Here is a 144,179-nt window from a genome sequence, read left to right on the forward strand (position 1 = left end):
CAGAACTGCACACAGTACTCCAGAAGAGGTCTCACCAATGTCCTGTACAACCACAACATTACGTCCCATCTCCGATACTCAAAAATCTGAGCAATGAAGGCTAGTGTACTAACTGACTTCTTAACCACTCGTCTACCATGTGATGCAAATTCCAAAGAATTATTTTCCTGAACCCTTATGTCTCTCTGTTCTACAACACCTGAGCAGAGGAGAAAGTGAGGACTGCAGATGCTGGAGATCAGAGCTGAAAATGTGTTGCTGGAAAAGCGCAGCAGGTCAGGCAGCATCCAAGGAACAGGAGAATCGACGTTTCGGGCATCTTCCTGAAGAAGGGCTGATGCCCGAAACGTCGATTCTCCTGTTCCTTGGATGCTGCCTGACCTGCTGCGCTTTTCCAGCAACACATTTTCAACACCTGAGCAGATACATGTCACAGAGAGGTAGATCATTAGCAGATGGGTATGACTGAGTATAAGGCTAAGTAAAAACACAGAGAGTTACATGTAATACTCTTGGGGAATATGACTAATTGTTCTGTTCAGTACAGTTCAGTACTAATTGTTCTGTACTACATTGCTTCCATTTAAGGTAACGCTATTATCTAAAGGCAATCACAGCTTATAATGCCATTGAAATAATTCACAGAAGTAGGGAGACACTGACCTAGGCTAACATTGATATCCTCAGTAATCTGGTGATGAAGTGCCACCTTGAACTGAATGGTTTGCTTGGCTATTCCAGAGGGCAGTTATGAATCAACCCCATTGCTGTGGGTCTGGAGTCACATATAGGCCAGACCGGGTAAGGACAGCAGATTGCCTTCACCTGAAGGACACTAGTGAACCGGGTGGGTTTACACAACAATTGATGGATAATTTCATGGTCACTGTTGCTGAGATTCGCTTCCAATTCCAGAACATATTCACTGATTTTCAATTTCACCACCTGCCGTAGTGGGATTTGAATCATGTCTCCACTGCATCCGTCTGGGTCTCTGCACCACTAGCCCAGTGACATTGTCATCTCCCCCATATTGAAGGTTCACATGTAGGAAAAGAATTCACTCAAAGGCCAAAAGAGGATTTGCGATTGGGGCATTAAATGATCAAGCAGAGAAAAACTTCAGCTAACTGAACACAGGAACAAGAGGATGCTCCCTCTCCTGAGAGAGATGAGAGGACAAAGACATGTAATAGTAAAATAAACACTTCTGTCACAGATTGGTCCACACATCTGATCAACAGTAGGTGACCAAGGGCAGGAAAGATCCAAGAAAGTCCAGGAGGCTTCCCAGAGAAAGAGCAGTGTACACAGGAGTGAAAAATCAATAAAAAAGGGAAGACCAGCATCAGAGGCAATGCATTGTCTCTCCCAGTGTCCTGTGTCGAGGTCAGATTTGAATGAGAAATAGATAACGCCCTCACCACTTCCCCTCCAGTCCATGTCTCAAGCTTTGGATTCAAGCTGTAATTTGGTTTCACTCTCTTGTTCCATCAGTTTTTTTCTCTCTTCCCCAAATCTTGGATCTGTTGTAGTCATCTTGGTTTGTTGCTCCCTTCTTAAAGACTCTTTCTTTAAGAAGTAATAGGCCATCAGGAAAAGGAGAAAGGCACTGCATTGAAACAGCATTTGCAGCCCGATATACCTGAGCAAAAAGAGAAGGTACAAAGCTGAATAGTATTGTTAATATTTTTAATCGTTTGATGACCCAGGGATTCTGCTCACAAAGGGAATAGTCATATGACAATACAGACTTTTGATGGAAAAATGACAAATTTTGCCCAATTTTCATCACTCATTCATCAGGATAATTTGCAAGAATACCAATTCAAAAGGGAAATCAACATTTATACTGCATAAGAGGAGACTGCTGATACATTTGTAAGTGGACTTGCAAGTGATTAGTAGAGACATTTTTCTGGAGAAGTCACCAGTTAGTGATGACTGACAATTAACTACAAGGTTTTCCGTTTATTTATATTCTTGTGAGTTGTCCTGAGGGTGCTAAATGAAAAAAAAATTGACAAAATGTTTATTTTTTTCCAGAAAGTTAAACAAAATCAATTAACCACTCTCTTCATTTTTCCTCTTTCTTTCTGATCCTTATGTATCTGATTATTTTCCCCATTTCCACTTTTTCTGTTTGATTCCAAAATGTAAGGCATTTTTTCCTTTCATGGAATATATCTGTCACTGGGTTGTTCACTAAGATGTGGACATCCTTAGAAAAAGCCAAATTTGTTTCCCAACTCTAATTTCCCCTTGAGCTGACTGGCTTGCTCAGCCATTTCAGACAGCAATTAAGAGTCTACCGCATTGCTGCAGGTCTGGAGTCACATGTAGGCCAGACCAGGTAAGGACGGCAGATTTCCTTCCCTAAAGGGCATTAGAGAACATTTACAATTACCACCAAGGGTTATGTGCTCACCATCATTGAGACCAGTTTTCAAATCCAGGTTTATCAATGGAATTCAATTTTGTATCAGCTATGGTTTGAACCCATGACTCCAGAGCAGTAAGCTGGACCTCTAAAACAATCCAATGACTTTATCATCAAACCACCATCTGTCACTTATCACTGAACACTGGAATGAAAAGTGTGGGAAATAATGAAAATGGCATATTTATTATTTCCATTCTATTATTGAACCCTTGCCCCTACAAAGGAAGGCACTGATGAGCTGCCTTCTTGAAACATGCATTTCAATAAGCAGACTCACAACATTACTGGGAAGGGAGTTCCAGATTTGATGACCCAGCAATATATTTCTGAGTCAGGATAGTGACTGGCTTAGAGGGGAACTTGCACTGATCTCATATATTGACTGCTCTAATTCCTCTGGGTGATATCAGCCTGACCACAGTCATTGGTAAGGTTTTTAGAGTCCATTGTTGAGGGTGAGATTGTGGACTACTTAGAAGTGCATGGTTAAAAATAGGGCTGAGTCAACATGGCTTCATCAAGGGAAGATCATGTCTGACAAATCTGTTAGACCTTTTTGAAGAGGTAATGTGCAAGTTAGACAAAGGAGAGTCAGTGGATGTGATCTATTTGGATTTCAAGAAGGCCTTTGACAAGGTGCCGCACAGGAGGCTGCTAAATCAGATAAGAGCCCACGGTGTGAGGAACAAGGTACTGGCATGGATGCAGGATTGGCTGACTGGCAGAAGGCAGAGTGTGGGGATAAAGGGGTCTTCTTCAGGATGGCAGCCAGTGACTAGTGGAGTTTCACAGGGGTCAGTGTTGGGACCATAATTATTCACGTTATACATTAACAATCTGGACAAAGGAACTGAGGGCATTGTTGCTAAGTTTGCAGTTGACAGAAGAAAGGTGGAGGGATAGGTAGTGTTGAAGAAGTGAGAAGGCTAGGAGAATGGGCAAGGAAGTGGCAGATGGAATACCATGTGAGAAAGTGCAGGCTTATGCACTACCGTTGGAAGAGTAGAGGCGTAGACTATTTTCTAAATAGAGAAAGACTTTGGAAATCTGTAGCACAAAGGGACTCGGGAGCCCTAATTTAGGATTCTCTTCAGGTAAATGTGGGGTTCAGTCATCAGTTAGGAAGGCAAAAGCAATGTTAGCGTTCATTTCAATAGGGCTAGAATACAAGAGCAGAAATATACTGCTGAGGCTGTGTAAGGCTCTCGTTAGACTGCATTTGGAATATTGCGAGCAGTTTTGAGTCCTGTATTTAAGGAAGAATGTGTTGTCCTTGGAGGGAGGGGGAGGGGGGGGGGGTCCAGAGGTGGTTCACCAGAATGATCCCAAGAATGAAGGACTTGTCATTGGAGGATCAATTGAGGACTCTGGGTCTGTACTTGATGGAGTTTAGAAGAATGAGGAGGGAGACTTGTTAAAATGTACAGAATACTGAAAGGCCTGGATAGAGTGGGCTTGGAGAAAGTGCTTCCACCATCAGGAGAGACTAGGACCCAGGGCCCAACCTCAGGCTGAAGGGATGACTCTTCAGAACTGAGATAAGAAGGAATTTTTTTCAGCCAAAGACGGGTGAATCTGTGGAACTCATTTTTCCATAGACCTAGGAAGGCCAAATCATTGAGTGTATCCAGTGGGGATGAAGGGCAGAAGTGGCATTGAGAATCATATCAGCCATGACTGAATGGCAGAGCAGCATCAAGGGGCTAAATGCCCTATTTCTGTTCTAATATCTTGTGGTCACATGATGCAGGTCGTGGCTTTAGAAAGTGTAGTCAAACCAGCCTTAATAAGTGTCTTGTCAATGGAAAGGTTATGTCACAGCAGTGAGCATACCTGACCCGGAAGAGGTCGAGGTTATAGTATCTGCAGGCTGCCTTTTTGCTGCATTTTGTTTCCCATTGGATGCAGGTGGTGTCAATTGCACTTCCATACAGGACTGGCCCTGGCAACCAAGCTATAGAAGAAAATCACAATGAGAACATATGTAATGTGGTTCATAATACTCTGAGTGTCCTAGACACATTCAATCAACATTGACAATGGTGCTACATTCACATTCCTCCAACAGCCCCGTGTACAATCTACCCCATCACTGACTCTACTCACCCATTTAACCCCCATCTCACAGCCACGTGTACACTCTACCCCCATCACTGACTCTACTCACCCAGTTAACCCCATCCCACAGCCCCGTGTACACTCTCCCCATTACTGACCCTACTCAGCCATTTAACCCCCATCCCACAGCCCCGTGTACATTCTACCCCATCACTGACTCTACTCACCCATTTAACCCCCATCTCACAGCCACGTGTACACTCTACCCCCGTCACTGACTCTACTCAGCCATTTAACCCCCATCCCACAGCCCCGTGTACACTCTCCCCCCATCACTGACTCTACTCACCCATTTAACCCCCATCCCACAGCCCCGTGTACATTCTCCCCCCATCACTGACTCTACCCACCCATTTAACCCCCATCCCACAGCCTCATGTACACTCTCCCCCCATCACTGACCCTACCCACCCATTTAGACACTCATTTCATGTGAAATTCTCTTCCTCAGTATGTAGTGGGGGCTGGGTTTTTTAATTTATTCAGGGCTGAGTTAGATCCATGTTTGACTGTCAAGGGAGTCAAGGGTCGCGGAGGGTGGATAGACAGGAATGTAGAGTTGAAGCCACAAATGGGCTGTGATGCTATCACATGGTAGGGCAGGAATCACTGGTAGGGCTGGATGGCCTACTGCTGGTCCAATGTTCCTTTGTTCCATTTAGTCTTCTTTAATGAGCCATTTGAAATGAAGACTTTTCCACTCAGTGAGTAGTTAGGGTTTGGAATGCACTGCCTAAATGTGGTGGGAGCCAGTTCAATTGAGACATTCAAGAGGGACATTGGATGGTTATTTGGATGGAAATGATAATGTAGGCATATAGGGGCAAGGTAAAAGGTTAGTTCTGGGTAACCAATGCAGATGCAATGAGTTGAATGACCTCTCTCTGTGCCATTACACTTCAGTGATTCTGTGATATAGAAAATGAACCTTATTGGATATTCACACCAAATTGTGAAGTTGACTTTCATTAAGTTAGACATGAGAGAAATCAGGAAACACCTCTCAACAGAAAGGGCAAATGGAAATATTCAACTTAATTCGCTATGAGTTTGGTGTCAATTAGTAAACTTCAAGATTGGGATTGATAGACTTTTATTTTCGTTGGGGTAAGGGTTTCAAGGAATGTGCAGCAACAGTGTGAAACTAGAATTGAACTACATATTGCAGAGCAGGATTGAGGGGCTGAATGGCTTCCTCTAGTTGCTATGATGTCATTGAAACATGTAAGATTCTTACAGAGCCTGGCAGGCTAAATACTGAGAGGTCACTTCTTCCAGGGGAGGAATCTCAAATGAGGGATCTCTCACTGACCTTTAACATGGAATTAGATCAAGGTAGCTTTGTACTTACCCAGAACACGGAACAGCATGAATTGAATCCCAATCGCCAAAGATTTATCTTCAGGCTTCACTGACCTGAAATCAACAAATGAAAAAGCATTTACAAAGGACAAGAGGAGGCAGTGGTGTAGTGAGAATCTCACTGGCAATTCAGACCTTCAGGCTAATGTTCTCGGGACTTTTATTTTTCTGCATTCCTTCATAGGATGTGGGCATCACTGACAAGACCAACATTCATTGCCCATCCTTAATTGCCCAGAGAGTAGTTAAGAATCAACCACATTGCTGTGGGTCTGGAGTCACATGTTGGCCAGACCAGGTAAGGATGGCAGATTCCTTCCCTAAAGGACATTAGTGAACCAGATGGGTTTTTCATGGCAATCGACCACGGGTTCATGTTTATCATTAGACTCTTAATTCCAGATTTCTATTGAATTCAAATTCCATCATCTGCCACAGTGGGATTCAGACCCAGGTCCCCAGAACATCACTTGGGCCTCTGGACTAAAAGTCCAGCGATAATACCACTAGACCATCGTCTCCCATGGGTTGAATTCATTAAAAATCTGGAAGTGAAAGTTAGTTTAATGACACCCAAGTAACTGTTGTTGATTTTTTGTTGTAAAAATCCATCTGGTCCATTAATACCTTTAGGGAAGGAAATCTGCCATCATTTCCTGGTTTGACCTATATGTGACCCCAAACCCATAGCAACCTGGTCACTTCTTGACTACCTCTGGGCAATCAGAGATGGGCAATATATCCAGTGATGCCCACATCCAATGAACAAAACAAAAAGCAGTGTTATTATTCTTTTAAATGCACATAAGGAATGTTTCGGTCCAACGCTGTGCCTGCTCTATAATGAGTTTGTCCAGTCAGATCATTTATAAAATTATATGGACTATGCAGCAAAGAGTGGGTCCATATTGCTCCAACTAAATGATACTAGATCCCACATTAGTCTCCTCCTATTGTACTGGTTGAGCCTTTCAGTTGATCAGCATTCCTAACCTGTTTAGTTCAGTTTGCCAGTTTATCTCCTGGCTGAGTGATGCCAATGGCTTGGGTTCAGCTTCCACCACCAGTTGAGGTTACTATGAAGGACTTCTTCTTATCCTCTCCTCTTGCCTAACGAGAGAGCAGCCCTATGGTCTGGTAGGACTATGGTGACTTCACTGATACTCCCAAAAATCCTATCCTTGGTCTTTGTCTCTTTCACTTCTGCATGGTGAACCTCAACAACATCATCCAAGTTAGCTTGACCTCTCCACCATCTCTTGAAGAAATGTCTTCACCCAGAGAGTTGATAGAAACCTCTACCACAGGTAGTGGTTGACATCAAAATGTTGCATATTTTCAAGAAGGAGATAGACGTAGTTCTTAGATCTAAAGGGATCAAAGGGTGTGGGGGAGGAAGCAGAAACAGGGGACTGGGTTGGTTGGTTGGCCATGAGCAAATTGAATAGCGGAGTAGGCTTGAAGGGCTGAATGGCCTACCCCTGTTGCTATTCTCTATTTTCTCTCACAACTTCATCATTGTAAATTGCCAGACTGATACCTAGTGAATTGGATAAAGAGGAAATTTCTTCTATTAATTATTGGTAGATTAAAGCCACAGTCTTTAGACCCTGCCACAAACTCTTTCTGGAGACAGATGCAGTCTGTATTCCCTAGTACTTAGAAGAGTATGAGGTGATTTGATTGAAACATATAAATCCTGAGGAGGTCTTGACAGGGTTGATGTAGAGGGGATGCTTCCCCTTGTGGGAGAATCTAGAATGAGGGGTCACTGTTTCAAACTCAGGGACCTCCTTTTAAGACAGAGAATTTCTTCTCACAGAGGATCATCAGCCTCTCTCTGCATGAAACGTGGTGGGATGACAGCCTTTTTAAATACAGCGGTGTATGGGTTCTTAAGAAGCAAGGCAGTGAAAGGCTATTGGGGTTAGTCTTGAACATGGAGTTGCCAGATCAATTGAAGCAAGCTTGAAGCGTTGGTCTTCCTCACCTCCTCCTCATATGTGAGACAATTCAAACAATCCCTCTTCCTGGCAAACGTCTGAAACTAAATGGGATTGGTTCCCATCTTGGTGTCACATTTGAGATAAAATCATAGAATCCCTACGCTGTAGAAAGAAGCCATTCATCCCATCAAATCTACACCAATACTCCAAAGAGCATCCCACCCAGACCCTGCATTTCCCATGGCTAATCCACCTAACCTGTACATCCCTGGACACAATGAGGAATTTAGTATGGCCAATCCATCTAATCTGCTCATCTTTGGACTGTGGGAGAAAAGCCACACAAACATGAGTGTAATAGTTAGAATGATGTCAACCAGGTGGATCTCATAGAATATGAGTTCCCTGATTGGGGCTGTTAACCTGGGCCAATCAGGGAGCCCTGGCTGACAGGTATAAACAGGAGTGTCCGTTCTCTGTACTGGCTGGCTCTGAGCCAGCTGGATCAGTGTCAGGTACTTACACGTGCAAATAGTGATGGATTACCGGCCTTCATGGAGTTAGTTCAATGTGGAAAACATGCTAACTCCATACGGTCACCCAAGATTGGAATCAAACCCAGGCCCTGGCACTGTGAGGCAGCAGAGAGCCACTATTCCATGTTGACATAGCCTATGCCATTGCTAAAACTGCTTACTTATGCCACCAAAAATATCTTCTGACGCAGTCCCTGCCTCAGCAACTTTTGCTGCTGAACCCTTTCTTAATGCCTTCTTTATCCCCAGATCTGGCTCTTCCAATGCATTTTAAGCCAGCCTCCTGCTCTTGATAAGCTCAAACCCATCCCAAATTCTGCTGCTCATATCCTTTTTCACACCTAGTCCTGTTCCCCTACAGCCCAACCCCACTTACTGATCTAAACTGGCTTCTGGTGAGACAGCACCTCAACTTTAAAAGTTTTATCATCCTTTTCAAATCCCTCCGTGGCCTCTTCCCTCTCTACCTCTGCAACCTCCTCCAGTTCCAGAACTCTGCAAGATCTCTGCGTTTCTCTAATTCCCCCCGATGGACACTCAACTCCTTGGCAAAAGTAGAAATACAATTCAATGAATATGCAGTTAAGCTTTTGGAGAAGCCAAGCACAAAAGATAGGAGGAGATGTAGACCATTGGCCCCTCGAACCTGCTCCACCATTCAATAAGATCATGTCTCACCTGTTAGTGTTTTGAATCCATATTCCCATCTACTCTCTATAACTCTCTGTTCCGTGGCCCGACAAGGATCAATCCATCTCCACCGTAAAAGCATTCAATGACCTTTGCCTCCACTGCCTTCTAAGGCAGAGAGGTCGAAAGTTGCCTCATGTAGCTGTGCCCTCAGTAATGAGATAAGAGGGACTCTGCTGGAAGTTTGGAACCAAAGCAACCAGATCATCTGTACCATCATCAGTTCTTGTGTTGGTAATGAAACCTGATCCAAAGAAACTCCATAAGGTCTGGTCTGAAATTTTCTGTCAAATAGGTGCACCCACACTGAAACGCTTGCCCCCCAGAGACACTGCTAATGCATGAGATGATGCTGTGGCTTTAAGAGGTCATCTTATCCTGTTTTTTTTTAAGAGAGGCTTTAAGGCAGAGGTACTGAGCTGTGTACCAAAACCACTCAAGTAAACAGCTTGTGAAGCCTTGGGTTTTTTTTCTTAAAGTTGGAACAATAGAAGCAGCCTGGCTGGGTGTGGCCACCTCTCACAGACCAGGATTTCAAGTTTGCTTTAGTTTTTAGGGTTAGATTTAGGCAGTAGCTGTCATGGGCTTGAAGAAGTAGAAGTTATTTTTCCTTCTCGATTTCAGCCAACGCTAGGAGTTCTCTTCCTAAGTGATGGATCGCCTGTGAGACAAAACCTGTTTTGCCTTTTTACCAAAGGGCTTGTTTATGGGATGTTACTATATTGGAACAGTTAATTAGTAATGTTAACTGTATCTAGTATTCTGTTAAGTTTTCCAGTGGAGTTAAGCCATTCTAGTCTCCTCTTTCTTCGGTTACATTTTAACTATAGTGTTTAAATAAATTGCATTTTTGCTTAACGTCGGGTTGTTTGACCAGCCGTATTTCATTTGGAATACGGCATTGTACATTTACTTGTAAAAATAAGAAAAAAGTTGGCATCTATGCTATTATCTTAAAATATTTTGAAGGGGTTTGATCTCATAGAGTCATAGAGATGTACAACATGGAAATAGACCCTTCAGTCCATGCCAATCAGATATCTCAACCCAATCTAGTCCCATCTGCCAGCATGTGACCCATATCCCTCCAAACTCTTCCTATTCATATACCCCTGGTCCATAACACAGGGCAGTGGAGAGGAAAGCAATGGAAAGGAGCTGTTCACTTAATGAGACAGTGCAGACATGATGGGCCGAATGGCCCACTTCTATTCCACAACAATTCTGTCATTCTGACATTGCAAATGTAAAATCCAACTTCTGCATCAAGATCAAACATAAATGGGCCTAATAAAGTTTGACCAGCTTGGCTTGAAATTCCCAAAATCAAGAACATTAAGAGCTAAATAATGGAAATAACTCACCTCAAGACCAAGATGAAAGAAGGTGTTTGGCAAAATGTGGCTACAAAACCAGCCAAGGTCAGGAAGATCATAAAAGGCAGGAGGAGCTTGTAGCACCCACTGCCACAGGAGCCAGGCTTCACCAGGGTTTGAGCCGAAACACAGGAACAATTGGCATAATTCTTTGAAGAGAGAAAGACACACAAAGAGGCAAGTTAATTTCTCAAAGGGGTTGCTTTAGCGAGTTTATTTACAGGATGTGGGTATCACTAAGTGACTGTCTCACAGGGTAACATTCTCACTCTGAATCACAAGGCTTTGGGTTATTTTTATTCGTTCACAGAATGTGGGCATCATTGCCTAGGCCACAATTTATTGAGTATCCCTAATTACCCATAGGGCAGTTAAGCATCAACCCCGTTGCTGTGGGTCTGGAGTCATAAGAGGGCCAAATCAGGTAAGGATGGCAGATTTCTTTCCATAAAAGGCATGGGTTTTACACCAATTGACAGTGGTCACCGTTAGATTAGCTTTTTACTCCAGCTTTTCATTGAATTGAAATGTCATCATCTGCCATAAAATCACAAGGCATAGGAGCATAAGTAGGCCATTTGGCCCATCAAGTCTTCTCTGCCATTCAAAGAGATCATGGCTGATCTGATAATCCTCAACTCCACTTTCCTGCCTTTTCCCCTTAGCCCTTCATTCCCTACCTGATTAAAAATGTGTCTGAATCAGTCTAAGTGATCCAGCCTCGACAGCCCTCTGCAGTAAAGAATTGCTCAGATTAACAACCCTTTGAGAGAAGAAATTCCTCCTCATCTCTGCCTTAATCTAATTCCCCTTTACTCTGAGACTATACCTGCTGGTCTTAGACTCTCCCATGAGGGGAAACATCCTGTCATTTCTGTCTAAGATGAAGGGGAATTTCTTCTCTAAGAGAGTGAGAATCTTTGGAACTCATTGTTACAGAGAGCTGTGGGGACAGCGTCCTTTTGTATATTTAAGGCTGAGTCAGATAGATTCTTGATCTGTCGTGGAATCAAGTGTTAATGCAGGAAAGTGGTCATGAATGTTGGATCTACCATCATCCTATTGAACGGTGGGTCAGAATTGAGGAGCCGAATGGCCTACTTCCATTCCGATTTCCTTTGTATGCCTTGTTTTGAAATTATGTCTCTTGGTCTTCAACACCTTCCTGGTGGGATCTGAAACTTAGTCCTTACAACATTAATCTATGTCTCTGCATTACTAGACCAGTGACATTGTCATCTTGCCCCATAATCATTATACCATTCGCCTAGGGTTCCTGATTACTAGCCCAGTGGCATTACCACAGCACCACCATCTTTTCCATCAAGTCTCACTCCAGAATTTGAGCACAGAGATCAAAGCTGATCGAAGGTTTTGGATGTGATATTAAAACAAGGCCACATCTCTCTGCTTAGCTGGATTTTAAGATGTTGTTGCACTATTTGAACAAAATCAGGAGACCTATCCCCCGTGCTCCAGCCAATATTGATCCTTCAACCAATATTTAGGATAAAATCATCGAGTTATTATTACATTGTTATTCGTGGGACAAATTAGCAGCATTGTTTCCTGGGTTATAACAGTGACTACACAAGGCAATAGTGTAGTGGTATTACTACTGAACTGTTAATTCAGTGATATAAGTAATGCTCTGGGAACCTGAGTTCAAGTCCCACCATGGCAGATAGTGGAATTTGAATTTAATTTTAAAAGTCTAATGATGGGTTGATTGTGGTTAAAAGCCCATCTTGTTCACTAATGTTCTTTAAGGAGGGAAACTACCATCTTTGCATAATCTGGCCTACATGTGACTCTAGACCCACAGCGATGTGGTTCACTCAACTGCCCTCTGGACAATTAGGGATGGGCAATAAATGCTGGCTTAGCCAGGGTTGCCCTCATCCCGTGAATGAATTAAAAACAATATGCCACTGCTGTAAGTACAAACAATTAGAAGCAGGAGTTGGCCATTCAGCCCCTCGATCCTGGTCTGCCATTCAATATGATCACAGCTGATCTCTTCTCAGGCTTAACTTCATAACCCTTTAACCCAGTACTAAGTAAAAATCTGTTTCCTCCTTAAATTTACTCAGTGTCACAGCATCCACCGCACTCTGCGGCATTGAATTCCATAGATTCATGACCCTTTGACAGAAGTAATTCCTCCTCAGCTTTATCCGAAAACTAGGAACTGTAAAGGACTTTGAGACTTTCGATGGCCATATGAAAATGCTACATAAATATAAGGTTTTCTTTTCTTTCACTGGCAAGTTCAGCATTTGTTATCCACCCTCATTGAATAGAATCCCTACATTGTGGAAACAGACCACTTGGCCCAACAAGTCCACACCAACCCTCTGAAGAGTAATCCACCCAGACCCATTCCCCTACCCTACTACTGTACGTTTACCCCTGACTAATTCACCCAACCTACACATCCCTGAACAGTACGGGCAATTCAGCATAGCCAATTAACCTGACCTGAAGATCATTGGACAGTGGGAGGAAACCATGCAGACACAGGGACAATGTGCAAATGCTATACAGACAGTCATCCAAGGCTGGGAGTGAATCTGGCTCCCTGCTGCTGTGAGGCAGCAGTGCTAACCACTGAGACACCATGCTGCCCGTTACAGCCTACAGGTTCTCCTTAAACAGCGGCTGACTCAGCTGGAATTATCTGCTCAATCTGCTCTGATTGATGTTCCACTGGCATCCCCAGCACAGTACTGAGGGAGTGCCGCATGGTCAGAAATGCTGGCCTTCAGATGAAACATTAGGCGAGGTCCACATCCACCTCTAAGGTAATTGTCTAAGATCCCACTGCAGTACAGCAAAGAAGGTCCCATGGGGTTTCCCTGGTGGCCCTGCCTATATTCATTTATTCCTTGGATGGCATGGTGATTCAGTGGTTAACACTCTGCCTCACAGCGCCAGGGACCTGGGTTTGATTCCATCCTCGGATTACTGTCTATGTGGAGTTTGCATGTTGTCCCTGTGTTTGGGTGCTCTGGATTCCTTCCACTGTCCAAATATGTGCAGGCTAAGTGGGTTAGCTATGGGAAATGCAAGGTTGCAGGGATATGGTTTGGGCCTGGGTGGGGTGCTCTTTGGAGGGTCAGTGTGAACTGAATGGCCTGCTTCTACACTGTAGGGCTTCTATTCTTGATTCTTAGTTAATGTAAAGAACAAAAGAGATTATCTGGTAAGACCACATTACCGTTAGTGGGAGCTTTCTGTCCACCAATTGATTGCTGTGTTCCCTACGTTACCATAGTGACCACACTTCAAAAGTACCTCACTGGCTTTTACTGGCTTTTACCTCACTGTAAAGGACTTTGGATCAGCTGAAGTTATGAAAGGTGCTACAGAAATGCAAATCTTTATGTCATAGAGTCATAGAGTTGTACAGCATGAAAACAGACCCTTCAATCCAACCCGTCCATGCTGACCAGATATCTCAACCCAATCTCGTCCCACCTGCCAGCACTCGGCCCATATCCCTCCAAACTCTTCCTATTCATATACCCATCCAAATGCCTCTTAAATGTTGCAATTGTACCAGTCTCCACCACTTACTCTGGCAGCTCATTCCTTACACATACCACCCTCTGTGTGAAAATGTTTTAAGGTCACCCCTCAGGCCTTTATCAACATTGAATCTACCACAGCTAAAGTTGTGAACTCAGCACTGGCCAGGGCTATTTTCTGTTATAACAGGTTGACTCAGATGATTATTATATTTTGTGTTTGCTGTTACTGGGCCTCTCTGTAATCAAACTGTGCAAGATCCGACAGGTTTGGTGAAACTATGCAAAGGAAAGGTGTGTGGGATAGCTAAACCAGTCCACCCACACTGTGTTACAACACAGAAGGTATGCAGGTATGTTAACCCATTATACTGCTTCTCTTTAGAAACTAGTAATTAAAAAGAGGCACTTACATGGGATGTGATTATCATAGAATCCCTACAGTACGGAAGCAGGCCATTCAGCCCATCGAGTCCACACTAACCCTCCGAATAATACATCATGCAGACCCACCCCATTACTCTATCCCCATAACCGAGCATTTCCTATGGCCAACCCACCTTTCTGCACATCTTTGGACTGTGGAAGGAAACTCATGCAGACACGGTGAGGATGTGCATACTCCATACAGTCACCCGAGGGTGGAACTAAACCCAGGTCCCTGGCACTGTGAGGCAGTGGTGTTAACCACTGAGCCACCGTGCCACCCATTACCAATGGCAAGATCAGAATCTGTCGCCTGTCCTTAATTGCTCTTGAATAGAGAGGCTTGCTGAGCTATTTCAGAGGGTGATTAAGGGTCAACCACGTTTCTGTGGGTCTGGCTTTGAACATAGCACATTACAGCGCAGTACAGGCCCTTCAATCTTCGATGTTGCGCCGACCTGTGGAACCAATCTGACCATCTAACCTACACTAGGAGAAAGTGAGGACTGCAGATACTGGAGATCAGAGCTGAAAAATGTGTTGCTGGAAAAGCGCTTTTCCAGCAACACATCCAACCTACACTATTCTATTTTCATCCCTATGCCTATTCAATGACCATTTAAATGCCCTGAAATTTGGCGAGTCTACTACTGTTGCAGGCAGGGCATTCTACACCCCTACTACACCCTGAGTAAAGAAACTATCTCTGATACCTGTCCTATATCTATCACCCCTCAATTTAAAGCTATGTCCCCTCGTGCTAGCCATCACCATCCGCGGAAGGTGCAGGCAAGACCAGGGAAGGGACTGAAGATTCCCTTCCCTCGGGTACAGTTCCAGGAATGAAAAAAATCTCAGTGCTGAGGAGAGATTGAAGAAGTCAGGAGTGTCCTCCTGGGAGAGAAAATGGTTGGGAGGAGATTTGGTAGAGGTTTTCAAACTCTTGAGTGAGAGTAGATAGGGAGAAGTTTTTCCCACTCGTAAAAGGATCAAGAATGAGATGGTATACATTTAAATTAATGTGTAAAACAAACAAAGGTGAAGTGAGAAAAAACAGTTTTGCTCAGCGAGTCGTTAGGGTCTGGAATGTACTGCCTGGAAATGCGGGGGAGGCAAGTTCAACTGAGGCTTTCAATAGGGGCACTGGATGGTTATTTAGATAGAAGTAGTGTGCAAGGGATATGGGGAGAAAGGCAGGAAAATGGCACTGGCTAACAGAACCAAAGCAGGCATGATGGGCTGAATGGCCTCCCTTTGTGCAGTGGCAATTGTGTGATTTTGAAAAGGGCATTAGCCAGATGGGTTTGTACAACAGATGGCATGGTCACCAATCCTGAGAGGAGCTTTCAATTCCAGATTTATTTATGCGGAATTCAAATCCCCTCAGCTGCTTTGGTGCTGACCCTGTCCCCATGACATTAACCCGAGCTCTGATTCCTGTGACATAGACATAGGAGCAGAAATTAGGCCATTCAGCCCATCGAGTCTGCTCCAGCATTCGATCATGGCTGATAAATTTCTCAACCCCATTCTCCTGCTTTCTCCTTGTAACCATTAATCCCCTTGATTCTCAATAACTTATCTATCTCTGTCTTAAATATCCTCAATGTTCCGGCCTCCACAGCTTTCTGTGGCAGTGAGTTCCACAGATTCCACACTCTCTGGCTGAAGAAGTTTCTCCTTACCTCCATTCTAAAAGGTCTTCCCTTTACTCTAAGGTTGTACCCGCAGGTCCTAGACTCTCCTACCAATGGAATACCTTCCCAACTTCTACTCTGTCCAGGCCATCCAGTATCCTTTAAGTTTCAAGGAGATGCCCCCTCATCCTTCTAAACTCCATCGAGTATAGACCCAGGATCCTCAACTGTTCCCCATATGTTAAGCTTTTCGTTCCTGGGACCATTCTCTGAACACGCTCCAGGGTCAACACATCCTTCCTGAGGAATGGGCCCAACACTGCGCACAATACTCCAAATGTGGTTTGACATGTCATTACCATCACACCAATTTGGTAAGGGACAGTACTCTCATTATTGATAGTGTACCTCCTGATCACTATCTTTGTCAATAATTTCAGGACAATACACAGTGATAATGCCACTGGACTAGAAATGTTTCATGGTTTGGAAGTGCACATTTCAAAATCTATGATTTATTTGCAGTAAATTTGCTAAATTAGTTGCATACGATGTTTAAATTGGATTTTTTTGGCAGCTTTCTACCCTGATCAAATGATAATTGCTCCATCTTTTGGCTCTCTCAAGTTTTATCATATCCGAACATGTGTTATTTTTCATTTCAGTGATAAATCTGTCAATGAAATATGTAACCCCAGCACAGATTTAGAGAATATTTTGGAGCACTGGCCCTGAATTACTGAGCCAGGAAAAACAGCAAGAATGGCTTTTGAGGATTGATCGCAATGGCAGTAAATGGGGATAGGTGAGGGGGAATCTCTTCAAGATTATGTTGACTGCAATTATAGAGGACATTGGTGAGAACACACCTGAGGTAATGAGTGCAGTTTGGTCTCGTTATCTGAGGAAGCATGTTCTGGAGATAGAGGGAGTGCAACGAACGTTTACCAGACTGATTCCTGGTAGCAGGACTGATGTCTGAGGAGAGGTTGAGTCGGTTAGGATTGTATTCATTGGCATTCCGAAAATTGAGGTGGGGTCCCATAGAAATCTATAAAATTCTGACAGGACTAGACAGGTTAGATGGAGGAAGGATATTTCCGATGGTGGGGACATCCTGACCAGGGGTCATAGTTCAAGGATAAGGGGTAAATGTTTAGGACTGAGATGAGGAGAAATGTCTTCACTCAGAGTGGGGAGCGTGTGGAATTCTCTGCCACAGTATGTAATTGAGAGTGAAACATTGGATGTTTTCAAGAAGGGATTAGATATAGTTCTTGTGGCTAAAGGGATCAAGGGATGCAGGGGGAGGGTGAGATTAGGGTAGTGAGCTTGTTGATCATATTGAATGGTGGAGCAAGCTCGAGGGGCTTAATGGTCTATTGTATTCTATGTTTATATATCTCCACATTTGGAGAGTCACTGTTCACTTTAGCTCATAGCAGATTGGTTCACTGCAGTTCATGGACAAGGTACATCAAACTAGCTATCATTTTACAAGACTATTATTATTTTTCACTCTTGGGATGATGGCATTGCTGGCTGGGCCAGCACTTATTGCCCATCCCTAGTTGGACTTGAGAAAGTGGGGGTGAGCTGCCTTCTTGAACTGCTGCAGTCCATGTGCTGTAGGTAGACCCACAATGCCCTGGGGAAGGAATTTCAGGATTTTGACCCAGCCGCAGTGATGGCTTGGCTATATATTTCCAAGGAGGGTGTGTGGCTTGGAGGGGAAATTGCAGGGGATTGTGTTCCTATGTAACTGCTGCCCTTGTCCTTCTAGATGGAAGTGGGTTTGGAAGATGCAGTCTAATGGAACTTCACTATCACAAGTCCCTTTCCTATCCTATCTACTGTGATAAGTCCCTCACCCTCTCCCCTACACCAGCCCTGACCTCATTGTGACAAATCTCTTCTACCCTGGTTGTCCCTCATCAATCAGAGTTACCCTCCCCCATGCTTGCAGGTCAGAGGTCACCAAAAGTTTCAAGCATCTAAAGGGGGTTACTGCTTTTGATTATTTTCCAGACACTGTTGTTAAAACTCTGCTTTCCCCATTTTGCACTTGGTTCTGAAAATGGTCTCACTTTAACTGTGAGAGACTGCGACAGCTGAGCTGCCGAACATGGCAATCTCAATGGACATTGAACAAGCAACAAGTGGCAGGATGGAAAAATGGTGAAGCTCTGAGTGAGGGAATGAAAACAGGAAACCAATCTCCAAAATCAAACAAAAATCATTCACTTGTCAGTTACTCATTTGTCCACTTTGTTGAGGTTCTGCAAACTCCAAGCATGGATGCATTTGCTTATGCTAAGATCTTCATGTGTTGTTTTAAAATGATTGCATTTATACTTTCATATCGTCAAAGCTTTGCAAATTGCGTCACAGCCAATCGATTACTATTAGCCATTAGTGACTGGATGGCACTCTCATACCTGACTCAAATTCCCTGGATGTGTGCAATTACAACAGCATTCAAGAAGCACAACATCATCCAGGACAAAGCAGCCAGATTAAGAGACAATCTAACCACCCCTTGAGATTCAATGGTGTTACCATCACTGAATCCCCCACTATCAAATTTCTGGGTGCTGCCATTGACTAGAAATTCAACTGGACTCACCACATAAACACATTGGCTACAAGAACAAGTCGGAGGCTAGGAATCCTGCAGCAAGTAACTCACAACCTGACTCCCTAAAGTCTTTCCACAAGGTACAAGTCAGAAATGTGATGGAATACTCACCACTTGCCTGCATTGAGAGTGCAGCTCCAACAGCACTTGAGAAGTTTGACACTATCCAAGACAAAGGAGCCGCTTGATTGGCACTACATCCAGTAGTCCCATTCCTTCACCACCAATGCTCAGTAGCAGTCATGTGGACTATCTACAAATTGCACTGTAGAAATTCACCAAAGATCCTCAGACAGCACCCTCTAAACCCATCACCACTTCCATCTTGAATGACAAGGGCAGCAGATATATGGGAAAACCACCGCGTGCAAGTTCCCTCCAAACCACTCAGTATCCTGACTTGGAAATATACCACCGTTCCTTCAGTGTTGCTGGGTCAAAATCCTGGAATTCCCTCCCTCAGGGCATTGTGGGTCTGCCTACAGCACATGAGCTGCCGTGGTTCAGGGAGGCAACTTACCCCCACCTTCTCAAGGGGCAACCAGAACAGTCAATAAATGCTGGGCCCAGCCAGGGACACCCATGTCCCAAGAGTGAATAACAAATATGGTAATAGTGAGCGTCACTTTGAGATTTGAACTGATAATCTGGGCTGACAATTCTATGCAGATCCAGTCACTGAAGCATTAACATGTTATACCTTAGCAACTACTGATAAAGACAAAACCTGTTTTCTGAGACATCTTTCACAATCTTGGGGTGCCCCAAAGCACAATCCAGCCATTCAATAATTATTTCAAATGTTATTGTAGGAAATGAGGAAGTCAATACATATACAGCAAGCTCCCATGAAAAGCAACACGCCAATGACCTGTCATGCTAGCGGAGGAATAAATATTGGGGAGAACTCCCCTGCTTTTCTTCCAATTGTATCCTGTAATCTTTCCAAATTACATAATGGTTTAATATCACATTCAAAAAAAATATACACCTCCAACAGAGCAGACCCCCTCCCACCCCCCCTCAAAACTACACAACTTTCCTGAGACTATTTTGGGAGCACCATTGGTGGCCTTATTTAAGGAGACAAGTAGTTTCAGGAAGGTTCACTTGAGTGATGGCAGAGATTATGTAATGAAGAAGAGTGATGTAGGATGGGTCTGGATCAAAGGTACTAAGAGTGACTTTTGAGGGGGTTTGACAGGGCAGATGTTGAGAATAGATTAGAATGGTGCTGAAAAAGCACAGCAGGTCAAGTAGCATCTGAGGAGCAGCAAAACTGACGTTTCGGGCAAAGCCCTTGTGAGAATATGTTCCCCCATGTGGGAGGCTAGGGGATGAAAACAGAAAACGCTAGAAAAAACTCAGCAGGTCTGACAGCATCTGTGGAGAGAGAAAAAAAATCGAACATTTCTTTATTTAATCACAAGAAATGGGCATTGTTGGTTAGGTCAATAGTTAATGTCTTAGTCATAGAGTTGTACAACACAGTCCAAATCGTCCTTGCCAACCAGATATCCTAAATTAATCTAGTCCCATTTGCCAGCATTTGGTCCATATCTCTCTAAACCTTCCCATTCGCATACCCATCTACACAGGTTTTGAATGTTGTCTCAGTCTTCACCACTTCTTCTAGCATTTCATTCCACACATACACCACCTTCTGCGTGAAACATTTGCCCTTTAGATCCCTTTAATATCTTTCATCTCTCACCTTATACCAATACCCTTTAGTTTTGGATTCCCCTACCCCGTGAAAAAAGAGCTTGGCTATTCAGCCTATCTACACCCCGGATGATTTTATAACCCTCTACAAGGTCACCCCTCAGCCTCTGACATGCAAGAGAAAACAACCCCAGCCTATTCAGCTGCTCCCTATAGCTCAAACCACCCCAACCCTGGCAACATCCTTGTGAATCTTTTCTGAACCCTTTAAAGTTTAAGAGACCGAATTGATGCAGCATTCCAAAAGTGGCCTATTTATTGCTCATCTCGGACCACCCCTGAGATGGGGGTTATGAGTCTGTGGGATTCTTGATCTCAAACAGAAATGGAGGCATTGAATATTTGTAATGCTGAGGTGGATGGATGAAAAGAGAACAGAAATTCAGCGGTTTCTGGACCTGAAACATTAACACTGTTTATCTCTCCACAGAAGCTGCCAAACCTGCCAGGTTTCTCCAGCAATTTCTTTTCTTTTCAGATTTTGCAGCACTTTGCTTTTGAGGTCGATCGATTCTTGACAAATGAGGGAATCAAAGGGGTCAGGCAGGAAAGTGGAGCTCAGGCCACAATCTAATCAGTCAGAGGAACTGTTTGGGTGATGTTCACAGCACTGAAGCAGATAAGTCTATTGTTTTTAAGTTGGACCTACAGACAGTCTGCAGTAGTGAGTAGAGTGAGTTCTTTCTTGATTATATGTTTTTTTGAGATATGTCTCTTGATCAAACTTAAAATATAAGACATAGCTATTAATTTAACCTGGGACAGTGTTTTGTAGAGGAATAAGATGGTGTTATTTTCTGGGTCTGTAGATTGTGAAGGAGCAAAAATGGCCTTTAGTAGAGTGATATGCGCTTCTTGTCAGATGTGGGAGTTTAAAGGGAGTTTAAGCATTACTGCCATAAATGCTATGTCTGCCAATGCTGTTAGTTGCGAATCTTATCAGATCAAATGGATCGGTTGGAGAGACAGTTAGAAGCAATGAGGAATTTGCAACAGCAACAGTATGTAATGGATAGCAGTTATAGGAAGGGGTGAAAGTCTCAGATACAGTCATATAGATGGGTTAACTCCAGGAAAAGTAAGAGAGGTAGGCAGCTAGTGCAGGAGCCTTCTGTGACTATACCCATTTCAAACAAGTATGCTGTTTTGGAAAATGTAGGGAGCGATGGATTCTCAGGGGAACGTAGCAAGAACAGCCAAGTTTCTGGTATTGAGGTGTGCAATTCTGATCTCCTTCCTATCAGAAAGATGTTGTGAAACTTGAAAGAGTTCAGAAAAGATTTACAAGGATGCTGTCGGGGTTGGAGGATTTGAGCTACAGGGAGAGGCTGAACAGGCTGAGGCTGTTTTCCCTGGAGCGTTGGAGGCTGAGGGGTGACCTTATAGAGGTTTACAAAATTATGAGGGGCATGGATAGGATAAATAGACAAAGTCTTTTCCCTGGGGTGGGGGAGTCCAGAACTAGAGGGCATAGGTTTAGGGTGAGAGGGGATAGATATAAAAGGGATCTAAGAGCCAACGTTTTCATGCAGAGGGTGGTGCGTGTATGGAAGGGCTGCCAAAGGCATTTAGATGGGTATATGAATAGGAAGGGTTTGGAAGGATTTGGGCCGGGTGCTGGCAAGCGGGACTAGATTGGGTTGGGATATCTGATTGATATGGACGGGTTGGACCAAAGGGTCTGTTTCCATGCTATACATCTCTATGACTCTATGGTCGTATTGAATGGTACAGCAGGCATAAGGGGACGAATGGCCTGCTCTAACTTCATTGGCAGATAGAAACAGAGAATAGAAATAAAGAGATTGTTTTCCAAATGGCAGGCAGTGACCAGTACCACAGGGGATCAGAACTAGCTCTTCACAATACCTCAGCTATTCACAATACATATTAATGATTTGGATGAGGGAACTAAATGTGAAATCTCCAAATCTGCAGACAACACAAAGCTGGGTGGGAAGATGAGCCATGAGCAGGATGTAGGCATGTTTCAGTGTGATTTAGACAGGCTGGGTAACTAGGCAAACGCGCAGTAGATGCAGCATAATTTGGATAAATATCAGATTATCCAATTTAATTTGATTTAATTTAATGTTGCCATGTGTACTGAGATACAGTGAAAAGTGTTGTTTTGTGTGCTCTCCAGCCAGACCATACAAAGTGCATCAGGATAACAGAACAGAGTGCAGAATACAGTGTTACATGAAGGAGAGTTATTATCTGAATAATGTGTACAACAAGAAATGTACCACAAGACCTGGGTGTCCTTGTGCACCAGTCGCTGAAGGGAGACATTGCAGGTACGGCAGGCGGTGAAGAAGTGGTATATTGGCCTTCATAGTGAGAGGATTCATGTACAGGTGCAGGGATGTGCTGCTGCAGTTGTACAGTGCCTTGGTGAGATCACATCTAGAATATTAGGTGCGGTTTTGGGTCTCCTTATCTGAGGAAGGGTGTTCTGGCAATGGAGGGAGGCAGCAAAATGTTCACCAAATTAGTTCCTGGGTCGGCAGCACCGACACATGAGGAGAGGATTCCATTCGCCGTAGTTCAAAAGAATGAGGGGGATCTTGTAGAAATATATAAAATTCTAACAGGACTAGACAGGGGAGACACAGGAAGGATGTTAACAATGACTGGGGAGTCATCAGAGAACCAGAGGGTCACAGTCTAAGGATACAGGGTAAACCATTTAGGACTGAGATGAGGAAAAATATTTTCACCCAAAAAGTGGGGAGCCTGTGGAATTCTTTACCACAGAAAGTATTTGATGCTAAAGCATTGAATGTTTTCAAGAAGGAGTTAATATAGTTCATAGGCTAAAAGGATCAAACAGTATGGTGGAAAATCAGGAACAGGCTATTGACTTGGATGATCAGAATGAATGGTCAGTAGATCAAAGGGCTGAATGGCCTATTAGCTATGTTTTTACGTATATGTGCTGACCAGACTAGAATATGTGCTAACATCTCTGGAGTGAGATTCAAACCCCCAACCTTCAGATAAGTGCATTGCCATTGAGCCACAGGTGTCAACTCGTCATCAGTTACGTCCCTTACAGCATCATAGCTCAGGCATCAGAGCTCAGAACCATCTCAACCAAACTTACCACAACTTTTCCATCAGTTTCGAAGGAGGCAGACATGCAGCCCGCGTGGCACGGAGACACAAATTCGACGCCATCTGTTGTACAAACTGGATTGTAAGCATGATCCTTACAGGAGCATCCTCGATTACAGCTCAGTTCTAAGCCGAATGTCCTGGACAGTGATGACAGAAGCAGTTTTAAGACAATATAACTCCAATTCCCCTTGATCTCAATGTCTTTGTGAAGGGAACACATTTTTGCCAACTGTCCCAGGGTCAGGAAAGGCGTTGACTTCAATACAGAATCAATTGGTGGATTTACTGGATGGCTACAGCACAGAAGGAGGGCATTCAAGCTGTCCTGTCTATGCTGGCTCTCCAAAAGAGAAAGTTATTTTGTGCTCCCTCCTGAGCTCATATCTTCTCCCTTTTCAGCTAATAATCCAATTCCTTTGTCAGTGCTTCAACCTGTTTTCCCCACACTTTCAGACACTACATCCCAATCCCTAACCCCTCGAGTGAACCTGCCTCTCCCACACTCTCAGACAGTACACTCCAGACCGTAACCCCTTGAGAGAACCTGCCTCCCCCCACACTCTCAGACAGTACACTCCAGATCGTAACTCCTTGAGAGAACCTGCCTCCCCCCACACTCTCAGACAGTGCACTCCAGACCCTAACTCCTCGAGTGAACCTGCCTCCCCCTCACTCTCAGACAGTACACTCCAGACCCTAACCCGAGTAAATCTGCCTCCCCTCACACTCTCAGACAGTACGCTCCAGACCCTAACCCTCGAGTGAACCTGCCTCCCCCTACACTTAGGCATTACATCTCAATCCCTAACCCTTCAATTGAACCTGCCTCTCCCCATACTCTCAGACAGTACACTCCAGAGCCAGAGATGTGAGGATTGCAGATGCTGGAAAACCAGAGTCAATAAAGTGTGGAGCTGGATAAATCACAGCAGGTCAGGCAGCATCAGAGGAGTAAGAGAGTTGACATTTCAGGTCAGGACCCTTCATCAAGATGAATGTTTCAGGTTGGGACCATCGACTGTTCTGCTCCTCTGTTGCTTTAGCCAGCTCTACGCTTTATCGACTCCCACATTCCAGACCCGAGCAAGTCACTCCTTGAAATGGTTCCTTCTCATATCCCCATTGCTTCTTTGGCCAATCACCTTCAATTAGTGCCCCCTGGCTCTTGATCCTTGCACCAATGAGGACAGGCTTCTTCCCAGCTCCATCCAGGCCCCTCATGTTTTTTGAAAGCCTCCTTTCAATCCTCCTTCTATATCAATGGAACTGCTACACCTAGCAACTTTCCAACCCTGAACAATGATGCTGTTACTTGGCTGAAATTCTGAGAAGTTCCCAAAATGGCTGAGCCAGCAGCACAGTTTGAGTCCAACTTGCCAGCGACACCTATGTCCAGTGAAAGACCAAAATTTTTAAAAACACTCCTCATTTTCTTTGTGCCAATAGCAACAGAGACAGGCATTAGTCAGCAAACATTCAGGGTCACCTTTAGGAACATCTGAGTGTGGAGTGTGCATTTACCTATTCAAGGTACTCTGGTTGTCGTTTATTCCAGCAACTACCTGCGTTGAACAGCCGAGGAACAAGAGTGGCGTAGTCGCACAGATAGAGGCAAAGATGGCGGCAAAGCACATGATGGCTGAGCCCCTGAGACTCATTTGGAACCTCCTCATGATGGCCCCACCTATTAGGATTCCAAGAACTGCTCCAGGGACATGGATGCTTCCTTGAAACAGAGGAAATGGAAGAGTTAAAAATGGAAGAACCAAACTGATTGACACCAGGTAATAGACAATCAAATGACAGCACCAATGCAAACATTAGGTTAGTATTGGGGTCCAGCATTACAAATGAGAGTCTCAAACAGGATGGAGGCAGGAGCTCTATTTTAGTCCAAACTGTAATCACGTAGGGACCACAGCAGCCGATTTGTGCACAGCCACGTGGCCTCTGCTCATCACAGGATGGGATCTCGTATTGCCCCATTACAGGACAGGTCACCCTGCTGCAGGAAGGGTGTTATTAAACTGGTCAGGGTGCAATAAAAAATTTACAACCTTACCAAAACTGAAGGGTTTGAGTTATAAGGAGAGGCTGAACAGGCTGGACTGTTTTCCCTAGAGCATAGGACGCTGAGGGGTGATCTCATAGAGGTTTATAAAATCATGTGGGGCATGGATAGGGTGAATAGACAAGGTCTTTTCCCTGGGGTGGGGAGTCTAAAAATTGAGGGCATACGTTTAAGGTGGGAGGTGAAAGATATAAAAGGGACCTGAGGGGTAACATTTTCACACAGAGGGTGGTGCATGTATGGAATGAGCTGCCAGAGGAAGTGGTGGAGGCTGGTACAATTACAACATTTAAAAGGCATCTGGATGGGTATATGAATAGGAAGGGTTTGGAGGGATACGGGCCAAATGCAGACAATTGGGACTAGTTCTGTTTTGGAAACCTGGTCTGCTTGTACGAGTTGGGCCGAAGGGTCTGGTTCCATGCTGTTTGAGTCTAGGGACCTTTGTACCTAAGATTGTGCCAGAAGAAGCCTCTTATACACTTTTCATTGTACTCACCTGAGTACATTTGACAATAAAGCTAATTCTAATTCTAATTTTCATTCTATGCCTCTGCCGAATATCTCACATGAAATCAAGGCACCTCTGTCAGTGCAGCACTCCACCGGAACTGGCACCATCAGCGTCAGCTTGAAAGTAAAGGGGCAGCAATGGCCTAGTAGTATTACTGCTGGACTATTAACCCAGATAATGATCGGAGGACATGGGCTCCAATCCTTTAGCAACTGACATTGGAAGTTGAATTGAAGCAACCAAAGGTCAAGCTGGAATTAAGAATCTAATGATGACCGTGGAGCCACTATTGATTGTCAGAAAACCAATTTGGTTCATTAATGTCCTTTAGCGGAGGGAATTTGCCATTCGGAATTAATTATTGTGCAATTATGACTTCAAGGCTGGAAAATGGGGCAGACTTGATGGGCCAAAGGGCCTTTTTCTGTGCAATGGATGTCTATGAGTCTATCGTTAACTCAGTCTGGATTATAATCCAGACCTACAGCAATTTGATTGACTCTTAACTGTCTAGCTATATGTTCAGTTACAACAATCACCCCAAAGTCTACCTACAACACATGGACTACAGTGGTTGAAGAAAGCAGCTCACCATCACCTTCTCGAGGGCAACTTGGGACAGCATTAGCTGGATTAACCAGTGACATCCATGCCCCATGAATGAATAGAAAATTTTTAAAAAATTGTTCATATCTCTAGACTGGGGCTTGAAGCCCCACCTTATTGAAACTGTTGACACCTGGATTTGGGAGATTCCTGGATGTGGATTCTGGATTAGTGGTGCTTGAAAAGTACAGCAGTTCAGGCAACATCCGAGGAGCAGGAAAATCAAAGTTTTGGGCAAAAGCCCTTCATCAGAAATACAAGCAGAGAGCCTGAAGGGCGGAGAGATAAGTGAGAGGAGGGTGGGGGGGGGGGGGGGGGGGGGGGGGGGAGGGGAAATGAGGAAACTGTTGAAATCCACATTGATGCCCTGGGGTTGAAGTGTTCCGAGGTGGAAGACGAGGCATTCTTCCTCCAGATGTCTGGTGGTGAGGGAGCGGCGGTGAAGGAGGCCTAGGACCTCCATGTTGTCGGCAGAGTGGAAGGGGGAGTTGAAGTGTTGGCCCATAGGGCAGTGTGGTTGATTGGTGCGGGTGTCCCAGAGATGTTCCCTAAAGCGCTCTGCTAGGAGGCATCCAGTCTCCCCAATGTAGAGGAGACCGCATCGGGAGCAACGGATACAATAAATGATATTGGTGGATGTGCAGGTAAAACTTTGATGGATGTGGAAGGCTCCTTTAGGGCCTTGGATGGAGGTGAGGGAGGAGGTGTGGGTGCAGGTTTTGCAATTCCTGCGGTGACAGGGGAAGATGCCAGGATGGGAGGGTGGGTTGTAGGGGGGCATGGACCTGACCAGGTAGTCACGGAGGGAACGGTCTTTGCGGAAGGCGGAAAGGGGTGGGGAGGGAAATATATCCCTGGTGGGGTCTGTTTGGAGGTGGCGGAAATGTCGGCGGATGATTTGGTTTATGCGAAGGTTGGTAGGGTGGAAGGTGAGCACCAGGGGCGTTCTGTCCTTGTTACGGTTGGATGGGTGGGGTCTGAGGGCAGAGGTGCGGGATGTGGATGAGATGCATTGGAAGGCATCTTTAACCACGTGGAAAGGGAAAAAAAAATTGCGGTGTCTGAAGAAGGAGGCCATCTGGTGTGTTCTGTGGTGGAACTGGTCCTCCTGGGAGCAGATACGGTGGAGGCGGAGGAATTGGGAATGTGGAATGGCATTTTTGCAGGAGGTAGGGTGGGAAGAGGTGTAATCCAGGTAGCTGTGGGAGTCGGTGGGTTTGTAAAAAATGTCAGTGTTAAGTCGGTCGTCATTAATGGAGATGGAGAGGTCCAGGAAGGGGAGGGAGGTGTCAGAGATGGTCCAGGTAAATTTAAGGTCAAGGTGGAATGTGTTGGTGAAGTTGATGAATTGCTCAACCTCCTCGCGGGAGCACGAGGTGGCGTCAATGCAGTCATCAATGTAGCGGAGGAAGAGGTGGGGAGTGGTGCCGGTGTAATTACGGAAGATCAACTGCTCTGCGTAGCCAACAAAGAGACAGGCATAGCTGGGGCCCATATGTGTGCCCATGGCTACCCGTTTGGTCTGGAGGAAGTGGGAGGATTCGAAGGAGAAATTGTTAAGGGTGAGGACCAATTCGGCCAAACAAATGAGAGTGTCAGTGGAAGGGTACTGTTGGGGACGTTGGGAGAGGAAGAAATGGAGGGCTTGGAGGCCCTGGTCATGGCGGATGGAGGTGTAGAGGGATTGGATATCCATGGTGAAGATGAGGCGTTGGGGACCGGGGAAATGGAAGTCTTGGAGGAGGTGAAGGGCGTGGGTGGTGTCTCGAACGTATGTGGGGTGTTCCTGGACTAGGGGGGGATAGGACAATGTCGAGGTAGGTAGAAATGAGTTCAGTGGGGCAGGAGCATGCTGAGACAATGGGTCGGCCAGGGTGGTCAGGCTTGTGGATCTTGGGCAGTGCAGGGTACCCGGACTATGTGGTTAGAAGCTGTGGGTGGGAAATCTCCTGAGGTGATGAGGTTCTGTATGGTCTGGGAGATGATGGTTTGGTGATGGGGGGGTGGGGTCATGGTTGAGGGGGCGGAAGGAAGAGGTGTCCTCAAGTTGGCGAGATTCCTGGACATGAACATTCATGCCACTCAAATGCCAGGCTATGACCAAATCCAACAAGTGACAATCTGAGCACTGCTACCTGACATTCGGTGGTGTTACCATCACTGAATCCCCCACTACCAACATCCTAGGAGTTACCATTGTCCAGAAACTCGACTGGATTCACTACACAGATACTATGGCTACAACAACAGGTCAGAGGCTGGGGATCCTGCAGCGAGTAACTCACCTCCTGACTCCCCAAAGCCCAAGGCAGAAGTCAGGAGTGTGATGGAATACTCCCCACTTGCCTGGATTGGTGCAGCTTCAGCAACACTCAAGAAGCTTGATAACATCCATGACAAAGTAATCCAGTTGATTGGCACCACATCCAAAAGCATCCACTCCCTCCACCACCAGTAGCAGCAGAGTGTACCAAACATCCTTTGACACCTTCCAAACCCATGACCATTTCCATCTAGAAGGACAAGGGCAGTAGGTACTTGGGAACACCACCCCCTGCAAGTTCCCTTCCAAGTCACTCACCATCCTGAATTGGAAATATATTGCCGTTCCTTCCCTGTCGCTGGGTCAAAATCCTGGAATTTCCTCCCTAAGGGCATTGGGGGTCAATCTACAGCACATGGACTGCAGGTTCAAGAAGGCAGCTCACCCTTACCTTCTCATGGGGCAAGTGGAGACAGGCAAGCCAGTGATGCCCAGGTCCCTTAATTGATTTTTTTAATAAAATGAGTTATCCTGGTCTCAATTTGATTCAATCCTTGGGAGGTTTGCTTGACAATTAAGGGCAGTTCTGATTTCCCATTCCTGAATAAACGATGAGGTTTGAGTGAGTCAGTGGGGTGGAGGCCATCTGGTGTTTGTAAAAGCATTGCGCCCAGCCCTTTGTACCGAACATTCCTTGCCAACATTGGAACATCCGAAAACCAGAGAGCGATCGCAACTGAACTTCAGCAAGATTCGGTGTTTTACTCAAGTTTCTCACCAATCAGCAAATTTGCAAACGAGGCTGTCACAGTGAACTGTTGCTCCAGAAATTTGCCAATGAAGACGGTTAATCCGGACATCAGAGCTGACATACAGACCTGAGCTAACACAACGAGGAGGTAAACTGAGCTCCTCAAAGTCCTCAGTAAGATACACGGAAAACCTGAGGGAGAAAAACAATATACAGAACAATCAGCAAAAGTGTGAGGGGACACATTTTGGGAGGATTAACAAAGCAAGAGGATTGTTGAATGATAACCACCTCAGGAAGCAGAGAGGGATATTGGTGTGCATATCTGTAAATCCTTGAAGGTAACAGGACAGGGAGATGAGCTGGTTAAGAGGCCCATGGGATACTTGCCTTTATGAATCAAGGAATTGGATATGAGAGTAGGGAGGTTATGATGGGGCTGTCTATCATGTTTGTGAGGCCACAGCTGGAGCACTGTGTACAGTTCTGGTCCCTGCACTATAGGAAGGATGTGATTGCTTTGGGAGAGGGTGCAGAGGAGATTCACCAGGACACTGTCTGGGATGGAGCATTTCAGCCAGGAAGACAGACCAAGCAGATTCTGGACTGGTTGATTAAAAATTATCTGTACAAACAAGAAAGGGGATTCTTGTGGCACAGTGGTAGTCACCCTACCTCTAAGCTAGGAGACCTAGGTTAAAATCTCACTTGCTCCAGACGTGTGTCATAACATCTCTAAACAGGATAAATCAAATTACCTATAAACAAGGAAAGGGACTCCTGTGCTACAGTGGTAGTGCCCCTACCTTTGTGGCAGAAGGCCCAGGTTCAGGTCCCAATTGTCCCAGCATTGTGTCATAGTTGACCTGTACAGCCGGTTGATTTAAATAACTACTGAAGTCACACTAAGCATTGACAAACATCCTGGACGGTCACATATGGAGCATTGTGTAGACTTTAGGAAGAAAGTCTGGGTTCCCCAGAGGAGCTTTATCAGAAGCACTCCCTCTGCTCTGATGTTCAGTGCACACTGACGGTGACCACTGGCTTCCATTTCTGGAAGCTCTGAAGGACCATACAGTCAAACAGTCATAGAGATATACAGCACGGAATCAGACCCTTCAGTCCAAACCATCCATGCCAACCAGATATCCCAACCCAAACTAGTCCCACCTGCCTGCACCTGGCCCATATCCCCCTAAACCCTCCTATTCATATACCCATACCAGCCTCCACCACTTCCTCTGGCAGCTCATACCATACACGTACCACCCTCTGCGTGAAAAAGTTGCTCCTTTTATATCTTACCCCTCTCACCCTATACCAATGCCCTCTAGTTCAGGACTCCCCCACCTCAGGGAAAGGATCTTGTCTATTTATCTTATCCATGCCCCTCATGATTTTATAAGCCTCTATAAGGTCACCCCTCAGACTCTGACACTCCAGGGAAAACAGCCCTAGCCTGTTCAGCCTCTCCCTATAGCTCAAATCCTCCAACCCTGGCAACATCCTTGAAAATCCTTTTTGAACCCTTTCAAGTTTCACAACATCATTCCGATTGGAAGGAGACCAGAATTGTACACAATATTCCAACAGTGGCCTAACCAATGTCCTGTACAGCCGCAACGTGACCTCCCAACTCTTGTACTCAATATTCTGACCAATAAAGGAAAGCATACCAAACACCTTCTTCACTATCCTATCTACCTGTGACTCTCAAGGAGCAATGAACCTACACTCCAAGAACCCTTTGTTCAGCAACACTCCCTAGGACCTTACCATTCAGTATATAAGTCCTGCTAAGATTTGCTTTTCTAAAATGCAATACCTCGAGTTTATCTGGATTAAACTCCATCCCCCACTCCTCAGCCCATTGGTCCATCTGGTCAAGATCCTGTTGTAATCTGAGGTAACCTTCTTCACTGTCCACTACATCTCCAATTTTGGTGTCATCTGCAAATTTACTAACTGTACCTCTTATGTTCATTTATATAAATCATTTATATAAATGATGAAACATAGTGGACCCAGCACTGATCCTTGTGGCATTCCACTGGTCACAGGCCTCCAGTCTACCTTCGAGCCTGTTATGTATCCAAATGGCTCGTTCCCCTTGTATTCCACGAGATCTAACCTTGCTAACCAGTCTCTCATGGGGAACCTTGTCAAACACCTTACTGAAGTCCATACAGTTCAAGTCTCCTGCTCTGCCCTTAATCCTCTTTGTTACTTCTTCAGTCAATACAAAAATTAGAGGGAATGCAGTTTATCAGGATGATACTCAAAGTTATGGACTTCAGTTAAACACAAGGGAATATTCCAGATTGAATTTAAGAAGGCAGACCACCATCACCTTCTCAAGCGTGAATATGCATGGGAAATAAATGCTGGCCCAGCAAGCAACACGCATATCCTCAGAATGCATTGTGAAATAAAAATTAACAACCTTGTCAACATCAAAGATAACATCAAACATCACGGTGGCACAGTGGTTAGCACTGCTGCCTCACAGCGCCAGAGACTCGGGTTCAATTCCCGCCTCAGGCGACTGACTGTGTGGAGTTTGCACGTTCTCCGCGTGTCTGCGGGGGTTTCCTCCGGGTGCTCCGGTTTCCTCCCACAGTCCAAGGATGTGCAGGTCAGGTGAATTGGCCATACTAACATTTCCCATAGTGTTAGGTAAGGGGTAAATGTAGGGGTATGGGGGGGTTGCGCTTCGGAGGGGCGGTGTGGGCTTGTTGGGCCGAAGGGCCTGTTTCCACACTGTAAGTAATCTAATCTAATAAGGGGAGGCGATGGCTGTGTGGCATTATCAGTGTACTATTAATCCAGAGAGCCAGGTAATGTTCTGGGGACCTGGGTTTGAATCCAGGCAAGGAAAATGGTGGAATTTGAATTCAATAAAAAGTTGGAATTAAGAATCCAATCTAATTGGGCAGCATGATGGCTCAGTGGTTAGCACTGCTGCCTCACATCGCCAGGGACCCTTTAGTGACCATCTGTGTGGAGTTTGCATGTTCTCCCAGTGTCAAGATGGGTTTCCTTCAGATGCTCAGGTTTCCTCCCCCAATCCAAAGAGGTGCAGTTTAGGTGGACAAGCCATGCTAAATTGCCCATTGTGTTTAGGGATGTGCAGGCTAGGTGGATTAGCCATGGGAAATACTGGGTTATAGGGATTTGGGGTGGAGGGGTGGGGGGGGGGAGTGGATCTGGGTAGGATACTCTTTGCAGGTTTTGTGTGGACTTGATGGGCCAAATGCCATGTTTCCACACTGTGGAAATTCTATGAATCTAAAGTTGACCATGAATTAATTGTCAGGAAAAATCCATCTGGTCCACCATTGTCCTTTTGAGAAGGGAACTGCCATCTTCACCTGGTCTGGCCTGTATGTGACTCCAAACCCACAGCAATGTGGCTGCCCTCTGGACAATTAGCAATGGGCAATAAATGCTGGCCTGGTCAGAGTGAGCACACAGATCAGTGGGTCAAAAAGTCTCTTTGGGAACATGCAAGTTTACAATCCCATCCCCAACATACCAGCACAATGTGCTTAGAAACCTACTCTTAATAAATTGGAGTAATGATAGGCCTTGTGTTACATCCTCTTGTTTGGATTTTAATTCATTCAGCTTTTTATCTGTGCTGATTCCTCCTTCGGGATCCCGGGAGCCCTGGGGTAAAGAAAGAGACAATGAGATTCACATGATGGACACTTCCAACCCTGAACCTACGTCCATCTAGAAGGACAAGTGCAGCAGGTAAAAGTTGGGAGCAATGAACTGTCCATGTGTCAATTGTTGTAAAAGCCCATCTGGTTCACTAATGTCCTTTAGGGAAGGACTTACTCAGTCTGGTCTTCATGCGACTCCAGACCCATAGCAATGTGGTTGACTCTTAACTGCACTGGGCAATAAAGACCCAGCCAGCAACAGCTACGTCAAGTTTTCAAACAAGATGAAAATATTGAAATGTGGCTCAGTGTCAGTGTTGTTTAATAATCGGTCACTATGAAGTGCCTTGCGGGGATTTTGTTTGAGTGTTATAAAAAGAGCTGTTTGGAAAGCACAGTCACTTGCGGTAACACTAAAGTCCAACCAGCTGTAAGAACTCCACTGTTGTGGTTAACAATTAATTTTCTGCAGAATCTGCAAGAACAAAGTGTAGCTGGATTCCAGCCATATAATCGGCCCTGTATGATATAAATTATAACCATCAAGATAACTTTAATAAGGTGCCACATAAAATGATATGAAAGGAGATAGTAACCCCTGGCACTGAGTTTAACTAACAGGGAGCAGAGAACCAGGATAAATGGGTCATCCTCAGGTCGGTACACTATAAGCAATGGGTGCCACCAGGATCAGTGCTATTGAACTATCAGTCCCAGGGCCCTGGGTTCGATCCCACTCTCGGGCGACTGTCTGTGTGGAGTTTGCACATTCTCCCTGTGTCTGTGTGCGTTTCCTCTGGATGCTCTGGTTTCCTCCCACAGTCCAAAGATGTGCAGGTTAGGTGAATTGGCCATGCTGAATTACCCATAGGTTAGGTGCATTAGTCAGAGATAAATATAGAGTAATGGGGAATGATTGGGTGTGGTACTCTTCGGAGGGTCGGTGTGGACTTATTGGGCTGAAGGGCCTGGTTGCACACTATAGAGATTTTATGATGCTATGAACTGGATAAATGGACAGGGTGTGCTGTCAACAAGTTTGTTTTTGATATAAATATGGGCTGGAAAGGAAATTTTCTGAAGGACTTTTAATGTCTGCAAAGCAATATAGATTTATTACAAGAGAAAGAAGTTTGGCAGATGGAGTACAATGTGAGTCATTTATGGTTATCTAACTTGGCAGACAGAATAGAAAAACAAAATATGAATAAAATGGAGAGTGTGGAGGAGTCAGAGATACGGAGGGAACTGGGTGTCCTTCTGCATGAATTACAAGTGTTAACAAGCAAGAGGAAGAAATATGGAGTGTTGATTTTTGTTCCAAAGGAGTTGGAGCATAAAATAGGAATGTCTCAGGAACAGGAGTAGGCCGTTCAGCCCTTCAAGCCTGCTCTGCCATTCGATAAGATTATGGCTGATCTGTGGCCCAACTCCATATACTTGCCTTTGGCCTATATCCCTTGATACCCTTGCTTAAGAGGAGGACAATGTAGAGGGAGATTCACTCCCTGGAGTTTAGAAGAGTAAAAGGTGATTTATTGAAAAATAAACAAGCCATAGGAGCAGAAGTAGGCCATTCAGCCCATCGAGTCTGCTCCACCATTCACTGAGCTCATGATTGATCTGATAATCCTCAATTCCACTTTGCTGCCTTTTCCCCAGAGCCGTCGATTCCCTTCCTGATTAAAAGCCATGGTTACATTTAACAACACAGTCTCGGCAACCCTGTGCAGTAAGTATTTCTATGGATTTACAACCCACAGAAAGAGGAACTTTCTCCTATGACAGAATACATTTTGCAGCAAAAACAGGTTTGAGAGGCTGAATGGCCTCCTGTATCATGTCCCATGATCTTCCAGGTTGGAACTCCGACAATGGGCTTACCTCTTTGGGCATCTCTTTTGGGAAAAAGAAATATGGGATAGAGACCATGCCAACAAAACTAGCAGCCATGAGGAACCCCAGCCACCAGGCTCCCACCCAGCGAGGGTCTCCAAACTCCAGATCAATATCAGCTGTAACAGAGGGGAAAGAAAATCCAAATAAATACCCAGGCAAGATGAGAACGTATAAATCAGAACACCAGAACCCAACTGCATGGCCAAAGATCAGCTAATAAATATAACATCCTGGGTCACGAATGGCACTATATAAATGAAACTTGGGGAGATAATGTTTCCCCAGAGGTATAGTGTATGGCCCAACTGGCAAGTGATCCAGAGAGCCAGGCTATTGCTCTGGGGTCCAAGGATTCAAATTCTACCACAGCTGCCAGGGAAAATTAAATGGATGCAGTGTAGGATTGAGAGCAACCGATTCTTAAAGGTCATAGAGTTATAGAGATATACAGCATGGAAACAGACCCTTCGGTCCAACTCATCCATGCTGACCAGATATCCCAACCCAATCTAGTCCCACCTGCCGGCACCCAGCCCATATCCCTCCAAACCCTTCCTATTCATATACCCATCCAGATGCCTTTTAAACATTGTAATTGTACCAGCCTCCACCACTTCCTCTGGCAGCTCATTCCATACACGTACCACCCTCTGCGTGAAAAAGTTGCCCCTTAGGTCTATAACCCAATGGTTGCATTCTTGTGTAACCTGGCATTATAGAAAAATCATGCTTTAGAAACAGCATTTAAGTGTTGCCGGTGTAATCATGTCACATCCAACACATTTTAAAAGTTTGCGCTTTAGAAACAGTCCCCAATTCCTCAACTGCATTACAGTAAATTTGCATTAACGAAACGCATGTTATAGCGGAACGACCTGTAGTAGCAGGAGCAGGCCATTCAGCCCCACTCCAGCCTGTCCCATCCTTCAATAAAATTACAGCTGATCTCATTTATGTCTCAACTTTATATCCCAGCTTGCCACCTGAATGAGTCTGAGATGATGACTTTGAGTCTACCGTTGCTTGTTGTAACAGCCCGTCTGTTTTATTAATCTCCTTTAGGGAAGGAATTCTGCCAAATTTACCATATGGGACTCCAGACCCACTGCAATGTGGCTGTCTTACTGTCTGGGCAATCAGGGATGGGTTATAAGTGCTGACCCAGCCCACAACACTCCCACCATTCAACCTGCTCCCTTTCGAAAGCCTTTATGAAGACCTGTCCTGGCAGATCCATGATTCCTAATAAAGGGCTTTTGCCCGAAATGTCAATTGTCCTGCTCCTCAGAGGCTGCCTGACCTGTACCATACTCTTGGTTCTGATCTCCAGCATCTGGAGTCCTCACTTTCACCTAGACCCATTATTATAGCCTATACCTGATCCACCCAATCTTTTCTTCCTATCTTGATTCTATATTTACTCCTTGTTCAGTCTCTCCCAACTTACATACTTATGTTTCTCACACAGTCATATCTGGCTGAAACATGAACTGTTTCTTTCTCCACAGACGCTGCCATACCTGTTGAATTTCTCTAGCACTTTTGGTTTTTATTCCAGTTTCAAGTATTCCACAGTATTTTGCTTTTGTGCCAACCTGAATCAGTTATTTTACACTGACCATAAGAAACAGGAACAGGAGCAGGCCATTCAGCCCCTCCAGCCTGCTCCACCATTCAATAGGTTCATGGCTGATCTAACTTTCTTCACATCCACTTTCCTGCCCTTTCTCCTAAAACTCTTGATTCCCTGACTGATATAACTTTCTCTATCTCAGCCTTAAATATACACAAGGACTCTGCCCCCACAGCTCTCTGTGACAAGGAGATCCAAAAACTCTCAACTTTCTGAGAGAAGAAATTCCTCCCCATCTCAGTCTGAAATTGGTGCCCCTTTATTCTGAGACTGTGCCCTCTGGTCCTAGACTCTCCCCTGAGGGGATACATCCTCTCAGTATTTACCCTGTCAAACCCCTTAAGAAGGAGAAAGTGAGGACTGCAGATGCTGGAGATCAGAGCTGAAAAATGTGTTGCTGGAAAAGCGCAGCAGGTCAGGCAGCATCCAAGGAGCAGGAGAATCGATGTTTCGGGCACAAACCCTTCCTCATTCCTGAAGAAGGGCTTGTGCCCGAAACGTCGATTCTCCTGCTCCTTGGATGCTGCCTGACCTGCTGCGCTTTTCCAGCAACACAAACTCCTTAAGAATCCTGTACGTTTCAATTAGATCACCTCTCATTTTTCTAGACTCCAGGGAGTAGAGTCCCCACCAGAGTCTGTCTCATGCACTCACCAGCTGACAGTTTATCAATGTCAACGTAGAGACGGAGAACAGCAGATCCTAAAACGAAGCCGAATGCTGGTCCCAGGACACTCACTGCAAACAAAATTCCTGTAAGAAGAAAGAGAGCAGTCAGGGAGTGAAATTCCTTAGCATTCAACAAAAAGATCACAGACTCAAAACAGAAATTGCTGGTAAAGCTCAGCAAATCTGGCAGCATCTGTGGAGAGAAATCATAAGTTGTAAAGTCATAGAGTCATACAGCATGGAAACAGACCCTTCGGCCCAACTAGTCCATGCTGAACATAATCCCAAACTAAAGTAATCCACCTGTCTGCTCCTGGCCCATATCCCTTCAAACCTTTCCTGTTCATGTATCTATCCAAATATCTTTTAAATACTATAACTGTATCGGCATCCATTATTTCCTCAGGAGGTTCACTCCACATGTGAACCACCCTCTGTGTAAAATATTTGCCTCTTATGCCTTTTAAAAATCTCTCTCCTCTCACCTTAAAAACTGCCCCCCTAGTCTTGAAATCCCCATTCTCAGGAAGAGACAACCACCATTAACTCTAGCCATACCTCTCATTATTTTATAAACTTCTATCAGATTACCTCTCAACTGCCTATGCTCCAGTAAAAAATGTCCCAGCCTTTACAATTCAAAGCTTCCATACCCGGCAACATCCTGGTAAATCTCTTCTGAACCCTTTCCAGCTTAATAATACCCTTCCTATAATAGGGAGACCCAGAACTGGATACAGTATTCCACAAGAGGCCTCATCAATGTCATGTACCACCTCAACATGATATCCCAACCCCTATATTCAAAGGACTGAGCAATAAAGGCAACCCTTTTTAATTACCCTGTCTATATATGATGCAAAATTTAAAGAATTTTGTACTTGCACCCCTAGGTCCCTCTGTTCTACAACACTAGCCAAATCCCTACCAATAATTGTATAAGTCCTACCCTTGTTTGTTGTACCAAAACGTAATACAAGCATTTTGTCCCTACCTTCTACCCTCTCCACATAATTGCTTAATTGTCCCCTGAAAGCCTTGATTGAATCTGCATCTCCCCCACTCTCAGGTAGTGTGCTCCAAACTCTAACCACTCACTATGTGAGGATATGTTCTCTCATGTCACTGTTACTGCTTTTGCTAATCATCTTAGAAGTGTGACCTCTGGTTCTCCATCCTTTCACCAATGGGAAAGATTTCTCCATATTTAATCTGTTTAGACCCCACATAACTTTGAACACATCGATCAAGTCTCCTCTGGAGCTTCCCTTCTCCAAGGGCAACTCCTGGCTTTTCCTTTCTATGAAACTGAAGTCCTCATAGTCTGTTAAGTCCCATCTGCACTTAAAAAGGGATAAATGTACTCAAAACTGAACCTTAATCCATGTGAGTATTTCAGACTATTGACATTATGAAATAAAAAGACAGCCGTATGTATAAGAGACGCATCATGTTTTCCTTTTCAAGTGTACACGGGGTTAAAAGCAAACTTTAAACCTGGTCAGTAGTCTGAGATCCTGGCATGTGGACTAGTCTGCTCTGAAGGCTACAGCTCTGAGACCATTAAACACCCTTGCAATGCAGGTAAAGAAAGAAATTATCTAACTCTGAGTGCTAGAAATCAACGAGCTAGCAAGTTTGTCAAAGTCAAACAGGAGTAAAGGGTTTCAACAAAGCTAAAAATCCTAAAATTAACAGTCAACAAACTGCTATTGACTCTTCATGAACAATTCAAAGTGACTGACCTGTATCTTTTAAATATGATCTTCCAAAGATTCACACAGAGTCGTAGAGTCATACAGCGGAAACAGATACTTTGGTCCAACCAGTCCATGCCAGCTATAATCCCAAACTAAACTAGTCCCACCTGCCTGAACTTGACGCACATCCCTCCAAACCTTTCCTATTCATGTGCTTGTCTAAATGATTTTTAAATGTTGTAAAGGTACCTTCATCCACCACTTTCTCTGGGAGTTCATTCCACATACTCTCTGTGTAAAAAAATTGCCCCTCATGTCTTCTTAAAATATTTCTCTTCTCACCTTAAAAAGATGCCCCCTAGTCTTGAAATCCCACATTCTAGGGAAAATACAGCTGCCATTCACCTTATCTAACCCCCCATTAGCTTATAAACCTCTAAATGGTCACCTCTCAACCTCCTATGCTCCAGTGAAAAAAGTCCAGTCTATCCAGCCTTTCCTTATAGCTCAAGCTCTCCATTCCTAGCAACATCTTGATAAATCTGTTCTGAACCCTCTCCATCTTAATATCCTCCCTATAACAGGGTAACCAAAGTGGACTCGTCCTCCAGAACAGGCCTCACCAATGTCAACATGAAGTCCCAACTCCTGTACAGGTAATCCCCACTGTTCGAAAGTTCGCATCACGCCACTTCGCTTTTAGGCCTTCATTAGTATCTGTTTTTGCTAACCAAAAGAAATCTGAAGAGGTTGTGGTTCTGTTCGCCGAGCTGGGAATTTGTGTTGCAGACGTTTCGTCCCCCGTCTAGGTGACATCCTCAGTGCTTGGGAGCATCCTGTGAAGTGCTTCTGTGATCTTTCCACCAGCATTTGTAGTGGTTTGAATCTGCCGCTTCCGGTTGTCACAGAAGCGCTTCACAGGAGACTCCCAAGCACTGAGGATGTCACCTAGACGGAGGACGAAACGTCTACAACACAAATTCCCAGCTCGGCGAACAGAACCACAACAACGAGCACCTGAGTTACAAATCTTCTCACAAAATTTGAAAAGCTGAAGAGGATTTTTGCTTTTACAAGAAAAGGCGAAAAGCTAAAATATCGTTCAGTGTTTGTTTTGCAGCGAGCGATTATAGAAGGAGCGTGCACCTCAAGTGGCGAGAGCAGCTCTGCCAAATGCCTTCCCGGGAAGTATTAACAGGTGACCCTCTTCCTCTCTCTCCTACACCCCAGTCTCCTGTACATCCCACCACCCCAACTTCCAACAACTCAGCCTAACATACCACCATCATCACCATCACCCCTCAGCCTTCCAGTGTGCTTGCTGTCTCCCCGATTCTGGTGAGTGAAACTACACTGTACATACATTATTTGTACTTTATATAGGCTATGTATTTATCATATCATTCCTGTTTTTACTATAAGTTAGTGTTAGTTTAGGTTCTGGTTGTTATTTGGTATGATTTGGTAGGTTATGTTTTGGGTCTGGGAACGCTCAAAAACTTTTCCCATATAAATTAATGGTAATTGCTTCTTTGCTTTACCCTATTTCGGCTTATGAAAGGTTTCATAGGAATGCTCCACTTTCGGATAGCGGTAGATACTGGTGTTCACAGGTACATGTTCAGAGTGAAAGCTTAATCAGCTTACCGAGATACAAAGGTGAGTTCCTATTGCTGGCAAAATCATCAACATACGATATCCCAAACGGCTGAATGGGAACACCTCCGATTCCCAGTAGTAACTGCCCAACTATTAGCAGCGAAAGCATGTCGTAACCACCGCTGCTTTCCTGCACACTGCAAATCTCACTCTTTAAATTCTGGTCCTGAGGCCTCAAGTGGCAGATATCAGAGGCGTTATTAACATTATCTGAAGGAATAAAACAAAGGTTATTTTGAATTAAATTAGTGACTTTGTTTTAAATACCTCTACTAATATAACAAAAGATCTTTAGGCAGTTCATAGGAATGTTGTGACATATTAAAATATCAGCAGCAGGAGTAGGCCTTTGGGCCTTAGAACCTGCACCTCTATGCAGCAATGTGATCATGGCTGATCATCTAACTCAGTCCCCTGCTCTCACTTTTCCTTCATAGCCTTTGATCTCTTTAGCTCTAAAATCTAGATCTATACTGTACCCTATCAAGGCCTTAAGTCCTTTCTAAAGAATTTGACATTAAAATCCAGATGAGGCCTAAGCAGTGATTTCTGAAGTTTCCCTTACGATTTCCTTATCTTGTTGACTCAGTCATCATGTTGGCATGCATACCAGCACAAATATTTTCACCACAATGGGTTTACACAAGCCATGGCAGCCAGGTGTGTCTGAAGGAGATAGCATTTTGTCTCATTGCGTGTATTCACTCATTGGATGTGGGTGTCGCTGGCTGACCCAGCATTTATTTCAGGTTCCTAGTTGCCCCTTGAGAAGGTGGGGTATGAGTTGCCTCTTGAACCGCTGCAGTCCGCTTGCTGTAGGTAAACCCTCAATGGGAGGGAGATGCAGGATCTTGACCCAATAATACTGAAGGAACAGCGACATATTTCCAAGTCAGGATGGTGAGTGGCTAGGAGGGGAACTTGCAGGGGGTGGTTTGTGACCATGTTTCTGCTGCCCTTGTCCTTCTAGGTGATGGTGCTCATGGCATTGGAAGGCACTGCTGCTGTCAGGAAAAAGCTGAAGCCAGGCGAAAACAGCTAAAGGAATGCACTGCCCCACCCACCCCCTGCTATGACCACCTTCTGCCCCAAATGTAACAGAACCTGTGGAAGCTACATCGGTCTGTACAGCCATCTATGGACTCACCCTGAGAGAGTGACTAGATTCCCTACAGTGCGGAAACAGGCCCTTCGGCCCAACAAGTCCATACCGACCCTCCGAAGAATAGCCCACCCAGACCCATTTGCCTACTCCCTACTAATGCACCTATCACTAACAGGCAATTTAGCATAGCCAATTCACCTGACCCGCACGTCTTTAGACTGTGGGAGGAAACCCACACAGTCACAGGGAGAATGTGCAAACTCCAAACAGACAGACGCCTGAGGCTGGAATGGAACCCAGTTCCCTGGCGCTGCAAGGCAGCAGTGCTAACCACTGAGCCACTGTACTGCCCAGTGGAAGAGAGTTGTCCTTGTCTGTGAAGGACCACCAATGAAGATGATGTTGGAAGCTACTGTCTAAGGAGACTTGGTGAGTTGCTACAGATGGTATACACTGCTGCAATTAAGCATAAATGGTGGACAGAAGGAATGTTTAAATCTGAATTCAAAAGCCTACCCTTACATTTTGCATCATATTTTCCCATCAACTTCCATCAAGAGGGTCCTTTAGTTGAAAAGTAATCTGGAGAAACTGCCCATTAAGTGTTTAGACACTGCTTGATTAGGGACAGCCAGCACGGATTTGTGAAGGGTAGGTCTTGCCTTACAAGTCTTATTGAATTCTTCGAGGAGGTGACCAAGCATGTGGATGAGGGTAGAGCAGTGGATGTAGTGTACATGGATTTTAGTAAGGCATTTGATAAGGTTCCCCATGGTAGGCTTATGCGGAAAGTCAGGAGGCATGGGATAGAGGGAAATTTGGCCAATTGGATAGAAAACTGGCTAACCGGTCGAAGTCAGAGAGTGGTGGTAGATGGTAAATATTCAGCATGGAGTCCAGTTACAAGTGGAGTTCCGCAGGGATCAGTTCTGGGTCCTCTGCTGTTTGTAATTTTTATTAATGACTTAGAGGAGGGAGTCGAAGGGTGGGTCAGTAAATTTGCCGATGATACAAAGATAGGTGGAGTTGTGGACAGTGAGGAGGGCTGTTGTCGGCTGCAGAGGGACTTAGATATGATGCAGAGCTGGGCTGAGGAGTGGCAGATGGAGTTCAACCCTGCCAAGTGTGAGGTTGTCCATTTTGGAAGAACAAATAAGAATGCGGAATACAGGGTTAATGGTAGGGTTCTTGGTCAGGTGGAGGAACAGAGGGATCTTGGGGTCTATGTACATAGATCTTTGAAGGTTGCCACTCAGGTGGGTAGAGTTTGTAAGAAGGCCTATGGAGTATTATCGTTCATTAGCAGAGGGATTGAATTCAAGAGTCGTGAAGTGATGTTGCAGCTGTACAGGACTTTGGTTAGGCCACAGTTGGAGTACTGTGTGCAGTTCTGGTCGCCTCACTTTAGGAAAGATGTGGAAGCTTTGGAGAGGGTGCAGAGAAGATTTACCAGGATGTTGCCTGGAATGGAGAGTAGGTCGTACGAGGATAGGTTGAGAGTTCTCGGCCTTTTCTCGTTGGAACGGCGAAGGATGAGGGGTGACTTGATAGAGGTTTATAAGATGATCAGAGGAATAGATAGAGTAGACAGTCAGAAACTTTTTCCCCGGGTACAACAGAGTGTTACAAGGGGACATAAATTTAAGGTGAAGGGTGGAAGATATAGGGGAGATGTCAGGGGTGGGTTCTTTACCCAGAGAGTGGTGGGGGCATGGAATGCGCTGCCTGAGGGAGTGGTAGAGTCAGATTCATTGGCGACCTTTAAGTGGCATTTGGATAGGTACATGGATGGGTGCTTAATCTAGGATAGAAGTTCGGCACAACATCGTGGGCCGAAGGGCCTGTTCTGTGCTGTATTGTTCTATGTTCTATGTTCTATGTTCTATGTTCTACATAAGAACTCCTTAGACATATAAAACCAGTTTCAAGGTGGGAAATACTCACTTGTGGTGGTGCGATCGTATGTATATTTTCCCATGATGAAGTGGGGCAAGGCCATAGTGAATGCAGCAACACTAACAAGGATACCCCCGCAGCCAATCAGACGGGGGCGATGAACCCGACTGCCAAAGTAACTGACAAACACAATAAACACAGCACTTCCGATCTGAAATGACAACATTAGAACCTCATAATGAAGAGAAAAGGGGTTCAAGACCCACCAAAGCAGTTGGATGATTTTAAATTCAATTAATTTATAAATCTAGAATTAAAACACTGGACTCATCAACAATGATCATTTATAGTAATGAAACTATTCTTGTTGTACAATCCCATCACTAATGTCCTTTAGGGAAGGAAATTCGCCATCCTTATCTGGTTGGCCTACATGTGACTCAAGACCCACAGCAATGTAGTTAATTCTTAACTGCCCTCTGGGCAATTGGGGATGAGGAATAAATGCTGAAATTAGCCAATTGCAACCATTATTGATTGTATGAAGAACACATCTGCCTCACTAATGCCCTTCAGGGAGGGAAATCTGCTGTCCTCACCTAGTCTGGCCTACATATGACTCCAGACTCACAGCAACGTGATTATCTCTTAACTACCCTCTGAAATGGCCAAGCAAACCATTCCATTGTAAGGAGTTTCCCACCATCTGTGCAGGGGTAATTAAGGATGGGTATTAAGGCATGTCTTAGTCAGGACACTGGTATCCCTGGAGCGAATGAGAAAGCCCCTGGCTGATTCAATGGTAACTTTCAAGATATGGTTGGGGGGGGGGGGGGGGTGTGTGTTTCTTTATGTGATGCTGTCCATCCCTAATTGCCCAGAACCAGGAAATATAGTCTCAGAGGAGATGGAGTGAAATTACTTCACTCAGACAGTTATGGATTCTTTAGTTACTGTGTTTATTCAAGGTTCAATGGATTTTTCTTAGGAATTAAAAATAAGGGGATTGGATGAGAGGTGGTGTTGAGCTGGACTCATGATCCAGTTAAAGTAGTCTCAAGGGGCAGAATGGCCAACTCCAGCTCTTACACTCCAATATTTCTCTGACGTTGCACACTTACCTCATTCAAAGAGGACAGCATTCCTGAGGTCTGGCTGGAAAGTCCGAATCGTTTCTCAATGGTTGAGACAATGCTTTTCAGATACCCCGATACTAGGAGTTGGGAGAGCTGTAACAGTCCATGACATAGCACAAAAAACTATGGAGGAAGAGAGAACAGAAGGTTCAATGCGAATTAGATCCAGTACCAAATGTGGCTCTCTCTCCCAGAATCCCTCAGGCCCCAACTGGCTCCACTCCCCTCCTCAAGGAGTTCCCTGTGGCATGCTTCAACCTTCACGACCTCTGACCACACCATGCTCATTCCAGAGTTATCAACCCTTCTGGGATTATCAATTACCCCTGGAATGTTCAACTTTTCAGGAATGAGTTTGGAGAAAATTTACATGGAAAAATGTTAGGAGTGGCAAGGTAGCTCAGTGGTTAGCAGTATTGCCTCACAGCCACAGGGACCCGGGTTCGAATCCAGCCTCAGGCGACTGTGTTGGTGGAGTTTTCACATTCTCCCCGTGTCTGTGTGGGTTTTCTCCGTATGCTCCACTTTCCTCACACATTCCGAAGATATGCAGGCTAGGTGGATTGGCCATGGAGAATACAGGGACAGGGTTCAGGTGGGATGCTTTTGGAGGATCAGTGTGGATGCAATGGCTGAATGGCCTGCTTCAAGACTGTAGGGAATTCTATGAATGGTTGTCTTATAAGGAATGGGAGGAGAGTCTGGGTTTGTATCTACTGGAGTTTAGAAGAGTAAGAGGGGACTTGATTGAAACAAACAAGACCCTATAGGATGTAGGTTTGCTCACTGAGCTGGAACATTTGCTTTCAGACTTTTGTCACCATACTAGTAACATCATGAGAGAGAGAGAGAGAGGCAAGTGGTTATACATAGCTTGAGGGGCACCACTCCCATGGGGTAAGGGCGAGGAAGCAACCCTGCATGAATCACCACAACCAATATGGGATATTGACCTCACACTGTTGGCGTTATACCCATCCATATTTTAGCCACCAAATGAACTGAACCAACCAAACCCCAAAGGAGAATTCATTAGGATAATTTAAAAAGAGTTCTCTTCTTAAGTGTCCACTGTATAATTCGGTTTATTAATTGTACTCATTGGAACCCCATCAGAACACAGTGACAGTATATAAGTCCCTATTATGTAACTCACTAAGAGCTTTAATGCTCCAGTTTAGGATTTATCCATTAATTTGTTCAATGCAGCTCTTTCCCAACTTTCACAAACCATAAAAACCAAAACATGAAACACAAAGGGGTAACCTGGAGTTCATTGTCAGAATACCAGGGCTGATGGTTTATATGATCACATTTATGGCCAACCTTTTGTAATTCTAGCCCAGCACATAGCAGAGAGATGATAGTCTAGTGGTAATGGCATTGGACTAGCAATCTAGAACCTCAGGTTAGTGTGACATGGGTACAAATCAGGTCATAGCAGATGGTTAAGTTTGAATTCAACAAAACATTTGGAATTAAAAATCTAGTCAGATTGCCATAAAAATCTACCTGGTTCACTAATGGACATCTGCCATTAGTAACTTCAGACCTACTGCAATGTGGTTGCCTCTGGGCAACTAGGGATGGGCAATAATGCTGATCTAGTCAGCGATGCCCATATCCTATGAATGCATGAGGAAACTTGCATCTATATAGCACCTTTTATGTCGGGATAATCAAATATAGTTTGCTGCATTAGGATTAATGGACAAAGTGGTGCCTTAAAGGAGGAGAGAGGGAGGAAATAGAAAGGTTTAGGATGGGAATTCCAGAGCTTGTGATAAAGGCAGCTGAAGACAACCAAAAAAGACTCGAATTGGAGGATTGAGGAGGCCCTGGAGGGTTTGGGGAAGAAGGAGTTTACACAAAAGGAATGGATTTGAAAATAAATGAGACTCCTGAGACAGAGGCTTTGCCTGGAGCCAATGTAGATCAATGTGCACAGAGGGAGAATAGGAATTGGTAAGGATTGGCATATAAGCAGAATTCTAAATAAGCTCAACTAGGAGGCAGGTATAGACACACGAAGGAATAATATCCTACGACTCCCACACTCACCTTTATACTGTGAAACGGGTTAATGGCACATCTTCTGGGCTGTTCCTCAGTGTGACTGGGCTTTGATGCAGTTGTCGGAGGCCCAGTCATCCCCATCTTCAAGGTCAGGTATCTCTGTTCCGGGAGAAAGCCATACAATTTTCGGTTAGGGTGTTTGAGCTCCTGTCACTTGATTGCAACCACCAGCCAGCCAGCTTTACCCGTGGTAGAAAATGCATTATAAGCAGAAGTTATTTCAATGGCTTCAGAGTTAGATCCATAGTGTGCACGTTACACATTTCAATCAAACCCAGTCCTGTAATATGACAAAGTTCAACACATACGTCCATTTGTCTAATAATCAAGGAAAAGCAATCAGAGCAGAGGGAGACATTTAGATGTTTGAATCTTTTTCACCATTCAATCCATCCTGGCTCACGTACATAGCTGCTACGGTCAACAAAGCACAAAAATGCCTCCATTTCCTCAGGAGGCTAAGGAAATTCAGCATGTCAATTTTTATCAATTTTTATAGATGCAACATAGAAAGCATTCTATGCGATGTACCTTGGCTTGGTATGGCAACTGCTCTGCCCAGGACTGTAAGAAACTACATAGAGCTGTGAGCGCAGCCCAATCCATCACACAAACCAACCTTCCATCCACTGACTCTATTTATAGTTCCTGCTGCCTTGGGAAGACAATGAACATGATCAAAGACCCCTCCCACCCCGGTTATAACCTCTTCCAACCTCTTCCATCAGGTAGAAGGTACAAACTCTTAATCACACGCACCAACAGATTGAAGAACAGCTTCTTCCTCACTGTTTTAGACTTTTGAATGGACCTCTCAACTTTTAAATTTAAACGTTGATCTCTCTCATTGTGCACCTTCTCTGTAGGCCATATTATATTCTTCACTTTGGTCTATTGCCCTAATGAACTTTGTATGGTCTGACATGTCCATGCTGTACACAAAACAAAACTGTCCCGAGGTACATGTGACAATAATATATCAAATCAAACTAATAGGATTGTCGCGAACAGCTATTTCAAACCCATGGATATCTGGTTCCATACCCCTACATAGCCTTATTTAACACAAATCCATCAATCAGATTTTGCAATTTTCAATTGAGTTCTCTTACCCCATCCCACTCAGTCTGGAGCTCTCTGGAGACAGGGGCAAGGAATGGTCCAGATTTTCACACCCCTCCTTTGTGTGAAGACATGATTTCTGATAAAGCCCCCCTTAACTGCCTGGTCCTCATTCTCAAGTTACATGCTGCACCAGAAGAAATAGTTTCCCTGCATCAAAAGTCCTTAAATCTGGAATTGAAAGCTCATCTCAGTCACGGTGAGCCATCATCAATTGCCTTAGGAAATGTCACCAATGCCCCTTCAAGAAAGGAAATCTGCCATTCTTACCTGGTCTGGTCTACATGTGACTCTGGAACTCCAGCAACATTGACTCTTAACTGCCCTCTGAAATGACTCATTACTCAACGGGCAATTAGGGGGATAAATGCTAGCCTTGCCAACAGTGCCCACATCCCCATGAAAGGATAAACAAAAAAGAAATCAGGATCTGGGAACATTTTCCTTCACAAAGAAGATCATTCGTTAAAATTACACAGGAAAAGTTTACAGATATCAGTTTCAGGTTAATAACCACACTCTTTCATTATATCAAAACAGTGTTGTAAGAGATTTTATCATCAGAAGGATAATGATCCTTTTGTATGAATGAATGAATTTGGTGCTTATTAACTTGTGACTATGAAGAATTGTTGTTTTTCAGCTTACGTCACTGTACAATGATCAGTTCTGGGCACTACACCGCAAGAAGTGTGTTTTAGCTTCAGGGAAAGTGCAGTGCAGGGACATCAGAATAATACAATCGGTTGAATTATAAGGACAACTTGCATTGCATTCCTTGGGTATAAAGGAGATCTAATCAAACATTTTGAGACAATTAAATGATTTGAGAGGGTAAGTAGAGAAATGCATCCCTTTGATGCCAGGAATGTGGGCAGAGGAGATGCACTCTTACCTCCAGAGTCCTCCCAAATCAGAAGATGCTCCATACAGCACTGGCATTCAGATTGCAACGTATAGACCCTCGGATGGATATACATGGATGTATACGTACAGCTCAGGGAGATCACTGGTTAAGACTAAGGGTTGTCGGGGAGATGTGCTATCAGGTGAGAAACCCAGAAGCGGTGGAATTTTCACTGTCAGCGTTGGGAATTTCGCTTGTGTCCCACCTGCTCTATGAGGAGCCCTGTGAAGACACTTGGCTTTCCTTGAAACTGCTCTTGCTTTTCTTGTAAATGCCTGAGGAACCTGGCTGTCCCAGGCCTGAACCTGTCAAACAAGTTAAATCAGAGGCTTTGTGCGTCACAAACTGAATGCCTGCCCATTAATTGCCTAGCGTCACCTCAGTGATTCCCAGAAAATGACACATTGGAGTCATCTTCTGTAACTTCAGACAAAGAGGTAGTAGTTGGGACGGTTTTCTACACAGAAGAGAAAGCTGAGGAGACCTGGTTTAAATATTAACAAAGAAACACAGAAGATAGGAGCAGAAATAGGCCATTCGGCCCCTTAAGCCTACTTAACCGTTCAATGTGATCATGGTTGATAATTGAGCTGAATACCCTGATCCATTTCCCTCCACCCCACCAAATCCCTTGATCCCTTTAGCCATAAGAACGATATTTCTTGGCCTCAGCCACCTTCTGTAGTACTGAATTCCACAAGCTCACCTCTCTCTGGGTGAAGGAATTTTCTCTCATCTCACTCCGAAAAGGTTTACCCTTAATCAATGACCCCTGATTCTGGATCCCCCCACCATTGGGCACATTCTTCCCTGTCACTCTAACCTGTCTAATCCTGTTAGAATTTTATGGGTTTCTATGAGGTTTTCCCTCATTCTTCTAAACTCCGGTGAACACAGTCCTAACTGACTCAATCTCTCCTCATAAATCAATCCTTCCAGTCCAGGAATCACCTTTGCTGCACTCCCTCCATAGCAAGAATATCTTTCCTCAGACAAGAAGACCAAACTGAACTCAGTATTCCAGGTGTGGACTCATCATTGCCCTGTACAATTGCAGCAAGACATCCCCATTCCTGTACTTGAATCTTCTCGTTATGAAGACCATCATATCCCATTTGCCTTCCTCACTACCTGCTGCCCCGGCATTGCTTACTTTCGGTGATTGGTGCACAAGGACACCCAGGTCTCATTGAACATTCCCCTCTCTCAATTTACAGCCATTCGAGTAATTACTTGCCGGCCTATTTTTGTTACCCAGGTGGTTGACCTCACATTTATCCCCATTATACTGCATCTGCCAGGCATTTACTCACTCACTCAGCCTGTCCAAATCACATTGCAACACCTCTGCATTCTCTTCACCCAGCTTTGTCTCATCTGTGAATTTGGAGATTTCACATTTAGTTCCTTCATCCAAATCATTAAGACATCCACTGGCTCACCTGATCAACTCTCCTTGTTACATCATTGAAGAATTCCAGTAGGTTTTCAAAATCATGTTGCATTTGGGCAGGGTAGATAGGCAGAAACTGTGCCATTCACAAAACAATCAAGAACTTGAAGGCACTGATTTAATCAGTAAAAGTGATTTGAAGAATAATAGAGTAAAGCTCCCTCTATACCATTCCCATCAAACATTCCCAAGACAAGGACAGTACAGGGTTAGACACAGAGTAAAGCGACCACTACATTGTCCCACATCAAACATTTTCAGGACAGGGACTGCACGGAGTTAGATACAGAGTAAAGCTTCCTCTAAACTGTTCCCATCAAACACTCCCAGGATGGGGACTGCACAGGGTTAGATACAGAGTAAAGCTTCTTCTACACTGTTCCCATCAAACACTCCTAGGACAGGGACTGCATGGGGTTCGATGCAGAGTAATTGACCAAAGTGACTTGAGGAAATCCTTTCTCACACAGTGAGTGATTAGGATCAGGAATGCACTGGCTGAGAGTGTGGTGAAGGCAAATTCAGTTGACAATACAGTATGTGCATGGCTCATTTGGAGAGCTGGTGCAGATATGAAGGGCCAAATGGCAGTCATGCCTTAATGGTTCTGGGACTCTGTTTCCTGATGTACAATGGAATGTTTCCCCCTTTAACCATTCCACTGGAACAGCGCAGAAAGGGAATTGCACCTCTCTGGTCAACATCGAGGACTGAAGGGCCTGTACTGTGCTGTAACATTCTATGGTTTGTGCGTTGTACCATAAGACTGTAAGAAATAGGAAGACAAGTAGGCCATTCGGCCCCTCCAGCCTTCCTAACCATTCAACAGGATCTTGGCTGATCCGACATTTCTCAAGTCCATTTTCCTGCCCTTTCCCTGTAACCCTCGATTCCCCGACTGATCAAGAATTTATCGATTTCAGCTGTAAAAATGTGCAAGGACTCTGCCCCCACAACTCTCTGTGACAAGGAGTTCCAAAGACTCTCAACCCTCTGAGAGAAGGAATTCCTCCCCATCTCAGTCTGAAATTGGTGCCCCTTTATTGAGGGGAAACATCCTCGCAGCATTGAGACTGAACATCCACAGATCTCCCTTGTACTAAATTCCAAAAATTCACAAGCCTTTGACTGATGACATTTCTCCTCATCTCAGTCCTACATAGTGAGTCACTTGTGGTATACCATCATAGATTCCCGACAGGCGGGGAATCAGGCCATTTGGACCATCGGGTCCACATCAACCCTCCGACAAGCATCCCACCCAGTCCCACCCCTTACTCTATCCTTGTAAAACCCCACATTTCCTGAGGCTAATCCATGTAGCCTGCACATCCCTGGTCACAATGGACAATTTAGCATGGCCAATCCACCTAACCTGCACATCCTTGGACTGTGGGAGGAAACTGGACCACTCAGAGGAAAACCACCCACTCAGGAAGAATATGCAAACTACACACAGACACTTGCCTAAGGTTGGAATTGAACCATGTCCCTGGCACTTTGAGGCAGCAGTGCTAACCACTGAGCTTCTGTGCCACCTCTAGATTCCTCAATCCAGAGAAACTTTGTCTCAGCATCAACCTTATTGATCCCCTTCAGAATTTGAATTCCTTGGATTTTTAGAAGGAATTTGATCAGGTCCTACACATCAGGTTTCTAAATAAGATAAACAGTCCTTGGTTTGAACATAGAACATTGGTGATGGATTGGCTCACTAACTGAAAGCAAAAGGTTGGTATAAATGGGCATTTTGCAGATGGTAACCCATAACTAATGGCATGCCACAGGGATCACTGCTTGGGCCACAATTATTTACAGTATATATTGATGACTTGGAATGAGGAAAGTGTATGTACTGTCATCACGTTTGTGGGTGACACTAAAATAAGTGGAAAGGGAAGTGGTGAGCAAGAATCTGCAGAGGCATTACAGTCAGGTTAAGCGAGTGGGTAAAATATTGGCAAATGGAATTTCGCATGGGGAATTTGAGGTTATGAACTTTGGCAGGAAGAGTAGAGAACCTGAATGTTACTTGAATGGACAAAGAAAGCAACCACACCGAGGAATGTGGGAGTCCCTGTGCATAAAACGCAAAAGGCTAGTATTCAAGCTCCATGGGTAATAGGGAAAGCAAACAGAACGGTCAAAGGGAATGGAGTATAAAAGGCAGGAAGGCTTTGTTAAAACTACACAAAGCACCAGTCAGACCACAGTAGGAAGACTGAGAACAGTTTTGGGTCCCTTATCTAAGGAAAGATATAGTGGTGTTGGAGACAGTCCAGAAAAGGTTCACTCTGCTGATCCTGGGGATGAAGGGACTGTCTTGTGGGGAGAGGTTGAGTAGATTGGGCTTGTACGTATTGGAATATGGGAGAAAGTGAGGACTGCTGATGCTGGAGATCAGAGTCAAACAGTGTGCTGCTGGAAAAGCACAGCCGGTGAGGCAGTATCCGAGGAGCAGGAGAATTGACGTTTCGAGCATAAGCTCTTCATCAGGAATTGGGGGAGAGGGCCAAGAGGGCTGAGAGATTAATGGGAGGGGAAAGGGCTGGGGGAAAGGTAGTTGGAAGCACGATAGGTGGATGAAGGTAGAGGTGATGGTGATATGTCGGAGAGGAGAGTGGAGCAGATAGGTGGAAGGGAAGATGGACAGGTAGGACAGTTCAAGAGGGCGGTGCTGGGTTGGAGGGTTGGATCTGGGATAAGGTGGGCGGAGGGGAAACAGCCCCCATGGCCAACCTCTTCATTCCTGATTAAGAGCTTATGCTCGAAACATCAACTCTTCTGTTCCTCGGATGCTGCCTGACTGACTGTGTTTTTCCAGCATCACACTCTTCAACTCTTATTGGAATATAGATGGTTGAGAAATGTTATTGATACCTACAACATGCTTAGTGTCTGCAATAGGTTGTTTTCCGTTGTGGAAGAGTCTAAGACCAGAGAGCATAATCTTAGAATAAGGGACAACATATTTCAGACAGACTTGGAGAGCAACTTCTTCTCTCAGAGGATAGTCAATCTGTGGAATTCCTTACTACAAAGGGCTGTCGAGGCTGGGTCATTAAGAATATTCATTGCTGAGACAGACATGTTTTTAATCAGGAAGGAAATCAAGGATTATGGAGAAAAGCCATGATCTCATTAACTGGTGGAGCAGAATTGATGAGCCGAATGGCCTATTTCTGCTGTAATGTCTTACAGTCTTTTCCAATTACACCAACTTTAACTCTGAAGGCCTCATCAACTCAATCCTCCCTCTACACTGTCCCCATCAAATACTCGCAGGACATGGACAGCATAGGGTGAGATACAGAATAAAGTTCTCTCTGTACTTTCCCCCCCATCAAACTCTCCCAGGACAGGGGCAGTACAGGATTAGTTACAGATTAAAGCTCCCTCTATACGTCCCCCCCATCAAATACTCCCAGGACAGGGACAGTACAGGGTTAGTTACAGAATAAAGCTCCCTCTATACTTCCCCCCCCGCCCCATCAAACATTCCCAGGACTGGGACAGTACAGGGATGTTACAGAGTAAAGCTACCTCTACACTGTCCCCATCAAACATTCCCAGGACAGGGGCAGCACAGGGTTAGATACAGAGTAAAGTTCATTGCTCTAAGGTCAATTTCAATGCAGTTATTAAATTGTAAACTTTCCTTAACTCTGCCCTGCTGAGTAGATTAGTATTGCTATAGTAACATTATGAACAGCAAACAAATCCCTTCACAATAGTGTCACGAATGGATTAAAATACATACAATACCGTAAGACATGGGAACTGAAATAGGCCATTCATCCCAATGAATCTGCTCCATTACTCAATCAGATCATGAGTGAACTGGTTGTACTGAACTCCAGTGATCTGGAGTCTATTTTAAAGGCAAGAGCACTGATAAAGTGGCATTTCCCCAGTCATGTTGGACTTGAGTCATTACTAACTGAATAACCTCTCTGCCCTTTTGGTTTCAGTCACTCCTTTCTTGGAAGTTCATGAGTACGTTTGGGAGGGTTTTGGATACCTGGATAATTGGGGCTCATTCTGGGATAGGTGGGACCTCTACAAATAGGAGAGTCTACACCTGAACCACAGGGGTACCAATATCCGGGGGGGTTGAGGTGGGAGATATTTGCTAATGCTCTTCGGGAGGATTTAAATTAATTCAGCAGGGAGATGGGAACCCTAAATTGTACTTCCAGGGTCGAGAAGGTTGAGAGTATTGAGTTCAGAAATGAGGTTTTAAGGTTGCAAGAGTTCACCGACAAGCAGGAAGGTGTTTTGAAGTGTGTCTCCTTCAATGCCAGGAGCATCCGGAATAAGGTGGATGAACTTGCAGCATGGGTTGGTACCTGGGACTTCAATGGTGTGACCATTTCGGAGACATGGATAGAATAGGGACAGCAATGGCTGTTGCAGGATTTAGATGTTTCAGGAAGAATGGAGAAGATGGTAAAAAATGAGGAGGTGTGGCATTGTTAGTCAAGGACAGTATTACAGTGGCAGAAAGGACTTTCGAGGACTCGTCGACTGAGGTAGTGTGGGCTCAGATTAGAAACTGGAGAGGTCAGCCTTTTGGGAGTTCCTATAGCCCTCCGAATAGTTCCAGAGATGTAGAGGAAAAGATAACAAAGATAATTCTAGATAGGAGCAAGAGTAACAGGGTAGTTGTTGTGAGGATCTTTAACTTTCCAAATATTGACTGGAAATACTATAGTTTCATTACGTTAGATGGGTCAGTTTTTGTCCAATGTGTGCAGGAGGGTTTCCTGACACAATATGTAGACAAGCCAACAAGGGGCGAGGCCACATTAGAGTTTGTACTGGGTGATGAACCCAGCCAGGTGTTAGATTTGGAGGTAGGTGAGCACTTTGATGATAGTGACCATAATTCATTTATGTTTACTTTAGCGATGGAAAGGGATAGGTATATAAAGTAGGGCAAGAGTTATTGCTGGGGAAACGCAATTATGATGCAATTAGGCAAAATTTAGGATGCATAGGATGGGAAAGGAAACTGCAGGGGATGGGCACAACTGAAATGTGGAGCTTATTCAAGGAACAGCTACTGTGTATACCTAACAGGCAGGGAGGAAGTGGTCGAGTGAGGGAGCAGTGGTTTACTAAAAAAGTTGAACCTCTTGTCAAGAGGAAGAAGAAGGATTGTGTTAGGATGAGATGTAAAGGCTCCGTTAGGGTGCTTGAGAGTTACAAGTTAGCCAGGAAAGACCTAAAGAGAGAGCTAAGAAGAACCAGGAGAGGACAAGAGCAGTCGTTGGCACAGGATCAAGAAAAACCTAAAGCTTTCTATAGATATATCAGGAATAAAAGAATGACTAGAGAAAGATTAGGGCCAATCAAGGACAGTAGTGGGAAGTTGGAGTCCGAGGAGATAGGGGAAGCGCTACATGAATACTTTTCGTCAGTATTCACACTGGAAAAACACAATGCTGTCAAGAAGAATACTGAGTTACAGGCTACTAGTCTAGATGGGATTGAGGTTCTCAAGGAGGAGGTGTTAGCAATTCTGGAGAGTGTGAAAGTAGATAAGTTCACTCGGCTGGATGGGATTTATCAAAGCATTCTCTGGGAAGCCAGGGAAGAGATTGCAGAGTCATAGAGATGTGCAGGACAGAAACAGACCCTTCAGTCCAACTTGTCCATGCCAACCAGATATCCCAATCTAATAGAACATAGAACAATACAGCACAGAACAGGCCCTTCAGCCCACGATTTGTCCTAGCTTAAGCACCCATCCAGGTACCTATCCAATTGCCGCTTAAAGGTCACCAATGATTCTGACAAATCTAGTCCCAGTTGCCAGCACCCAGCCCATATCCCTCCAAACCCTTCCTATTCATATACCCATCCAAATGCCTTTTAAATGCCGCAATTGTAACAGCCTCCACCACTTCCTCTGGCAGCTCATTCCATACTCATACCACTCTCCTCTCCCTTCGAGCCAGTTCTGTATCCAAATGGCTAGTTCGCCCATATTCCAGGAGATCTAACCTTGGTCACCAGTCTCCTACAGAGAACCTTGTCGAACCCCTTAATGAAGTTCATATAGAAGTTCACATCTACCGCTCTGGCCTCATCAATCCAGAGCCTTTGGCTTTCACCTTTATGTCGAGATTGATGACAGGAATAGTGCCAGTAGACTGGAGGATAGCAAACATTGTCCCCTTATCCAAGAAGGGGACTAGATACAACCCTGGTAATTATAGACTAGCGAGCCTTATTTCAGTTGTGGGTAAAGTGTTGGAAAAGGTTATAAGGGTTCAGATTTATAATCGTCTAAAGAGGAATAAGTTGATTAGGGATAGTCAACACAGTTTTGTGAAGAGTACTTCGTGCCTCACAAACCTTATTGAGTTCTTTGAGATAATGAGCAAACATATGAATGAGGGTAAAGCGGTTGATGTGGTGTATGTGAATTTTAGTAAGGTGTTTGATACGGTTCCCCATGGTAGGCTATTGCACAAAATATGGAGCAATGGGATTGAGGTGATTTAGCGGTTTGGATCAGAAATTGGTTGAAAGAAGACAGAGGGTGGTGGTTGATGGGAAATGTTCATCCTGGAGTTCAGTTACTAGTGGTGTACCGCAAAGATCTGTTTTGGGTCCATTGCTGTTTGTCATTTTATAAATGGCCGAGATGAAGGCATTGAAGGATGGATTAGTAAATTTGAGATGACACTAAGGTTTATGGAGTTGTGATCAGTGCTGAAGAATGTTGCAGGTTATAGATGGACATAGATAAGCTGCAGAGCTGGGCTGAGAGGTGACAAATGGAGTTTAATTCAGAAAGGTTTGAGGTGATTCACTTTCAAAGAAGCAACATGAATACAGTGTACTGGGTTACTGGTAAGATTCTTGGTAGTGTAGATGAGCAGAGAGATCTTGGTGTCCATGTACGTAAATCCCTGAAACTTGCCAACCAGGTTGATAGGATTGTTATGAAGGCATACAGTGTGTTCACCTTTATTGGTAGAGGGATTGAGTTTTGGAGCCATGAGGTCAAGTTGCAGCTGTACAAAACTCTGGTGTGGCCACACTTGGAGTACTGTGTAAAGTTCTGGTCACCGCATTATAGGAAGTAGTATCATAGTCATAGAGATGTTCAGCATGGAAACAGACCCTTCCGTCCAGATATCCCAACCCAATCTAGTCCCACCTGCCAGCACCCAGCCCATATCCCTCCAAACCCTTCCTATTCATATACCCATCCAAATGCCTCTTAAATGTTGCAATTGTACCAGCCTCCACCACTTCTTCTGGCAGCTCATTCCATACCCGTACCACCCTCTGCTTGAAAAAGTTGCCCTTTAGGTCTCTTTTATATCTTTCCCCTCTCACCCTAAACCTATGCCCTCTAGTTCTTGACTCCCTGATACCAGGGAAAGATTTTGCCTATTTACCCTATCCATGCTCCTCATAATTTTGTACTCCTCAATAAGGTCACCCCTCAGCCTCCGACGCTCCAGGGAAAACAGCCCCAGCCTGTTCAGCCCCTCTCTATAGCTCAAATCCTCCAACCCTGGCAACATTCTTGTAAATCCTTTTTGAACCCTTTCAAGTTTTACAACATCTTTCAGATAGGAAGGAGACCAGAATTGCACGCAATATTCCAACAATGGCCTAACCAATGTCCTGTACAGCCGCAACTTGACCTCCCAACCCCTGTACTCAATACTCTGACCAATAAAGGAAAGCATACCAAATGCCTTGTTCACTATCCTATCTACCTGCGACTCCACTTTCAAGGAGCTATGAACCTGCACTCCAAGGTCTCTTTGTTCGGCAACACTCCCTAGGACCTTACCATTAAGTGTATAAGTCTTGCTAAGATATGCCTTTCCCAAAATGCAGCACCTCACATTTATCAGAATTAAACTCCATTTGCCACTTCTCAGCCCATTGGCCCATCTAGTCATGATCCTGTTGTAATCTGAGGTAACCTTCTTCGCTGTCCACAAGATGGAGGATGGAAAAATTTCTGGCTGTAACAGCTGCTCTGTTTTTGAGGTATTTTAGGTGTTGGAGGTGATTTGCTTGAATTCCAGGAGTACCAATACTGTTTTACATGCTGTTGCATTGCTTTGGAACTTTGAAAAAAAAAGTGCGTGGAAGCATTGGAAAGGATTCAGAGGAGATTTACTAGGATGTTGTCTGGTACGGAGCGAAGGTATTATGAGGAAAGGCTAACAGATTTGAGGCTGTTTTTGTGAGAGAGAAGAAGGTTGAGAGGTGACTTAATTGAGACATGCAAGATAATCAGAGGGGTAGATAGAGTGGACAGTGAGAGCATTTTTCCTTGGATGCTGATGGCTAGCACGAGGGGACATAGCTTTAAATTGATAGATATAGGTTAGATGGCAGAAGTAGCTTCTTTATTCAGAGAGTAGTAAGGACATGGAATGCATTGCCTGCAACAGTGGTAGACTTGCCAACTTTAAGGGCATTTAAATAGTCATTGGATAAACATATGGATGAAAATGTAATAGTGTAGGTTAAATGGGCTTCAGATTGGTTCCACAGGTCGATGCAACATCAAGGGCTGAAGGACCTGTACTGCGCTGTAATGTTCTATGTTCTATGTTTGTACTCTCCCATATCAAAGAGCGTTTGAGATTAAACCACAAGCAGGGGTAACATTACAATAGATGTAGTGGAGTACCTTACAACGTCAGAGTCCGCAGACAGACGGAGTGGGGGAAATACACTCCCACTACTTTCAAAAAGGGGAAAAATTAAATCTATAGTCTGCTTACAGACAGGCAGTGAGAACAGGCAGAGAGATTTATTCTAAAACTCCATCTGTCTGTAACAATAGGCATCAATAAATTCCACGTCTGCATTCAAGAACTGATTTAAAAAATGGAAAGAGCTACCACAGGGTATGTTTGAGCTAAAAACAAGTTGATTTGCATCTAAGGGGAATCTAGATAAACTCAGGATGGAGACAAGTTTAGAAGTGCTCATTGCTGAGCTAAATTAAGACAATTTGGGTTGGGGAAGGAGGATTTTGTGTGTGGTATAAGCTAATGGCTCTGACAGCGTTAATATCAAATTTGTAACAGTTTCACGCAACCTGATATCACACAATCGGATGTTAGTCTGGCACAAGGAATAAAACAAACAACTTACAGATGCTGGAAATCTGAACAAAAAGCAGAAATTGCTAGTAAAACTCAGCAGGTCTGGCAGCTTCTGTGGAGAAAGAAACAGAGTAAACATTTCGGGTCTAGTGACCCCTCTTCAGGATTGGGCTCAAAACATTAACTCTGTTTCTCTCCCCACAGATGCTGCCAGACCTGCAGAATTTCTCCAGCAATTTCTTTTTTCATTTCAGTCTTGTACAAGGTCCTGTTGGAAATAGGTATGAAATGCCTCGCTGCTGATAGTTGTAATTACACCGAATCAGTTAATCTCGGCTGTATTTATTGCTAATGTGCAATAAACAACACCTTGTTACGTAAGACAAGTGCCTTTTTCTCTGAAGCCTTGATAGCGGGCTATCCTCTACCGCTGATAATTACATACAAAGAAGGAAGAACAATACAGCACAGGAACAGGCCTGAGGCCCTCCATGCCTGCACCGACACGTTTTGCCCTTCCATATTAAAGCTGTCTTCACTTATAGGATCTGTATCCCTCTATTCCTTTCCTATAGATGTACTCATCCAGGTGCTTCTCAAATGCTGCAATTGTGTCAGCTTCCACCACCTCCTCTGGTAGCAATTCCTAGGCACTCACCACCCTTTGTGTGACAAACTCACCTCGCACATTCCTTTTAAACTCACTCCCCTGCACCTTGAACCTTTGTCTCCTAGTAATTGACCTCTCTACCCTCATACTTTGCCATAGCCCTCTAGACTTGGTAAAAAACAACTACCGACAGCCAAAAGCCACCAGTGGGTGGTAACCAGAAGATACAACAGAGCAGGTATAAACACTGGCTTGGATGGACTGGCACATTTATATTTTGTAAATGCTGTGTAATATTCCAAGCATGAGTCTTAACTGCTTTGACCATGTTCTTTGTACATGTCTAGGTGGAGACATATGGTTAATCTTATGTTGTTGACTTACACTCAACAAAGGACTGGGGCCAATATTGTAAAGAATGCAGAAGTGAGATTGATAAATCAGCCTGAGTGCTACAGACAGTAAATAATTTCAATCTTTTTATACAAACAATTAAGCGACAATTTTAAACCCAAGTAAAGGCATGTCACTCATGCCAAGTAATAATTTGAACAGCCAGACAAGTTCAGAGGTTCACATTTGTTTTAGTTTGAAGTCATTGGGATGTAGTGCAAAAGGTTATTTTAAAGCAGAGGCCATTCGGAGTCACCAACATACTCAGCTCTTCATTAGAGTGCAGTCGGTCAACATCATCCCATTGGCCAGCCCTTGTTCCTTTCCCTTGGCACTCTGAACAAAATCTCTGCCATTCTCAGAGTTTGGACTTTTCACTGGCTCCCCGTCCCAGCCAGACAATCTCATGTGAATGGGGGAGCTTCAGATTGGAAATTGCTTCAAGACTGTGAGTAGGAAAGGTTTGTGGGGTTATGTGTAAGGAGCAGTGGAGGGTTGGCGTGGGAAGGGTGGAGGTGGTGGTGGGTAGAGAGCAATGCCCCCCTCCCCCCCCCCCCAAGTAAGCTGTGTGATCGTGTGGCCCACAATCACTCGGGGAGCCTGCGCACGCAATCAGAGGTGCATTCAGACCCTGTTTAGAAGCTGCTCCTATACATGGTCCTCAGATGTCAAAGCAGCAGGAATGAAGGTCGAGAGGAGTGGAATTAATGGTGTTGTTCTATCAAAAAAAGGTAGCTCTGAAAGGATGGGCAGAATGGCCCCTTACCATCTTTGTGAAACTCCAATTCCCCAATTCACTCCTTGGCTTGGCTTAATTTAGAATACTATGACCTAATGGAATCTTGCTCTGTACTTGCCCAGCAGAGGAAATAACTTCCCTGGGCTCCAAATTATTCCTTAGTCAGCAACTTCCAAGTCAACATTTACTTCCATCATGAAGGACAGGGCAACAGACACATGGAATACCACCCCCTGCAAGATCCCCGCCAAGTTACACATCATCTGACTTAGAAATATATCACTGTTGCTTCACTGTCACTTGGTCAAAATCCTGGAATTCCCTCCCTAAGGACATTGTTGGTCTACCTACAGCACGTGGAATGCAGCGGTTCAAGAAGGCAGCTCACCCCCACCTTCTCAAGGGGCAACTAGGAACGGGCAATAAATGCTGGGCCCAACCAATGACACTCAGATTAGGAATGAATAAAGAAAAGGCATCAGAAGTGTAATTTTTCTGGGTGGGTTTCGTGAAGGGCTTTTCTCTGCTAACCCTGGTAACTTTTCTCATGCTATCATCCCAAACCAATCTATTTAACCATCATACTCATATGGCACCACACCTTGTCATTATCCCCCACTTGCCACAGCCAGGTGTTTGCTGCTAGTCCCACAGATGACCCGCAAGGCTCATTTTATTTGCCCTGGATGTATCAGACACAGGAGAGTATTCAGCACTGGGCACTGCTGTTGGGAAATCCTGAAGGGTTCTGTTGGGTGAGCGGGTGGTGGGAAGCTGGAAGGGGGAACGTGCAGTCACTACCCATGGAGCATGCCCTGAGATGTTGGCGACCAATGGATGTGTGGAGGAGCTAGCAGTCAGTTGTAGCTACCATGTTGGAAATCAGTGCCATTTAGTTTCTATGCAGTAGGCAGGAGAATGGAAAACTGTAGATGAATGAAGTGAGATAATGTAAGAAGGAGGGTGTTAATGTATGCTAATGGATACAGAGAGAACTCTCCCTAGTGACAATCACGTCTCACTGTTCAACCCTTGGTTGAAAAATGGGATTTATCACTTGCAACATCTTTTGGCTCGTCATTCTCAATCCGATGTGATATTCTCAACTTTCTCACCAATGCCTGCACTGTTCCATATCCCCTGCATTTTCTATTTCAAAATCTTTTTGGCGTTTTAAACACTTGATTCAAGATTAGATTTTGAAACTCCTGTGGATATGAGCCAAGTTTATGGCAACCTGTAATTTACTAATCAGGTAATTTAAAAACCCTTTAGTACTGATGAGTTGGAGCTAGACTCCTGTGTGGACTGAATCTGAATGTAATTTTTCAGGATCTGACATGATTCACAGAAGCAATTCCTTAATTTTGAATTGCAACCCTCTCAAAATCTTACTAGCCTTTTCATCGGTTACTTTCAATAGCTTCTTGTGCTTTATGAATTCAGACACTCCTTTCCTTCTGGTATTTTTCCTAGTCCCTGGCCATAAGGAGCTAAGAATTTGGACTGAATTGTCATTGAGGTGTCATATTGTTGCAACTGAAGGAATAATTGACATTGTGCAGTAAATCAGCTCTTAAAGTTTGCATGTAGCAGGCCATTAATTTAAACCTGTAGCAAATGATTTAACTATTGTTAAGACGCTGACGTTGTTGGCTGGGCCCACATCTATTGCCGATCCCTAGTTACCCCTTGAGGTGGTGAGCTGCCTCTTGAACCACTGCAGTCCATGTGCTGGAAGGGGCACTTACAGCATTTGTAGGGAGGGAGTTAGATAAAAGACAAATATTTTCAAACTGCATCTCAAATGAACTGAGTATCAGAGAAGTGTAGGATCTTATATCACAGGTAGAAGCCATTCAACTCATTATGTTTGTGTTAGCTGTGTGAGAGAACCATTCGGTGAGTCCTGTTTCCTACCCAATTTAAGGGGAGGTGATGGCCTAGTGGCATTATTGCCGGTTTGGTAATCCAGATACACAGGTAATGACCTGGGGACATGGGTTTGAATCCTGCCATGGTGGATGGTGGAATTTGAATTCAATAAACATCTGGAATTAAGTCTAACAATGACCATGAATCCATTATTGATTGTCGGAAGAACCTGTCTGGGTCATTAATGTCCTTTAGGGAAGAAAACCGCCATCCTTACCTGGTCTGGCCTACATGTGACATGCAATACTCTTGCATTCCAAAGCTCAGATCCTTTTAAAAAGTGATTATTGTGGGATCTTGCTGTGTGCACATTGGCTGGCCATATTACAATATTGAGCACAGTTCCTTTACTTTTTTATTTCAAACATCTTTTTCCACACCCATCCTGTTAAGACCCCTCAGGATCTGAGATACCTCAATCAAGTCACATCTCATTCTTCTAAAAACTAGCAGATACAAACCTATGCTGTCCAATCTTTCCATGGAAGACAACCTGCCCATTCCAGGTCAGAGTAAACCTTCTCTGAATCGCTTCCAATGCTTTTACATGGTTTCCTAAACAAGAAGACCAGTACTGTATATGGTACTCAGATGTGGTCTCACCAACGTCCTGTATAACTAAAGCATAACCTCTTAATTCCACTTAAATGAACAGTAACATTCTATTGACTTTCCTAATTACTTGCTAGACCTGCAGACTAACTTTTGTGATTCATGCACTAGTATGACCAGATCCCCTGCATCTCAGAGCCCTGAGGGCTATCATAGCTTGGTTACAGTATTATGGGTCTGTCAACTCATTGCAGCATGTATTGACTGTCTGCAAGAACAGCAGCTAAGCTCCCTCTCTCATCCTTTTCCCATTTGCTCCAGTGCACTGTCAGACTGTATGGACTATTTTATTCATTTATGGGGCGTGGACATCATTGGCCAAGTCAGCATTTATTGCCCTTCCCTACTTGGCCACGAGAAGGCATTGATGTGCTACCTTACCAAACCCTGCAGTTATTTGGTTAAGCTAAAATCTACAATGCCTTGGGGGTCGGAATTCTAGGAATTTGACCCAGCGACACTGAAGGAACAGTGATATAGTTCCAAGTCAGGATGGTGAGTGGCTTGGAGAGGAACTTATATGGGGTGGTGTGACCAGGTATGTGCTGCCCTCTTAGATGGAAGTGGTCAAGGGTTTGGAAGGTACTGTCGAAGCATTTTGGTGAATTTCTGTAGCTCATCACATAGATGGCACACACTGCTGCTACTGAGTGTCGGTGGTGGAAGGAGTGGATGTTTGTGGTGCCAATCAAGTGGGCTGCTTTGTCCTGGATGGTATCAAACTTCTTGAGTATTGTTGGAGCTGCACCCATCCAGGCAAGTGGGGAGTACTGCATCACACTCCTGACTTGTGCCTTGTAGATAGTGGACAGGCTTTGAGGAGTCAGCGATGTAAGTAAGCTAATTGCTGACTCCACGAAATTCCTAACCACTTCAATGATTGGTAGGATAGTTTATTGTTGTCACGTGTGCCAAGATACAGTGAAAAGTGTGGTTTTGCACACTATACAAGCAAATTGTACCATACAACGTACATCAGGGTAACAGAACAGAGTGCAGAATACTGTGTTACTGCCACTCTTCTTCCTGAAGTCAATGACCAGGTCCTTCATTTTATTGACAATGTTGTTTTTTCACCAGCCAATAAGCACTCAATCTCTTTCCTGGTCATGAGTGTATAAGGAGTATAGTAGGGTTGAGAACGCAACCTTGCGGGGGCACTGGTATTGAGCATTATGGTGGAGGAGATGCTGTTGCCTACTCTTACTGATTGTAGTCTATGGGTTTGGAAGTTGAGAATCCAGTTACAGAGGGCAAAGCCACAACCGAGGTCTTGGAGTATAGAGTCAAAGAATCATAGATTCATAAAGATGTACAGCATGAAAACAGACCCTTCAGTCCAACTTGTCCATCTGAACCAGATATCCCAACCTAATCTAGTCACACCTACCAGCACCCGGTCCATATCCCTCTAAACCCTTCCTATCATACACCCATCCAGATGCCTTTTAATTGCTGTAATTGCACCTGCCTCCACCACTCCCTCTGGCAGCTCATTCCATACACGCACCACCCTCTGCATAAAAAAATTGCTCCTTAGGTCCTTTTTATATCTTTCCCCTCTCTCCCTAAACCTATGCCCTCTAGTTCTGGATTCTCCCACCCCAGGGAAAAGACCTTGTTTATTTATCCTATCCATGCCCCTTATGATTTTATCGACCTCTATGAGGTCACCCCTCAGCCTCTGATGCTCCAGGGAAAACAGCCCCAGCCTGTTCAGCCTCTCCCTATAGCTCAAATCCTCCAACCCTGGCAACATTCTTGTAAATCTTTTTTGAACCCTTTCAAGTTTCACAACATCTTTCCGATAGGAAGGAGACCAGAATTTCACACAATATTCCAACAGTGGCCTAGCCAGTGTCCTGTACAGTCACAACATGATCTCCCAATTCCTTTACTCAATACTTTGACCAATAAAGGAAAGCATAACAAATGCCTTCTTCACCATCCTATCTACCTGCAACTCCACTTTCAAGGAGCTATGAACCTGCACTCCAAGGTCTCTTTGTTCAGCAACCCTCCCTAGGACCTTACCATCAAGTGTATATGGGTTGTTTGGAATTATGGTGTTGAAAGTGGAACTGTAGTCAATAAGTAGGAGCCTGACATAGGTCACCTGGTTATCCAGATCTTCCAGGAGAGGTTGTAGGGCCAGAATGATACGAACATTCATTTTGTCAACTATGTTTAACCTGTTCCTGGATTAGTGGTGCTGGAAGAGCACAGCAGTTCAGGCAGCATCCAACGAGCAGCGATATCGATGTTTCGGGCAAAAGCCCTTCATCAGGAATAAAAATGAAGGGCTTTTGCCCGAAACGTCGATTTCGCTGCTCGTTGGATGCTGCCTGAACTGCTGTGCTCTTCCAGCACCACTAATCCAGTATTTGCTTTCCAGCATCTGCAGTTATTGTTTTTACCTCTATGTTTAATCTGTGACCATCGGCTTTCCATCCATCCACCAATAGTGGGAACAGTTTAACATCAAAAATAGGAGCAGCAGTAGACTATTCGGCCCTTCGAGTCTATTCAGTACAATCACAGCTGATCATCCAATGCAATCCGTTGTTCCCAATTTCTCCCCATACCCTGTGATTCTTGGTCCTAAGAACTAGATCTACATCTTTGTTGCAAAAGGAGCAAGGAGCAAAAGTGAGAGAATAAACTTTTTCACATGTAGTTGGGGTCTGGAATGCACCACCTGGAAATATGGTGGGGAGAGGTTCAATTGAAGCATTCAAGAGGGGCTTTGGATGAAAATAGTTTGCAGAAATATAGGGGAATTGGTAGGAGTTTGGTACTATAGAACAAGTACAGGCACAATGGGCTGAGTGGCCTCTCCCTGCACCATAACAATGCCGGGATTCTGTGAACTCTGTCCTATACAATCGATGAGGTTTCTCTCTCTACAGCTGTTGCCAGACCTGCTGAATTTTTCCAATAATCTGTTTTTCTATCACCAGAACAACATTAACTTTAGCCCGTGGCTACTGTTGACGTGAAATATTTCCCACCCTTCTAGACAACACGTGTTTTATCCTGTACTGACAGAAGTACAGCCTCCAGGCAGCCTGCAATCTACTCTAACCTAGCCTGCAATCTGAAGCAGCCCAAGACTGCAGAGGATCTCTCATCCTCCCTAAAGCATTGCTTCTCTCTCTCTCTCCCCCCCTACCTTCACAAACTTTGGTAGGTTCCTTCTAACCATGGACTGGAGCCATATCTTCTGCAATCACTATCCACCATCTTTTCAAGGACAGTTCGAGGCAGGCAGCAGATGTCAAATGGAAGTTATACCATCCAACTGGGACAATAATATTGGGCTAGTGTAGTTCATATTCCATAAAACCAAGAGATATGGGAGCTGAATTAGGTCATTCAGCCCATCAAGTCTGATTGGCTATTCAATCATGGTTGACATGTTTCTCAACCCCATTCTCCTGCCTTTTCCCCATAACCCTTGATGCCCTTACCAATCAAGAATCTATTTCTGTCTTAAATACACTCAAAAACTCTAATTCTACCATCTGTTGTATTGGGAACTGACCCCAGGTCCCCAGAACATTACCTGGGTATCTGGATTACAAGCCCAGCAACAACATTGCTACGCCACTGCCCATTCCAGATGCCTAGCCCCTGTGGTTAAGGCTATGCCCCAGACTTGGAGTCAACATGTAACCCAGCCTTACTTCAGTCATGAAGAAGATGAACAGGCCAATCAGCCCTTCAATCCTGTACTGTTATGTCAGTGGATCATGACCAATTTGCATAACTCTGAGTTTTCCAATGTTCCTGCAAATACAACGCTGCTTTTTGTCTAAAAGAAATCTATCAGCCTCAGGGCAGAACAGAAATTTCTGGAAATACATCACAGGTCAGGTAGGGTCATGATGAAGCATTAACCCCTGTCTTTAGGGAAGGAAATCTGCCATCCTTACTTGGTCTGGCCTATGTGTGACTCCAGACCCACAGCGATGTGGGTGGTTCTAACCTGCCAAGAAAATGAGCCAAGTTCAAGGGTATTTGGGGAAGGGCAATCAGTGCAGGCAATGCCTAATTCTTCTGAAAAGATATATAAGAAAGAACTATAAGGGACATTTTTTATTATTCACTCACAGGATGTGGGCGTCACTAGGTGGGCCAGTAGTTACTGCTCTGTCCCTAGATACCTTTGAGGAGATGGTGATGAGTTGCCTTCTTGAGCCACTGCAGTCCACATCCACTAACAAGGCCTGGGGTGGGTAAGGGTTTGTAAGCCTTATTCTGTTCAGCAATTGGAGGAGAGAGTGTTAAACTGTCTGGCTCCTCCCACCCCCTATCCCACCACCATTGCCCTGAAATGAAATCCTAGTGGCCAGGGAGATTGGAGGAGTGGACAGGCGGGGAGGGAGATTTAGGGGAGACAGGCCTGAGAGATCAGGAAGTTTTTCATCTTGATCTCTCCGTACTATCACTATGAATGATCCTGCCTGGTATACCTTCAATTATAAAAACTATTGAAGGGAATACAGACAATGGGCCCAAATGGCTTCAAGTCTGGATGTGTGTTGCTTGCTGAGCTGCAAGGTTCGTATTCAGATGTTTCGTCACTATACTAGGTAACATCATCAGTGAGCCTCTGGATGAAGCACTGGTGGCATGGCCCGCTTTCTATTTATGTGTTTAGGTTTCCTTGAGTTGGTGTTGTCATTTCCTGGAGCGACATCATTTCCTGTTCCTTTTCTCAGGGGGTGGTAAATGGGATCCAAGTCAATGTGTTTATTGATAAGAGTTCCAGTTGGAATGCCATGCTTCTAGGAATTCAAGTTGTGGGCCAGGCTTGAGGGGCTAAATTCTTCCCCCACACCCACCCCACACACTTCCTAACATTTCAAATAATTTTAACACCTTAAACTTTAATTTTCTGACTCAAGCCAACTTTATGGAACCTGTTTTCCCCATTTAGCTTTTAAACCCTTGTCCCAAGTAAAAAGTTCCATTTTGGTGTCTGATTAACCAGCAATTTTTATAGGAACGGGCCATTCAGCCCCCTCAAGCCTGTTCCATCATTCAACGAGAGCATAGTTAATCTGTAGCTTAACTCCATGTACCTGCCTTCAGCCAATATTAATTAATGCATTTGCTTAACAAAAACATATCAATTTCAGATTTAAAATTCACAAATGACTCAACACCCACTGTTGCAACTGCCATGTTTGACAATCAATTCTTCTGCATTTGATGATGTGCGTCTGATTACTGATCTATGCTCACAGTGTTTGATTAGGTATGCATGAGCATGGACTCAGAGAAAAGGAAACAAACTGTGCAGAGACCTGGAACAAGAAAGACAGTATGGAGCAGACAATGTAAAGCATTGTGAATCAAGTCTATTACAGATGGAGGGAAAAGTATTATGTGGGCATAGCTCAGAGATATAGGTGTACAACAGGAACCGTTGACGGTTCTTCTAATACATATGATAGATTGAATAGAATAATAGAAAGAGGCCATTTGGCCCATTGAACGTCCCACCCTATCCCCATATTTACCTTAACTAACCTACACAGCAATTTTTTTAAGCATGTGCAATCCAACTAACCTGCACAGGAAACGAGAGCACTTGGAGGAAACCCACGCAGAATCGGGGAAAATGTGCAAACTCCACACAGACTGTCACCTGAGGGTAGAATCAAACCCAGAACCCTGGTGCTGTGAGGCAGCAACACAAACCATTGAGCCACCCTGCATAGTCTTGCTGATCGTTTGGATTTTGCTTAGCGAAAAAAATGGATTCAGAAAGCAGGGTGATCACGAGATCAAAGTGCTTTCCAATCTCTGGATTATTATTCACCTTGTTATGCCTTAAGTCTAAACATGTTAAGAAAGCATATGGTGTTTTAGCTTTCATTAGCAGGGGGATTGAGTTTAAGAGTCGTGAGATCTTGTTGCAGCTCTATAAAACTTTAGTTAGACCGCACTTGGAATACTGCGTCCAGTTCTGGTTGCCCTATTATAGGAAAGATGTGGATGCTTTGGAGAGGGTTCAGAGGAGGTTTACCAGGATGCTGCCTGGACAGGAGGGCTTATCTTATGAAGAGAGGTTGACTGAGCTCAGACTTTTTTCATTGGAGAAAAGGAGGAGGAGAGGGGACCTAATTGAGGTGTACAAGATAATGAGAAGCATAGATAGAGTCGATAGCCAGAGACTATTTCCCAGGGCAGAAATGGCTAACACGAGGGGTCATAGTTTTAAGCTGGTTGGAGGAAAGTATAGAGGGGATGTCAGAGGTGGGTTCTTTACACAGAGAGTTGAGAGAGCATGGAATGCGTTGCCAGCAGCAGTTGTGGAAGCAATGTCATTGGGGACATTTAAGAGACTCCTGGACATGCATATGGTCACAGAAATTTGAGGGTGCATACATGAGGATCAGTGGTCGGCACAACATCGTGGGCTGAAAGGCCTGTTCTGTGCTGTACTGTTCTATATACTATGTGACTGTACTCATATTCACAGAGTGAGTTGTGATCGCATTATTAACCCATTGACTCCCTTAATAAATCTATTTATATGTTTACTCCACTCTTAAGAATGGACCTGATGTTTTTGCCTATCTGATGTATTGGATATTGAAAATCATCTCCCTCGCTTTTAATAAGGAGAATGGAAAGATTTGCATCTCTCTAGTACCCGACATGACCACTGGTTGTACTGTAGAACTTTACAGGACTTTTGCTGGGTGCTTTTAGAAGGATAGCCACTGTAAGACTCTAGTAAGTGGGCAGCAGGGTGGCACAGCAGTTAGCATTGCTGCCTCACAGCACCAGAGACCCAGGATCAATTCCCGCCTCAGGCAACTGTCTGTGTGGAGTTTGCACTTTCTCTCCATGTCTGCGCGGGTTTCCTCCCACAGTCCAAAAATGTGCAGGTCAGGTGAATTGGCCATGCTAAATCGCCCGTAGTGTTAGATGTAGGGAAATGGGTCTGGGATGGGTTGCTCTTTGGAGGGTCGGTGTGGACTTGTTGGGTCGAAGAGCCTGTTTCCACACTGTAAGTAATCTAATCTAATGTCTGAAACTATAGTCTTGGGCAGACACTAGTAACACCATTGGACTAATAATCCGAGGTAACAATCTGAGAAATATGAGTTCAAGTCCTGTTGTTGGAATTTGATTTCAATTCAGAAATCTAGAATACAGAACTAGTCCTGACCATGAAGCTAATGTCATCTGGCTCACCTTCAGGGAAGGAAATCTGTGGTCCATGGCATACACATGACTCCACACTCACAGCAATTGACTCTTACCAATCCTCGGAAAAGATCCTAGCAAGCCATTCAGTTCAAGGGTAACAAATGCTGACCTTGCTGGTGATGCCCACATCTCAGGAATGAATTTAAAAATTCAACCAGCGCACAGTAAGATCCCACACAACAGATAAATGACATGATAAATGTTCTGATGTTGACCGACGCATGAATTTAGGCCCAAAGCATGAGAGAAAACCTCCCCTCTCTTTTCTGAAATAGTGTGACAGGAGGCTTTATGTCTGCATTTGAGGGCAGGCATGGCTTAAGACCTCATGTGAAAGATGGCACCTCCAACAGTGCAACACACAACCACTCACTTCAAACCACTTCACACCCACTCCCTTCAGCACTGCCAGTGAGCACCTCCACATCTCCAGCTGCATAGCCTACCGGCCTTTAAGTATTCACCATTCAGGCTGCTAATCCTCCAGGGGCTTAGTCTTCAGAGACTTGTCCCTTCATGTGCTTTGTGGAGTGAAGCCAACCATTCCATGTTCAAGCATCATCTCTCTTCAGTATTTGTACACAATCAGCACTGATCACTTCAATTCACCGAATATCCTACATTACAGCACCCACATTATCAAACCAGGTTCCAGACCTGCTCCACCAATACCCCAGACTGCTGTTCTAACTAGCTGTAGAACAATATAGCACGTAATGTGACCATTTGACATATCTAGTTTCTGCCAATTACTTCAGAGATCAACATTGGTCTGTCCCATTCCCCACACTTGTTCTGACATAACTTTCCAGTTGAGTATTTATCCAGTTTCCCTTTTTGAAGGCTCTTATTAAGTCTATATCAATCACCCAATCAGGCAATCGAGTTGAAATCTGAATAATCCATTCTGGTGCTCAAACTAATTTTAATTTACCTCTTCAATGTTCTAAGTGCCAGATTGAATCTGCGGCAAACCCCGGTGTTGATTGAGCTCCCTTACACTGCTGCTGTCTGTTCTGGTTTCTCCACTCCCACTGCTGTCACTTGGAAATTCCTTTTATATCCGTTCCAACTGCCAAGGCAACACAATTAGTTCATTCAAACACACAGGCGAGAGTGAGGACTGCAGCTGCTGAAGATTAGAGCCAAGAGAGTGGTGCTGGAAAAGCACAGCCGGTCAGGCAGCATCCGAGGAGCAAGAAAATCGATGTTTCCTGATGAAGGGCTTTTGCACGAAACGTTGATTTTCCTGCTCCTCGGATGCTGCCTGACCTCATGTGCTTTTCCAGCACCACACACTTTGCTCATTCAAACACACAGAGTACTTCCAAGGCAGCCAATCAAACCAGACCCATTCATTCAATAATCTTCCCCTCTAATTAAAAGTTTTGCTAATTCACCTCACCATTTGCAAAAGTAAATTCCTCACCCAAGATAACAGAGGCCCCAGTGCTCAAACAGCTGCAGAACTCTGAACTCCCCACTCAGACCAGTTAAGAACCAAGGCATCCTCATTGCAACAAGTCCATGTAATTCAACACTTGTTCTAAACCTAACCCCTGGCTGACTGAATGAGTAATGCAGGTGAAGATTTATTTTGTCTATTGTTAGAAGTGATTTTGAAATTGGGCAGCACTTGTTGAACAGTCCCGAATGAGGTCATGGCGACACTAATGACCAACATAACATAATCAGTCAAGCCAGTTCTGGTTGCCCGGTTAGAAGAAGGATATTATGAAGCTGGGGAGGGTTCAGAAGAGATTAACCAGGATGTTGCCAGGTATGGAAGGTTTGAGTTATAAAGAAAAGCTGGACAGCGTCGTAGAGTCATAGAATTTTACAGTATCGAAATAGACCCTTCAGTCCAACTTGTCCATGCTAACTAGATATCCTAAATTAATCTAGTCGCATTTGGCAGCATTTGGCCCATTTCCTTCTGAATCCTTCCTATTCATATACTCATGCAGATATTTGTTGCTGAAGCCTTTTGTCCAGCATCCATCAGGACACTCTGCAAGAATACTAAATTTCAAATGATCACAAGATTCACTGCACGAGAGAAAAGGACGCTTCTTTGTTGAAGTAGTGAAAGCCACACAGAATTGTGAGCTAATCCAAAAAATGTGCAATGCTTTATCACGTTTATTTGGCAACAGTGGACTGCCCATTTGAATGCCTAACCTTTCTAGGAACCCTAAATGAGCCACATTATGGGTCATGGAGTCATGTGGCACGGAAACAGACCCTTCGGTCCAACCAGTCCATGGTGAACATAATCTCCAAACTAGACTAGTCCCACCTGCCTGCTCCTGGCCCATATCCCTCCAAACCTTTCCTATTCATGTACTGATCTAAATGTTGTAGCTGTACCAGTCTCATTCTCTGGCAGCTCAGTCCATACACCCATCACCCTCTGCGTGAAAAAGTTGCTCCTTATGTCCCTTTTAAAGCTTTCTCCTCTTACTTTAAACCGAAACCCTCTAGTTTTGGACTCCCCCACCCTGGCAAAAGAACTTAGCTATTCACCCTATCCATGACCCTTATGATTTTATAAACCACTATAAGGTCACCTCTCAGTCTCCGACACTCCAGAGAAAATAGCCCCAGCCTATTCAGCTTCTCCCTATAGCACAATCCCTCCAACACTGGCAACATCCTTATAAATCTTTTCTGAACACTTTCAAGTTTCGCAACATCTTTCCAAGAACAGGGAGACCGGAATTGCATGCAGTATTCCAAAAGTGGCCTAATCAATGTCCTGTATCACCACAACATAGGCTGGGACCTTTTTGCACTGGAGTGTAGGAGGTCAAGAGGCAACCTTATAGAAGTTCATAAAGTAATGAGGGGTATAGATAGAATTAATTATAGTTGTCTTTTCTCGAGAGTGGGGGATTTCAAGATAGGGGGCACATTTTTAAGGTGAGAGAAGAGATTTAAAAAAGGCACTAGGGGCAACATTTTACACAGAGGGTGGTTCACGTGTGGAATGAACCTCCTGAGGAAGTGGTGGATGTGGGTACAGTTACAACATTTAAAAGACATTTAGATCAGTACATGAATAGGAAAGGTTTGGAGGGATATGGGCCAGGAGCAGGCAGGTGGGACTAGTCTAGTTTGGAGATTATGTTCACCATGGACTGGTTGGACCGAAGGGTCTGTTTCCGTGCCACATGACTCCATGACCCATAATGTGGCTCATTTAGGGTTCCTAGAAAGGTTAGGCATTCAAATGGGCAGTCCACTGTTGCCAAATAGACATGACAAAGCATTGCACATTTTTTGGATTAGCTCACAATTCTGTGTGGCTTTCACTACTTCAACAAAGAAGCGTCCTTTTCTCTCGTGCAGTGAATCATGTGATCATTTGAAATTTAGTATTCTTGCAGAGTGTCCTGATGGATGCTGGACAAAAGGCTTCAGCAACAAATATCTCTTTTCAACAATATTCAAGATTTCTTCCACATTAAATTTGTGAATACCATCACTGGGAAGTTTTGATGGAGCAGGGAAGAGAAAGATTTAACCCCCTTAGGAGTAAAAACTGAAATAAGTGCGGATGCTGTAAATCAGAAACAAAAGGAGAAGTTGCTGGAAAAGCTCAGCAGGTCTGGCAGTATCAGTGGTGACCCTTCCTCAGAACTGGAGTATTAGCCATTAGGAATATTAGTCATGGTTCAGTGGGTAGAACTTTGGAGTTCAAAGTATGCCATCTGCAAAATGCACTTCATGGACTCCCCCAAGCTTCTTGAATAGGACCGTCCAAACCCATAACCACTTCCATCCAGAAGGACAAGGGCTGCAGACACATGGGAACACCACCCCCTGCAAGTTCCCCTCCAGGTTACTCACCATCCTGACATAGAAACATATTCCTTCAGTGTTGCTGGGCCAAACTCCTGGAATTCCTTCCCTAAGGACATCATGGGTCTACCCCCAGCACATGGACTCCAGCTGTTCAAGAAGACAGCACACCCCCATCTTCTCAAGGGGCAATTAGGAATAGACAATACATACCCGCCCAACCAGAGTCACTCATGTGTTAAGAACAAATATTTAGAAGATGATGTGACCCTTCAAATCCTGTGGTGCTGGAAAAGCACAGCTGGTCAGGCAGCATCTGAGGAGCAGGAGAGTTGACGTTTTAAGCATGAGCTCTTCATCAGGAATGAGGGGGGACCCAAGGGGATTGAGTGGTAAATGGGAGAGGACTGGGGCTGGGAGAAGGTAGCTGGGAATGTGATAGGTAGATGAAGGGGTGATGGTCAGAAAGGAGGGTGGAGTGGATAGGTGGGAAGGGAGATGGACAGCTGGGAGAAGCTCAAGAGGGTGGTGCCGGGTTGGAGGGTTGGATCTGGGGTAAGGTGGGGGCAGGGGAAATGAGGAAACTGGTGAAATCAACATTGATCCCATCTGGTTGGAAGGTCCCAAGGCAGAAGATAACACATTTTCCCTCCAGACATCGGGTGGCAAGCGTTTGGCAGTGGAGAAGGCCAAGATCTTGCAGGTCTTTGGCGGAGTGAGAGAGGGTGTTAGGTGTTGAACAGCATAGGTCCTTTGCAGCTCTGGGAGAATGTGGACATGAACTGGGGGCAGGGATGACTGCAGGGGAGAGTCGATGGTGGCGCATGGCTTCAAGCGTGGGAGTGAAGGATCCAGAGGGAGAACTGTTTCTGGAAGTTTTGGATTTGCTGGAGGTAATTGCCTGGAGGCTTTGGACAAATCCCAGATCCAACCCCCTCACTTGGCACTGCCCTCTTGAAGTGTCCCAACTGTCCATCTCCCTTCCCACCTATCTGCTCCACCCACCTTCTCCCCCACCTTCATTTACCTATCACATTCCCAGCTATCTGCACCCCCAGCCCCATCCCCCTCTCTCAGCCCCTTTGGGTCCCCCTTATTCCTGATGAACAGCTTATGCTTGAAACGTCGATTCTCCTGCTCCTCGGATGCTGCCTGACCTGCTGTGCTTTTCCTGCACCATACGTTTTAACTCAGATCTCCAGCATCTGCAGTCCTCACTTTCTCCCTTCAAAATGTCAAGTCTTGAATACATGGATCTAACAGAGTCTACAGCGTACTGGATGTGATGCAGAGTGAGAGATTGCGTGGCACTCTATGGAATAGAAATTCCTCCAGCTCATACCTATTTAGGTATCATGTGAAACATGTAAGATATTTTTAATCCTCCTTGAATATCTGAAAATCACTGAAATCTTTGCTACTCGAGGGCAGGGAGAGGAAACAGACTTCAAACTCATCCCAGGAAGAAGAGGGACAGAATGTCACTCTGCTGACATTGTTTAGAATCAACTGAGCCAGCTGAGTGAACTAGCCCTCTACAAGACAATAAAGTGAACCAAACTGATGACAAACTTAAGTCCAATATGCCAAGTTCTCTGATAAACAGCTTTTCCATTAATTATTTATCCAGGATCCAGGATGTCACCGCTGACATTTGTCAGATGGACAGAGCACAGTGGAAAAGACAGGACGTCTTTCTGTTTGAGAATTATGTAACTATATGACTCTTGCAAGGGGGACCTTTTATTAAACTAGGACTGGATCAGTTCCAGTGCTGCCTGCCAAATGTTACTGAGGAGGTTGTAACAAGAAATAAATCTAATGCTTTGGAAAATTCCAAAGGCCGCTGTATTTATATCCCGGCGAATAGTGTTTTTTCTTCTGAGCACTGCACCAACCCATGATGCTGCTAATCACCATATATAACATTTTACTGAGCACAGAAACAGGCCATTCAGCCCCAAACTGGTTTGTTCTAGTATTTATGCTCCAACTAAGTTTCCTCTCACCTTACTCTCATCAAAATCCATTTAGTTAACCTTCTATTCCTTTCCCCCTCGTATTTTTTTTAAAATTAGCTTCCCCTTAAATGCATCAATACACTTTAGCGCAACTGCTAGCTTTGGAGGTCGTGATGTGGAGGTGCTGGTGTGCTACCAAGGGGGAACAAGGTCAGAAGTCAAACGCCTCCAGGTTACAGCCTGACAGGCTTATTTGGAATCACAAGCTGCCCCATCACCAAGTGACGAGGAAATGCAGCAGTCAATATTCACACAAATAGCAATGTGATATTGACAGGAAGATCTGTTTTGATAATATTGGTGAGGGGATTTATTAAAGATAGTGGACCAGCCAGCAATGCCCACATCCCATGAAAAGATCAGGAGCTGTTAAAGAAAGAAATCTAGATTCCTTTAGCAGAGACGTTGACAGATCAAGTTGGCGTCTCCTTGAATGGTCCCTCCCAGACCCCCCCAGAAACAGATGAAACTAATGATGGTAAATGAAATCAATGTGTGAAGGGGAACTACCTCAGAGGGTACCTGTACCATCCGCATATGAATCAGACAATATCAGAGCTGCATTGAGACAATGGTCTTTAGTCACCTTGGTTTTGAAGGGGTAGTGAGGGTGGGGGTGGGGCAGCTGTGTCTGCAGCTTCCTCTGGGCTCGCAGTAGTGGCTCAGTGGGAAATACTGTTACCTCCATTGAGAGGTTATAGGCTCAAGCCCAACTGTGGAGACAGCAGCATGAGAATTCCAGCTGACTGTCCCAATGCAGTACCAAGGGAGGGCCACACTGTTAGCAGTGTGTTTTGTTTTCATTAACCAGTTGACCTGCCTGCCCACTCACCTGGATACAAACAACCACATGGCACTACTCCAGAAGAGAGGGGGGGTCCTGCCCACTGTCTTTATTAAATCCCCTCATCAATACAGTATTATTAAATCAGTTTCTCCAGTCAATATCACGTTGTTATTTGTGTGAACATTGGTTACTGCATTTCCACTTCACCTGACAAAGAGGCAATGCTCCGAAAGCTTAAGGCTTCAAATAAACCTGTTGGACTATAACCTGGTGTCGTGTGAGTTGTGGAAGTGAAATTGCTTTTTACAAGTTCAGTTTCTCCCATCAGATTATTTGTGACAATCGCAAAAATTGTAAAAGTGAACCACAAGGAGGGTGTCAGGCTGAGGGCTCAGCTTGACAATTTTAATAGACTAGGTACAGAAAAACAACATCCTACGGACAGACAGGAACTAAAGATTTACTTTAATTGCCAAAATAAAATCAAGGTGGGGGACGTAAGACGCAGGGAGATGTTGTGACCTGGAATGCGCTGGCTGAAAGGGAGCTGATTCAACCTGGAACTTTCAAAAGGGAATTGGAGAACAACTCAAAAGTAAAGCAACGTGGTGATTCAGTGGTTAGTGCCACTGCCTCACAGCACCAGGGATCCAGGTTCAATTCCATCCTCAGGTAGCTATCTGTGTGGAGTTTGCACATTCTCCCTGTGTCTGCATGGGTTTCCTTTGAGTGCTCTGGTTTTTTCCCATAGTCTGAAGATATATGGGTCAGTCATCAGAAATTCAGAGGCACGGGGATGAGGTGGGGTCTGAATGGGATGCTCTTTAGAGGATTGATGTGAAGTCAATAGGCCAAATAGCCTGTTTCTACACTGTACAGATTCTAAAGTAGAAAACCACAAGACCATGGCAACCGTGAGAGGAAATTCCTTCCAACTAAATATCAGGAAGTGTGAAAAAATTTGATCCTGGCTACAAACTCATTTTCCCAGCCACAGAATGCACCGCACAATAACATACAGTCAGTTGTGTGTACAGGGGATCCAATTCTTTGTAACACTGCTGCTACAGCTGACGCTCAGCTGAGTGAAATTCTGTCAATACACATCTGTGGCAACGCCCAAGAGTGCTCACACTCAGTCCCAAAACAACCACACCTCCGATCCTGATGCACTACTGAGCACAAAACAGTAGCAGGCGAGGGTAATTCAGCTTTTCATACCTGCTCCAGCATTCAATACACTGAGCTAACTGTAACCTCAACTCCACAATCCCACTTACCCCTGGAAACCTCTCACCACCCACCCCATCCTTAACAGAATCTATCCACCGCCATCATAAAAATATTCAAGGATATGGGTACAGTTACAACATTTAAAAGACATTTGGATAAGTACATGATCAGGAAGGGTTTGGAGGGTTATGAGCCAAGTGCAGGCCGGTGGGACTAGTTTAGTTTGGGATTATGTTTGGCATGGACTGGTTGGACCAAAGGATCAGTTTCCATGCTTTTTGACTCTATGACTCTGCTTCCACCACCTTTTCAGGGAGATAGTTCCAAGGTTTACGACCCTCTGAAAGAATAAAATTTGGCATTGTTTCTGTTTTAAATGGGTGTCCCTTGATTTTTAAGCAGAAATCCCCTAGTTATAGATTCTCCAATGAGGTGAAACATTGTTTCCCGATCTACCCCATCAAGACCCTTTGGGATCTTATCTGATTGTGAACATATCCATCTGATCCTCCACGCCTCTGCTACTACAGAATCAACCATTCCAACACTCTCCTGTATGGTCTTCCACAGTACACCCCTTTGTAAATGTCAGCTCTTCCAAAAATATCCACCCTCTATTGCATACCCTTATTACCCATAAACCACTCACCAAATTGGTTCCAAGCCTCGATTTTAAGATTCTTATCTTTGCTTTCAGTTCACTCCATGGGCTCAACACTCTCTACCTCTGTAACTTCATCCAAACCTACATCCGTCTCAGGTCATTGCCCTCCTCCAGTTCTGGGCCATTCCGTTGTTGGCAGCCATGCTTTCAATCGCCTTTGTCCCAAGCTGCCGTCCTTAAACAGTCTGACCTACATGTAACTCCAGTCCCACAGCAATGTGGTCGACGCTTAGCTCTCCTCTGAGATGACCGAGCAAACCACTCAGTCTAAGGTCAATTAGGATAGGTGACAGGTGCTGGCCCCACCAACAACACCCACATCCCATGTAAAGATCAGGAGCCATTAAAGAAAGGAAGCAGAGACGATGACAGATCAGGTTGGCGTCTCCTTCAATGGTCCCTCCCAGACCCCCCCAGAAACAGATGAAACGAATGGTTGTAAATAAAATCAATGAATGAAGGGGAACTACCTCAGAGGGTAGCTACACCATCCGCATATGAATCAGTCAACATCAGAGCTGCATTGAGACAATGCTCTTTAGTCACCTCGGTTTTGAAAGGGTAGTGAGGGTGGGGGTGGGGCAGCTGTGTCTGCAGCTTCCTCTGGGCTCGAAGTAGTGGCTCAGTGGGAAATACTGTTACCTCCATTGAGAGGTTATAGGCTCAAGCCCAACTGTGGAGACAGCAGCATAAGAATTTCAGCTGACTGTCCCAATAAATCCCCTTACCAGTATTATTAAAACAGATTGTTCAGTCAATTGTTGCTATTTGTCTGATCATTGATTGTTGCATTTTCTGCATTACAATATTTACTTCACTGGCTGAAGTATTTTGGAATGTCCTAAGTCATAAAATCATAGCATCGTACAGACCCTTCAGTCCAACTCTTCCATGCTGACCATATATCCAACATTAATCTAGTCCCATTTGCCAGCATTTGGCCCATGTCCCTCCAAACCCTTCCTGTTCATGTATCCATCTAGATGCCTTTTAAATGTCGTCATTGTACCAGCCTCCAACACTTCCTCTGGCAGCTAATTCCATACACGCATCACCCTCTGCATGAAAGATTTGCCTGTTAGATCATTTTTAAATCTTTCCCCTCTCACCTTAAACCCATGCCCTCTAGTTTTGAACTTTCCAAACCTGGGAAAAAGACCTTGTCTATTCAGGCAGGTGGAAGTGAATACTGCAGATGCTGGAGATTAGAGTCAAGATTAGCGTGGTGCTGAAAAAGCACAGCAGGTCAGGCAGCATTCGAGGAGCAGGAAAATTGATGTTTGCTGCTTGACCTGCTGTGCTTTTCCATGAGCACTCTAATCTTGACCCTTGTCTGTTCACCCTATCCATAGCCTTCATGATTTTACAAACCTCATCAGCCTCTGATGCTCCAGGGAAGACAGCCCCAGCCTGTTCAGCCTCTCCCTTTGGCTCAAACCCTCCAACCCTGGCAACATCCTTGTAATCTTTACTATGCCCTTTCAAGTTTAACAACATCTTTTCTGTCGCAGGGAGACTGGAATTGAATGGAGTATTCCAAAAGTGGCCAAGTTTGTAACAGCCTGGACAGGGGTAGATGGTGGCACAGGGGTGGCATCACTAGGCAGGTATTCTAAAGATCCTAGCTCACATCAGGGGATTCAAATCCTGCCAAGACAATTCCTAAATTGTTATCAGTAATGATGGCCATGAAACCATCTTCAAATGTTGCAAAATCCATCTGGTTCACCAACAAAGATAGAAATTGCAGGAAAAACTCAGCAGGTCTGGTAGCCTCTGTGCAGAGAAAGCAGAGTCAACGTCTTGGATCCAGTGAACCTTCTTGCAAACAGATGGCCAATCACTATTGCCTTTGAAGTGGATAAAGTCACCATAGTCCCAGAGGTTGCTCTCTCATTAGAGAGACTCGTCAGGCGGTGGTTTAACCTGACGGTCACCACACCTCATTTGAGGAGAGAGGTTATGAAGGACAGTCCAGCTGGTGCAGGAATTGCACCCACACTACTGACATCAATCTGGATCACAAACTAGCCATTCAGCCAATTGAGCTCACCAAGACCCAGTGAATGTTCAACCAAGGTACAGTACAACTTCGATTATCCGAACAAGGTGGGCAGGGAGTATTCTGTTCGGATAACTGATTGTTTGGATAATTAGTTGTTTAGATAATTGATTGTTTGGATAACAGATACTGTTTTTACGGAATCTTGAGATCTCGCTCAGATAATCTGAAATTCGGATACTTGACATTTGGATAACCGAGGTTGTTCTGTACTGTCTGTCCATTCTGTGGAAAAGTCAATAGTTTGGCAAATTACATGCTCGCTAATTAACTCTCCATTACAACAGCTCTACCAATTAAAGCCCATTTGCCGACCAATCAGCATTTTCTTCTTGTGTAGGATAAACCTTTGTTCCATTTGAGATGTTATATTCTTGCAATTCCCGTCCTGAAATATCAACACGACTTCTCTCTCCACAGATATCATCTGCTCCGTTGAGTAATTTTTTAATTCACTCATGGATTGTGGATATCACTGACTGGGTCAACCTCCATATCTGGGGCAAGAACGTTAAGTAACAAGCAAACTAACCCTTTGTGTGCTTAAGCATCTGTTTCCGCTGCACAGCAGTACACACTTCTTTTTTATTCATGGGACATTACTGCTGCTGGCTGAGCCAATATTTATTGCCCGTCCCTAGTTGGCCCATGAGAAGGTGGGGGTGAGCTGCCTTCTTGAACCGCTGCAGCCCATGTGCTGTAGGTAGACCCACAATGTCCCTTAGGGAAGGAATTCCAGGATTTTGATCCAGCAGCAGTGAAGAAACGCCGATATATTTCTAAGGCAGGATGGTGAGTGGCTTGGAGGGGAATTTGCAGGGGATGGAGGGTGTTCTAGGTCTTTTAATTGGCCTAACCTCTGAGATCACGTTGCAACAGTTTCATAGAAGAGCAAGGGAGTTCTCCCTATTGCCTGAGTCAATATTTATCCCACAACCAAGCACACCACAAGTAGTTTTGATGGTCATTTTAAAATTGTTATTTATGGAAACTTCATGCACACAAACTACTTGCTGGATTTTTATGCTTACATCAGTGACTACAATACCACGACGCTGTCAGGAGAAAGCATTAGCTGAGCTAGTGTAAAACTTTGTAAAATTAGTAGGCTGCAAAATAAGAGGATTTGGCAAACTTTTAAAATGACAGGGTATGAGACCAATGATGTCCTCAATGTGCTAGGAATTAGCAACGACATAACATTTAGTTATAAATACAAACCTGATGGTATGAAGGACATAGTAAACACCAATTTATTTTTCCTCATATAACTTTTCCTCGTACTCAGCATTTAAACATAGGAATGTGGAAAGGAAAGAAGCTATTGAGTTCCTTAAGCCTGTTCCACCATTCAATAAGATCATGACTAGACTATTATCATAACACAAAAACATTGAAAATAGGAACAGGAGTAGGCCATTCGGTGTCCAAGTCTTCTTCTCACCTTTGAGATTTGGTACTCTTGCAATTTTGACCAGATGAGTACAGGATGGAAAGCTTTAACACCATCTTTCTCATTTTTAGTCTACACACCCTGTCCTAGACTCCCCAGCCAGTGGAAATATTTCTTTTCGATCGACTTTGTCAATACTTTTTAAATTCTTGAAAAATTCAAGCCAATTAAACTTCAAGTTTCCAGAGCCCCCAACAACCCTCCCCCCGTCCCAACCCTCCAAGATCCTTTTGTCATTTCCAATTCTGACCTCTTGCTCACCTTTGATCTTCATCACGCCACCAATGGCAACCATGCCTTTAGCTGCCTGAGTCCTTTATTCTTGATGCAGAGCTTATGCTTGAAACGGCAACTCTCCTGCTCCTCAGATGACCAGCCATGCTTTTCAAGCACCATATTTTTGAACTCCCAAACCCAAGTCTCCAAGCTTTGGGATTCTGTCTCTGAATTGTCTCTCAACCTTGCGATCTTCCTTTAAGATGCCCTATAAAACCTAACTCCTTGACCAACTTATTGCTCATGGGACTTGTGATCTCCTTAAAGAGCTCGGTGTCCAATTTTGTTTGCATCTTCTCCTGTGAACTGCAACGTTTAAGATGCCATAGAAATGCAAGTTGCTGCTAAGACTTAGTTTCCTCCATTTTTTCAATAACTCTATCGGTCTTGAGCACAGCAACTTTGCATTACAGGACGGCACAGTGGTTAGCACTGCAGCCTCACAGGGCCAGGGACCTGGGTTCGATCCCAACCTCGGGCAACTGTCTGTGTGGAGTTTGCACATTCTCCTAGTGTCTGTTTGGGTTTCCTCCGGGTGTTCCAGTTTCCTCCCACAATCCAAAGATGTGCAGGTCAGGTGGATTGGCCATGGTAAATTGCCCATAGTGTTAGGTGCATTAGTCAGAGGGAATTGAGTCTGGGTGGGTTACTCTTTGGAGGGTTGGTGTGGACCTGTTGGGCCAAATGGCCTATTTCCACACTGTAGGGAATCTAATCAGAACAGCTCTTAGCTTCCATTCGACAGCATTCCTCAAGACTTCGATGTGGGCAATGAGTACTGGTTGAGGTATAGAAGGCCGTAAGGAGTTATGGAACATCCTGGAGAACACTGAAGAGCAGATGAAGAAGGAATCTTTCCCACAACATTAAGCGACATTTTGTTTTGACTACAATAGTTCATTGCGAATGAAGGTAGTGATAATTGTGTCAACCAGAAGAACAAAGTTTCATGAGTGAGGGTGGTCAGGTTGACTGGATTGCCCGACAATGTGCCAGCATGAGTTGGATGGGCTAAATGGCCTCTTCTGGTGCCCTAATGACTGAACTTGGCATTGTTCAGCAAAAACGTTATGGGCTCAAGTGCAACCAGAGGTTTGAGCATAAAAACAGGTTGGGACTGTCTACTCTCTGGAGTTTAGAAGAATGAGAGGTGATCTCATTGAAACATCCAGGATTCTTAAGGGGTTTGACAGGGTCAATACTGAGAGGATGTTTCTCCTCATGGGAGAGTCTAGCACCAGAGTGCACAGTCTCAGAATAAAGGGGCACCAATTTCAGACTGAGATGGGGAGGAATTTCTTCTCTCAGAGGGTTGAGTGTCTTTGGAACTCTTGTCACAGAGAGAGCTGTGGGGGCAGAGTCCTTGTGGATATTTAAGGCTGAGATAGATTTTTGATCAATTAAGGGTTACAGGGAAAGAGCAAGAAGGTGAATGTCCAATCAGCCATGAATCTATTGAGTGGCAGAGCAGGCTTGATGGGCTGAATGGCCCACTCCCATTTCTATTTGGTATAGATGTACGGTCTTACAATCTAGGCTGACTGACCCAGGGTATTACTGAGAGTGTGCAACATTGTCAGCTGCTTACCAGATGTGACATCAAACCGTCCCCTTACTTACATGAGGAAGAGCAGAGAAATCACTCCCTGTTATCCTGGGAAATATTCCTCCCTCAACCAACGTCATGAGAAACACATTATCTTGTCTTTATCTCTTTGCTGCTTGTGGGATCGTACTCAAGTCGACTGCAAGGATTTCTACGTCACTGCAGTGACAAAGCTTCATTGTCTGGAAGGTGCACTGGAGGAGAAAGTAAGGACTGCAGATACTGGAGATCAGAGCTATCATTGGGTCATCCTGAAATAGGGGAACTGCATGTTACAGTAATAATTCTTTGGAAGCATTTGTCTCCTCTTTATCATGAATGTGGCATGATGTTTCTCTGTGAACAAAATTACATGCCTGTGCGTGTAAAGAACATGCTCTATCATATTAAGTAACAACATAAAAAGTTGGAGCATGAGTAGACCATTCATTTGATGCAATCAGGACTGAACTTATCCCCAAACTCAACTCCAATTTCCTGCCAGCTCTCCATCGCCCTTAATCATTACTGATTTAAAATCTGTCCATCTCCTCCTTAAATTTATTCAATGTTCTGGTATCCTCCACACTCTGGGGGAGTGAATTCCACAGATGCATGACCCTTTGAGGGAAGCAATTTCTCCTCATCTCTGTTTTAAATCTGTCACCCCTTATCCTATGACCTCTCATTCTAGATTGCCCCACAAGGATAAACTACATCTACTTTGTCAATCCCCTTTAGCATCTTATACACGCCTCTCATTCTTTTAAACCTCAGCGAGCATAGGCCAAAGCTGCTCAGTCCTCCTCAGACGGCAAGTCTTTCATCTCTGGCCAGCATTAGAGATAAATGTGTTTGGTTCAAAGTGATGCCCAAACTGTTAGACCACTGCAGGCAGCATGAGAAAAAGTGAGGCACTATTTTTAATGCTGAGGACGTGAAATGAAAACAAAATACATTTGCCAATTTTGTCTTGCCTCATTGGGACAATTCGCAAGAGTAGCAAATCAAGAGGGAAACCAGCATTTCTCCTCTACGAGCAGAGAGTGTCGATCGGTTGGCCAAAGGATTCTGACTGGCAGAGCTATTGGTTGCCATGGAGAATGTGCCCAGAAACACTGATTGACAGATAACTGCCAGGTTTTGTTTCACAAAGCAAGTCTGGGATATTCTGAGCTTGCTATTCTCCTACATTCTTCACAGAACCTTGCACATTATTACTTTTCAGAGAACAATCCCAATCTCTTTTGAAAGACTTGAGTGAACCTCCCTCCCTCACACTCTCAGACAGTACATTCCAGACCCTAACCACTCGCTGGGTGAAAAGGTTTTTTCCTTGTGTCTTCATTGCACCTGTAGTACTTTGCCTTAAATCTCTGCATCCTCATTCTCCACCTTGTACCTTTCCTTGTCAGCTCTGTCACAATTTTGAGCACTTCCATCAAGTCTCCCTTTCTCCTTTCTCTTCTCCAAGAAAAAAAACACCTTCATATTTTGAACTCTCCTATCAACTCTCTCCTGCCTTCTCTGTTCTAAGGAGAACCACCCCAGCCTCTCCAGTATCTCTACCTTCAGTTAAATCTCTGGTTCTATACATGTAAATCCACTCCTCACCATAAAGGTTTGTTTCATAAAGGTTTTGATATTCTGAATTAGAAACAATGTTTTAACTAAAACCAAACCTTTTGTTTGTAAATGGTGAACACAACCTGGCTCCTATGGCCTGTAGCAGTGACAGTCTCAGTCATACAATGAATTGAAGGAAATCTTTGTTTGTGTGTCATTTGTGATTAGTTCGGGAAATGCAAAAGTGATGCTGCAACAATATTCCTGCTCCTTGACTTGAACCCTGTGTAGAAACACTGACAGCAAATCCCCAGTGTGGGACTTTCAATCTTGAGTCATGTCACAAAGGTGCAACATGCAACAACAACTCATATTCGACCAGCGCCTTTTAACATTAATGAAAAGCCCCAAAAGTGCATTAGGTGAGTGATTATCAAACAAACTTTTGACACTGAGTCACATAAGGATAGCCAATGAAGGACTTCCAAACTGTAGTCGCTGCCAAGAAATGTGCACAGCAAGCTCCCACTAATGCCAGTGTGATTAAGAAAGCGAATGCAATGTTGTCTCTTATCTCAAGAGGGTTGGAATATAAAAGCAGAGATGTACTACTAAGACTTTATAAAGCTCTGGTTAGGCCCCATTTGGAGTACTGTGTCCAGTTTTGGTCCCCACACCTCAGGAAGGACATACTGGCACTGGAACGTGTCCAGCGGAGATTCACACGGATGATCCCTGGAATGACAGGTCTAGCATATGAGGAACGGCTGAGGATACTGGGATTGTATTCGTTGGAGTTTAGAAGATTAAGGGGAGATCTAATAGAGACGTACAAAATAATACATGGCTTTGAAAAGGTGGATGCTAGGAAATTGTTTCTGTTAGGCGAGGAGACTAGGACCCGTGGACACAGCCTTAGAATTAGAGGGGGTCATTTCAGAACAGAAATGCGGAGACATTTCTTCAGCCAGAGAGTGGTGGGCCTGTGGAATTCATTGCCACGGAGTGCAGTGGAAGCCGGGACGCTAAATGTCTTCAAGGCCGAGATTGATAGATTCTTGTTGTCTAGAGGAATTAAGGGCTATGGGGAGAATGCTGGTAAGTGGAGCTGAAATGCGCATCAGCCATGATTGAATGGCGGAGTGGACTCGATGGGCCAAATGGCCTTACTTCCACTCCTATGTCTTATGGTCTTATGGTCTTATAATGTCTCATCTGTTGAGTAGAGTCATGAAAAGGGGATCAAAATGCCAAATTACTTACAGACACCACAGGAATTTGGAAAGACAATTTTTCTTTTTCAACAGAGATTGCAAGCCAAACTCAAAGATCTCTATTGCAAGTGGAATGGAGGGTAAAAGTAAGGAAGTCTTGCTACAACTGTACAGGGCATTGGCAAGCCCACACCTGGAGTCCTGTGCACAATTTCAGTCACATTACCTCAGAGAACACTGGAGCCTGGGTCATTGAATCTATTCAAGGCTGAGTTAGATTGTCCAGTGACTCCTACTACTAATTCGTGTGTGCATCTGTCTGTCTGTCTGTGTGCATCTGTGTGTGTGTGTGTGTATGTCTGTGTCTATGTGTGTGTGTCTGTGTATGTGTCCATGCGTGCCAGTCTTGAGTTGGATTCAACCCATAACCTTCAGATTTAGCAGCAAGATTGATGCCAAGTCAGTTACATCAATCAAGGTAGATGTGGCAGATTTCCAACATTATCAGACCACTGGTGAATGATTTGTATCTTAACAATGAGGATTGTTAAAGACAAGCAGGAAAGTACACATCAGGCCACAGTTCTGATCTGCCATGATTAAACTGAATGGGGAGGGGAGTCAGGATCAATGGGCCGAATGATCTCGCCCAGCTTCTTTAGATTACTTACAGTGTGGAAACAGGTCCTTCGGCCCAACAAGTCCACACCAACCCGCCGAAGCGCAACCCACCCAGACCCATTCCCCTACATTTACCTCTCACCTAACACTACAGGCAATTTAGCATGGCCAATTCACCTAACCTGCACATTTTTGGATTGTGGGAGGAAACCGGAGCACCTGGTGGACACCCACGCAGACACAGGAGAATGTGCAAACTCCACACAGAGAGTCGCCTAAAGCGGGAATTGAACCCAGGTCTCTGGCGCTGTGAGGCAGCAGTGCTAACCACTGTGCCACCATGCTGCCCGACTATTTCTCTCATTCTTATAAAGATTCACCAGAACATGGGAAGAGTTCACCTACTCTTCTGCAAGGTGGTGCCAGGGATCCAATTATTTATATCAAACTGCAAGGGCAGATGGGTTTAATATTCCAACAAAGGATAGTATCTGCAATAGAATCACAGAATCTCTACAGTGCAGAAACAGGCTAATCAGCCCATTAAGGAATAGTGGTGCTGGAAGAGCACAGCAGTTCAGGCAGCATCCAAGTAGCTTCGAAATCGACGTTTCGGGCAAAAGCCCTTCATCAGCCCATTAAGTCAACATCAATCCTCTAAAGAGCATTCCACCCAGACCAGACCCCCTACCTTATCCCCATACTTCCCATGGCTAACCCACCTAGCTTACACATCTCTAGACACTATGGACAATAATTAGCATGGCCAACCCCTCGTAACTGCAGATCTTTGGACTGTGGGAGGAAACGTGAGCACCTGAGGGAAACCCACATGAATGTGGGGAGAACATGCAATCTCCACGTAGACAGTCACCCGAGGCTAGAATCGAACCCCGGATCCCTGGTACTCTTCAGCTATTGCACTGGGGGTACTCTTTTTTAATCACAGGATGTGGGTGTCACTGGCTAGGCCAGCTTTGATTGCTTATTCCTAATTGCCCTGAGGACACTTAAGCGTCAATCATCATTGCTATGGCTCAAGAGTCAGATGGAGGCCAGACTAGGTAAGGACAGTAGTTTCCTTCCCTAATGGTGGTACATGGTTGAAGAGCTTCAGGGCAGAGGGGATGACCTGGGGGTTGCAGTGAGAGAGAGAGTGACTCACTGAGATACTTGTGGAGAGAGGAGGAGAACTTCTTCAAGGTAAGCATCCTTGCAAGAGGACTTGCAGTAAGGTTAAAATCAACGAGGCAAAAGGGAGGACTGGATTAGTGGTGCTGGAAGAGCACAGCAGTTCAGGCAGCATCCAACGAGCAGCGAAATCGACGTTTCGGGCAAAAGCCCTTCATCAGGAATAAAGGCAGTGAGCCTGAAGCGTGGAGAGATAAGCTAGAGGAGGGTGGGGGTGGGGAGAAAGTCGCATAGAGTACAATGGGTGAGTGGAGGAGGAGATGAAGGTGATAGGTCAAGGGGGAGAGGGTGGAGTGGATAGGTGGAAAAGAAGATAGGCAGGTCGGACAAGTCCGGACAAGTCAAGGAGACAGTTACTGAGCAGGAAGTTTGAAACTAGGATGAGATGGGGGAAGGGGAAATGAGGAAGCTGTTGAAGTGCACATTGATGCCCTGGGGTTGAAGTGTTCCGAGGCGGAAGATGAGGCGTTCTTCCTCCAGGCGTCTGGTGGTGAGGGAGCGGCGGTGAAGGAGGCCCAGGACCTCCATGTCGTCGGCAGAGTGGGAGGGGGAGTTGAAATGTTGGGCTACGGGACGGTTTGGTTGATTGGTGCGGGTGTCTCGGAGATATTCCCTAAAGCGCTCTGCTAGGAGGCGCCCAGCCTCCCCAATGTAGAGGAGACCACATTGGGAGCAACGGATACAATAAATGATATTAGTGGATGTGCAGGTGAAACTTTGATGGATGTGGAAGGCTCCTTTAGGGCCTTGGATAGAGGTGAGGGAGGAGGTGTGGGCACAGGTTTTACAGTTCCTGCGGTGGCAGGGGAAAGTGCCAGAATGGGAGGTTGGGTCGTAGGGGGGTGTGGACCTGACCAGGTAGTCACGGAGGGAACGGTCTTTGCAGAAGGCGGAAAGGGGTTGGGAGGGAAGTATATCCCTGGTGGTAGGGTCTTTTTGGAGGTGGCGGAAATGTCAGCGGATGATTTGGTTGATGCAAAGGTTTGTAGGGTGGAAGGTGAGCACCAGGGGCGTTCTGTCTTTGTTACGGTTGGAGGGGTGGGGTCTGAGGGCGGAGGTGCGGGATGTTGTCGAGATGCGTTAGAGGGCATCTTTAACCACGTGGGAAGGGAAATTGCGGTCTCTAAAGAAGGAGGCCATCTGGGGTGTTCTATGGTGGAACTGGTCCTCCTGGGAGCAGATACGGCGGAGGCGGAGAAATTGGGAATACGGGATGGCATTTTTGCAAGAGGTAGGGTGGGAAGAGGTGTAATCCAGGTAGCTATGGGAGTCGGTGGGTTTGTAAAAAATGTCAGTGTCAAGTCGGTCGTCACTAATGGAGATGGAGAGGTCCAGGAAGGGGAGCGAGGTGTCAGAGATGGTCCAGGTAAATTTAAAGTCAGGGTGGAATGTGTTGGTGAAGTTGATTAATTGCTCAACCTCCTCATGGGAGCACGAGGTGGCACCAATGCAGTCATCAATGTAGCGGAGGAAGAGGTGGGGAGTGGTGCCGGTGTAATTACAGAAGATCAACTGTTCTACATAGCCAACAAAGAGACAGGCATAGCTGGGGCCCATACGTGTGCCCATGGCTACGCCTTTGGTCTGGAGGAAGTGGGAGGATTCAAAGGAGAAATTGTTAAGGGTGAGGACCAGTTCGGCCAAACGAATGAGAGTGTCAGTGGAAGGGTACTGTTGGGGACGTCTGGAGAGGAAAAAATGGAGGGCTTGGAGGCCCTGGTCATGGCGAATGGAGGTGTAGAGGGATTGGATATCCATGGTGAAGATAAGGCGTTGGGGGCCAGGGAAACGGAAGTCTTGGAGGAGGTGGAGGGCGTGGGTGGTGTCTCGAACGTATGTGGGGAGTTCCTGGACCAGGGGAGATAGGACAATGTAAAGGTAGGTAGAGATGAGTTCAGTGGGGCAGGACCATGCTGAGACAATGGGTCAGCCAGGGTGGTCAGGCTTGTGGATCTTGAGAAGGAGGTAGAACCGGGCAGTGCGGGGTTCCCGGACTATGAGGTTGGAAGCTGTGGGTGGGAGATCTCCTGAGGTGATGAGGTTCTGTATGGTCTGGGAGATGATGGTTTGGTGATGGTGGAGTGGATAGGTGGAAAAGAAGATAGCCAGGTAGGACAAGTCCAGACAAGTCATGGGGACAGTTACTGAGCTGGAAGTTTAGAACTAGGGTGAGGTGGGGGAAGGGGAAATGAGGAAACTGTTGAAGTCCACATTGATGCCTTGGGGTTGAAGTGTTCCAAGGCGGAAGATGAGGCATTCTCCCTACAGGCATCTGGTGGTGAGGGAGCGGCGGTGAAGGAGGCCCAGGACCTCCATGTCCTCGGCAGAGTTGGAGGGGGAGTTGAAATGTTGGGCCACGGGGCGGTGTGGTTGATTGGTGCGGGTGTCCCGGAGATGTTCCCTAAAGCGCTCTGCTAGGAGGCGCCCAGTCTCCCCAATGTAGAGGAGACCGCATCCAAAGAGACCCCACCACCAGGGATATATTTCCCTCCCCACCCCTTTCCGCCTTCCGCAAAGACCGTTCCCTCCGCGACTACCTGGTCAGGTCCACGCCCCCAAACAACCCACCCTCCAATCCCGGCACTTTCCCCTGCCACCACAGGAACTGTAAAACCTGCGCCCACACCTCCTCCCTCACCTCTATCCAAGGCCCTAAAGGAGCCTTCCACATCCATCAAAGTTTTACTTGCACATCCACTAATATCATTTATTGTATCCGTTGCTCCCGATGCGGTCTCCTCTACATTGGGGAGACTGGGTGCCTCCTAGCAGAGCGCTTTAGGGAACATCTCCAGGACACCCGCACCAATCAACCACACCGCTCCATGGCCCAACATTTCAACTCCCCCTCCAACTCTGCTGAGGACATGGAGGTCCTGGGCCTCCTTCACCGCCGCTCCCTCACCACCAGACGCCTGGAGGAAGAACGCCTCATCTTCTGCCTCGGAACACTTCAACCCCAGGGCATCAATGTGGACTTCAACAGTTTCCTCATTTCCCCTTCCCCCACCTCACCCTAGTTCCAAACTTCCAGCTCAGTAACTGTCCCCATGACTTGTCCGGACTTGTCCTACCTACCTATCTTCTTTTCCACCTATCCACTCCACCCTCTCCTCCTTGACCTATCACCTTCAACCCCTCCCCCACTCACCCATTGTATTCTATGCTACTCTCTCCCCACCCCCACCCTCCTCTAGCTTATCTCTCCACGCTTCAGGATCACTGCCTTTATTCCTGATGAAGGGCTTTTGCCCGAAATGTCGATTTCGAAGCTACTTGGATGCTGCCTGAACTGCTGTGCTCTTCCAGCACCACTAATCCAGAATCTGGTTTCCAGCATCTGCAGTCATTGTTTTTACCAAAAGTGGGTACTGCAGATGCTGGAGATTAGAGTCAAGATTAGAGTGGTGCTGGAAAAGCACAGCAGGTCAGGCAGCATCCGAGGAGCAGGAAAATCGACATTTCGGGCAAAAGCCCTTCATCAGCACTTCATCACCACCTCTGCCCTGACGCTCTTCAACCATGTCCCACCCTCTTCTCTGACCTATCACCTTCATCCCCACCCCCATCCACCTATTGTACTCTTTGCTACCTTCTCCCCAACCCCACACCCCCACCCCCTCCCATTTATCTCTCCATCCCGGAGGCTCCCTGCCTTTATTCCTGATGAAGGGCTTTTGCCCAAAACATCGATTTTCCTGTTCCTTAGATACTGCCTGAACTGGTGTGCTTTTCCAGCACCACTCTAATCTAGACTCTGATTTCCAGCATCTGCAGTCCTCACTTTGGCCATGTGATAACAAGGCCTGCTGTGTGGGATTGGGGTAAAGACACGGGACAGGGTGCCTCCAGCCCTAAAGTTATTGAACTCGATACTGAGTTCAGAAGGCCGTAGAGTTCCCAAATAGAAAGTGAAGCGTAGTTCTTCCAGCTTGTGCTGAACTGCACTGGAGCACGATAGCAAGCCTGAAACAGAGATGTTGGCCAGGGAACACAGTGGTGTATTTACATGTCAGATAATTGGAAGCTTTTTTGCGGGCATAATGTAGGAGTTCAGCAAAGCTGTCACCCAGTCTACACTTCATTTCCCCAATGTAGAGTTAACCACATTGTGAGCAGTGGACTAGATTGCGGGAAGTGCAGGTAAATCGCTGGAAGGTAAATTCACCTGGAAGGTACATTCAGGCCATTGGATACTGAGGAGGGAGGAAGTAAACGGGCAGGTGTTACACTTTCTGCGGTTGGAGGGGAAGGTGCCGTGGGGCTGTGGAGGATGTTGAGAGTGAAGGACCAGATGAACAAAGAGCTTGAAGGTGGGCGATCAGTGTTCACTCAGCTGTAGACAAATGAAATCATTCATCATCAATGCATTGTGATAAATTGATTGCCAGTGCTGTGCCTCATTACCTCATAATGGAAATTCCAATGGGTGAGCTGAAGCTCCGCTATTAGCTTAACTCACCCAGTGGGGTCAGCCCTCAACACCTAGGCTGGCAGCAGAAAGGGAGTCAAACTCAGTTGAATGGCAGGCATGACTGAGCAGCTACAGATGAGCTACAGCAGATGTGAAAGGTTGGTACAGGGCAGAAAATTATGACATACCGTGACAGTAGCCCTCTTGGCTAAGACAGTTACCAGCAACATCAGCAGCAGTCACTACATGAATGCAGGTCTAGTTTCCTTATAAATACATCAGGAGCTCTACTCTTGTACAATGTTATCCTTCTCCAAAAAGAAACCCATGCAAAATGAGGTTCTGAAGAAGAGTCAAACTTGACTCAAAACATTAACTCAGCTTTCCCTCTGCAGATGCTGCTGACCTGGCGAGTTTCTCCAGAATTCTGATGGAAATTGGATTTAACTTTAGTACTTGGGAGCCCCATATCTCAGGAAGGATGTACTGGTCCTGGAGCATGTTCAGAGAAGGTTCACGAGAATGGTCCCTGAAATGAAAAGCTTAACATGAAGAATGTTTGAGGACTCTGGGTCTTACTGGATGGAGTTTAGAAGGCTGAGGGGGGAATATTATTAAAACTTACAGAAGACTGAGTGGCCTGGATGTTAGGAAGATCAACGAGGTAAAGTTTCCATTGGTGGAAGAGACTAGGACCTGAGGGCACAGCCTTAGAGTATTTGGAAGAACTTTGGAATGGAGATAAGGAGAAACTTCTTCAGCCAGAGAGTGGGGAATCTATGGAATTCATTAGCACAGAAGGCTGTGGAGGCCAGGTCATTGAGTATATTTAAGACTGAGACAGATAGGTTCTTGATTGTAAAGGGGATCAAGGGTTATGAAGAGAAAGCGGGAGAATGGGGACGAGAAACGTATCAGCCATGATTGAATGGCCGAGCAGGCTCGATGGGCTGAATGGCCTAATTTCTGTTCCTATATTTTATGGTCTTATGGGAATCACAGCTTGGGCTCCGGAATAGTCTCAAAAGCTATTGAAATGTGACTTTTCCACCAACAGATAAGTCAATTAGAGCTCTTATTTTTTTTTAAAAAGTTTGTTATCTAAGTTTTTGAAAACAAGGAGCCAGCAAAGTTTTGAAAACAAGTCTGCCAGCGAATTGATTGGCATTTCCTGCATAGTCTGCACCTGATAGCATCTATCAAAGGAGAAAACCTTCCTTCCTCCCAACACTGGCAAGTTTCTTTTTAAGAACTTAATAGTTATTCAAATACCAAACTCTTGACTTCAGAGTCAGACCCTGACAAAATAGAGAGGTGGGGGGGGGGGGGGGAGGAGAGCTTGCCAGAATCCTGTTGGACAATTTGTAAGTGTTACTTGTGAGGGAGGGTAACAGTATAATGCAAACTAACCCCCTTGTGGAATTTGACAAGCTCAAATTCCCTGACTTGAGCTCAGATCAAAGTTTGCACGCGTCTAAAAGAAAGCGAAAGAATTCTATATTTTATAAAAGTGAAGCGTTCACACGCATCGAGCAACCCCTCTCTCTTTCTCTCCCTCTGCAACCCCCCTCGGTTCCTAAGACTTTATGAAAATTTTCATTAAGTTATAAAGAACTTTTACTCACAGTTTCCTGTCGACTTTCCCCGGGAAACCTTTTCGCGTGTGTTGGAGTCGCAAGAAGCTCCGGATTTGTTGCTAATCTTTTGGAGGAGGGTCAGGGTGTGTTAAGGAAATTCGTCCATTCAGAAACATGAAACAGAAATAAACACACACACTGGTCTTCTTACTGTGAGGATCGTCCCTTGGATATTAATCAATTTGGAACGTAACTTCGTGCAGTATTCATTCGACCGGAGAAAGGAGTTTCGGTTTGGGATTGTGCAGCGCGGGAAGCCAATCGGCCCGACAGAGCTGTGCTAGCCCTCTGATGTAGACTGGCGGTTATTTTCCTTGCATTTATTGCCCATCCTTACTTTCCCTGCATAAGTGGTGCGGAGCTGCTTCGTTGTCCTCGGGTTGTGGGGACACCCGGAGGGAATTTGAAGATTTAGGAAGGGAATTTGAAGATTTTGATTAGCTACACTTATAGAATGGCGGTAACATAGTCCCAAATCAGGATATTGTAACTTGGAGGAGGACTGGCAGAGGGAATTGTTCTCATGTTTTGTTTTGATTTGATTTATTATTGTCACATGAACATAGTGAAAGGTTTTGTTCTGGGTGCAGTACAGGTAGATCATACCATACAAAGTGCATTAGGGTAATAAGACAGAGTGAGGAATACAATGCTACAGCTGCTGAGAAGGTGCACAGAGAGCGAGATCAACATTAAATTCGAAATCTGAGAGGTCCATTCAGGAGTCTAATAACAGGGGAGAAGAAGCTGCTCTTGAATCTGTTTTACGTGTATACAAACTTTTATACCCTCTGCCTGATGGAAGATGAAGCATAACCAGGATGGGAGGGGTTTTCAATTTTGTATCTGCTGCCTTTTGTCTCTCTGGGTGGTAGAGGTTGCTGGTTTGGAAAGTGCTGTTGTAGGAGGCTTTCAACTTGCTGCACTGCATCTTGTCACAGTTAGGAAGGATGGCGAATGCACGTGATCTCTGATTGGGAGGATTGCAGAGATCCCAGAGGGATGTGGAATTAGGGAGGTTACAGAGGCAGGGATAGCTGAAACCGTGGAGGGATTTGGAAGCCAAGGTAAGAATGCTCACAGTGAGTGCAAGCGAAATTTAACATTATCTTCACAAGTCAACTTTGTAAACCCTGTTCTCATCCAAATGAATGTTTAACCTTATGTTTCCAATTTCAATAATCATGAAGGAAATATGCTGCCCAAATTGGTTACTGCTCAAGTCTTGCTGTTTCCCAGAGGATATTATAATCATTTTATTGATCCAAACAGCTGTTTCTTATGTAAGTTATAAAATTAATATAACCAACTAATACATAAGAACAGTAGTAGACCACTCAGCCCCTTGAACTTGCTCCACCACTCACAGAGTCATAGAGATGGACAGCATGGAAACAAACCATTCAGTCTTACTCGTTCATGCCGACCAGATACCCTAAATTGATCTAGTCTTGTTTGCCAGCATTTGGCCCATATCCTTCTAAACCCTTCCTATCCAAATTAGAATCCAGATACCTTTAAAATGTTGTAATTGTACCAGCCTCCACTTCCTCTGGCAGCTCATCCCATACACGCACCACCCTTTGTGTGGAAACATTGCCCCTTAGGTCTCTTTTAATCTTTCCCCTCTCACTTTAAACCTATGCCCTCTAGTTTTGGACTCTCCTATTCTGGGAAAAATACCTTGTCTATTCACCCGATCCATGCCCCTCATGATTTTATAAACCTCTATAAGGTCACTGACCTCATCCTCTGATGCTCCAGGGAAATGTGTCCTGGCCCAGTTAACCTCTCCTTATAGCTCAAACCCTCCAACTCTGGCAACATCCTTGTAAATCTTTTCTGCACCCTTTCAAATGAATGCATAATCCTATGTTTCAAAGTTCACTAACCATGAATGAACTGTTGTTCCCAGATTGTTTATTATTCAAGTTTTACTGTTCTCCAGAGGATATTCCCATCATTTTATTGATCCAGACAGATTTATCTTATGCAATTTATAGAGTTAATATAACCAGATAATACGTAAGAGCTGTAGTAGGCCATTCATCTGCTTGAACTTGCTCCACACTCAATGATCATGGTTGATCTTCAGCCTTCCTAACTAGTCCATTGAGTCTCCATAAGACCATAGAAGTACAAATAGGCCATTCGGTCTATCGGGTTTGCTCTGCCATTCAATGAGATCGAGCCTTCTCTAAACTTTCCCAAACAATTCCTGTATCCTTTCATTCGCTTAGATCCCAAAAATCTATTGGACTCAGCCTTGAGTGTCTTTATTTAAGAAAGAACACAAGTGCATTAGAAGCAGGTTAGAGAAGGCTTACCAGACTTAATACCTGGAATAGGTGGGTTGTCTTATGAAAAAATGTTGGGCTTGTATCAATTGGAGTTTCAAAGAGTAAGATGTGATTTGGAGTCATGGAGTCATAGGGATGTACAGCATGGAAACAGACACTTTGGTCCAACTCATTCATTCTGACCAGATATCCATCACTTCCTCTGGCAGCTCATTTCATCCACACATTATCTCATTCCATCCACACACTGATGGAATCAGGATCTAAAGTGGTTGAACTCGATGTTAAGTCCTAAAGGCTGCAGGGTCCCCAAGCAGAATATGAGGTGCTGTTCTTCCAACTTGCCAACTGAACTTTGTTGGAGCACTGCAGCAAGCCTGAGACAGAGACGTTGGCCAGGGAACGGGTTGGGTTTTAAAGTGGCAAGCAACTGGAAGCTTAGGATCATTTTTGTGGGCAGAACATAAGTGTTCTACAAAGTGGTCACCCAATCTGTGTTTCATCTCCCCAGTGTAGAGGAGACCACATTGTGAGCAGTGAGCACAGTACACGAGAAGTGCAGGTAAAGTGCTGCTTCACCTGGAAGGTGTGTCTGGGGCCTTGGATACTGAGGAAGGGGGGAGTAAATGGGCTGGTGTTAGACCTTTGTTAATTGCATGGGAAGGTGCCTCAGAGGTGCAGGAATATGTTGGGAATAGAGGAAGGGAGGACCAGAGTGTCCTGGAGGGAATGGTTTGTGTAGAATGTTGACAAGGGAGGGGAGGGGACTATATGTCTGGTTAGGGTATCCTGGAGGCAGAAATAGTGACTTTACAATCCTTTAGATGTGGAGGCTGATGTGATGGTAGGTGAGAACTGGGGGATCCTACCATTGTTGTAGGAGGAAAGGGAAGTGTTCCCCAGCCAATACCTCTGTCTCAGGCCTGCAGCAGTGCTCCAGTGAGCCTCAGCCCAAGCGTAAAGAACATTTCCTTGTTCAAAGACGAAGCTCATCTTCTGCTTGGGGATCCTACAGCCTCTAGGATTCAGCATCAAGTTCAATAGCTTTAGAGTTGGATTCCATTCATTCATGTTTTTTACCCACCCCCACACGCAATCCTGTTATGATGGGTTACTTTTACCACAGCCACCCACTCTCAGTTATTATCACATTATATGGGCTACATTCAGTACAACTTACCCATTTTCTCCTGCTCTTAGTTCTTATTATCACTTATACAGCTTTTCTTCTGTCCAGGCCTGCTATCCACAATCTCCTTGTTACCTATCACTTTCACATCTTTCTCTTTCTCTCACTCTCTCTCTCTCTCTCTGTCTGTACTCCCTCTCCCCCAGCTTCACCTTTAACATAAATACCACTTTTTCCTAGTTGCTAACAATGCTAATAAAGAGCCACTCGACCTGAAACGTTAACTCTGCTTTCTTCCCACAGGCCTGCTGAGTTTCTTCAGCAATTTCAGTTTTTGTTTCAAATCTGCAGTTCTTTATTTTGTTATAGGGATGTGGAGAGGATGGTTCCCTTTATGGGAGAGTCTAGTAGTCACTGTTTCAACACCAATGGTCACCCATTTTCAACAGGATGAGGAGAATTTTTTTTCTCTTTCTCAGAGAAGACCTTGAGTCTTTGGAGAACCCTCTTTATCAGAAGCTAGTGACACGGGAAGCAAAATCCTTGACTATTTTTAAGGCAGAGGGAGGTAGATTCTTGATAAACAGAGGGGTGGAAGATTATCCGGGATGGGTGAGAACATGCAGTAGACCGAAGATCAAAGAACATTACAGTGCAGGAACAGGCCCTTTGGCCCTCCAAGCCTGCATTGATCCATATCCACTATCTAAATCTGCTATTTTCTAAGGATCTGTATCCCTTTGTTCCCTGTCCATTCATGTATCTGTCCACATGCATCTTAAATGACGCTATCATTCCCACCCCTACCACCTCCGCTGGCAAAGCATTCCAGGCCCCCACCACCCTCTGCATAAAGAACCTCACATATATATCCTTAAACTTTTCCCCTCAGTGTACTCAGATCAGTCACAATCTTATTAAAGGGATGGAGAAGGCTTGAGGGGCCGAGTGGCCTACTCCTGCTGCTCGTTCCTACGTTGGTCAGCAACAAGTCCTCTGAGTCAACACTCCAAGTCTCAAATGGCCCCTCTCCTGCTTTGAAGTCAATCCTTACACTGTCTATTGTGTGATAGCCTGCTTGGAGACCCCTTCAACAAAATCGTATTAACCAATCTGTTCAGACAAGTGATTACAGGTGGGACTTGACACTTCCTCCTTGCCCAAGAGCAAGGATACTGCCACTACATCATACAAGCCCCTGATTCTGTTCACCTCCAGTTGAGGTGAGAAGCTTAAAATAAAATGAGGACATGGGTTTACCAACGGAGAGCAGCTAAAAACTTATTGCATTCTGAATAATGACCTCCAGACATGGCAAGCATCCCAGGGTTTAGATTGCGAAGGGACTGTTTCCATGCTGTGAATCTGTATGACGCTGAGTATATTACTGGAAACTGGTCACCTCCTGGCCCCCTCTACTGGCCACACAGTTAAACAGACTGGGGAACTGTAGAGTGACCATAGCTAACTTATGCTGCATTACCGTATGCTGAACCCAAGCGAGGAAAAGGTCACTTAGATACAGTGCACACATCGAATTAATATTTAAGGAATCCAACAATATTAATGATAGGTAGATAGATAAAGAGAGAGATAATGAGAGATAAAACAGAGTGATTGATAGATAGATAGATGGTTAGTTAAGAAAACAGACAGATAGATAGATAGACAGACAGACAGATAGATAGATAGATAGACAGACAGACAGACAGACAGACAGACAGACAGATAGATAGATAGATAGACAGATAGATAGATAGAAAGACAGACAGACAGACAGACAGATAGGTAGGTAGATAGACAGACAGACAGACAGACAGATAGGTAGATAGATAGACAGGCAGACAGACAGATAGATAGATAGACAGACAGACAGACAGATAGATGTTGTGGTTCTGTTCGCTGAGCTGGGAATTTGTCTTGCAAACGTTTTGTCCCCTGTCTAGGTGACATCCTCAGTACTTGGGAGCCTCCTGTGAAGCGCGTCTGTGCTGTTTCCTCCGGCATTTATCGTGGCCTGTCTCTGCCGCTTCCGGTTGTCAGTTCGAGCTGTCCACTGTAGTGGCCGGTATATTGGGTCCAGGTCGATGTGTTTGTTGATAGAGTCTGTGGATGAGTGCCATGCCTCTAGGAATTCCCTGGCTGTTCTCTGTTTGGCTTGCCCTATAATGGTAGTGTTGTCCCAGTCGAATTCATGTTGCTTGTCGTCTGTGTGTGTGGCTACTAAGGATAGCTGGTCGTGTCGTTTCGTGGCTAGTTGGTGTTCGTGTATACGGATCGTTAACTGTCTTCCTGTTTGTCCGATGTAGTGTTTTGTGCAGTCCTTGCATGGGATTTTGTACACTACATTGGTTTTGCTCATGTTGGGTATCGGGTCCTTCGTTCTGGTGAGTAGTTGTCTGAGCGTGGCTGTTGGTTTGTGGGCTGTTATGAGTCCTAGTGGTCGCAGTAGTCTGGCTAGCCATGCAAGGACCCAATATACCGGCCACTACAGTGGACAGCTCGAACTGACAACCGGAAGTGGCAGAGACAGGCCATGATAAATGCCGGAGGAAACAGCACAGAAGCGCTGAGGATGTCACCTAGACAGGGGACGAAACGTTTGCAAGACAAATTCCCAGCTCGGCGAACAGAACCACAACAATGAGCACCCGAGCTACAAATCTTCTACCAAACTTTGAAGACAGATAGATAGACAGACAGACAGATAGGTAGATAGATAGATAAATAGATAGATAGACAGACAGATAGTTAGATAGTCAAACAGACAGACAGATAGATAGATTGATAGATAGACAGACAGACAGACAGATAGGTAGATAGATTGGTCGGTAAAAACAAGGACTGCAGATGCTGGAAACCAGATTCTAGATTAGAGTGGTGCTGGAAAAGCACAGCAGTTCTAGCAGCATCCCAGGAGCAGGAAAATCGGCATTTCGGACAAAAGCCCTTCATCAGGAATAGAGGGCTTTTGCCCGAAATGTCGATTTTCCTGCTTCTCGAATGCTGCCTGAACTGCTGTGCTTTTCCAACACCACTCTAATCTAGATAGATAGGCAGGTAGGTAGCTAGATAGATAGACAGACAGAGAGGTGGACAGGCAGACAGATAGATAGATAGATAGATAGATAGATAGATAGATAGATAGATAGATAGATAGATAGATAGATAGATAGATAAGCAAACAGACAGATGGATAGACAGACAGACAGATAGATAGGTAGATAGATAGATTGATTGATAGACGGATAGGTAGACAGACATAGACAGAGACACAGATAGATAGATAAACAATAGACAATAGGTGCAAAAGTAGACCATTCTGCCCTTCGAGCCTGCACCACCATTCAATATGATCATGGCTGATCATCCTTAATCAGCATCCTGTTCCTGCCTTATCTCCATAACCCTTGATTCCACTATCCTTGAGAGCTCTATCCAACTCTTTCTTAAATGAATCCAGAGACTGGGCCTCCACTGCCTTCTGGGGCAGAGCATTCCACACAGCTATCACTCTCTGGGTGAAGAAGTTTCTCCTCATCTCTGTCCTAAATGCTCTACCCCGTATTTTTAAGCTGTATCCTCTGGTTCAGCACTCACCCATCAACGGAAACATGTTTCCTGCCTCCAGAGTGTCCAATCCTTTAATAATCTTATATGTCTCAATCAGATCCCCTCTCTGTCTTCTAAACCCAAGGGTATACAAGCCTAGTCGCTCCAGTCTTTCAGTGTAAGGTAGTCCCGCCATTCCAGGAATTGACCTCGTGAACCTACGCTGCACTCCCTCAATAGCCAGAATGTCTTTCCTCAAATTTGGAGACCAGAACTGCACACAGTACTCCAGGTGTGGTCTCACCAGGGCCCTGTACAGCTGCAGAAGAAACTCTTTGCTTCTATACTCAATCCCTCTTGTTATGAAGGCCAGCATGCTATTAGCCTTCTTCACTACCTGCTGTACCTGCATGCTTACCTTCATTGACTGGTATACAAGAACAACCCAGATCTCTCTGTGTTGCGCCTTTACCTAAATCGATTCCATTTAGATAGTAATCTGCCTTCCTGTTCTTGCCACCGAAGTGGATAACCATACATTTATCCACATTAAACTGCATTTGCCATGCATCTGACCACTCACCTAACCTGTCCAGGTCACCCTGTAATCTCCTAACATCCTCATCACATTTCACCCTGCCACCCAGCTTAGTATCATCAGCAAATTTGCTAATGTTATTACTAATACCATCTTCTACAGAAGACAGATAGATAGATGGATAGACAGACAGACAGATAATAGATAGATAGACAGACAGATAGATAGATAAGCAGACAGACAAACAGATAGATAGATAGATAGACAGAGAGACAGATAGATAGACAGAGAGCCAGGGAACTATAGACCGGTGAGCCTGACCTCGGTGGTGGTCAAGTTGTTTGAGGGAATCCTGAGGGACAGGATGTACATGTATTTGGAAAGGCAAGGACTGATTTGGGATAGTCATCATGGCTTTGTGCTGGGAAATAATGTCTCACAAACTTGATTGAGTTTTTTGAAGAAGTAACAAAGAAGATTGATGAGGGCAGAGCAGTAGTTGTGATCTATGTGGACTTCAGTAAGGCGTTCGACAAGGTTCTCCATGGGAGACTGATTAGCAAGGTTAGATCTCATGGAATACAGGGAGAACTAGCCATTTGGATGCAGAACTGGCTCAAAGGTAGAAGACAGAGAGTGGTGGTGGAGGGTTGTTTTTCAGACTGGAGGCCTGTGACCAGTGGAGTGCCACAAGGATCGGTGGTGGGTCCTCTACTTTTTGTCATTTACATAAATGAGTTGGATGCGAGCATAAGAGGTACAGTTAGTAAGTTTGCAGATGACACCAAAATTGGAGGCGTAGTGGACAGCAAAGACGGTAATCTAAGATTACAAGAGGATCTGGACCAGATGGGCCAATGGACTGAGGAGTGGCAGATGGAGTTTAATTCAGATAAATATGAGGTGCTGCATTTTGGGAAAGCAAATCTTAGCAGGATTTCTACACTTAATGGTAAGGTCCTAGGGAGTGTTGCTGAACAAAGAGACCTTGGAGTGCAGGTTCATAGCTCCTTGAAAGTAGAGTCACAGGTAGATGGAATAGTGAAGAAGGCATTTGGTATGCTTTCCTTTATTGGTCAGAGTATTGAGTACAGGGGTTGGGAGGTCATGTTGCGGCTGTAAGGACATTGGTTAGGCCATTGTTGGAATATTGCGTGCAATTCTGGTCTCCTACCTATCGGAAAGATGTTGTGAAACTTGAAAGGGTTCAGAAAAGATTTACAAGGATATTGCCAGGGTTGGAGGATCTGAGCTACAGGGAGAGGCTGAACAGGCTGGAGCTGTTTTCCCTGGACCGTCAGAGACTGAGGGGTGATCTTACAGAGGTTTACAAATTAATGAGGGGCATGGATAGGATAAATAGGCAAAGTCTTTTCACTGGGGTCGGGGAGTCCAAACTAGAGGGCATAGGTTTAGGGTGAGAGGGGAAAGATATAAAAGAGACCTAAGGGGCAACTTTTTCATGCAGAGGGTGGTATGTGTATGGAATGAGCTGCCAGAGGATGTGGTGGAGGCTGGTACAATTGCAACATTTAAGAGACATTTGGATGGGTATATGAATAGGAAGGATTTGGAGGGATAAGGGACGGTTGCTGGCAGGTAGGACTAGATTGGGATGGGATATCTGGTCGGCATGGACGGATTGGACCGATGGGTCTGTTTCCATGCTGTACATCTCTATGACTATGACTCTAGGACAGACAGACAGCTAGATAGATAGGTAGATAGATAGATAGATAGATAAGCAAACAGACAGATAGATAGGTAGACAGACAGACAGGTAGGTAGATAGATAGATAGACAGACTGACAAGGAGACAGATAGATAGATAGATAGATACATAGATAGATAGATACATAGGTAGACAGAGAAACAGGTAGTCAGATAGATAGATAGATAGATCGACAGACAGATAGATGAATAGACAGATAGATAGATAGATAGATAAGCAAACAGACAGATAGATATACAGACAAATAGATAGACAGACAGATAGATAGGTAGATTGATGGATAGATAGATAGATAGATACATAAGCAAACAGACAGATAGATAGACAGACAGACAGACAGATAAATAGATAGATAGATAGATAGATAGATAGATAGATAGATAGATAGATAGATAGATAGATAGATAGATAGATAGATAGATAGATAGATAGATAGATAGATAGATAGACAGACTGACTGGACTGATTGATTGATTGATTGATCGATCGATCGATCGATAGATAGACAGATGGATAGATAGATACGTTGATTGATAGGCGGATAGGTAGACAGTCAGATAGTTAGACAGGTAGATAGGTAGATATACAGTCAGACAGATGGATAGACAGACAGATAGATAGATTGATTGATTGATTGATTGATAGATAGATAGATAGACAGACAGATAGATAGATAGATAGATGGATAGATAGATCAATAGACAGATAGGTAAATCGACAGACAGATAGATAGGTAGATTGATTGATTGTTTAATAGACAGATAGATAGATAGGACGAAAGAAAGACCGAAAGAAGGAAAGAAAGAAAAAATGGGATTTGTTCCAGAAGAGTTTATCAAAATATTTTTTTTAATTAGCAACAAAAACCCTGCCCCATGCCCCTGCTGTTGCCGCTGAGTAACAACACTGATTGTAACAGTTTAAGATGTCAATTCACCACAACCTTCATCAGGGGAACCAGAGGTGGGCAACAAAAACTGGCCCAACCAGTGACACCCACATCCCATGAACAATTAATAAAATGTACATCCTTCTAACTGTGATTTTCTGATATAACTGAAAGTAAATGATACCTTTATAACCCAAGTGGACAAATCTAGAATGTCAACTAAACAATCTCAATTCCCATCTTTGATGGTTGTATGATCTTGCTTTTTAATTATTTCATGGGGGTGTTGCTGGGAAGGCCAACATTTTTTGCCCATTCCTAACTGCGCTTGACTCTAGACTCACAGCATTGTGTTTGAGTCATAACTGTCATCTGGGTAATCAGGGCAAGACAGTAAATGCTGGCTGAGGCAATGATGCTGTTGTCCAGTGTATGAATAATAAACATTGCGCTGTCCCTTAGGGGCTTCATTGGCAAGATAGAGTGTTCCCTACAAAATACACAGTGATAACAAGCAGCTCCAAATCTCTGACAACTCTCCCCAACCCCCCACATTTCTCAGTCTCTGAATGATCAGACAGCTCGTTTGTCACTTAGAATCAGTGGAGTTGGATGTTCCTCCAGTTGGATATTGGGAAGAAAGAAGTCATAACTTTCAGTTCCCAGCATGAGCTCAATTACCTCTCACTCATAGAGAGTCAGAGAGTCATAGTCAACACAGAAATAGACCCTTTGCTCCATCTCATCCATGTCAGCCAAATATCCAGAATTAATCTAATTCCATTTGCCAGCATTTGGCCTATTTCCCTCCAACCCCTTTCTGTTCATACACCCATCCAGATGCCTCTTAAATGTTGTAATTGTACCAGCCTCCACCACTTCCTCTGGCAGCTCATTCCATACACACATCACCTTCTACCTGACAAAGTTGCCCCTTAAGTCCTTTTGAAATCTTTCCCCTCTCACCTTAAATCTATGCTCTCTAATTTTGGACTGCCCCAATACAGGGAAAACCCCACCCAGATGGCCTCCGATTTCAAGGACCATAATTTCCCCTCTCACGTGGTCAGCAATGCCCTCCACCACATCCCTTCCACTTCCTGCACCTCCGCCCTTGAACTCCACACCTCCCACTGTCACAAGAATACAACCCCTGCGCTCCTGACATTCTATCCCACTAGTCTTCAGATACAACACATCATCCTCTGCTGTTTCCGCCACTTACAGTCAGACCTCACCACCAACGATATATTTCCCTTCCTACCCCTATCAGCATTGTGCTGACTCTCTCGTTAGGTCCATGCCCCCCAACAACCCACACCTTCCACACCCGGCACCTTCCCTTGCCACCACAAGAGGTGTAAAAACCTGTGCCCACATCTCCCCTGGCACATCCATCCAATGCCCTAAAGGATCCCTCCACACCTAGCAAAGATTTTCCTACACATCCAAACACCTCATTTACTGTGTCCTTTGCTCTCAATGTGGTCTCCTCTCCATTGGGGAGACAGGACGCCAACTCGCAGGACATTTCAAGGAGCATCTCGGGAACACATGCACCAAACAACCCCATCACCCTTTGGCTGACCACTTCAACTCCCCCTCCCACTCACCCAAGAACATGCAAGTCCTGGGCCTCCTCCACCACCAAATCCAAGCCACCCGATGCCTGGAAGAAGGACGCTTCATCTTCTGCCTTGGGACCCCCTAACCACACGGCATCAATGTTGATTTCATCAGTTTCCTCATCTCCCCTCCCCCACCTCATCCCAAATCCAATCCTCCAACTTAGCACCACCCTCTTGAACTATCCTACCTGTCCATCTTCCTTCCCACCAATCCATCCTCCCCTCCAACCTATCACCATCACCTCCAACCTTCTTCAACCTATAACCTTCCCAACCCCAACCCCACCCTCCTATTTATCTCTCAGTCCCCTTCTCCCCCCCACATTCCTGATGAAGGGCTTATGCCCGAAACATCGATTCTCCTGCTCCTCGGATGCTGCCTGACCTGCTGTGCTTTTCGAGTGCCACACTTTCCAACCCAGGGAAAACCTTAGCTATTTTTCATATCCATGCCCCTCAAGATTTTATAAACCTGTATAAAGTCATACCTCAGCCTCCAATGCTCTAAGGAAAATGACCTCAGCCTATTCAGCCTCTCCCTATACCTCAAGCCCTCATTCCTGGGAACATCCTTATAAACCTTTGCTGAACCTTTTCAAGTTTCACAACATCCTTCCAATAGGAAGGAGACCAGAATTGCACACAATATTCCAAAAGTGGCCTAACCAATATCCTGTACAGCTGCAATCTGACCTCCCAATTCCTATACTCAACGCAATGACTAATAAACTCAACACTCAAGGTCACAGGTTAAGTGTGGCTATCAGATCTTTTCATCTGCTGTCCTGATGACTTCCGAGGAAGTGTCTCCCAAGCCGAAGCATTAACTCTGATTTCTCTTCACACATGCTGCTGAGCTTTTCCAGCGATTTCTGTTTTTTACCCTGGTGAATGTCTCCTACTTGACCTCCCACCTCACCCCTCTCCCCATAACTCCCACCTCCCCAAAGCTCAGTGTCGAGAGTGTGTTGCTGGGAAAGCAGTGGTTCAAGAAGGCAGCTCATCCCCACCTTCTCAAGGATCAATTATGGGCAATAAATGCTAGCTAGCCAGTAATGCCCACATCCCATGAGTGAAAAAAAGACAAAGGAGCATCCGAAAAGCCGGAGAGTCAACATTTCAGGCACAAGCCCTTCATCAGGAATCCTGCTCCTCAGATTCTCCTGCTCCTCGGATACTGCTTTCCCAGAAACACACTCTCGACTCTGATCTCCAGCATCTGCAGTCTTCACTTTCTCATAATCCAGACAGTGCCTTACAGCAGGGTGTCTGAAAGTGAGGCATCGCAAGCTGAGAGTTTGGGGTCACAGGCTCTGAAGCAGCAAGGAGCTCTAACTGAATTTACAGCCGAGAGGCAACTTTAATTCATCGGATTTGTTTTGAAATGCTGACGTTACCTAAACAACACAATCTTGAAGACCAGCTCCTCCAGTGGTGAAAATGGAGGCTTTTCATGCACTTTTGAAAAAAAAACAAAATATCTCCCCTTACCTCTCAACTCTCTCTACTCCACCTCCACTCTTATTCTTAAAAGGTCTGGAGTTTAGAAGTATGGCAGAGGGGGGTAGGATCTGATTGAAACTTACAGAATACTGAGAGGCCTGGATAGAGTGGACGTGGAGAAGATGTTTTCGTCAGTAGGAGAGACTAGGACCCAAGGGCATGGCCTCAGGTTGAAGGGATGACCCATTCGAACTGAGATGAGGAGGAATTTCTTCAGCCAGGGGGTGGGGAATCTGTGGAACTCATTACTGCAGGGGGCTGTGGAGGCCAAGTTACTGAGTGTATTTAAGACAAAGATTGGCAAGGGGATCAAGGGTTACAGGGAGAAGGCAGAAGAACAGGGTTGAGAAATGTATCAGTCATGACCAAATGGCAAAGCAGATTCGATGAGCCAAATAGGCTAATACTGCTCCTTTGTCTTTTTTTCACTCATGGGATGTTGGCATTACTGGCTAGCTAGCATTTATTACCCATAATTGACCCTTGAGAAGGTGGGGATGAGCTGCCTTCTTGAACCACTACAGTCCACATGCTGTAGGTCAACCCACAATGCCCTGAGGGAGAATTCCAGGATTTTGACCCAGTGACATTGAAGCAACGGCGTTATATTTGCATGTCAGGATGGTGAGTGGCTTGGAGGGGATATTGCCGGGGATGGTGTTCCCATGTATCTGCTGCCTTCAAGATGGAAGTGGTCATGGGTTTGGAAGGTGCTGTCTGAGTATCTTTGGTGGATTTCTGCAGTGCATCTTGTATATAGTACACATTGCTGCTACTGAGCGTCAGTGGTGGAGGGAGTGGTTATTTGTGAATGTAACGCCAATCAAGTGGGCTATTTTGTCCTTGATGGTATCAATTGGGCTGTTTTGTCCTAGATGGTATCAGGCTCCTTGAATGTTGTTGGAACTGCATCCATCCAGGGAAGTGGGGAGTATTCCATCGCACTCCTGATTTGTGCCTTGTAGTTGGTGAAAAGGTTTTGGGGAGTAAGGAGGTGTATTACACACTGTAGTATTCCTCACCTCTGACCTGGTATTGTAGCCATTGTGTTTATGTGGTGAATCCAGTTGAGTTTCTGGTCAATGGCAACTTCCAGGATGTTGATAGTGGGAGATTCAGTAATGGTAAGACCATTGAATGTCAAGGGGTGGTGGTTAGATTATCTCTTATTGGAGATGGTCATGGTCTGGCATTTGTTTGCTTGAATGTTATTTGCCACTGTCAACCTAAGCCTGGATATTGTGCACATCTTGTTGGATTTGAACATGGACTGCTTCAGTATCTGAGGAGTTGCGAATAGTGCTGAACATTAAGCAATCATCAGCAAATATCCCCACTTCAGATTTTATGTTGAGGGAAGGTCATGGATGATGAAGATGATTAGGCATAATTCACTATTCTGAGGGACTTCTGCAGAGATCTCCTGGAGCAACGATGACTGACCTCCAACAACTGCAACCATCTTCTTACATGCCAGGTATGACTCCAACCAGCGGAGAGTTTGCTTCCTGATACCCATTGATTCCAGCTTTGTTACGGCTCCGTGATGCCCCACTCGGTCAAATGCAGTCTTGACGTCAAGGGTTGTCACTCTCCCCTCCCCTCTGGAATTCAGCTCTTTTGTCCATGTTTGAACCAAGACTGTAATGAGGTCAGGAACTGATTGGCCCTGGCAGAACCCAAACTGGGCGTCACTCAGCAGTTTATTGCTGAGCAGGTGTTACTTGATAGCACTATTGATGACACCTCCCATCACTTTACTGATGATCAAGAATAGACCAATAGGACAGAAATTGGCTGGGTAAGGTTTGACCTGTTTTTTCTCTGCAGGATATAACTGGGCAATTTACCACATTGTTGGGTAGACGACAGTGTTGTAACTCTACTGGAACAGCTTGGCTAGGGGAGCATCTGGTTCTGGAGCACAAATCTTCAGGACTATTGCCAGAATATCGTCAGGGCCCGTAGCCTCTGCAGTATCCAGTGTCTTCAACCATTTCTTGAAATCATGTAGAGTGACTTGAATTGGCTGAAGACAGGTATCTGTAACGTTGAGGACTACTGCAGGCAGCCACAATGGATTATGCACCTTGTGCTTCTGGCTGAAGATTGCTGTGAATGTTTTAGCCTTATCTTTTGCACTGATGTCCTGGGCTCTCCCAGCATTGAGGATGGAGATGTTTCAACCACCTCCAGAGAGTTGTTTAATCGTCCATCACCATTCATGACTGGATGTGGCAAGACTGCAGAGCTTGGATCAAATTGTTGGTTGGGGGATCACTTAACTCTGTCTATCATTAGCTGCTTATGCTGTTTTATGGCACACAAGTAGTCCTAATTGGTGGCTTCACCAAGTTGACACTTCATCTTCAGGGATGCCTGATGCTGTTCCTGGCAAGCCCTCCTGCACTCTCCATTGAACCAGGGTTGATGCCCTGGCTTGATGGTAATGGTTGATGGGGGATATGTTGGGCCATGAAGTTACAGATTGTGTTGGAGTACAATTCTACTGCTGGTGATGGCCCATCGCACCTCCTGGATGCCCTGTCATGAGTTGCTAGACCTCTTCTAGGTCTGTCACATTTAGCATGGCGATAGTGCCACACAACATGATGGAGCGCTTTTCATGATGTGGGCATTGTTGGCCAGGCCATCATTCATTGCCCATCCCGAATTGGTCAAAGGGCAGTTGAATCAACCACCATGAGTCTCAAGTAACATGGAGGCCAGCAGAACACCAACAGACCATTGCCAACCCTTAATGTAGGACTTCATCCCCAAAAGGACTCTGCCATGGTCACTCTTATAGAGACTGTCATGGACAGCTGCATCTGTTGCTTGCAGATTGGTAAGGATGAGGTCAAGTATGTTTTTCCATCTTGTTGGTTCCCTCACCACCTGCCTCAGACCCAGTCGAGCATCAATGTCCTTTAGGACCCAACCAGCTGGATCAGTAATGCTGCTGACGAGCCACTGTTGGTGGTGGACATTTTATGCTTGTACTACTCTCATTGCTTCCTCCAAACTTTGTTCAACATGGAGGAGTATTGATTCATTATCTGAAGGAAGATGGTACATGGTAATCAGCAGGAAGTTTCCTTGCCCATGTTTAACATGAAGAGTGAGACTTCATGGTTACCAAACTCAATGTTGAGGACTTTCAGCGCAACTCCCTCCAGGCTATATACCACTGTGCCGCCATTTCTAATGGGTCTTATGAGGTGGGGAAGGTTTAGTGACCTGTGCCTTGCAGCATGTTGTCTGTAACCGTGGTGATGGATATAACGACTACCATGCCTAAACTGAAGATACCGATATCAAAGGTTTTTTTTTCATTTTTCAATTCGTTCATGGAATGCAAGCAATTCACATGATGTAATGGGTGACAAAACAAAGTCGAACAGAATCACGGGCAACAGCACATCACTACCTGATGAGCTCAATGTATTCTACGCTTGATTGGAACAGAAGTTCAGTGAAATGATGTCACCCCCTGCTCCAACAGCCTCAGTTATACATGTACCCACTGTCCATGATGCAGATGCCAACCTTCCTGAGAATGAACCCATGGAAAGCAACTGGCATGGATGGAGTCCCCAGCTGTCACTCAGATCCTGTGAGGACTAGCTGGTGGGAGTATTCATAGGCACCTTTAAGTTAACCTTACTACAGCCTGAAATTTCCTATTCCTTCAAATCCACTATCATTCCAGTGCCAACGAAAAATCATTTTGGGTTCTTAAATAACTACCCCTCAGTGGCTCTGACTTCCATAATTATGAAGTGCTTCGAAAGGTTAGTCATGGCTCACATCAACTCCAGCTTCCCAGATTACCTTGATCCTTTACAGTTTAGTTACCATCACAAAAGGTCCATGGCAGACACCATCTCCCATGCCCTACACCCATCCCTGAAACATCTGGATAACAAGGATACCTATGTTAGTGTTACAACAAAGGATAAGCCCCTCTGCTAATTTAAACCAGCAACACAGAAAAGATCGGTTAAAATTCAAAAGGCAAAGAGTTATCCTAGAGGTCGCTATATAAAGTAAACATTAACAATCTTATTCTTTAAGTTCAACAGAGAATATTAAAACCAACATCTATTTACAACTCCTTTCTCTTAAACCTCTCTTTTACTCCCACTCTGCAATACTAGTCAGATGTTTAAAAAATCTTGATTAAGGTTCATTTTTCTTTAAATCCTGTTTCAAAAGCAATCAGCTTTGCTGAGTTTCCTCTGTAAATTTTCCTCTGTAGCTTCTCTCCAGGTCAGTTTCCATGTTCTGCTGGGCAAATTCCTTTTCCAGACAGATACCTCTCAGAAAACTCTTAAACTAGCAGTGTCCATAGCAGTTCTCCCTCTAAGTGACCAAAATGTCTGGTTTTATACTCCAAAACATCAGATCATTTCATTGGTTTTAACATTATCAAAATACTAAATTTAAGCTTGATTGAATTTTGGTATCTTGGGGCATAATTTAAACTGATTGACCAAATTTGAATTTGTTCTTGTCTCATGGCAACCCATCTACTCTATTTGTGTCGACTATGTGTTACATTGTTACCTTGTTCAGAACACTTTGTGCTGTGTCAGGCAGTTTTGCTAACTTTTCAACTATCTTTAAGGTACAGTACCTCAACACCTTCATAACAGTTAGCCTCCCACAGTTCCACCTTCAACATCATAGTTCCAAACAAACTCATCTCTAAACTCTGAGACCTAGGTTTTAGCTTTCCCCTCTGTAATTAGATCCACGGCTTTCTGATCCATAGACCACAATCAGTAAGAATAGGAGACAACGTCTCCTTCATCATAATCCTCAACACCAGTGCCCTGCAAGACTGCATTCTCAGTCCCTTACTGCACTCCTTATACACTTACAACCATGTGGCCAAATTCTGCCCCAACTCCATTTACAAGTTTGCTGACAACACCAACGTTGTAAGTTGGATCTCAAACAACGATAAGACAGAATACAGGAAAGAGATACAGTGCTAAGCAGCATGGTTTAACAATCTCTCCATTGACATCAGTAAAACGAAGAAGTTGGTCTTTGATCTCAGGAAACGTGGTGGACGGCCAAATCCCTGTCTGTATCAGTAGATGCTGAGGTGGAGGTGGTCAGGAGTGTCAAGTTCCTAGGAGTGATGATCGCCAGCAATCTGTCCTGGTCCACCCATGTTGATGCTAGTGTCAATAAAGTATAACAAATCCTCTACTTCTTCAGGAGGCTAAGGACATTCAACATGTCTCCAAGGACTCTTACCATTCCTTATAGATGCACCATAGAGGGCAGCCTATCTGGATGCATCACAACATCCTGAAACTCTTCTTCCCAAGACCATAAAAACTACAGAGCTACAAACACAGCCCAGTCCATTATGAATACTAGCCTCCTATTTATTGACTCCGTCTACACTTCCCACTGCCCCAGGAAAACAAACAACATAACCAAAGACCCCTCCCACCCTGGTTATTCTCTCTTCCACCCTCTTTCATCAGACAGAAGTTATTAAAGTTCAAATACACGTACAAACAGATTCACGAACAGCTTCTTTCCTGCCATTATCAGACTTTTGAAAATGTTAATTTTGATCTCTCTCTCTGCACCTTCCCTGTGGCTGTAACACTATATTCTTCACTTTGCTCTACTACCCTGATGTGATACAATCTGCCTGCACTACATGCAAAACAACACTTTTCACTGTATCTCAGTATATGTGACAATAATAAATCAAATGAAGTCAAATCAGTACTGCTGGTTTAGTAATGGAGTTCAGAAGACTGAGAGGTGACAGCTTATTGAGACATTTAAATTCTTAAGGAAATTGACAGGCTAGACATCGAGAGGTTATTTCCCTTATGGGAGAGTTTAGGACCAAAGAGAATAATCTCAGAATAAGGGGTCTCAAATTTAAGGCAGAGGTGAGGAGGAATTTCTTCTCTCAGAGGGTTGTGAATCTGTGGAATTCTCTATCACAGAGGGCTGTCAAGATTGGGACATTGAGTATATTCAAGGCTGAGAGAGACAGATTGTTAATCAGTAGACTACTCCTGCTCCTATGTCTTATTATCCTGTGTTGTCTTTCTGGGCCATTTCAGAGTCTGTTGGTCTAGAGTTTCACACAGACCAGGTAAGATTAGATTACTTACAGTGTGGAAACAGGCCCTTCGGCCCAACAAGTCCACACCGCACCCGCCGAAGTGCAACCCACCCATACCCCTACATCTACCCCTTACCTAACACTATGGGCAATTTAGCGTGGCCAATTCACCTGACCATCACATCTTTGGAGTGTGGGAGGAAACCAGAGCACCCGGAGGAAACCCACGCAGACACGGGGAGAACGTGCAAACTCCACACAGAGAGTTGCCTGAGGCAGGAATTGAACCCGGATCTCTGGTGCTGTGAGGCAGCAGTGCTAACCACTGTGCCACTGCGTGCCGCCCACAAAGAACAACAGATATCCTTTCCTAAAGGAGGAATGAATGCATGGGTTTTTAACAACAGCTAATTTTCATAATATAAAAGCACAAAGCCCTGGAGAAACTCGGCAGGCTTAGCAGCACCTGTAGAGAGCAAAACAGAGTTAATTATCAATTCTGATGTTGACTTTGAATGCTAAATTTTTTAATTATTAAATTCCATTAGATTTCCTGAAGGGATTATGTACCAGCACAGCAATAGCACCATTGTTCTCATAGCTCCCCCTTGCTGTTCCGAGGTCTTGTAAGTTCACTCTTGTCTCAGATAGCACAGCTGCTGAAAATCTCCTCCAGGTTTTTGTTACTTCTAGATGTGATTATTCCTGGCCAGTCACCCACATTCCTTCTGATCAACACATCAGTCTGCTGTTCTTAACTTGCTTTGAATCTAATCAGCCCAGTGCTCACTAGTTGTTTTGCCTCCATGTTAAGCAATGCACTGATTTCTTAAACAAAAACAGAAATTACTGATGAAACTCAGCAGGTCTAGCACCATCTGTGGAGAGAGTCGGAAGTCACATGGCACCAGGTTATAGCCCAAGACATTTATTTGAACTTACAAGCTTTTGGAGTGTCACTCCTTCATCAGGTAAAGTGGAAGGAAGAACATAGGTATAGGATTAGTGTGCTTCCCTCCATTTCACCTGATGAAGGAGCAGCACTCTGAAAGCTTGGATTTTGAATAAATCTGTTGGACTACAGCCTGGTGTCACATGACTGCTGACGTTGTCCATCCCAGTCCTAACACCAGCACCTCCCCAACTGTGGGGAGAGAAACACAGCTAAAGTTTCGAGTCAGGTATGAGTCTACTCCAGAACTCTTCTTCAGCTTTAGAATAAAATGAACAGCTGAAGAAGGGTCACTCTAAACGTTAACTCTGTTTCTCTTTGCACAGGTGTGGCCAAACCTGCTGCGTTTCTCCAGTGCTTTTTGTTTTTTCTGCTTCTTCGGCCTTCATTTCTTATGCTTGTTGTCACATCCCTACATCGCTTCCACTTCTCCAACTTTATAACCTCTGAGCTGTCATTACTGCTTAAATTCAAGTTCCTTATACACATCTCAAATTCAATCTCCAACCATCAGGGGGCATGCGTTCCATTGCTCAAAACTCTAAAATATCTTCCCTATACTCCTCTGCCTCCCTACCTCTCTCCACTTCCTTGAATATACTACCTATCTCTTTCACCAAGATTTACGTCACTAGCTCCAATATCCAATATCCACAATCTCTAATAACATAGCTCACTATCAAGTTGATAACACCCCTGGTAAAGCACTTTGGGATGCTTTATAGACTAAAGGTGCCATATGAATGCAAGTTAGGTAACCCCAGCAAGAGAAAATGAGGAATGGATAGAGTGAGAACAATAGATATAGTAATAGATAGATAGGTGGGTCAGACAGACAAAGAGATAATTGGTTTATTGAGAAATTAACCTGACATTAGATCCCAAATTGTGATGATGATAGAAATTAACAAGCAGTTATGATTCATAACTTACAATCATAACAATTAAAGTATTTTTTAAATTATAGAAGGATTGCACAACAGTAAACATTCAGTGTACAAATAAATTGTTCCAGTTTGTAGAAAGGGAAAAGTTAGTTATGTTCTTCTTTACTCTGAGTTCTTTACTCTGTAAGGGTTGAACTGAAACCAATTACTGTAAAACATTGTCCCCTGCTGAGAGGAGACAGATAGTGCAAGAACATGGAGCTGGTTTAACGCCAGCTCCTGGCTCTTTTCAATCTAGCAAGGTGTCAGCAAATTGTGCTGTTCATGGTGTTCGAACACAGCTGGAAATGTTCCACGGTTTTCTTCCCATAGACACTTGGGCAATTCAAATAAATTTCTTAAGACAAAGCATTTTTGATCAAGTCTTGAAAAGTGAGTGTCACTGGCTAGGCTAGCACTTGTGAAACCATTAGACCATATGACGGAGCAGAAATTGGCCGCCTAGCCCATCGAATCTGCTCCACCATTTGATGAGACCATGACTAATCTGATATTTCTCAACTCCACTTTCCTGTCTTTCTCCATAACCCTCGATTCCTGATTATAAAGCTTTCTGTCTCAGCTTTGAATACACTAAATGGCCCAGTCTCAACAGTCCTCTGTGATAAAGAAATGCACAGATTCACTCCCCTCTGAGAGAAGAAATTCTTCCTCATCTCTGCCTTAAATGTGCAACACATTATTCTAAGGTTATGTCCTTTGGTTCTAGACCCTCCCTCAAGTGGGAACAACCTCTCCACATCTACTCAGTCAAGTCCATAAGAATCTTGTATATTTCAAAAATGTCTCATTCTCCTAAATTCTAAACTTCTAAACTACATATTGCAGTGATAGTGGCAAAGCTGAACTTGATTTGCATTATTAAGCTGGAGAGAATTCAGGAGACTTTTACCAGGATGTTGCCGGGTATTGAAGTTTGAGTTATAAAGAAAGGCTGGAACTTTTTTCAGTGGAGAGTATGGGGCCCAGAGTATGGTGACCTTATAGAAATTTATTAAATAATGAGAAGTATGGATAGAGTTAGTGATAGTTGTCTTTTCCCGAGGGTGGGGCATTGAAAAACTAGGGGGCACATTTTTAAGGTGAAAGCAGAGAGATTTAAAAAAGATATGAGGGGCAAATATTTTACACAGAGGGTGGTTTTCATGTGGAATGAACTTACTAAGAAAGTGGTGGTTGTGGATACAGTTACAACATTTAAAAGTCATTTTGACAAGTGCATGAATAGGAAAGTTAAAAAATCACACAGGACCAGGTTATAGTCCAACAGGTTTAACTGGAAGCACACTAGCTTTCGGAGCGACGCTCCTTCATCAGGTGGTTGTGGAGGACACAATTGTAAGACACAGAATTTATAGTAAAAGTTTTGCTAACAGAGTTAGTGAAAAACTACTTCTCCCAAAGGGTTGTGAATCTGTGGAATTCACTACCCCAAAGTGCGATGGATGCTGGGACAGTGAGTACATTTAAGGAGGCGTTAGACAAGTTTTTAATTAGTAATGGGTTGACGGGATATGGAGAAAAGACAGGAAAATGGGGGTGAGGAGCATATCAGCCATGATCGAATGGCAGAGCAGATTTGGTGGGCCAAATGGTCCAATTCTGCTCTGGTATCTTATGAACTTCTGAAGAGCGCAAAAATGATTTTAAAGAATGGTTCCAGGGCTGAAGAATTTCAGCTGTGAGAATAGATTGGAAACATTAGAACTGTTCTCCTTGGAGAAAAGGTTTGGCTGATGGACATTTGATAGAGGTTTACAAAACCATGAACATGTTGAACAGGGTAGATAGGGGGCAGCTGTCCCTGTTTGTAAAAGCAAGAAAAGCATCAGAGGATATAGATTTAAAGTGATTTGCAAATATGATGTGAGAAAAAAAAACTGTGACAAATAAATAGTTCAGGTATGGAACGTACTTCCTGGAAATGTGGCAGAGGCAGTTTCGATTGAAGCATTCAAGAGCAGTGGTTAGCACTGCTGCCTCACAGCGCCAGAGACTCGGGTTCAATTCCCGCCTCAGGCGACTGTCTGTGTGGAGTTTACACATTCTCCCCGTGTCTGTGTGGGTTTCCTCCGGGTGCTCCGGTTTCCTCCCACAGTCCAAAGATGTGCAGGTCAGGTGAATTGGCCATGCCAAATTGCCCGTAGTGTTAGGTTAGGGGTATGGGTGGGTTGCGCTTCGGCAGGTCGGTATGGACTTGTTGGGCCGAAGGGCCTGTTTCCACACTGTAAGTAATCTAATCTAATTTAAGGGGGCATTAGAGGTCATTTTGATGGAAATAGAGTGCAGGGAAATGGAGAAAAGGCAGGTGGTGGGCACTAGGTTAAAGAACCAGAATAGAATGGCTTCCTTCTGCAGTGTAACGGTTCTGTGGTTGGATGAGCCAATTTGGAGGTTTGCTTCATTATCTCAAATTAGGTGTTAGTGTAATTGTTAGCACCCTTGGGATTGTTACGCAAGTAAAAGCAAAGTACTGCAGATGCTGGAAATCTGAAGTAAAAACAGAAATCCCCAGCAGATCCGGCAGCAACCCTGCAGAGAGAGAAACAGAGCTAATGCTTTGAGTCTGTAATGACCAGTTCTCAAAAAAAATCTCCAATCACAAAATCACACATAATTTCAATATGTGGCTGCAATTGTGTTTGAGTAAAGGTGATTTGATTTGATTTGATTTATTGTTGTCACATGTACCTGAGTACAGTGAAAAGTTTTGTTTTGCATATCGTACAGGCAGATCATAATATTCAAGGACATACAGATCATAAGGTGCTGAGACAGAGCGAGGCGTACAAAGTTATGGCTGCACTGGAGGTGCAGAAAGCAAGATCAACATTAGATTTGAAATTAGAAAGGTCCATCCATCAGTCTAATAATGGCAGGGCAAAAGCTGTTTCTGAACCTGTTGATACGTGTGTTCAGGTTTCTGTATCTTTTGCCTGATGGAAGAGATTGGAAGAGAGCATTACCGGAGTGGGAAGGGTCTTTGATGATGTTGGCTGCCTTTCTGCAGCGGTGAGAAGTGTAGATGGAGTCCATGGATGGAGGGTTGGCTTGTGTGATGGTCAGTGCCTGTTACCAGCAGTTGCCATGAAGAGTTTCAGATAGTTTATTAGCAAGCGGAAGCCGTCTGTTTCTCAGCTGGCTACAGAAGTGACTTTCTGCACTCGGGCTTTTATCACTCGGCTCCCTAACTTTTTGAGAAGTCGCTCTCTGATTTCCCTGATCCTCATCCCATAAATGATAGGGTTGGCCATTGGAGGCAATATGAGGTACATGACAGAGAGCAGCACACGGATGCCCATGGAAACCTGACCCACCCGGTAAGTCAAGAAGGAGAATAAGGCAGTGAAGTAGCAGAACGAGATCACCAACAAGTGAGTGCAGCAAGTGTGAAATAACTTTCGACGGGACTTTGCTGAGGTGATTTTTAGGACAGTGGAGACTATCCTGCAGTAGGACAGGAGGACACACACACTGTCAAAGCCAATGATTGTGAAGGCAAATACCAAACCCAAGGTGCTGTTCAAGCCCGTGTCAGCACAGGCCAAATTCACAAGTGCCATGTGCTCACAGTAACAATGGGGGATGAGGTTAGTCCTGCAGAATGGGAGTGGGGAGGCCAGTATAACCAGAGTGGTCACTGTGAGGCCACTGCGAACGAGGGCAAACACAGCCAGTTTGAGTAGAGCCGAACCCGTCATGATGGCGGTGTACCGCAGGGGGTTACAAATTGCCACGTAGCGGTCGACGGCCATTGCCAAGAGCAGAGTCGATTCTGCTGAGGACCAAAAGTGAACGAGGAACATCTGGGCCAGGCAGCCAGCCAAGGAGACAGCTTTCAGGTCAAACAGAAAACTGAGCAGCATCTTGGGGACCACGATGGAGCTAACAATGATATCAACAACCGAGAGGCAGCAAATGAGGAGGTACATGGGTTGATGCATGCTGGGATCCAGGGCAATGACCAACACAATGGCGGAGTTTGCTATCAGCGTGGTCAAGTAGACCAAGAGGAGCGGAGCACAGAGGAGACCTTCAGACCCTTCAAATCCTGGAAACCCGAGCAGGATGAATTCAATGTAAAGGGAGCCATTGTATCTTGTGTCCTCCATGAGTCGTGCACATGAACAATCTGGAATACACAGAGACAGAGACCAAGTAAATGTGAGACAATGCAAATTAAATGGCGGACTATCGAAGCCAGCAAAGCTGTGAGAATTATTGTCCCTTCACAAACTGAATCCCAACTTATTGAAACACACGTGATTCTTAGGGATCCTAACAGGGTTGATAATGGAGAGGCTGTTTCCCCTTGTGGACCAGGACGCATCAAAGATCCAAACAATGTCCAAAAGAGGTCAAAGATGTGCAGGCTAGGTGGATCAGCTATGGTAAAGCAGGATTATGGGGATAGGGTAGGGAGCTGGTTCTGGGGGATGGTCCTCAAGGGTCAGTGCAGACTTGATGGGCCAAATGATTTTTTTCCACAGTGTGGAAATTCTACAATTCTATGATCATCTGAATGTAAGGGATCGCTCATTTAAAACAGAGGTGAGGATGAATTTCTTCTCTCAGAGGGGAGTGAATCTGTGGAATTATTTACCACACAGAGGGCTGTTCATTAAATATATTCAAGCCTGAGACTGACAGGTTTGTAATCAGTAAAGAAATCAAGGGTTACAGGGAGTAGAGTAGAGGATTATCAGCTCAACCACAATCTCATTGAATGGTGGAGTAGACCCGATGGGCTGAATGGCCTACTTCTGCTCCCACTTCTTACGACCAGATGTGGACTGGCAAACCGAAGGAACTAATAAATGAAGAAAAGCACAATTACTTGCCTTTGGATCGCCCTTTGACATAGTGAATGTTCCTAGGCAGTTGACAGGATTGATTATGAGGCAGTAAAGTGTGAAATGGTAAAGGAAGCAGGGAAGCTCAGAGCATCCTTGTAGGAACAAAGGGAGTGAGTGCTAAAACAGTCCTGACACACAACCTGCTCTAATGCCTGTGATAAGTGTCAGGCCCCAGGAGGAGAAGCAGGGCAGTAAAAGATAACAGGATTAGTGGTGCTGGAAGAGCACAGCAGTTCAGGCAGCATCCAACGAGCAGCGAAATCAACGTTTCGGGCAAAAGCCCTTCATCAGGAATGTTTTTACCTTTTTTACCTTTTTACCAGTAAAAGATAACAGTCAGCTGCAAAGTGTCGCATTGAAGTGGTGAACTGTATTCCAAGTTCATTAGAGATGGGTCATGATGATAACGTTATAGAGTCATAGAGGTCTATTACACAGAGAATGGCCCTTTAGTCCATCACATCTCCACTGGTCAAAAAAACCCACAACTATTCTAATCCCATTTTCCAGCACTTGATCCAAACCTTGCAGACCTTGGCATTTCCTTCAATATTCTGGGGGCTTTCTGATTCTACCACCCTCGCAGGCAGTGAGTTCCCGATTCCTACCACCTCTGGGTGAAAAAGCTTCTTTCTCCCATCCCTTCTAAACCTCCAGCCCCTTACCTTTAATCTACGGTCCCTGGTCGATGATCCCTCCAGCAAGGTTTCTTCCTATCTATCCTATCAATGCCCTACATAATTATATCCATCTCAATCATGTCCCATCTCTCAGTCTTCTCTGCTCCAAGGAAAACAACCCCAGTCAGTCCAATCTCTCTTCATAACTGAAACTCTCCAGTCCAGGCAACATCCTAGTAATTCTCCTCTGCACCTTCTCCAGTGCAATCACATCCCTCCTACAATGTGGATACAGAACTGCATACAAAGTACTCTAGCTGTAACTTACCAACATTTCATACAGTCCCAGCACAACCTTCTGCTCTTACACCCTTTATTAGCTTGACTAATAAAGGCAACTATCCCAAATAGCATCTTAACCACTGTCCTGATATTTTAAGGAACTGAAGGATATGCATATCAAGATCTCTCTGACCGTCAGTGTTCCAGGGTCCAACTGTTCATCATGTAGTTCCTTGACTTGTCTGTTTTGCCCACGTGTGTAACCTCACATTTATCTGAATTGAATTCCACTTGCCACTGATCAGTCCATCTGACCTAGCCTATCTGTATCATTAGAAAAAAGGAATAGAATTGCACATTCAGCCCCTTGATCCTGCTCTTTCCTGCCCTTTGCCCATAACTCTCAATTACCCAACTGATCAAGAATCTGTCTCAGCTTTAAATATCCACAAGGACTCTGCCCCCACAGCTCTCTGTGACAAGGAGTTCCAAAGACTCACAAGAGAAGAAATTCCTCCCCATCTCAGTCTGAAATTGGTGCCCCTTTATTCTGAGACTGTGCCCTCTGGTCCTAGACTCTCCCATGAGGGGAAACACCCTCTCAGCATTGACCCACTCAAGCCCCTTAAGAATCCTGGATGTTTCAATGAGATCCCCTCTCATTCTTCTAAACTCCAGGCAATAGAGTCCCAACCTGTTTAGCCTTTGCTCATAAGACAATCCCTCCTATACTAGGGATCATCCTAGTGAACCTTCTCTGATGAAATTATACCTTTCCTTAACTAAGGGACCAAAACTGCTCACAGTGCTCCAGATGTAGTGTCTCCAGCGCCTTGTACAGATACAGTAAGCTTTCCCTATTCTTATACTCCGATCCCCTTGAAATAAGGGCCAACATTCCATTGGCCTTCCTGATTCCCTGCTGCCTCTGTGTACTAGCTTTCTGAGTTTCATGCACAAATCCCCCCAAGTCCCTTTACACTGCAACCCTCTGTGGTTTCTCTCCAGTTAGGTAATTCTTTGTTCTTTTGCTCTCCCTTTCAAAATGAAAAACTTTTGGTTTTCATACATATACTCCATTTGCCAACATATTGCCTACTTATTTGACCTCTTAACCTCTTCGTCCTCCCCATTATTTGGCACCCCACAGTTTTTGTATCATGCGCAAACTTACTGATCACCCTTCTTACATTCAAGTCTAAATCATTTACATAAACCACAAACACAAGGACCCTGACACTGTCCCCTGTTGGACCCCACCAGACACAGACTTCCAGTCAGAACAAACACTCCTCAACCAACCGTCTCAATTCCTTTACGTTCATTCTCCCATGTGGAACCCTATCAAAAGGCCTTGTTAAATGCCCTCATTTATACCCCTGGTCACCTCTTCAAAAAATTGAATGAAGTTAATGAGGCATTTAACAAAACTGGGCTGACTATTCCTGATCTAGCCCTGCCTAGTGAGAGTGGAATATTTAATGCCAACATCTGTGGATGGTGGAGGGAGCACAGACGGTCACTACCTGTCGAGTGCATCCAGAGATGTTGGGGATTGCTGGTCCGAATGGAAGCTGAGAGGAGCAAATGATGATCTGGAATCAGCAGCTACCCAGTCGGGCTTCCATGTCAGGAATTATCGAGTTTCTCTCTGCTGTATGGAGGAATAGAGTCAAAAGGTGTGGTGCTGGAAAACCCCAGAAGGTCAGGCAGCATCCGAGCTGCAGGAAAGTCGACGTTTCAGGCATAAGCCCTTTATCAGGAATGTGGGGAGGGCCCAAGGGGGTTGAGAGATAACTGGGGGGGTGGGGGGAAGGGGGGGGGCAGGAATTTGATAGGTGGATGAAGACGAGGGGGTGGTGGTGGTAGGTCAGAGTGGAGGGTGGAACGGTCCCTGTCAATCTTCCTTCCCACCTATCCACTTCACCCTCCACTCCAACCTACCACCATCACCACCACCTTCATCCACCTATCGGCATTCCTGGCCCCAACCCCTTTCATTTATTTCTCGGCCCCTTTGGGGCACCCCAACATTCCTGATGAAGGACTTATGCCTAAAATGTCAACTCTCCTGCTCCTCAGATGCTGCCTGACCTGCTGTGCTTTTCCAGCTCCACACTTTTCAACTCTGACTCTCCAGCATCTGCAGTCCTCACTTTCTCCTGCATGGACGAATAGCAAATTATAAACAAATGAGGCAAAAATTGATAATAACATGATATTATTGCATGTAAATAGACCTCTGAATGCTCACTAGCAAAACTCTGGACTCACCTGGGAAGGAAAATTGAGACCTTTTCTCTAACGTTTTTTTCTGATCTCACCACATTTTCCCAACTGACTCGCTATCGTTGTTCAGGGCCTGGGGAAATTCAGTCCATTATTTTTCGCATTTGTCAGTAGTTCTTGGGAGCTGGAATAGTTTAGTACCTAGCTCATAGGAAAATAACAACAGGAATAGGCCATTCAGCCCCTCAAGCCTGTTCCGTGGGCTGTCAGTGGCATCTGTGCCTCCGTGAACCTGCTTTTGGCCGATATCCCTTAACACTTTCACTTAACAAAAAATGTTAAGATTTTTAAATCTATCTCAGATTTAAAATTAACAACTGATCCAACATCCACTTCTATTTGTGGAAGCGAGTTCGAAATCTCTACCACCTTTTGTGTGTCGAAGTGCTGCCTAACATCTCTCCTGAATGTTTTGTTCAGTTTTCATTCATTGACAGAACATGGGGCATCTCTGGCTAGGTCAGTATTTATTGCCCATTCCATAATTGCCCAGAGGGTGGTTGAGTGTCAATCAGATTGCTGTGGGTGGCACGGTGGCACAGTGGTTAGCACTGCTGCCTCACAGCGCCTGAGATCCGGGTTCAATTCCCGCCTCAGTCAACTGACTGTGTGGAATTTGCACACTCTCCCCATGTCTGCGTGAGTTTCCTCTGGGTGCTCTGGTTTCCTCCCAAAGATGTGCAGGTCAGGTGAATTGACCATGCTAAATTGTCCCAACGTGTTACGTAAGGGGTAAATGTAGGGGTATGGGTGGGTTGCGGGTCGGTGTGGACTTGTTGGGCCGAAGGGCCTGTTTCCACACTGTAATGTAATGAGTCACATGTAGGCCAGACCGGGTGAGGATGGCAGTTTCCATCCCTGAAGGGCATCAGTGACCCAGATGTTTTTTTTTTCCTGATGATCGACTATGGTCATCATTAGACATTTAATTCCAGATTATTTTTAAATTCAAATTCCACTATCTGCCATTGTGGGATTCAAACCCATGACCCCAGTAAATTAGATTAATTGTCTGGCCTGAATTCTCAGACTATGCCTCTAGGTCTAGCCCTCTTTGAGGTGGATGGCTCTGTGTTGAAGTCCCTCTCTGGAATACATTAGCTGTGATATGTGTGGGCAAGGAAGTGGGCATTAGCTCTGGCTCCTAATCTGGATAAAGAGGGAGGGTTAGTGGTAGCAATGATATCTAGCTGTAAACCACGCTTCACCCCACCCCCCCTAACCAAATCCATGTGGGAGATTTAAACCAGCATTTAACAGTGTAAGATGAGAGAAAACACAAAAAGCAAAGGCAATTACTATGCGCAACAAAACATTTCAAGAAGGCAGCTCAACACCAATTTCCCAAAGGCAACTAGGGATGGGCAGTAAATGTTCAGCAATGCTCTTATCCCAAGAATAAATTCAGTTATTCGTGCTTTACTCTTCCTCTCACCCTTACAGCATCTCCCTCTATTTCTTTCTCTCTCATCAGTGCATCACATTTCCTCTGGCCTATGTGTGACTCCAGACCCCAGCAATGTAATATATTGACACTGTTCACCGCAACCATCACCTGTGGCTGCGAGATCCACATTCTCCCCATTCACAGGGTAAAGAATTGTTTTCCTGCAAAAGGAATTGCAAGAGAGAGAGAGAGAAGAGATAGACAGACGACAGATGGATCCACACTGGATCATTTCTACACCCAGTTGATTGGAACTTTGACCTCTCTATAAATTACTTCACAATTTTGGAGCAACGCTACAGATTTGACTCTGAAACACTTCACTGCGCATTTGATCTGGTTAAAATATACAAGGGATATTAGTGCAATTGGGTTAAAAACAAACGCTAGAAAGTCCCTACCACTTGGGACAAAGTCAAGGATTGCCATCAATAAACCGACTTCCTCTTTCCAGACATTTGTTGGACTCTAAACAGCTCTGAGAAGTAGCACTGTTAGTTATTCAGTCATCTCAAACTTTGGCAAAAATATCCTGGAATGGGCAACACGTGTCACCTTACAAAAGGTTAGCCTCTGTCGGAGGAATAAGTATATTGAACCACTATTAGGCAATGAGAGAAAGACAGAAAGACAGAGAGAAAGACAGAGAGAGCTCAGACAACTAACAGACCATTTGGTTACCTGTAACACTTCCAACCGACACACAATATCTTTCAAAAGGAATTGTGTCTGAGAGTTCATTAAGTTTCAGGTCCATACTCTTGTTTCACTTCAGCTTGTTGACCAGGCTCTTTATATTTTAGGTGGTGTATTACCCTGGGAACCATATCCCAGTAGGTCACTTGTACTGAAGGGATCTGAATTCCCAGAATTATAAAATTATTTAAAGCGTTCATGCACGCTTAAATGCTGTTCAAAAAGTAGTGAAGGCATACTTGAGAGGGATGTTATAATCTGAATTTATTAACTAAATCACAGAATTAGTACAGTTTCAGAAGGAGGCCATTTGGCCCGTTGTTCCTGAACTTGTTCTATTACCCAGCACCAGTCTTCTGCCTTTTCCCCAAATCCCTGCACAATATTTCTATCCTAATAGTCTCCCAATGCCCTCCTCAATGAGTTAGAGTTTGTTACACACACCCCCAACCCTATCCCACATGACACAGATCTGTAACAAATTTGATTAGATTAGATTAGTTACAGTGTGAAAACAGGCCCTTCGGCCCAACAAGTCCACACCAACCCGCCAAAGTGTAACCCACTCAAACCCATTCCCCTACATTTACCCCTTCACCTAACACTACGGGCAATTTAGCATGGCCAATTCACCTGACCTGCACATTTTTGGACTGTGGGAAGAATCCGGAGCACCCGGAGGAAACACACGCAGACACGGGGAGAATGTGCAAACTCCACACAGTCACCTGAGGCGGGAATTGAACCTGGGTCTTTGGTGCTGTGAGGCAACAGTGCTAACCATTGATGGGAAGCCACATGGTAAAGAATATAGACATATAGTTGCAAATAAGTAACCTATGTCACTGATGATACTATTTCCCCTCCCTCCCCTCCAGCCACTCGTCATCCTGACTTGGAAATATATCTCAGTTCCTTCATTATCACTGGGTCAAAATCTGGAATTCCTTCCCTAATGGCATTGTGGTCAACCCACAGCATGTGTATAAAGAAGGTAGCTCACCATCACCTTCTCAGGGGGCAACTAGGGACGGACAATAAATGTTGGGCCCAGCCAGCGATGCCCACATCCCGTGAATGAATAAATAAATGAATATAACACATACTGTGATAGATGATGAAGAGACTCTAAAGAGAGAAGCAGGAACTCAGACCTCCTGCTAAGACTGAGTGCATATTGTTATTAAAATGGGAATAAACAGTTCCTTTGCAGCAATCCCTCATTAGTAATGTAAAACAATCAACTTCCATGGCAACAGGCAATGGATGGCAGAGATTGGAGGGAACTCTTTCAAAGACTACCCCATCGTTAGCAGTGTTGTCAGCTGTTGACAATGGATAGCATCCCGGTCGGTCTTCTGCTTGTTTATTGGCTTGATCCCAGATGTTGGAAATATTTGCACTTTAGGCTTGGAAAGATTAGAGTTTTGTGTCTTCAATGCAATTTGCCTTGCTGCCTAAACTACGCTAAGCTAGTGTCATGTTATACCTGTCTCTCCAGTAACTGCATTTCTACCTCTGTCACCGTGGCTTTTTTAACATCTGCCTCTTAGGTGAAGACATAAACTTACAAGCCACTCAGCCCAAATGGTTCATGCTGGTGTTCATCCTCCACACAAAACTTTTCCCATCCCCTTATTTCATTATATAACCTCCTACTTCTTTCCCTCACATATGTTTATTTAGTTTCTCCTGAATTGCATCTCTGCTATTGATGTTGAAATTGTACAAGACACTGGAATATGGTGGTCGAAGAGTGTGGTGCTGGAAAAGTCGATGATTTGGATACAAATCCTTCATCAGAAAAGGGCTTATGCCCAAAACATCAATTCTCCTGCTCCTTGGATGCTGCCTGACCTGCTATGCTTTTCCAGCACCACATTCTTTGACTCTGATCTCCAGCATCTGCAGTCTTCACTTTCTCCTATTGGAGTATTGCATACAGTTGAGAACGCCTCATTTTAGGAAAGATGTGAGTGGCTTGGAGAAAGTGCAGAATGGTCCTGGGAATGAGAAACTTCAGTAATGAGGAGAGAGTGAAGAATCTGGAATCTGACTGAAATCATGACTAGGATGGATAGAGTAGATAGAGAGAAATTGTTTGTACCGGCAAAACAGAGAAAATAATACTAGAGGGCATAGTTTTAAAGTGAAGTGCAAAAGAAGCAAGGTTGATGTGAGAAAAGACTTTTCTTGGATTATTTGGATGGAAATGGCGTGTAGGGAAATAAGGAAAAGGCAGGAGATTGGCACTAGATATCCAAGCCCGACTAGATGGTAGAGGTCATGCAGGCATGATGGACCAAATGGTCTCTCTCTGTTCCATGATAATTCTGCGATTTGCTTCAGGTACTCCTGCCTTAGTAGGTGCCACCTTCTCATCAGTTCTGGGGAAGGGTCACTCAACCCGAAACTTTAACTCTGATTTCTCTCCACAGATGCTGCCAGACCAGCGGAGCTTTTCCAAAAACCTCTGTTTTTGTTTCTGATTTACAGCATACGTAGTTCTTTTGATTTTTACCACCTCCTCATCACTCTGGCTAAATGGCCAACTGAAAACATCTCCAGAAGGCAGGCTACAAAAAAACATTGAGCTCTGCTTACAGGAAGGCAGTAGTTATTGGGCATCCCTACTTGGCTGAGGACAATTAAATATTTGCTCAAAATCAGAGGGATATTCTTCCTTCCCTGAAGGACATTATTGAGTCCATTAGACTGATAGCAACAAGCTTTTCCTAGTCATAAACCACCAGATTCTTGGAAAAAAAGCATAGATTTCTGGAGAAATTCCTCAGGTCTAACATCATCAGTGGAAACTTAAAACTCACACAACGCTAGGTTATAGTCCAACAGGTTTATTTGGAAGCACTAGCTTTCGGAGCTCTGCTCCTTCAACCACCTGACGAAAGAGCAGCACTCCAAAAGCTAATGCTTCCAAATAAACCTGTTGGAGTATATAACCTGGTGTTGTATGATTTTTAACTTTATACACCTCAGTCCAACACCAGCACCTCCAAGACATCTGTGGAGAGAGAGAATCAGCGTCAATGTAAGCCTGAGGATTAGGAACAATTTAGAAACATGGACTGGACGACAATGAAACTGATGGTAGAGAATACAATTATTTTGTCTATTTTCATAGAGGTTGATGCAGAATATCTCCAGAATTACCAGGGAACCCAGGGACCTGTGAAAATGAGGAGCTGAATTAAATTAGTATCAGAAAAGAGGTAGTACTGATAAAATTAGTTGGATCTTTGGGTCTTTTTTCAGGATGGCAGCTGGAGACTAGTGGAATCTACAGGGGTCAGTGTTGAGACCACAACTGTTCACATTATACATTAATCATCTGGACAAAGGATCTGAGGGTATTGTTGCTAAGTTTGCAGATGACATAAAGGCAGGCGGAGGGACAGGTAGTGTTGAGGAAGCAGGGAGGCTGCAGAAGGATTTGGACAGGCTGAGAGAGTGGGTAAAGAAGTGGCAGCTGGAATAAAATGTTGGAAAATGTGATGTAATGCACTTTGGTAGGAAAAATTGAGACATAGACTATTTTTTAAATGGGTAAAGGCTTTGGAAATCTCTAGCACAAAGGTATTTGGGAATCCTAGTGCAGGATTCTCTTAATGTTAACATGCAGGTTCAGTAGGAAGGCAAAAGCAATGTTAGCGTTCATTTCAAGAGGGCTAGAATAAAAGAACAGAGATGTGTTGCTGAGGCTGTACAAGGTTCTGGTCAGACTGCATTCGGAATATTGTGAGCAGTTTTGAGTCCCATACCTAAGGAAGGCTGTGTTGGCCTTGGAGGGGGTCCAGAGGAGGTTTACAAGAATGTAACAAAATCAGACATTTCTGGAAACACTCAGCAAGTCTGGCAGCATCGGTGCAGAGAAAGCAGAGCTGATGTTTTGGTTCTAGGGACCCTTCTTTAGAATTCTTGGACCTGAAACATTGTGTTTCTCTCCACAGATGCTGCCAGACCTGCTGAGATTTTGAACAACTGAATGACTTTTTTAATTGTCACGTGTATTTTACAGTGAAAAATGGAGTAAAATAAAATGAAAAACTTTAAAATGTCGCCATAATCTGGTGCCATTTTGAATTAAGAATTTTTTTTCAATGGAGTGTATGAGGTTGAGACGTGACCTGATAGAAGTTTATAAAATAATGAGAGGTATAGAGGTAGTTGCCTTTTTCCCAAGATGGGGAGTTTCACGACGAGGGGACACATTTTTAAGGTGAGGAGAAAGATTTTATAAAGACATAAGAGGTAAACATTTTACACGGAGGGTGGTTTGTGTGTGGAATGAACTTCCTGAGGAAGTGGCAGTGTGAGTACAATTACAACACTTAAAAGACATTTGGTTAAGTACATGAATAGGAAAGGTTCGGAGGGATATGGGCCAGGAGCAGGCAGGTGGGACTAGTTTAGTTTGGGATTATGTTTGACAAGAACTAGTGAACCAAGGGATCTGGTTCTGTGCTGTTTGACTCTGTGACTAATCAGAGAAAAAAGTAGCTTAAAGAGAGCCCATTTGTGCCGACTCATCATCAACAATGCCTATACTGCCATTCCTCCTCCACTGTCTCACTACTGTGTACGCTGGATCCAACCAACAAAGAAGTCGCCGATCCTCAGCCGCTTGGCCTACCTCACTGCCATTGCCTCCGCCAATGTAGCAGCCATTGGTTTCAATGCCAAGTCCCATCCTCGCCCTGGAAACATAAGTCAAGGCTCATTCAAGTTCATCCTGAGCTCATTCAAGCTCTCGCTGAGCACACTCACCGCTGCTAATGCTGTCTGAACTCTTCATAAGGGGGCAAGAGGTAAATGAAAGAAAAAAAAAGAAAAGAGAAACGAAAGTAAAGAAATGAAAAGCCAAGCAGACCAGCCCTGCTGCTATCTTGGATACATATCAGCAACTTTTGACTTTGTTTCCAGCATCTGAAGTTCTTTGGTTATTTTTGTTCACAAGAATGATCCTGGGGATGAAGGGATTGTCATGTAAGGAGTCTTAGATGAGTCTGAAGGACTCTAGGTCAGCGACCTGATTGACGTTTATAAAATAATGAGAGGTATAGATCGAGTTAATGGTAATTGTCCTTTCCCGAGGATGGAGGATTTCAACACTAGAGGGCACATTTCTAAGTTGAGAGGAGAGAGATTTAAAAAGACATAAGAGGCAAATCTTTCACACAAAGGGCTGTTCGTGTGTGTGGAATGAACCTCCAGCAGAAATGGTGGATGGGGTTACAATTACAACATTCAAAAGACATTTGGATAAGTACATGAATACGAAAGGTTTGTAGGGATATAGGCCAGGAGCAATGGATGAGGGATAGGTAGCGATGGAAAGGGATAGGTATATATCGCAAGGCAAGAGTTATAGCTGGGGGCAAGGCAATTACAGTACGATTAGACAAGATTTAGGATGCAAAGGATGGGGAAGGAAACTGCAGGGGATGGGCACAATTGAAATGTGGAGCTTGTTCAAGGAATAACTACTGCGGGTCCTTGATAAGATTAGATCTTTTTAGATTACATTACATTACAGTGTGGAAGCAGGCCCTTCGGCCCAACAAGTCCACACCGACCCGCCGAAGTGCAGCCCACCCATACCCCTACCCCTACATTTACCCCTTACCTAACACTACAGGCAATTTAGCATGGCCAATTCACCTGACCTGCACATCTTTGGACTGTGGGAGGAAACCGGAGCACCCGGAGGAAACCCACGCAGACACGGGGAGAACGGGCAAACTCCACACAGTCAGTCACCTGAGGCGGGAATAAGCATGTGCCTGTCAGACATGGAGTAAGTGGTCGAGTGAGGGAACCGTGGTTTACTAAAGAAGTTGAATCCCTTGTCAAGAGGAAGAAGGAGGCTTATGTAAAGATGAGATGTGAATGCTCTGTTAGGGCACTTGAGAGTTACAAGTTAGCCAGAAAGGACACAAAGAGAGAGCTAAGAAGAGCCAGGAGAGGACATGAGAAGTCGTTGGTAGATAGGATCAAGGAAAACTCTAAAGCTTTCAATAGGAATATCAGGAATAAAAGAATGACTAACGTGACATTAGGGCCAGAGTTGAGAATATGTTGCTGAAAAAGCACAGCAGGTCAGGCAGCAGGAAATTGGACGTTTTGGGCCGGAGCCCTTCATCAGGAATTTCCTACTCCTTGGATGCTTCCTGACCTGCTGTGCTTTTCCAACAACACACTCTCAACTCTGATAACTCCAGCATCTGCAGACCTCACAGTCTCCCTGAGATTAGGGCCAGTCAAGGACAGTGGTGGGAAGCTGTTCATGGAGTCCAAAGAGATAGGAAAGGCACTAAATGAATATTTTTCATCAATATTCACACAGGAAAAAGACAATGTTGTCAAGGAGAATACTGAGATACAGGCTATTGGACGAGACAGAATTGAGGCTCACAAGGAGGAGGTGTTAGCAATTCTGGAGAGTGTGAAAATAGATAAGTCCTCTGAGCCAAATGGGATTTTTCCGAGGATTCTCTGGGAAGCTAGGGAGAAGATTGCAGAGCTTTTGGCTTTGATCATTCTTTCATCATTGTCTACAGGAATAGTGCCATAAAACTGGAGGATAACAAATGTTGTTCAAGAAGGGGAGTAGAGACAACCCTGGTAATTATAGACCAGTGAGCCTTACTTTGGTTGTGGGTAAAGTGTTGGAAAGGATTATAAGAAATAGGATTTATAATCATCTGGAAAAGAATCATTTGATTAGGGATAGTCAATAAAGTTTTGTGAAGGGTAGGTAGTGCCCCACAAACCTTATTGAGTTCTTTGAGAAGATGACCAAACAGGTGGATGAGGGTAAAGTGGTTGTTGTTGTGTATATGGATTTCAGTAAAATGTTTGAAAAGGTTCCCCATGGTAGGCTGCTGTAGAAAATACAGTGACATGGGATTAAGGGTGATTTAGCGGTTTGGATCAGAAATTAGCGAGCTAAAAGAAGGCAGAAGGTGGTGGTTAATGGGAAATGTTCATCCTGGAGTTCAATTACTGGTGGTATACTGCAAGGATCTATTGGGGCCATTGCTGTTTGTCATTTTTATAAATGATCTGGATGAGGGCGTAGAAGGATGGGTTAGTAAATTTGAGGATGACAATAAAGGCAGTGGAATTAAGGATATTGTGGAAGGATGTTGCAGGTTACAGAGGGACATAGATAAATCGCAGAGTTTAATACGAAAACGTTTGAGGTGATTCACTTTGGAAGGAGTAACAGGAATACAGAATACTGCGCTAATGGTAAGATTCTTGGTAGTGTGGATGAGCAGAGAGATCCTGGTGTCCATGGACATAGATCCCTAATAGTTGCACCAAGGTTGATAGGGTTGTTAAGAAGGCGCATGGTGTGTTAGCTTTTATTGGGAGAAGGATTGAGTTTCAGAGCCATGAGGTCATGCTGCAGCTGTACAAAACTCTGGTGGTGCTGCACTAGAAGTATTATGTACAGTTCTGTTTGCTACATTATAGGAAGGATGTGGAAGCTTTGGAAAGGGTGCAGAGGAGATTTACCAGGATGTTGCCTGGTATGGAGGGAAGGTATTATGAGGAAAGGCTGAGGGTCTTGAGGCTGTTTTTGTTAGAGAGAAGAAGGTTAAGAGGTGACTTAATAGAGGCATACAAGATGATCACAGGGGTAGATAGGGTGGACAGTGAGAGCCTTTTTCCAAGTATGGTGATGGATAGCACGAGGGGGCATAGCTTTAAATTGAGGGGTGATAGATAGAGAACAGATGTCAGAGTTAGACTCTTTATTCAGAGAGTAGTAGGGGCATGGAATGTCCTTCCTGCAACAGTGGAAGACTCACGATCAAGACATTTAAATGGTCATTGAATAGAATTTGAATGAAAATGGAATAGTGTCAGTTAGATGGGCTTCAGATTGATTTCACAGGTTGGCACAACATCGAGGGCCGAAGGGCCTGTGCTGTGCTGGAATGTTCTATGTTCTGTGTTCTCGGAGCAGGCAGATGGGACTAGTTTATGTTTGACATGGACTCCTTGGGCCAAAGGATCTGTTTCCATGCTATTTGACTCTATGAGGGGGAGTCTAAGCAAAATTGACAGAATCCTGAGAGGATAGAGTGGATGTGGAGAAGATGTTTCCACCAGTAGGAGAGACTAGGACCCGAGAGCACAGCCTCAGGGTGAAGGGACAGCCCTTTAGAACTGAGATGAGGAGGAATTTCTTCAGCCAGAGGGTGGAGAATCTGTGGAACTCATTTAAACAGAGGGCTGTGGAGGTCAAATCACCAATTGTATTTAAGACCGAAATAGATAGGTTCTTGATTGGTAAGGTTACAGGGAGAAAGGAGGAGAATGGGGTTGAGAAACCTAGCAGCAATGGACAAGGTTGAACTTACATTTCATGACGACCCCATTAGGTCCCTATGGGTTGAGTTTTTGACTTTACAGAAAAAAGTACTTCTTTTTAAAGTTCTCCAAGTTTACCACTTAAAATATTTGTAAAAATTCAAAACTTTAAAATATGAAACCGTAAGACTATAATAAATAGAAACAGGAGGAAGTCATTCGGCCCATCGAGCCTGGTCCATCATTCAATGCAATCATGGCTGATCCAACATTTCTCATGCCCACTTTCCTGCCCTTACCCTGTAAACTTTGATTCCCCGACTGATCAAGAATCTGTCTCAGACTTAAATATCCACAAGGACTCTGCCCCCACAGCTCTCTGTGACAAGGAGATCCAAAGACTCACAACCCTCTGAGAGAAGAAATTCCTCCCCATCTCAGTCTGAAATTGGTGCCCCTTTATTCTGAGACTGTGCCCTCTGGTCCTAGACCCTCCCATGAGGGGAAACATCCTCTCAGCATTGACCCTGTCAAGCCTCTTAAGAGCCCTGGATGTTTCAGTGAGATCCCCTCTCATTCTTCTAAACTCCAGGGAGTAGTATCCCAACTTGTTTAGCTTTTGCTTATAAGACAATCCCTCCCATCCCAGGGACCATCCTATTAAACTTCTCGGAACTGCCTCCAATGAAATGATACCATTCCTTAAACAAGGGGACCGGAACAGCTCACAGTGCTCCAGATGTGGTCTCACCAGCACCTTGTCCAGTTGCAATAAGACTTCAGTACTCTTATACTCCGATCCCCTTGAAATAAGGGCCAACATTCAATGACCCTTCCCGATTCCCTGCTGCCCCTGTGTGCTAGCTTTCTGTGTTTCATGCACAAGTCACCCCCACATCTCTTGTGTTGCAGCTTTTCTCCATTTAAATTAATATGTATTGAATGCTAAATGAAATGACTGTTGGATTCCCTACATTATTTATTAACAGCAGAGCAATACAATAATCAACTACTTTCATCTAAATTTATAGAGATGCGATTACTTTTTCATCATGCAATGAGTTACAGCAGGGACCAAGCTTTGGGAACTTATTTTTGAAACTACACCAATTAATTGTGAACTCACTGGGGGAACCAAACTTCTAACGAGCTGAACTGTGATTAAGTTCTTTTTATTGTCAGTCCATGGGGTTGCCACTCATTAATCCACAGCCAGTGGGTCCTTGATAGCTCCATAGCTCATTTGCTAATTGGTCATAACTATTTTCTGTGCTCTGCAGTACTTCATCCTCTTCTGATGTTTAAAGATTTGTTTGTCTCTAATCAATTTCTATTGATCTCCTCCAGTATTATTGAGCACAAGTCATTTCCCACAAAATAGATTCCAAATATGGGCAATGACAACTTGGTGCAGTTACAACTTACAAATGTTGATAGTTGATGCAGATATTCAAAACTACTGAGTTTATATCTTCACAATGTACTCTCAGCGTGGTTACCCCAGTCTTTAGTTGCAATAACCCATTCACCTATTCCCCTGTGATCACTGATCCACATTGGCTCTCAGTTTGGCAACCCCTCCATTTTAAAATTCTCAGCCTTGTTTCACAGAGTCCCTATCAAGTCTATTTGGCCTATCAAGTCCACACCAACCTTCCAAAGAGCATCCCCCAGACCAATCATTCTATCGCTGTAACCCTGTATTTCGCATGGATTACCTCTTACCCTGCACACCACTGGATGCTGTGGACAATTTAGCATAGTCAATCCACCTAACCTGCACATCTTTGGATTGTGGGAGGAAACCGGAGCACCCGGAGGAAACCCACACAGCCATGGGGAGAATGTACAAACTCCATACAGACAGCTGCCCGAGGCTGAAATTGAACCCAGGTCGTTGGTGCTGTGAGGCAGCCGTGCTAACCACTGAGACACCGTGTTTCTGAGACCTTCTATGACCACCTCCCTCCCTCCCTGTCCCTGTAACTTCTTCACTCCTGCAGTGCATTGACAGCACCTTCCAAACCCATTGAAGGACAGGGACAGTAGATAAATGGGAACTCCACCCGCTACAAGTTCCCCTCCAAGCCACTACCACCCTGACTTAGAAATACATCACACCCAGTTCCTGCACTGTCACTGTGTCAGAATCATAGAATTCCCTCCCAGACGTCAATGTAGGTCTAGAAGAATTGCAATGGTTCAAGAAGGCATCATCTCAAGGACAACTAGGGATGGGCAATAAATACTGACCAGCTAGAGGCACCCACATCCTATGAATAATATTTTTAAAAGATATTTTAGCATTTTGAGTCCAAATTATTCTTCTTGGGAGTGAATAATAACAAGTCTCCCCTTGATCACAGTGAAATCTCCCAAGAGCTTTCCAATTATTATCAAATAAATCTTGATATCTGTAAGGACAGTTTAGATGTAATTAATCCAATCTTGGTCATGGAGATGGGGATTTAAAACTGGTTTAAGGAGGGAGTTCCAGAGTTTGGTGTCCAGGCAGCAGTTGGTACAGATAGCATCTTCTAAATTTGTTCTTTCATGGGAGGTGGTCACCATTGACAGGCTAACATGGTGGAAGGGCACAGTAGGAACCATCCAGGATCACCATCTGCTCCAGGTCAGTGCCATCCTTCTCTCTCTCTCTCTCTCTCTCTTTTTCGTCTTGTGTCTTTTTTTTACTGATTTCACCTTCGAGGCTGGAGTGGTGTTGGCGGGGCAGAGGCTGCAGCATCACTGGTGGCCTGAATGGAGATTCCTGGAGGCAGGGTCAGTGCCTGTATTGGGGATTCCTGGTGGCAAGGGAAGTGCCTGGATTGGGGATTCCTGGTGGCAGGGGCAGGGCCGGGATTGGGGATTCCTGGTGGCAAGGGCAGTGCCTGGATTGGGGATTCCTGGTGGCAGGGGCAGGGCCTGGATTGGGGATTCCTGGTGCCAGGGGCAGTGCCTGGATTGGAGATTCCTGGTGGCAAGGGCAGGGCCTGGAGTGGGGATTCCTGGTGCCAGGGGCAGTGCCTGGATTGGGGATTCCTGCTGCCAGGGGCAATGTCTGGAGTGGTGTCAGCGAGGCTGCAGCAGCAGAGCAGGGTTCTCTTGGGGGAATAGCATCAGTTGTTGCTGTTCCTGGAGCAGGGAGTCCTTATGAACCTTGCAGTGACCTTGCAGAAGCTCTGAAGCCATGCATGAGACTCCAGTTTGAACAGACGATGAACTCTATTTAAGTACTTTCTTTTTATTCTTTCTGTAACTCAACGTGGTGCTGGATTGTTGGGATAAATCACCTTTTGTTGTATCTTCCTCGATATCTGTGACAATAAAATCAATCATTCATTGAATCATTTGTTGCCCATCTGCACTTACCCTTCAAAAGAATGGCTTGCTCAGCAATTGCAGAGAGCAGTAAATATTCAAACTCATTGCTGTGGATCTGGAACGACATTAGGCTAGACCAGATAAAGACAGCACAGAATCGCTGAAATGTAGGCCATTCAGCCCATCATGTCTGAATCATCCCCCTGTGCAATATGAGACAGCGCTGTTGTCCTGCCCTTTCCCTCTATCTCTGAATATTGTTTCTATTCGATTATTTCGCTAAAGGGTGGTGAACCTGTAGAATTCACCACCCAGAGTGTGGAGGAATCTGGGACACTGAGTAAAGTTAAGGAAGAGATAGACAGATCTATAATTACTAATGGATTGAAGGTTTATGGGGAACAGGTAGGAAAGTGGAGTTGAGGCCAAGATGGCTCGAGGGGCTGAATGGCCTCGTGTTGCTGCTCATTCTTATGTTCTGATTTAAATGGTCATTAATTGCCTTCATAAAAGTTTTGATTGAACCTGCCTCCCCTCACACCCTCAGACGGCACACTCCAGACCCTAACCCCTCGAGTGAACCTCCCTCCCCCCACACTCTCTGACAGTACACTCCAGACCCTAACCCCTCGAGTGAACCTCCCTCCCCCCACACTCTCTGACAGTACATTCCAGACCCTAACCCCTTGAGTGAACCTTCCCCTCCCCCACACTCTATGACAGTACACTTCAGACCCTAACCCCTCAAGTGAACCTTCCCCTCCCCCCACACTCTCTAACAGTACACCCCAGACCCTAACCCCTAGAGTGAACCTCCCTCCCCCCACACTCTCTGACAGTACATTCTAGGCCCTAAACCCTCAATTGAACCTCCCTCCCCCATATTCTCTGACAGTACACTCCAGACCCTAACCTCTCGAGTGAACCTGCCTTCCCCACACTCTCAGACAGTACACACCAGACCCTAACCCCTCAATTGAACCTCTCTCCCCCCATATTCTCTGACAGTACACCCCAGACTCTAACCCCTCGATTGAACCTCCCTCCCCCCACACTCTCAGACAGTACACACCAGACCCTGGGAAATATCTTCCCTCAAGGAGGGATTTCCCTCCCTCAATGATCTTAGTGAAACTGAGGACCTTTTGCGACAATTGATGACAGCCATCACATTCACCATTGGCTTGGATGAGCTTTCCAATCTATTTATTGAATTTAAATGTAACCAGTCACCCTGTTTGAACCAGAGCATTTGCCCGGACCCCTGAGTTACTGGTCTAGTGACACTACCACACCATTACAATGTCTCATGAATGAAGTAATTAAAATTGTGGATACATAATTCTACCGTAAGCAGTTTACCACAACTGGAGTCTGCAACATCATTTGAGTCATGTCATCAGTAAACATAGTTTCATGTGTCAGTCTCTTTGCATAACCTAAAATACAGTTAAATTTTAACCTAACATAAATTACATTTTAACCTAACACAACTATATTTTAATCGAATTTTATACACCAATTTGTTATGGCTTCAAGATTTCAAAAAATAGAATTTTCATTTCAAGCACCTTATAAGAGATCAGTAATGATGTGATTGGGAAGTGTGGAATGAGAGCCACAGACACATTCCAGCCTCTTGAGGAAGCCATCTGGCCCATTAAATCCGTGCTGGCTCTCTGCAGAACACACCCGTCAATCCCATTCTGCTGCTTGATCCTGTAGCTTCTGTTGGTTTGATTCCCTCAAGTGCCTGTCCAAATTCCTTTTGAAATTGTTGATTATCTCCACCGCAATCCTCAGAGGTAGCAAGTTCCTGGATATTACCACATTCTCTACCTGAAGAGAGCTTTCCTCATAAATTCACCAAAGATCCATAGATAACACTTTCCAATCCCACAAAGTTCACCAGCTTTCTTCATAACGTTATTCTCCCACATTAAGGGGGATGAGGGTAACTCTGACAAAACCAAGATTAATGATCTGTCCCTAGTTACCCTGGAAAAGAATGACTTGCTCAGCCAATTCAGAGGACAGTGTATTTTACGTCTAATATTTGTTTAAATATGTGAATTGCCTTGGGGCGTTTTCATAGATTCAAAGAGATCTACAGTTTGGAAAAAGGCCTTTGGCCCATCGGCCAGTTAAACACAACCACCTGATTATTCCAATCCCATTTTTCAGCATTTGGCGCACATCGGCACCAGAAGTGTATATCTAAATGCTTCTTCAATGTGATGAGGGTTTCTGCCTCTCCAACTCTCACAGGCAGTAAGTTCCAGATTCCTACCATCCTCTGGATGAAAATGTTTTCCTAACATCACCTCTAAACCCTCTGCCCCTTTACCTTAAATCTAAGCCCCCTAGTTATTGATCCTCCATTAATGGGAAAAGTTTCTTCCTGTTTCTTCCTGTGCCCCTCATAATTTCACATATCTGAATCATGACCCCTCTCAGTCTCTTTCACTCTAAAGAAATCAATCCTAGTCTGTCTAATCTCTCATCATAACTGAAACTCTCCAGACCAGGTAACATTCTGAGAAAAATGCTGGAGTCAATTATAAAGGACAAAATTACGACACATCTGGATAGCAGTAACAGGATAGGTCAGAGTCAGCATGGATTTATGAAGGGGAAATCATGCTTGACTAATCTTCTGGAATTTTTTGAGGAAGTAACTCTGAAGATGGACAAGGGAGATCCAGTGGATGTAGTGTACCTGGACTTTCAGAAAGCCTTTGATAAAGTCCCACATAGGAGGTTTGTGAGCAAAATTAGGGCACATGGTATTAAGAGAAAAATACTGACTTGGATTGAAAATTGGTTGGCTGACAGGAAACAAAGAGTAGTGATAAACGGCTCCATTTCGGAATGGCAGGCAGTGACCAGTGGTGTGCCGCAGAGATCAGTGCTGGGACCGTAGATTTTTACAATGTACATTAATGATATAGATGAAGGTATTAAAAGTAATATTAGCAAATTTGCTGATGATACTAAACTGGGTGGCAGGGTGAAATGTGAGGAGGATGTTAGGAGAATACAGGGTGACCTGGACAGGCTAGGTGAGTGGACAGATGCATGGCAGATGCAGTTTAATGTGGATAAATGTGTGGTTATCACTTTGGTGGCAAGAACAGGAATGCAGATTACTACCTAAATGGAGTCAAGTTAGGTAAAGGGACAGTACAACGAGATCTAGGTGTTCTTGTCCATCAGTCAAAGAAGGTAAGCATGCAGGTACAGCAGGTAGTGAAGAAAGCTCATGGAATGCTGGCCTTCATAACAAGAGGAATTGAGTATAGAAGCAAAGAGGTCCTTCTGCAGCTGTACAGGGCCCTGGTGAGACCACACCTGGAAGGTTGTGTGCAGTTTTGGTCTCCAAATTTGAGGAAAGACATTCTGGCTATTGAAGGAGTGCAGCGTAGATTCACTAGGTCAATTCCCGGAATGGCGGGACTATCGGGCAGCACGGTGGCACAGTGGTACAGTGGTTAGCACTGCTGCCTCACAGCGCCAGAGACCCGGTTCAATTCCTGCCTCGGGCAACTGACTGTGTGGAGTTTGCACATTCTCCCCGTGTCTCCGTGGGTTTCCTCTGGGTGCTCCGGTTTCCTCCCACAGTCCAAAGATGTGCAGGTTAGGTGAATTGGCTATGCGAAATTGCCCGTAGTGTTAGGTAAGGGGTAGATGTAGGGGTATGAGTGGGTTGCGCTTCGGCAGGGCAGTGGGGACTTGTTGGGCCGAAGGGCCTGTTTCCACACTGTAAGTAATCTATTCTAATCTTACGCTGAAAGATTGGAGCGACTGGGCTTGTATATGCTTGAGTTTAGAAGGATGTGAGGGGATCTGATTGAGATGTATAAGATTATTAAAGGATTGGACACTCTGGAGGCAGGAAGCATGTTTCCGCTGATGGGTGAATCACGAACCAGAGGACACAGTTTAAAAATAAGGGGTAGGCCACTTAGAACAGAGTTGAGGAGAAACTTCTTCACCCAGAGAGTGGTGGGTGTGTGGAATGCTCTGCCCCAGAAGGCAGTGGAGGCCAAGTCTCTGGATACTTTCAAGAAAGAGTTGGAGAGAGCTCTTAGGGATAGTGGAATCAAGGGTTATAGGGATAAGGCAGGAACAGGATACTGATTGAGGATGATCAGCCATGATGACAATGAATGGTGGTGCTGGCTCGAAGGGCAGAATGGCCTACTCCTGCACCTATTGTCTATTCTTAAAAATGTGTTGCTGGAAGAGCGCAGCAGGTCAGGCAGCATCAAAGGAGAAGGAGAATTGACGTTTCTGTCATAAGCCCTTCTTCAGGAATCCTGTTCCTGGCTAATGTTCTAAGAGTAAATGTTCCAACATCACCATGGTGAAATATATATTCTTTTCTTTTCACAATCTGAAATTAAAAGAGATCTTAATGGCTGCAATAAACAAGACCTTTTAGAGAAGAAAATCATAGAATCCCTATAATGTGGAAGTAGGCCATTCAGCCCATTGACCCTCCAAAGAGCATCCCACCCAGACCCAATGCCCCAGCCTATCCCTGTAACTCTGCATTTTCCATGGCTAACCCATCTAGTCTGAATTTCTGCAGTGCAACTTGTAGATAGTGACTGACGGTCGATGGTGGAGGGAGTAATTATTTGTGGATGTGATGCCAATCAAGTGGACTGCTTTGTCCTGGATGGTGACAAGCTTCTTGAGTGTTATTGGAGCTGCACCCGTCCAGGCAAGTGATGAATATTCCATCACACTCCTGACTTGTGCCTTGTAGATGATAGACAGGCTTTGGGTGAATTGCCTGCTGCAGGATACCTAGATCATATACACAGATGGATACATAAATACAATAGAATTAGACAAAATTATTTATACAAACCAAATAAAGAATTGCAGCTGCTAGAAAACTGAACAAAATCAGAAATTGCTGTAGATGCTCTTCAGGTCTGGCAGCATCTCTGGAGAGAAAGCAAAGTTAATATTTTGGATTCAGTAACCCTTCTCCAAAGCTTATTTATACTTTGCCAGACCTAACAAAATAAAACAAAGTCATAAGGTCATAGAGTTGTACAGCATGGAAGCAGACCCTTTGGTCCAACTTGTCCATGCCGACCAGATATCCTAAATTAATCCAGTCCCATTTGCCAGCATTTGGCCCATATCCCTCTAAACCCTTCCTATTAATGTACCCATACAGATGCCTCTTAAATGTTGTAA

At 44.6% G+C, this 144,179-nt stretch overlaps 2 protein-coding genes across 4 annotated transcripts; both read right to left on the bottom strand.

Annotated features, from left to right (window-relative positions):
- Positions 1-363: 363 nt before the first annotated feature.
- On the bottom strand, positions 364-95,992 carry slco2b1 (solute carrier organic anion transporter family, member 2B1). 3 transcript variants are annotated; one of them, XM_072576783.1, is made up of 15 exons: positions 95,815-95,992; positions 47,185-47,298; positions 45,109-45,246; positions 44,036-44,198; positions 40,975-41,196; positions 37,613-37,711; positions 35,311-35,441; positions 33,319-33,427; positions 29,783-29,947; positions 25,072-25,276; positions 23,537-23,687; positions 10,460-10,620; positions 5,913-5,977; positions 4,277-4,397; positions 364-1,645 (listed from the first exon to the last, which is right to left on the bottom strand). In XM_072576783.1, the coding sequence occupies exons 2-15, from the start codon at positions 47,278-47,280 to the stop codon at positions 1,447-1,449; spliced, it is 2,025 nt and encodes a 674-aa protein (XP_072432884.1). In that variant the 5' UTR covers positions 47,281-47,298; positions 95,815-95,992; the 3' UTR covers positions 364-1,446. The 3 variants fall into 3 exon arrangements, with proteins under 3 accessions (XP_072432884.1, XP_072432882.1, XP_072432885.1); XM_072576781.1 differs by lacking the exon at positions 95,815-95,992 and adding an exon at positions 94,596-94,673; XM_072576784.1 differs by lacking the exon at positions 95,815-95,992 and adding an exon at positions 49,217-49,351.
- A 24,247-nt stretch (positions 95,993-120,239) lies between these two features.
- LOC140481048 (olfactory receptor 52D1-like) lies at positions 120,240-121,217 on the bottom strand. Its single transcript, XM_072576642.1, has one exon. The coding sequence runs from the start codon at positions 121,215-121,217 to the stop codon at positions 120,240-120,242; it is 978 nt and encodes a 325-aa protein (XP_072432743.1).
- Between the last annotated feature and the right edge of the window lie 22,962 nt (positions 121,218-144,179).

This window comes from Chiloscyllium punctatum, chromosome 9 (assembly GCF_047496795.1).
Source record: "Chiloscyllium punctatum isolate Juve2018m chromosome 9, sChiPun1.3, whole genome shotgun sequence".
NCBI lineage: Eukaryota > Metazoa > Chordata > Chondrichthyes > Orectolobiformes > Hemiscylliidae > Chiloscyllium > Chiloscyllium punctatum.

Excerpts from the sequence above, each read along its gene's own strand:
- slco2b1 (XM_072576781.1), bottom strand. The coding sequence starts at position 94,658 with ATGGGGCTCCCAAGTACTAAAGTTAAATCCAATTTCCATCAGAATTCT. Across the intron at positions 37,712-40,974 it reads GAACTCACCTTTGTATCTCG|GAATTTTGTTTGCAGTGAGT; the intron begins GTAAGCTGATTA and ends TTCTTCTTACAG. Across the intron at positions 25,277-29,782 it reads GTTTGCAAATTTGCTGATTG|GAAGCATCCATGTCCCTGGA; the intron begins GTGAGAAACTTG and ends CTCTGTTTCAAG.
- LOC140481048 (XM_072576642.1), bottom strand. The coding sequence starts at position 121,217 with ATGGAGGACACAAGATACAATGGCTCCCTTTACATTGAATTCATCCTG.